This window comes from Oncorhynchus mykiss, chromosome 13, assembly GCF_057628025.1.
Source record: "Oncorhynchus mykiss isolate SJ-2025 chromosome 13, ASM5762802v1, whole genome shotgun sequence".
In the NCBI taxonomy this organism is placed as follows: domain Eukaryota; kingdom Metazoa; phylum Chordata; class Actinopteri; order Salmoniformes; family Salmonidae; genus Oncorhynchus; species Oncorhynchus mykiss.
This window is the reverse complement of record NC_143034.1, coordinates 3,081,209-3,225,387: the sequence shown is the minus strand read 5'-3', so window position 1 is coordinate 3,225,387 and position 144,179 is coordinate 3,081,209. Positions and strand designations below refer to the sequence as shown.

Genomic DNA, 144,179 nt, shown 5'->3' with positions numbered 1-144,179 from the left:
CAGCTGTACATAGTCTATTGGTAAATAGCCCACCCATTTTCACCTACCTCATCCCCATACTGTTTTTATTTATTTATTTTTATTTTTCTGCTCTTTTGCACACCAATATCTCTACCTGTACATAACCATCTGATCATTTATCACTCCAGTGTTAATCTGCATAATTGTAATTATTTGCCTACCTTCTCATGCCTTTTGCACACAATGTGTATATATAGACTCCCCTTTTTTCTACTGTGTTATTGACTTGTTAATTGTTTACTCCATGTGTAACTCTGTGTTGTCTGTTCACACTGCTATGCCTTATCTTGGCCAGGTCGCAGTTGCAAATGAGAACTTGTTCTCAACTAGCCTACCTGGTTAAATAAAGGTGAAATAAAATAAAAAAAATAAAAAGACCTCTCCATTCAGACTAATTATAGTATACTACAGTTGACCTAACTAACCAGACTAATTATAGTATACTACAGTAGACCTAACTAACCAGACTAATTATAGTATACTACAGTATACCTATCCATTCAGACTAATTATAGTATACTACAGTAGACCTAACTAACCAGACTAATTATAGTATACTACAGTAGACCTATCCATTCAGACTAATTATAGTATACTACAGTAGACCTAACTAACCAGACTAATTATAGTATACTACAGTAGACCTAACTAACCAGACTATATATAGTATACTACAGTAGACCTATCTAACCAGACTAATTATAGTATACTACAGTAGACCTAACTAACCAGACTAATTATAGTATACTACAGTAGACCTATCCATTCAGGCTAATTATAGTATACTACAGGAGACCTAACTAACCAGACTAATTATAGTATACTGCAGTAGACCTAACTAACCAGACTAATTATAGTATACTACAGGAGACCTAACTAACCAGACTAATTATAGTATACTACAGTAGAACTATCCATTCAGACTAATTATAGTATACTACAGTAGACCTAACTAACCAGACTAATTATAGTATACTACAGTAGACCTAACTAACCAGACTAATTATAGTATAATACAGTAGACCTATCTAACCAGACTAATTATAGTATACTACAGTAGACCTAACTAACCAGACTAATTATAGTATACTACAGTAGACCTATCTAACCAGACTAATTATAGTATACTACAGTAGACCTAACTAACCAGACTAATTATAGTATACTACAGGAGACCTATCTAACCAGACTAATTATAGTATACTACAGTAGACCTCTCCATTCAGACTAATTATAGTATACTACAGTAGACCTAACTAACCAGACTAATTATAGTATACTACAGTAGACCTAACTAACCAGACTAATTATAGTATACTACAGTAGACCTAACTAACCAGACTAATTATAGTATACTACAGTAGACCTATCTAACCAGACTAATTATAGTATACTACAGTAGACCTAACTAACCAGACTACTTATAGTATACTACAGTAGACCTAACTAACCAGACTAATTATAGTATACTACAGTAGACCTATCCATTCAGGCTAATTATAGTATACTACAGTAGACCTATCTAACCAGACTAATTATAGTATACTACAGTAGACCTAACTAACCAGACTAATTATAGTATACTACAGTTGACCTAACTAACCAGACTAATTATAGTATACTACAGTAGACCTATCCATTCAGGCTAATTATAGTATACTACAGTAGACCTATCTAACCAGACTAATTATAGTATACTACAGTAGACCTATCTAACCAGACTAATTATAGTATACTACAGTAGACCTAACTATCCAGACTAATTATAGTATACTACAGTAGACCTAACTAACCAGACTAATTATAGTATACTACAGTAGACCTAACTAACCAGACTAATTATAGTATACTACAGTAGACCTATCTAACCAGGCTAATTATAATATACTACAGTAGACCTAACTAACCAGACTAATTATAGTATACTACAGTAGACCTAACTAACCAGACTAATTATAGTATACTACACCTGTGATTACTGTATGCCTTGCTGTATGTCTCTCCCAAATGTCAATATGCCTTGTATACTGTTGTGCAGGTTAGTTATCATTGTTTTAGTTTACAATGGAGCCCCTAGTTCCACTCTTTATACCCCTGATACCTCCTTTGTCCCACCCCCCACACATGCGGTGACCTCACCCATTACAACCAGCATGTCCAGAGATACAACCTCTCTCATCATCACCCAGTGCCTGGGCTTACCTCCGCTGTACCCGCACCCCACCATACCCCTGTTTGCGCATTATGCCCTGAATATATTCTACCATGCCCAGAAACCTGCTCCTCTTATTCTCTGTCCCCAACGCCCTAGGCGACCAGTTTTGATAGCCTTCAGCCGCACCCTCATACTACTCCTTCTCTGTTCCGCGGGTGATGTGGAGGTAAACCCAGGCCCTGCATGTCCCCAGGCACCCTCATTTGTTGACTTCTGTGATCGAAAAAGCCTTGGTTTCATGCATGTCAACATCAGAAGCCTCCTCCCTAAGTGTGTCTTACTCACTGCTCTAGCACACTCTGCTAACCCTGATGTCCTTGCCGTGTCTGAATCCTGGCTCAGGAAGGCCACCAAAAATTCTGAGATTTCCATACCCAACTATAACATCTTCCGTCAAGATAGAACTGCCAAAGGGGGAGGAGTTGCAGTCTACTGCAGAGATAGCCTGCAAAGTAATGTCATACTCTCCAGGTCCATACCCAAACAGTTCGAACTACTAATTTTGAAAATTACTCTCTCCAGAAATAAGTCTCTCACTGTTGCCGCCTGCTACCGACCCCCCTCAGCTCCCAGCTGTGCCCTGGACACCATTTGTGAATTGATCGCCCCCCATCTAGCTTCAGAGTTTGTTCTGTTAGGTGACCTAAACTGGGATATGCTTAACACCCCGGCAGTCCTACAATCTAAGCTAGATGCCCTCAATCTCACTCAAATCATCAAGGAACCCACCAGGTACAACCCTAACTCTGTAAACAAGGGCACCCTCATTGACGTCATCCTGACCAACTGGCCCTCCAAATACACCTCCGCTGTCTACAACCAGGATCTCAGCGATCACTGCCTCATTGCCTGTATCCGCTACGGAGCCGCATTCAAACGACCACCACTCATCACTGTCAAACGCTCCCTAAAACACTTCTGTGAGCAGGCCTTTCTAATCGACCTGGCCCGGGTATCCTGGAAGGACATTGACCTCATCCCGTCAGTTGAGGATGCCTGGTCTTTCTTTAAGAGTAACTTCCTCACCATTTTAGATAAGGATGCTCCGTTCAAAAAATGCAGAACTAAGAACAGATATAGCCTCTGGTTCACTCCAGACCTGACTGCCCTCGACCAGCACAAAAACATCCTGTGGCGGACTGCGCTAACATCGAATAGTCCCCGCGATATGCAACTGTTCAGGGAAGTCAGGAACCAATACACACAGTCAGTCAGGAAAGCTAAAGCCAACTTCTTCATGCAGAAGTTTGCATCCTGTAGCTCCAACTCCAAAAAGTTCTGGGACACTGTGAAGTCCATGGAGAACAAGAGCACCTCCTCCCAGCTGCCCACTGCACTGAGACTAGGTAACATGGTCACCACCGATAAATCCATGATTATCGAAAACTTCAACAAGCATTTCTCAACGGCTGGCCATGCCTTCCGCCTGGCTACTCCAACCTCGGACAACAGCCCCCCCCCCCCGCAGCTACTTGCCCAAGCCTCTCCAGGTTCTCCTTTACCCAAATCCAGATAGCAGATGTCCTGAAAGAGCTGCAAAACCTGGACCCGTACAAATCAGCTGGGCTGGACAATCTGGACCCTCTATTCCTGAAACTATCCGCCGCCATTGTCGCAACCCCTATTACCAGCCTGTTCAACCTCTCTTTCATATCGTCTGAGATCCCCAAGGATTGGAAAGCTGCCGCAGTCATCCCCCTCTTCAAAGGGGGCGACACCCTGGACCCAAACTGTTACAGACCTATATCCATCCTGCCCTGCCTATCTAAGGTCTTCGAAAGCCAAGTCAACAAACAGGTCACTGACCATCTTGAATCCCACCGTACCTTCTCCGCTGTGCAATCTGGTTTCCGAGCCGGTCACGGGTGTACCTCAGCCACGCTCAAGGTACTAAACGATATCATAACCGCCATCGATAAAAGACAGTACTGTGCAGCCATCTTCATAGACCTTGCCAAGGCTTTCGACTCTGTCAATCACCGTATTCTTATCGGCAGACTCAGTAGCCTCGGTTTTTCGGATGACTGCCTTGCCTGGTTTACCAATTACTTTGCAGACAGAGTTCAGTGTGTCAAATCGGAGGGCATGCTGTCCGGTCCTCTGGCAGTCTCTATGGGGGTGCCACAGGGTTCAATTCTCGGGCCGACTCTTTTCTCTGTATATATCAATGATGTTTCTCATGCTGCGGGCGATTCCCTGATCCACCTCTACGCAGACGACACCATTCTATATACTTCCGGCCCGTCCTTGGACACTGTGCTATCTAACCTCCAAACGAGCTTCAATGCCATACAGCACTCCTTCCGTGGCCTCCAACTGCTCTTAAACGCTAGTAAAACCAAATGCATGCTTTTCAACCGTTCGCTGCCTGCACCCGCACGCCTGACCAGCATCACCACCCTGGATGGTTCCGACCTTGAATATGTGGACATCTATAAGTACCTAGGTGTCTGGCTAGACTCTAAACTCTCCTTCCAGACCCATATCAAACATCTCCAATCGAAAATCAAATCAAGAGTCGGCTTTCTATTCCGCAACAAAGCCTCCTTCACTCACGCCGCCAAACTTACCCTAGTAAAACTGACTATCCTACCGATCCTCGACTTCGGCGACGTCATCTACAAAATTGCTTCCAACACTCTACTCAGCAAACTGGATGCAGTTTATCACAGTGCCATCCGTTTTGTCACTAAAGCACCTTATACCACCCACCACTGCGACTTGTATGCTCTAGTCGGCTGGCCCTCGCTACATATTCGTCGCCAGACCCACTGGCTCCAGGTCATCTACAAGTCCATGCTAGGTAAAGCTCCGCCTTATCTCAGTTCACTGGTTACGATGGCAACACCCATCCGTAGCACGCGCTCCAGCAGGTGTATCTCACTGATCATCCCTAAAGCCAACACCTCATTTGGCCGCCTTTCGTTCCAGTTCTCTGCTGCCTGTGACTGGAACGAATTGCAAAAATCGCTGAAGTTGGAGACTTTTATCTCCCTCACCAACTTCAAACATCTGCTATCTGAGCAGCTAACCGATCGCTGCAGCTGTACATAGTCTATTGGTAAATAGCCCACCCATTTTCACCTACCTCATCCCCATACTGTTTTTATTTATTTATTTTTATTTTTCTGCTCTTTTGCACACCAATATCTCTACCTGTACATAACCATCTGATCATTTATCACTCCAGTGTTAATCTGCATAATTGTAATTATTTGCCTACCTTCTCATGCCTTTTGCACACAATGTGTATATATAGACTCCCCTTTTTTCTACTGTGTTATTGACTTGTTAATTGTTTACTCCATGTGTAACTCTGTGTTGTCTGTTCACACTGCTATGCCTTATCTTGGCCAGGTCGCAGTTGCAAATGAGAACTTGTTCTCAACTAGCCTACCTGGTTAAATAAAGGTGAAATAAAATAAAAAAAATAAAAAGACCTCTCCATTCAGACTAATTATAGTATACTACAGTTGACCTAACTAACCAGACTAATTATAGTATACTACAGTAGACCTAACTAACCAGACTAATTATAGTATACTACAGTATACCTATCCATTCAGACTAATTATAGTATACTACAGTAGACCTAACTAACCAGACTAATTATAGTATACTACAGTAGACCTATCCATTCAGACTAATTATAGTATACTACAGTAGACCTAACTAACCAGACTAATTATAGTATACTACAGTAGACCTAACTAACCAGACTATATATAGTATACTACAGTAGACCTATCTAACCAGACTAATTATAGTATACTACAGTAGACCTATCTAACCAGACTAATTATAGTATACTACAGTAGACCTATCTAACCAGACTAATTATAGTATACTACAGTAGACCTATCTAACCAGACTAATTATAGTATACTACAGTAGACCTCTCCATTCAGACTAATTATAGTACACTACAGTAGACCTAACTAACCAGACTAATTATAGTATACTACAGTAGACCTATCTAACCAGACTAATTATAGTATACTACAGTAGACCTAACTAACCAGACTAATTATAGTATACTACAGTAGACCTATCTAAACAGACTAATTATAGTATACTACAGTAGACCTAACTAACCAGACTAATTATAGTATACTACAGGAGACCTAACTAACCAGACTAATTATAGTATACTACAGTAGACCTAACTAACCAGACTAATTATAGTATACTACTAACCAGACTAATTATAGTATACTACAGTAGACCTCTCCATTCAGACGAATTATAGTACACTACAGTAGACCTAACTAACCAGACTAATTATAGTATACTACAGTAGACCTATCTAACCAGACTAATTATAGTATACTACAGTAGACCTAACTAACCAGACTAATTATAGTATACTACAGTAGACCTATCTAACCAGACTAATTATAGTATACTACAGTAGACCTATCCATTCAGACTAATTATAGTATACTACAGTAGACCTAACCAGACTAATTATAGTATACTACAGTAGACCTAACTAACCAGACTAATTATAGTATACTACAGTAGACCTAACTAACCAGACTAATTATAGTATACTACTAACCAGACTAATTATAATATACTACAGTAGACCTAACTAACCAGACTAATTATAGTATACTACAGTAGACCTAACTAACCAGACTAATTATAGTATACTACTAACCAGACTAATTATAGTATACTACAGTAGACCTAACTAACCAGACTAATTATAGTATACTACAGTAGACCTAACTAACCAGACTAATTATAGTATACTACTAACCAGACTAATTATAGTATACTACAGTAGACCTAACTAACCAGACTAATTATAGTATACTACAGTAGACCTATCCATTCAGACTAATTATAGTATACTACAGTAGACCTAACTAACCAGACTAATTCTAGTATACTACAGTATACCTATCTAACCAGACTAATTATAGTATAATACAGTAGACCTAACTAACCAGACTAATTATAGTATACTACAGTAGACCTAACTAACCAGACTAATTATAGTATACTACAGTAGACCTAACTAACCAGACTAATTATAGTATACTACAGTAGACCTAACTAACCAGACTAATTATAGTATACTACAGTAGACCTATCTAACCAGACTAATTATAGTATACTACAGTAGGCCTAACTAACCAGACTAATTATAGTATACTACAGTAGACCATTCAGACTAATTATAGTATACTACAGTAGACCTAACTAACCAGACTAATTATAGTATACTACAGTAGGCCTAATTAACCAGACTAATTATAGTATACTACAGTAGACCTAACTAACCAGACTAATTATAGTATACTACAGTAGGTCTAACTAACCAGACTAATTCTAGTATACTACAGTAGACCTAACTAACCAGACTAATTCTAGTATACTACAGTAGACCTAACTAACCAGACTAATTATAGTATACTACAGTAGACCTAACTAACCAGACTAATTATAGTATACTACAGTAGACCTAACTAACCAGACTAATTATAGTATACTACAGTAGACCTAACTAACCAGACTAATTATAGTATACTACAGTAGACCTAACTAACCAGACTAATTATAGTATACTACAGTAGACCTAACTAACCAGACTAATTATAGTATACTACAGTAGACCTAACTAACCAGACTAATTATAGTATACTACTAACCAGACTAATTATAGTATACTACAGTAGACCTATCCATTCATACTAATTATAGTATACTACAGTAGACCTAACTAACCAGACTAATTATAGTATACTACAGTAGACCTAACTAACCAGACTAATTATAGTATACTACAGTAGACCTAACTAACCAGACTAATTATAGTATACTACTAACCAGACTAATTATAGTATACTACAGTAGACCTATCCATTCAGACTAATTATAGTATACTACTAAACAGACTAATTATAGTATACTACAGTAGGCCTATCCATTCAGACTAATTATAGTATACTACAGTAGGCCTAACTAACCAGACTAATTATAATATACTACAGTAGACCTAACTAACCAGACTAATTATAGTATACTACTAACCAGACTAATTATAGTAGACTACAGTAGACCTATCCATTCAGACTAATTATAGTATACTACAGTAGACCTAACTAACCAGACGAATTATAGTATACTACAGTAGACCTAACTAACCAGACTAATTATAGTATACTACAGTAGGTCTATCCATTCAGACTAATTATAGTATACTACAGTAGACCTATCTAACCAGACTAATTATAGTATACTACAGTAGACCTAACTAACCAGACTAATTATAGTATACTACAGTAGACCTATCCATTCAGGCTAATTATAGTATACTACAGGAGACCTAACTAACCAGACTAATTATAGTATACTGCAGTAGACCTAACTAACCAGACTAATTATAGTATACTACAGGAGACCTAACTAACCAGACTAATTATAGTATACTACAGTAGAACTATCCATTCAGACTAATTATAGTATACTACAGTAGACCTAACTAACCAGACTAATTATAGTATACTACAGTAGACCTAACTAACCAGACTAATTATAGTATACTACAGTAGACCTATCTAGCCAGACTAATTATAGTATACTACAGTAGACCTAACTAACCAGACTAATTATAGTATACTACAGTAGACCTATCTAACCAGACTAATTATAGTATACTACAGTAGACCTAACTAACCAGACTAATTATAGTATACTACAGGAGACCTATCTAACCAGACTAATTATAGTATACTACAGTAGACCTCTCCATTCAGACTAATTATAGTATACTACAGTAGACCTAACTAACCAGACTAATTATAGTATACTACAGTAGACCTAACTAACCAGACTAATTATAGTATACTACAGTAGACCTAACTAACCAGACTAATTATAGTATACTACAGTAGACCTATCTAACCAGACTAATTATAGTATACTACAGTAGACCGAACTAACCAGACTAATTATAGTATACTACAGTAGACCTAACTAACCAGACTAATTATAGTATACTACAGTAGACCTATCCATTCAGGCTAATTATAGTATACTACAGTAGACCTATCTAACCAGACTAATTATAGTATACTACAGTAGACCTAACTAACCAGACTAATTATAGTATACTACAGTTGACCTAACTAACCAGACTAATTATAGTATACTACAGTAGACCTATCCATTCAGGCTAATTATAGTATAATACAGTAGACCTATCTAACCAGACTAATTATAGTATACTACAGTAGACCTATCTAACCAGACTAATTATAGTATACTACAGTAGACCTAACTAACCAGACTAATTATAGTATACTACAGTAGACCTAACTAACCAGACTAATTATAGTATACTACAGTAGACCTAACTAACCAGACTAATTATAGTATACTACAGTAGACCTATCTAACCAGGCTAATTATAATATACTACAGTAGACCTAACTAACCAGACTAATTATAGTATACTACAGTAGACCTAACTAACCAGACTAATTATAGTATACTACAGTAGACCTCTCCATTCAGACTAATTATAGTATACTACAGTAGACCTATCCATTCAGACTAATTATAGTATACTACAGTTGACCTAACTAACCAGACTAATTATAGTATACTACAGTAGACCTAACTAACCAGACTAATTATAGTATACTACAGTATACCTATCCATTCAGACTAATTATAGTATACTACAGTAGACCTAACTAACCAGACTAATTATAGTATACTACAGTAGACCTATCCATTCAGACTAATTATAGTATACTACAGTAGACCTAACTAACCAGACTAATTATAGTATACTACAGTAGACCTAACTAACCAGACTAATTATAGTATACTACAGTAGACCTATCTAACCAGACTAATTATAGTATACTACAGTAGACCTATCTAACCAGACTAATTATAGTATACTACAGTAGACCTCTCCATTCAGACTAATTATAGTACACTACAGTAGACCTAACTAACCAGACTAATTATAGTATACTACAGTAGACCTATCTAACCAGACTGATTATAGTATACTACAGTAGACCTAACTAACCAGACTAATTATAGTATACTACAGTAGACCTATCTAAACAGACTAATTATAGTATACTACAGTAGACCTAACTAACCAGACTAATTATAGTATACTACAGGAGACCTAACTAACCAGACTAATTATAGTATACTACAGTAGACCTAACTAACCAGACTAATTATAGTATACTACAGTTGACCTAACTAACCAGACTAATTATAGTATACTACAGTAGACCTATCCATTCAGGCTAATTATAGTATACTACAGTAGACCTATCTAACCAGACTAATTATAGTATACTACAGTAGACCTATCTAACCAGACTAATTATAGTATACTACAGTAGACCTAACTAACCAGACTAATTATAGTATACTACAGTAGACCTAACTAACCAGACTAATTATAGTATACTACAGTAGACCTAACTAACCAGACTAATTATAGTATACTACAGTAGACCTATCTAACCAGGCTAATTATAATATACTACAGTAGACCTAACTAACCAGACTAATTATAGTATACTACAGTAGACCTAACTAACCAGACTAATTATAGTATACTACAGTAGACCTCTCCATTCAGACTAATTATAGTATACTACAGTAGACCTATCCATTCAGACTAATTATAGTATACTACAGTTGACCTAACTAACCAGACTAATTATAGTATACTACAGTAGACCTAACTAACCAGACTAATTATAGTATACTACAGTATACCTATCCATTCAGACTAATTATAGTATACTACAGTAGACCTAACTAACCAGACTAATTATAGTATACTACAGTAGACCTATCCATTCAGACTAATTATAGTATACTACAGTAGACCTAACTAACCAGACTAATTATAGTATACTACAGAAGACCTAACTAACCAGACTAATTATAGTATACTACAGTAGACCTATCTAACCAGACTAATTATAGTATACTACAGTAGACCTATCTAACCAGACTAATTATAGTATACTACAGTAGACCTCTCCATTCAGACTAATTATAGTACACTACAGTAGACCTAACTAACCAGACTAATTATAGTATACTACAGTAGACCTATCTAACCAGACTGATTATAGTATACTACAGTAGACCTAACTAACCAGACTAATTATAGTATACTACAGTAGACCTATCTAAACAGACTAATTATAGTATACTACAGTAGACCTAACTAACCAGACTAATTATAGTATACTACAGGAGACCTAACTAACCAGACTAATTATAGTATACTACAGTAGACCTAACTAACCAGACTAATTATAGTATACTACTAACCAGACTAATTATAGTATACTACAGTAGACCTCTCCATTCAGACTAATTATAGTACACTACAGTAGACCTAACTAACCAGACTAATTATAGTATACTACAGTAGACCTATCTAACCAGACTAATTATAGTATACTACAGTAGACCTAACTAACCAGACTAATTATAGTATACTACAGTAGACCTATCTAACCAGACTAATTATAGTATACTACAGTAGACCTATCCATTCAGACTAATTATAGTATACTACAGTAGACCTAACTAACCAGACTAATTATAGTATACTACAGTAGACCTAACTAACCAGACTAATTATAGTATACTACAGTAGACCTAACTAACCAGACTAATTATAGTATACTACTAACCAGACTAATTATAATATACTACAGTAGACCTAACTAACCAGACTAATTATAGTATACTATAGTAGACCTAACTAACCAGACTAATTATAGTATACTACTAACCAGACTAATTATAGTATACTACAGTAGACCTAACTAACCAGACTAATTATAGTATACTACAGTAGACCTAACTAACCAGACTAATTATAGTATACTACAGTAGACCTAACTAACCAGACTAATTATAGTATACTACTAACCAGACTAATTATAGTATACTACAGTAGACCTAACTAACCAGACTAATTATAGTATACTACAGTAGACCTATCCATTCAGACTAATTATAGTATACTACAGTAGACCTAACTAACCAGACTAATTCTAGTTTACTACAGTAGACCTATCTAACCAGACTAATTATAGTATAATACAGTAGACCTAACTAACCAGACTAATTATAGTATACTACAGTAGACCTAACTAACCAGACTAATTATAGTATACTACAGTAGACCTAACTAACCAGACTAATTATAGTATACTACAGTAGACCTAACTAACCAGACTAATTATAGTATACTACAGTAGACCTATCTAACCAGACTAATTATAGTATACTACAGTAGGCCTAACTAACCAGACTAATTATAGTATACTACAGTAGACCATTCAGACTAGTTATAGTATACTACAGTAGACCTAACTAACCAGACTAATTATAGTATACTACAGTAGACCTAACTAACCAGACTAATTATAGTATACTACAGTAGACCTATCCATTCAGACTAATTATAGTATACTACAGTAGACCTAACTAACCAGACTAATTATAGTATACTACTAACCAGACTAATTATAGTATACTACAGTAGACCTATCCATTCATACTAATTATAGTATACTACAGTAGACCTAACTAACCAGACTAATTATAGTATACTACAGTAGACCTAACTAACCAGACTAATTATAGTATACTACAGTAGACCTATCTAACCAGACTAATTATAGTATACTACAGTAGACCTAACTAACCAGACTAATTATAGTATACTACTAACCAGACTAATTATAGTATACTACAGTAGACCTAACTAACCAGACTAATTATAGTATACTACAGTAGACCTATCCATTCAGGCTAATTATAGTATACTACAGTAGACCTAACTAACCAGACTAATTATAGTATACTACAGTAGACCTAACTAACCAGACTAATTATAGTATACTACAGTAGACCTAACTAACCAGACTAATTATAGTATACTACAGTAGACCTAACTAACCAGACTAATTGTAGTATACTACAGTAGACCTAACTAACCAGACTAATTATAGTATACTACAGTAGACCTAACTAACCAGACTAATTATAGTATACTACAGTAGACCTAACTAACCAGACTAATTATAGTATACTACAGTAGACCTAACTAACCAGACTAATTATAGTATACTACAGTAGACCTAACTAACCAGACTAATTATAGTATACTACAGTAGACCTAACTAACCAGACTAATTATAGTATACTACAGTAGACCTAACTAACCAGACTAATTATAGTATACTACTAACCAGACTAATTATAGTATACTACAGTAGACCTACAGTGCCTTGCGAAAGTATTCGGCCCCCTTGAACTTTGCGACCTTTTGCCACATTTCAGGCTTCAAACATAAAGATATAAAACTGTATTTTTTTGTGAAGAATCAACAACAAGTGGTACACAATCATGAAGTGGTAGACATTTATTGGATATTTCAAACTTTTTTAACAAATCAAAAACTGAAATTGGGCGTGCAAAATTATTCAGCCCCTTTTACTTTCAGTGCAGCAAACTCTCTCCAGAAGTTCAGTGAGGATCTCTGAATGATCCAATGTTGACCTAAATAACTAATGATGATAAATACAATCCACCTGTGTGTAATCAAGTCTCCGTATATAGTCACCTGCACTGTGAGAGTCTCAGAGGTCCATTAAAAGCGCAGAGAGCATCATGAAGAACAAGGAACACACCAGGCAGGTCCGAGATACTGTTGTGAAGAAGTTTAAAGCCGGATTTGGATACAAAAAGATTTCCCAAGCTTTAAACATCCCAAGGAGCACTGTGCAAGCGATAATATTGAAATGGAAGGAGTATCAGACCACTGCAAATCTACCAAGACCTGGCCGTCCCTCTAAACTTTCAGCTCATACAAGGAGAAGACTGATCAGAGATGCAGCCAAGAGGCCCATGATCACTCTGGATGAACTGCAGAGATCTACAGCTGAGGTGGGAGACTCTGTCCATAGGACAACAATCAGTCGTATATTGCACAAATCTGGCCTTTATGGAAGAGTGGCAAGAAGAAAGCCATTTCTTAAAGATATCCATAAAAAGTGTTGTTTAAAGTTTGCCACAAGCCACCTGGGAGACACACCAAACATGTGGAAGAAGGTGCTCTGGTCAGATGAAACCAAAATTGAACTTTTTGGCAACAATGCAAAACGTTATGTTTGGCGTAAAAGCAACACAGCTGAACACACCATCCCCACTGTCAAACATGGTGGTGGCAGCATCATGGTTTGGGCCTGCGTTTCTTCAGCAGGGACAGGGAAGATGGTTAAAATTGATGGGAAGATGGATGGAGCCAAATACAGGACCATTCTGGAAGAACCTGATGGAGTCTGCAAAAGACCTGAGACTGGGACGGAGAGTTGTCTTCCAACAAGACAATGATCCAAAACATAAAGCAAAATCTACAATGGAATGGTTCAAAAATAAACATATCCAGGTGTTAGAATGGCCAAGTCAAAGTCCAGACCTGAATCCAATCGAGAATCTGTGGAAAGAACTGAAAACTGCTGTTCACAAATGCTCTCCATCCAACCTCACTGAGCTCGAGCTGTTTTGCAAGGAGGAATGGGAAAAAATGTCAGTCTCTCGATGTGCAAAACTGATAGAGACATACCCCAAGCGACTTACAGCTGTAATCGCAGCAAAAGGTGGCGCTACAAAGTATGAACTTAAAGGGGCTGAATAATTTTGCACGCCCAATTTCAGTTTTTGATTTGTTAAAAAAGTTTGAAATATCCAATAAATGTCGTTCCACTTCACGATTGTGTCCCACTTGTTGTTGATTCTTCACAAAAAAATATAGTTTTATATCTTTATGTTTGAGTCAAATGACTTTTCCACTGGATATATGGGATCATCAGATCATGATATTTTTGCTCTTTCACACCGAGGCTTGGTGATTGTGCAAAGCTGTCATCAAGGCAAAGGCTGGCTACTTGAAGAATCTCAAATATAAAATATTCTGTGGTTTGTTTTACGACATGATTCCATATGTGTTATTTCATAGTTTTGATGTTTTCACTATTATTCTACAATGTAACAAAGAAAAACCCTTAAATGAGAACTTTTGACCCGTAGAGTGTGTAGTGTAGTGTAGTGTAGTGTAGTGTGTAGTGTAGTGTAGTGTGTGTAGTGTGTGTAGTGTAGTGTGTGTAGTGTAGTGTAGTGTAGTGTAGTGTAGTGTAGTGTGTGTAGTGTAGTGTGTAGTGTAGTGTGAGTAGTGTGTGTAGTGTAGTGTGTGTGTAGTGTAGTGTAGTGTAGGTAGTGTGTGTAGTGTAGTGTAGTGTAGTGTAGGTAGTGTGTGTAGTGTAGTGTAGTGTAGTGTAGTGTTGTGTAGTGTAGTGTGAGTAGTGTGTGTAGTGTGTGTAGTGTGAGTAGTCTAGTGTGTGTAGTGTGTGTAGTGTGAGTAGTGTGTGTAGTGTACTACACTACCCCTCAAAAGTTTAGCCTGTTATGCGCAGCCTACCTTCCCGCCCATATAAATAACTGGTCTTGGCAGTGGCCTAGTTCCGGCATCCGTTTGACTTTTGGAAAGTAAAGTGTGTTTAGTTTAGCCTGTTATTTATATATATTCACACACACACACACTACCCGAACAGCTTCTCATTTAAGGGTTTTTCATTATTACATTGTAGAATAATAGTAAAAACATCAGAACTATGAAATAACTCATATTGAATCATGTGGTAACCTAAAACGTGTTAAACAAACCACACAATATGTTATATCCGTTTGACTTTGATATATATATATATATATATAGGCGGGAAGGTAGGCTGCGCATAACAGGCCTAACTAAACACACGTTACTTTCCGAAAGTCAAACGGATGCCAGGAACTAGGTCACTGCCAATACTAATTAGATTATATATATATATATATATTAACTCACCTGATTCATTGTAAACACTTGTTTATTGTCGTTTGCAGAGTTCAGGAGAAGTGAACCAGATGAGATGTTTATCTCTAGTCTGTTTAATTGTAGATTAAGGAGGTAACGGATGGTTAGATTTCAACATGTGATGCTCTGCCTGAAGTCATGAAAGAAAAGACTAGACTCCGCCTTCACATCCGTTCCACTGAAAACATTTCCTTCCCGTTACCATTCTGCTGGCAGCAGCTCATAAAATGGCCGCAGAAAAAAAGGCAGATATTTTTTTTTCAAAATAAGAGTCGTCCTGCAATGACAAGCGAAGTTGGTCGATTTTTGAAGCACTCTATTGCAGTACATCTGTGCACAGTATTGCAACCACATAGGAAGAAAAACATAAATAATTTGATGCATTTAAAAATATATTAATTTTATTACACTGAACACATATGAATGCAACATGTAAAGTATTGGTCCCATGTTTGATATGCAAGAAAAACGATTTCTTATTCCTCTAAGATTTTGTGCAGAAATTTGTTTCCATCCCTGTTAGTGAGCATCCATCCAGGTGTGGCATATCAAAAAAGCTAATTAAACAACATGATCGTTACATAGGTGCACCTTGTGCTGGGGACAATAAAATGCTTCTCTAAAATGTGTAGTTTTGTCACACAACACAATGCCACAGATGTCTCAAATGTTGAGGGAGCCTGCAATTGGCATGCAGCCTACAGGGATGTCCACCAAGGGCAGAACTAGGCCACTGCCAAGACCAATTATATATCGGACAAGGACAGAGCTAGGCCACTGCCAAGACCAGTTATATATCAGACCAGGGCAGAACTAGGCCACTGCCAAGACCAGTTATATATCAGACCAGGGCAGAACTAGGCCACTGCCAAGACCAGTTATACAGTGGGGCAAAAAAGTATTTAGTCGGCCACCAATTGTGCAAGTTCTCCCACTTAAAAAGATGAGAGAGGCCTGTAATGTTCATCATCGGTACACTTCAACTATGACAGACAAAATGAGAGAAAAAAATCCAGAAAATCACATTGTAGGATTTTTAATGAATTTATTTGCAAATTATGGTGGAAAATAAGTATTCTTATTATAGCTCCCATTTCCCCCTGTATAAGGATGAGCTCCCATTTCCCCCTGTATAAGGATGAGCTCCCATTTCCCCCTGTATAAGGATGAGCTCCCATTACCCCCTGTATAAGGATGAGCTCCCATTTCCCCCTGTATAAGGATGAGCTCCCATTTCCCCCTGTAGATAAGGATGAGCTCCCATTTCCCCCTGTATAAGGATGAGCTCCCATTTCCCCCTGTAGATACGTATGACCTCCCATTTCCCCCTGTATAAGGATGAGCTCCCATTTCCCCCTGTATAAGGATGAGCTCCCATTTCCCCCTGTATAAGGATGAGCTCCCATTTCCCCCTGTAGATACGTATGACCTCCCATTTCCCCCTGTATAAGGATGAGCTCCCATTTCCCCCTGTATAAGGATGAGCTCCCATTTCCCCCTGTATAAGGATGAGCTCCCATTTCCCCCTGTAGATACGTATGACCTCCCATTTCCCCCTGTATAAGGATGAGCTCCCATTTCCCCCTGTATAAGGATGAGCTCCCATTTCCCCTGTATAAGGATGAGCTCCCATTTCCCCCTGTATAAGGATGAGCTCCCATTTCCCCCTGTAGATACGGATGAGCTCCCATTTCCCCCTGTATAAGGATGAGCTCCCATTTCCCCCTGTATAAGGATGAGCTCCCATTTCCCCCTGTAGATAAGGATGAGCTCCCATTTCCCCCTGTAGATACGGATGAGCTCCCATTTCCCCCTGTAGATACGGATGAGCTCCCATTTCCCCCTGTAGATACGGATGAGCTCCCATTTCCCCCTGTAGATACGGATGACCTCCCATTTCCCCCTGTATAAGGATGAGCTCCCATTTCCCCCTGTAGATACGGATGAGCTCCCATTTCCCCCTGTAGATACGGATGAGCTCCCATTTCCCCCTGTATAAGGATGAGCTCCCATTTCCCCCTGTATAAGGATGAGCTCCCATTTCCCCCTGTAGATAAGGATGAGCTCCCATTTCCCCCTGTAGATACGGATGAGCTCCCATTTCCCCCTGTAGATACGGATGAGCTCCCATTTCCCCCTGTAGATACGGATGACCTCCCATTTCCCCCTGTATAAGGATGAGCTCCCATTTCCCCCTGTATAAGGATGAGCTCCCATTTCCCCCTGTATAAGGATGAGCTCCCATTTCCCCCTGTAGATAAGGATGAGCTCCCATTTCCCCCTGTAGATACGGATGAGCTCCCATTTCCCCCTGTAGATACGGATGAGCTCCCATTTCCCCCTGTAGATACGGATGAGCTCCCATTTCCCCCTGTAGATACGGATGACCTCCCATTTCCCCCTGTATAAGGATGAGCTCCCATTTCCCCCTGTAGATACGGATGAGCTCCCATTTCCCCCTGTAGATACGGATGAGCTCCCATTTCCCCCTGTAGATACGGATGACCTCCCATTTCCCCCTGTATAAGGATGAGCTCCCATTTCCCCCTGTAGATACGGATGAGCTCCCATTTCCCCCTGTAGATACGGATGACCTCCCATTTCCCCCTGTATAAGGACGAGCTCCCATTTCCCCCTGTAGAAATGGATGAGCTCCCATTTCCCCCTGCAGATACGGAGGAGCTCCCATTTCCCCCTGTATAAGGACAAGCTCCCATTTCCCCCTGTAGATACGGATGAGCTCCCATTTCCCCCTGTAGATACGGATGACCTCCCATTTCCCCCTGTATAAGGATGAGCTCCCATTTCCCCCTGTAGATACGGATGAGCTCCCATTTCCCCCTGTAGATACGGATGACCTCCCATTTCCCCCTGTATAAGGACGAGCTCCCATTTCCCCCTGTAGAAATGGATGAGCTCCCATTTCCCCCTGCAGATACGGAGGAGCTCCCATTTCCCCCTGTATAAGGACGAGCTCCCATTTCCCCCTGTAGATACGGATGAGCTCCCATTACCCCCTGTATAAGGATGAGCTCCCATTTCCCCCTGTATAAGGATGAGCTCCCATTACCCCCTGTATAAGGATGAGCTCCCATTTCCCCCTGTAGATACGGATGAGCTCCCATTTCCCCCTGTAGATACGGATGAGCTCCCATTTCCCCCTGTAGATACGGATGAGCTCCCATTTCCCCCTGTAGATACGGATGAGCTCCCATTTCCCCCTGTAGATACGGATGAGCTCCCATTTCCCCCTGTAGATACGGATGAGCTCCCATTTCCCCCTGTATAAGGACGAGCTCCCATTTCCCCCTGTATAAGGACGAGCTCCCATTACCCCCTGTAGATACGGATGAGCTCCCATTACCCCCTGTATAAGGATGAGCTCCCATTTCCCCCTGTAGATACGGATGAAGAGTTTGAATTGAAGGTTATTTTCATTTTAACAAGTTGAGGGTAATGTCATCTAAACCAGTCATCCCTTTCCATAAAGTGGACCACTGAGCCCTTGTCATTAGAGCCCTAGTCTAATGGGCCCTAGTTTATAGGACTCTGGTCGAATGTAGTTCACTATAAAGGGATTAGAGGTTCATTTGGGACACCTCCCTGATGTATAGTAGGTTATATCATCATGTTTATATGAACTTATCTGAAGCCAGGCTAACTGATCTGAAACCAGGCTAACTGATCTGAAGCCGGGCTAACTGATCTGAAGCCGGGCTAACTGATCTGAATTCAGGCTAACTGATCTGAAGTCGGGCTAACTGATCTGAAGCCGGGCTAACTGATCTGAAGCCGGGCTAACTGATCTGAAGTCGGACTAACTGATCTGAAGTCAGGCTAACTGATCTGAAGTCAGGCTAACTGATATGAAGTCAGGCTAACTGATCTGAAGTCAGGCTAACTGATCTGAAGTCAGGCTAACTGATCTGAAGTCAGGCTAACTGATATGAAGTCAGGCTAACTGATCTGAAGTCAGGCTAACTGAATGGTGACTAGTGGAAGTTACTGTTATTAAACTTTGACTGTTGTCTTTTCATTTATAGTTTGGTGAATAAAACCTGTCTTCGTATTAGGATTATAAGAGTATAATTCTCTAATGTGTGTGCATAGGAAGACTAAGACAGTATGTTACTATTTGACAATAAGCAGAAGTATAGTTGAGACATTCAAGGAGAAGAGGAACTGTCAACAGACGACTTGTGAAACTGATAACAGGAAGGAAGTCTCCCCACCCAGGGAGGGGAGAAACCGTTGGGCTTGCGGTAGATTATGGAACATGTGGCAGAACATTGGGAGAGAGTTAGAGAAGAGGGGCATTTATTAAGTGTTTAATGTATTGAATGCGACATGTAAAGTGTTGGTCCCATGTTCAGGAGCTGAAATAAGCAATCCCAGGTTGTGATTTTTTTTCCCTTCTCATACACACAAATTATTGAGCCAATTAGTGTATGGATGATTTATAGTAAAGGCTGGGTTCGAGGTAACCAATTCATTAATAATAAGACCAATTGATCAGATATTTTAATATCTGAAGAGTTACATTAGGACAATTATAACTTTGTAATCTGCAGATTTTCCTTGGTGCCCCGACCTCCTAGTTAATTACATTTACATGATTAGTTTAAATCAGGTAGTAATAATTACAGAGAATTGATTTGATAAAATAACAGTCTTCACTTTTAATGATGCAAAATACACAAAAACAGGAACAGCTTGTGTTTTTGGCAGCTCTGTCACAGTCCCACCTCAGACAGCGTCACAACACCAGCTCTGACACAGTTCCACCTCAGACAGCGTCACAACACCAGCTCTGACACAGTCCCACCTCAGACAGCGTCACAACACCAGCTCTGACACAGTTCCACCTCAGACAGCGTCACAACACCAGCTCTGACACAGTCCCACCTCAGACAGCGTCACACCACCAGCTCTGACACAGTTCCACCTCAGACAGCGTCACAACACCAGCTCTGACACAGTCCCACCTCAGACAGCGTCACAACACCAGCTCTGACACAGTCCCACCTCAGACAGCGTCACAACACCAGCTCTGACACAGTCCCACCTCAGACAGCGTCACAACACCAGCTCTGACACAGTTCCACCTCAGACAGCGTCACAACACCAGCTCTGACACAGTCCCACCTCAGACAGCGTCACAACACCAGCTCTGACACAGTCCCACCTCAGACAGCGTCACAACACCAGCTCTGACACAGTCCCACCTCAGACAGCGTCACAACACCAGCTCTGACACAGTCCCACCTCAGACAGCGTCACAACACCAGCTCTGACACAGTTCCACCTCAGACAGCGTCACAACACCAAATCAAATCGAATTGAGCCCAAAATCCAAATGCAAAAAAATAATAATAAAAGAGACACATTTCAAAAGTGTTCCTTCAGAAGTGCAGAGAAGAAAGAACAGTAGATGGTAAATATCATGTTCCACACACAGCGTTTGACTAGAAACTTCATTTTCTGCATCCAAATTCTAAATATATTGTATCCAATGGCAAGTTGTGAGTATGTTGAGAGACATGACCGTTCTCAGGGCTTGATTCAATCAGATGCGTTTTAGTCACCACCCGCATAGCGGTTGTTTTGGCGGTGTCGGAGGCAACCTACAAGCGTTCACATTTCACAGTTGTTACCGTGTGTCCTTGATGCTCATTCGATAGTTGTTTCTATAGGTGGTGAATTATTTACAAATGACTAATTAAAATATTTACCAGTGTGTGTTCTCTGGTGCACAGCCATTAGGCCTTGCTCCTGTGTGTGTGTTCTCTGGTGCACAGCCATTAGGCCTTGCTCCTGTGTGTGTGTTCTCTGGTGCACAGCCATTAGGCCTTGCTCCTGTGTGTGTGTTCTCTGGTGCACAGCCATTAGGCCTTGCTCCTGTGTGTGTTCTCTGGTGCACAGCCATTAGGCCTTGCTCCTGTGTGTGTTCTCTGGTGCACAGCCATTAGGCCTTGCTCCTGTGTGTGTGTTCTCTGGTGCACAGCCATTAGGCCTTGCTCCTGTGCGTGTTCTCTGGTGCACAGCCATTAGGCCTTGCTCCTGTGTGTGTGTTCTCTGGTGCACAGCCATTAGGCCTTGCTCCTGTGTGAGTGTTCTCTGGTGCACAGCCATTAGGCCTTGCTCCTGTGTGTGTTCTCTGGTGCACAGCCATTAGGCCTTGCTCCTGTGTGTGTTCTCTGGTGCACAGCCATTAGGCCTTGCTCCTGTGTGTGTGTTCTCTGGTGCACAGCCATTAGGCCTTGCTCCTGTGTGTGTGTTCTCTGGTGCACAGCCATTAGGCCTTGCTCCTGTGTGTGTGTTCTCTGGTGTATAAACAGTTCACTTAAGGTGGTAAAGCATTTCCCTCGGATAGAGAGCAGTGGTAAGCTTTCTCTCAGGTGTGAATTCTCTTGTGTGAAGCCAGGGTTCCCTTGTGTGGAATCTCTTACCACATTCATCACAGCTGACAGATTTCTCTCCTGTTTGTGTCAACTGATGTGATTGCAGACTGATCCTTTTACTGAAATGCTTTTCACCCTGATCACAGGTGTGAGGTTTCTCTCCCGTGTCCTCCTGTGGTACCTCAACCCACCTGCCTGAATGAATCTCTTCCCGCAGTGTGCGGTGCAGACAAAGAATTTCTCTCCCGTTTGTGTCATCTGGTGGTACTTCAGATGCCCGATGAGAGCTGAAGCTGCGCTGACAAGGGTGCAAAGGGTAGGATGTCCCACTGTGTTTTCGCTGAACGTGGCATCTCAGGACCATTGACACTTGAAGCTCTTGCCACACTGTACCGCCTCTTTCCTGTGTGGACTCTCGTGATTTTTTTAAAGGAATCAGATCTTGAAAAACTGAGTCCTGAACACTCTGTGAAGCACTAATGCTTCTTTTTGGAGTGATTTCGCAATTCACCTGACGTGACAAAACTCTTCCCACACTGATCACAGTGGTGCGGCTTCTCTCCTGTGTGCCTTCTCTTGTGTACTTTAAAAGCAAAGGTGTGGGCAAAACTCTTCCCACAGTCAGGGAAAGGGCAGTGGTATGGCCTCTCTCCTGTGTGTCTTCGCTGGTGAATTCGCAAGGTTGCCATTGTGGCAAAGTTGTTCCCGCAGTCTGAGCAAGAGAACGGTTTCTCTCCATTGTGAAGACAGTTCTTTGAGAGAATATTGTCGAAGGAAGCTCTTGTCACAGTGGGAGCAGTGGTAAGGCTTCTCTCCAGTGTGTATAAGCTGGTGTTTCTTCAATGCGTCTGGCGTTGTGCAGCTCGACTCACACTGAGAGCAGTGGTACATCTTCTTCTCTGAATGTGTGAACTTGTGACTATTTAATGAGCCAAGTCTTGGAAAGCTCTTCTTGCAGTCAGAGCACTGATAAGGTTTCTCTCCTGTGTGTACTATTCGGTGTCTCCCAAGGTTGGTTCTGTGTGCAAACTTCTGCCCACATTCAGAGCACTCGTACGGTTTCTCTCCAGTGTGAATCCGCATGTGTCCTTCCAGTGCCCTGGCAGAGGAGAGACTAGCACCGCACTGGGAGCAGCAGTGAGGTTTATCTTCTGTGTGTCTGACCTCGTGTTCTTTCAGAGATTTGTTGTTAGTGAAACTCAGCTCGCACTTAGAGCAGTGGTATGGTTTTTCTCCTGTATGAATTAGCATGTGCTTTTTCAGGTGATCCGACCGTCCAAAACTCCTCTGGCAAACATTGCAGCTGTGTGGCTTCTCACCTGTGTGAATTCTCTGGTGTTTGTACAGGGCTGAATTAGTTGCAAAGCTTAACTTACAGTGGGAACAGTGGAAGGGTTTCTGTCCTGTGTGTGTTCGCTTATGCTGCTCTAGAGAATTAGATGATCCTAGCTTCTTGCCACACTGTGGGCATTGGTAGCCTTTCTCTCCAGTGTGCACTATGTTATGTCGCAAGAGTCCAGTCTTAACAGCAAACCTTTTCCCGCACTCAGTACATTGGTGGGGCTTCTCTCCAGTATGTCTTAGCTGGTGACATCTTAAAGAAGATAAAAATCTGAAGTTTTTCCCACAGTCAGTGCATTGGTAAGGTTTTTCCCCTGTGTGAATCCTCTGATGTATTCTGAGTAACTTAGCGGAGGAAAAGCTTCCTCCGCACTGCTCACAGTGGTGAGGCTTTTCTCCTGTGTGTATTCGTTTGTGTTCAAAGAGTGTTGAGGCTTGTTTGAAACTCTTCCCACACTCAGAGCAGTGGAACGGTCTCTCTCCAGTGTGAGTCCGCTGGTGAGCTTTTAAGCGTTGCGATGTAACAAATCTCTTCCCGCAATCAAAGCAGCAGTGTGGTTTTTCGCCGGTGTGTTTTATTCTCTCATGTATCCGTAAACCACTGGAGTCTTTAAATCTCTGCCCACATTCTGAGCACTGGTATGGTTTTTCTCCAGTGTGAATCCGCAGGTGTCCTTCCAGTGCCCTGGCAGTGGAGAGGCTAGCTCCACACTGGGAGCAGCAGTGAGGTTTCTCTCCTGTATGAATTATCTGGTGTCCTCTAAGGTCTGTTGAAGAGGTGTAACTCTTTCCACAGTCAGAGCAGCAGTGAGATTTCTTCCTTGTGGGTCTCTGCTGGTGTTTCTTGAGGTGTTCTGATCTGGAGAGACTTTTCTCTGCCTCCTCAGCATCAGCCTCCCAAGTTGACAAGCCCCTTCTACTGAGAGAGTGACGGTTAAGACTGCCCCCTGTGAAGCAAAGACAGACAGTTATGGTTCCTTATCGAAGACAGATTTAGGCCCAGCTTTTCACACTCTTGTAACCGAATTTAAGCATTTAAAATCTTCAATGTAAAATCGTATTAAATCTTCAAATTGTCAATGTATCCAAGGGTGTAGGGTTGTAATGATTCTACATCCTTAAATATATTGTACTTAGTGGTAATTAATGACATTCAGGGAGTGTCCCAAAATACATTTATATAAGAACATAAACCCACTTAGCTCCGGTGTTTTCCTGCAGTCGACCAGCCGCACAGACAGCCTCTTCAGACCAAGCAGTAAGGTGTTACCAGGAGAGGTACGTCCCGGGGACTCCGGGAGGGGTAGGGGGGAGGAGGGTTGGAGGGAGAGTGTTTCCTGTTAATCCAAAAAGAGAGGAGTGTTGTCAAGTAATTTAAAATACTCAAATCATTCCAATCCCGTTTAAAAAGGCAAACGTTAATAACCTCTTTGGGATAGGGGGCAGAATTTTCACTTTCACAACTCAAAAAGAGAGGAGGAGTGTTGGTACAAAACAATAATGATCTAAAACAAGTCTTCAACTATTAAACCTTTGTCCAGAAAACTGTTCCTCTGAGTTGTTCCTGATGTCCTATTTATAGTCTAGTGTTGCATTATGGGAACTGTCTCCATGTATAGTCTAGTGTTGCAATATGGGAACTGTGTCTCCATGTATAGTGAAGTGCTGCATTATGGGAACTGTGTCTCCATGTATATAGTCTAGTGTTGCATTATGGGAACTGTGTCTCCACATATAGTCTAGTGTTGCATTATGGGAACTGTGTCTCCATGTATAATCTAGTGTTGCAATATGGGAACTGTGTCTCCATGTATTGTCTAGTGTTGCATTATGGGAACTGTGTCTCCACGTATAGTCTAGTGTTGCATTATGGGAACTGCGTCTCCACGTATGGTCTAGTGTTGCATTATGGGAACTGTGTCTCCACGTATGGTCCAGTGTTGCAATATGGGAACTGTGTCTCCATGTATAGTCTAGTGTTGCATTATGGGAACTGTGTCTCCATGTATAGTCTAGTGTTGCATTATGGGAACTGTGTCTCCATGTATAGTCTAGTGTTGCATTATGGGAACTGTCTCCATGTATAGTCTAGTGCTGCATGAACTCAGGCCCAGAAGCTAGGATATAATTGGTAGCATAATTATAATATACTACAGTAGACCTATCTAACCAGACTAATTATAGTATACTACAGTAGACCTAACTAACCAGACTAATTATAGTATACTACAGTAGGTCTAACTAACCAGACTAATTATAGTATACTACAGTAGACCTAACTAACCAGACTAATTATAGTATACTACAGTAGACCTAACTAACCAGACTAATTATAGTATACTACAGTAGACCTAACTAACCAGACTAATTATAGTATACTACAGTAGGTCTAACTAACCAGACTAATTATAGTATACTACAGTAGACCTATCCATTCAGACTAATTATAGTATACTACAGTAGACCTAACTAACCAGACTAATTATAGTATACTACAGTAGACCTATCTAACCAGACTAATTAAAGTATACTACAGTAGACCTAACTAACCAGACTAATTATAGTATACTACAGTAGACCTAACTAACCAGACTAATTATAGTATACTACAGTAGACCTATCTAACCAGACTAATTATAGTATACTACAGTAGACCTAACTAACCAGACTAATTATAGTATACTACAGTAGACCTATCCATTCATACTAATTATAGTATACTACAGTAGACCTAACTAACCAGACTAATTATAGTATACTACAGTAGACCTAACTAACCAGACTAATTATAGTATACTACAGTAGACCTATCCATTCCCATTATTGTGAACTTTGGTCTCCATCAAAATCAATATTTGTGGTGGATTAACATAACTAGATATTAGCAAATTCAAACTTCTTCCCTTCAATGTTCATGAATACATGTATAATATGCTCCTGATACATTTTATTTATCAGTCAAACTGGGGGAATTGTCAGCGTTACTGGTGTTGAAGTCAGCTCTCCAGTTGGTAGCTCGTTCAGGAAAATCCAAGGCTTTGCTGCGGCCTACTTTAGCAATCTTCCATTCAGCAATTCACGGCCATTATTACCGTTCGGGAAGAGCAACGAGATATGAAACGATGTAAACAATACTTAGTAAAGCGAAATTAATTAAACAATAAATGAAACTGTGCTATAAGTTAAATACATTTGTCACCATCTGACGGAGATCCGTGAAACGTGTTACGTCGTTCGTGGCCGCCGAGGTGTTTTTATTTATATTTTACATGCGTCTTACTCACCTGAGTCATTGTAGACACTCGTTTACGGTCGGTCGTTTGCAGAGTTCAGACCAAGTGAAGCAGATGAGATGTTTATTCCTAGTCTGTTGAATTGTATGGAGATTATGGAGGTAACGTTATATTCTAACCAGTGACTCTCTGCCTAAAATCCCGAAAGAAAAGACAGACTCCGCCTGCACATCCGTTCCATTGAAAACATTTCCTTCCCGTTACCATTCTGCTGGTCGCAGAAAAGGCGGATATGTTTTTCAAAATAAGAGTCGTCCTCCAATAACCAGCGAATTTATAGATTTTTGAAGCACTATATTGCAGTACAACTGTGCACAGCATTGCAAACACATAGGAAGAAAAAAACCACACATAATTTGATGCATTTTTTTTATTATTTTCATTACGCTGAACACAAATATTAATGCAACATGAAGTAGTTGTTCCCCTGAAGTAGTTGCTCTGCAAGGGCCGCAGCTTTTGTGGAGCGATGAGTAACGATGCTTCAAGGGTGTCAGTTGTTGATGTGTGCAGAGGGTCCCTGGTTCGAGGAGAGGAACGGAAGCAATACTGTTACACTGACACCGCCTGGTATAGAGGTCCTGGATGACAGGGAGCTGTACGCACAACCCTCTGTCAAATCTTTTCAGTCTCCTGAGAGGGGAATAGGCATCATCATGCCCTCTTCACGACTGTCTTGGTGTGTGTGGAACATAATAGTTTGTTGGTGATGTGGACACCAAGGAACTCGTAGCTCTAAACCTGCTCCACTACAGCCCCGTTGATGAGAATGGGGGCGTGCTCGGTCCTCCTTTTCCTGTATTCCACAATCATCTGCTTTGTCTTGATCACGTTGAGGGAGAGGTTGTTATCCTGGCACCACACGGCCAGGTCTCTGATCTCGTCCCTATTTTTCTGTCTCATCGTTGTCTGCGATCAGGCCTACCACTGTTGTGTCATCTGAAAACTTGATGATGGTGTTGGGAGTCGTGCCTAGCCATGAGTGTACGGGGAGTACAGGAGGGGACGGAGCACATACACCCCTGAGGTGCCCCCGTGTTGAGGATCAGTGTGGCAGATGTGTTTTTACCTACCCTTACCACCTGGGGGCGGTCCATCAGGAAGTCCAGGATCCAGTTGCAGAGGGAGGTGTTTAGTCCCAGGGTCCTTAGCTTAGTGATGAGCTTTGAGGGAACTATGGTGTATAACGCCGAGCTGTAGTCAATAAATAGCATTCTCACATAGGTGTTCCTTTTGTCCAGGTGGGAAAGGGCAGTGTGGAGTGCAATCGAGATGGCATCATTTGTGGATTTGTTGGGGCGGTAGACAAATTGGAGTGGGTCTAGGGTTTCTGGGATAATGGTGTTGATGTGAGTCATTACCAGCCTTTCAAAGCACTTTATGGCTACAGACGTGAGTGCTACGGGTTGGTAGTCATTTAGGCAGGTTACCTTAGTGTTCTTGGGCACAGGGACTATGGTGGTCTGCTTGAAACATGTTGGTATTACATACTCAGACAGGGAAATTGAAAATGTCAGTGAAGACACCTGCCAGTTGGTCAGAGTTCACAATTCGGAGTTCACAGCCTTGTGAATGTTGACCTGTTTAAAAGGTCTTATATCTGCTGCGGACAGTGTGATCACACAGTCATCCAGAACAGCTGATGCTCTCATGCATGTTTCAGTGTTACTTGCCTCAAAGTGATCATAGAAGTAATTTAACTTGACTGGTAGGCTCACAGTCACTGGGCAGCTCACAGCTGTGCTTCCCTTTGTAGCCTGTAATGGTTTGCAGGCCCAGCCACATCCGATGAGCGTCGGAACAGGTGTAGTACGATTCCATCTTAGTCCAGTATTGACGCTTTGCCTGTTTGATGGTTCGTCGGAGGGCATAGCAGGATTTTTTATAAGCTTCCGGGTTAGAGTTCCACTCCTTGAAAGCAGCAGCTCTACCCTTTAGCGCAGTGCGGATGTTGCCTGTAATCCATGGCTTCTGGTTGGGGTATGTACGTATAGTCACTGTGGGGCTTCTGGTTGGGATGTGCATCTCAAAGAATTCTTAGCATAAATGACTACACATTTAGCGTAGAGTGTAGAGCTCAAAATCAACCTGATACCCTAAAATAAACTATTTCAAATAAGGTCTAAATCAATTATGACCAACCCCCTCCCTTTCCCAGCACTCAAATCTTCTGGCATTTCTTCATGTTCTTCTTCAGATAGGTTCAGAGTTCAAAAGTGGATAGGCCATGATAATGCCCCACCACAACTCCTACTAGGTCTTGTCCATTTGCCAACCAGTATACCAGCAATATGAGAGAAGTTTTGGAAACGGATCTCTCTCCATGCTCGCTTCACGTGGACTCCTTTGGCACTCCTGAGAGAAAAAGGCAGTTGATAACTTCAACTGGACGCTGTACAACGGTTGCTGGGGCTCGGACTCAGGTCTCTCGATAGAAGTGGCGCAGGACAGGGACACAACACCTTTTCTTCAGCCGGGTTAGAGTTTTTTGAGGTCCGTTTGGTCAAATGATCCCTTCCATACACTCTGTAGTCACCTTTCTCAAAAAGAGGACAGATCAGAACAACAGTTCAGTTCATTTCTGATTCAGGAAATCCAGACAAGCTGACTGACTGTTAATGACAAATTATTACTTAGGACCAATATTCTTAAAACACGTCAAAGAAAACACCACATTCTGTTGATACCATGTTTTTTCTAATTGGTTTATCCTCCCTTATAGTGTCAACCTGGTAGCAGAGCCACGGGGGGTCAGGAGGTTATCGCGATCATCCAGCAGTCCCAATCTGGGGAGATTTGTATCGAAACAAATAACAAAACAATACACCCCTTCATTACATTCCTACATATCACTTCTCACAGGGGTTTGAAAAAAAAATATTTTGAAGAATGCAGTCCAAGGGCATCGACCTCTCGATCTCTACCGGTCATCAGTCCATATGTGGATTGTAAAGGGTTTTCCTATTAGAACTAAGCAAGCTGCTAAAATGTAAAAACATAAAACAAACACTGGCTGCTATAACTTAAAAAAAAAAACATAAAAAACACATGCGATAGTTGAAATTACAAATCAGAAAACTCACGATTTCAGTCAGTAACACAGACCCAATGCTAATGAAATGACAATTAAATCCTGCAAATAACCCTAACATAATGGTCTTTAGTCCTTAACATCTGGGCACAATAATAAACAAGACAATTGCCAGGTCATCAAAGTGTTCCTCCGCAGAGATTTCACACATGCGCAAAAGGGGATTTTAGCGGTCAACTGGGTGAATCATCGATTTGGAAACACGTCTGGCGAGGTCAATAAAAACGGATGGTTTCTCTTCCTTTATTACATCACATCGGCTTCTATTACATCACGTCGGCTTCTATTACATCACGTCGGCTTCTATTACATCACGTCGGCTTCTATTACATCACGTCGGCTCCGTAATGATTATTATCTTGATGAAAAACCCCTAAGTCAGGCTTTGTACTACTACGTTATTTAAGTCAGGCTTTGTACTACTAGTCAGGCTTTGTACGACTACGTTATGTAAGTCAGGCTTTGTACTACTACGTTATTTAAGTCAGGCTTTGTACTACTACGTTATGTAAGTCAGGCTTTGTACTACTACGTTATGTAAGTCAGGCTTTGTACTACTAGTCAGGCTTTGTACTACTACGTTATGTAAGTCAGGCTTTTTACTACTACCTTATGTAAGTCAGGCTTTGTACTACTAGTCAGGCTTTGTACTACTACCTTATGTAAGTCAGGCTTTGTACTACTAGTCAGGCTTTGTACTACTACGTTATGTAAGTCAGGCTTTGTACTACTAGTCAGGCTTTGTACTACTAGTCAGGCTTTGTACTACTAGTCAGGCTTTGTACTACTACGTTATGTAAGTCAGGCTTTGTACTACTAGTCAGGCTTTGTACTACTAGTCAGGCTTTGTACTACTAGTCAGGCTTTGTACTACTAGTCAGGCTTTGTACTACTAGTCAGGCTTTGTACTACTAGTCAGGCTTTGTACTACTACGTTATGTAAGTCAGGCTTTGTACTACTAGTCAGGCTTTGTACTACTACGTTATGTAAGTCAGGCTTTGTACTACTACGTTATGTAAGTCAGGCTTTGTACTACTACGTTATGTAAGTCAGGCTTTGTACTACTAGTCAGGCTTTGTACTACTAGTCAGGCTTTGTACTACTACGTTATGCAAGTCAGGCTTTGTACTACTAGTCAGGCTTTGTACTACTAGTCAGGCTTTGTACTACTACCTTATGTAAGTCAGGCTTTGTACTACTACCTTATGTAAGTCAGGCTTTGTACTACTACGTTATGTAAGTCATGCTTTGTACTACTACCTTATGTAAGTCAGGCTTTGTACTACTAGTCAGGCTTTGTACTACTAGTCAGGCTTTGTACTACTAGTCAGGCTTTGTACTACTAGTCAGGCTTTGTACTACTACGTTATGTAAGTCAGGCTTTGTACTACTAGTCAGGCTTTGTACTACTAGTCAGGCTTTGTACTACTACGTTATGTAAGTCAGGCTTTGTACTACTAGTCAGGCTTTGTACTACTAGTCAGGCTTTGAACTACTAGTCAGGCTTTGTACTACTAGTCAGGCTTTGTACTACTAGTCAGGCTTTGTACTACTAGTCAGGCTTTGTACTACTAGTCAGGCTTTGTACTACTAGTCAGGCTTTGTACTACTAGTCAGGCTTTGTACTACTAGTCAGGCTTTGTACTACTACGTTATGTAAGTCAGGCTTTGTACTACTAGTCAGGCTTTGTACTACTAGTCAGGCTTTGTACTACTAGTCAGGCTTTGTACTACTAGTCAGGCTTTGTACTACTAGTCAGGCTTTGTACTACTACGTTATGTAAGTCAGGCTTTGTACTACTAGTCAGGCTTTGTACTACTAGTCAGGCTTTGTACTACTAGTCAGGCTTTGTACTACTACGTTATGTAAGTCAGGCTTTGTACTACTAGTCAGGCTTTGTACTACTAGTCAGGCTTTGTACTACTAGTCAGGCTTTGTACTACTAGTCAGGCTTTGTACTACTAGTCAGGCTTTGTACTACTACGTTATGTAAGTCAGGCTTTGTACTACTAGTCAGGCTTTGTACTACTACGTTATGTAAGTCAGGCTTTGTACTGCTACGTTATGCAAGTCAGGCTTTGTACTACTACGTTATGTAAGTCAGGCTTTGTACTACTACCTTATGTAAGTCAGGCTTTGTACTACTAGTCAGGCTTTGTACTACTAGTCAGGCTTTGTACTACTACGTTATTTAAGTCAGGCTTTGTACTACTACGTTATGCAAGTCAGGCTTTGTACTACTACGTTATGTAAGTCAGGCTTTGTACTACTACGTTATGTAAGTCAGGCTTTGTACTACTACGTTATTTAAGTCAGGCTTTGTACTACTACGTTATGTAAGTCAGGCTTTGTACTACTAGTCAGGCTTTGTACTACTACGTTATGTAAGTCAGGCTTTTTACTACTACCTTATGTAAGTCAGGCTTTGTACTACTAGTCAGGCTTTGTACTACTACCTTATGTAAGTCAGGCTTTGTACTACTAGTCAGGCTTTGTACTACTACGTTATGTAAGTCAGGCTTTGTACTACTAGTCAGGCTTTGTACTACTAGTCAGGCTTTGTACTACTAGTCAGGCTTTGTACTACTACGTTATGTAAGTCAGGCTTTGTACTACTAGTCAGGCTTTGTACTACTAGTCAGGCTTTGTACTACTAGTCAGGCTTTGTACTACTAGTCAGGCTTTGTACTACTAGTCAGGCTTTGTACTACTAGTCAGGCTTTGTACTACTACGTTATGTAAGTCAGGCTTTGTACTACTACGTTATGTAAGTCAGGCTTTGTACTACTAGTCAGGCTTTGTACTACTAGTCAGGCTTTGTACTACTAGTCAGGCTTTGTACTACTAGTCAGGCTTTGTACTACTACGTTATGTAAGTCAGGCTTTGTACTACTAGTCAGGCTTTGTACTACTAGTCAGGCTTTGTACTACTAGTCAGGCTTTGTACTACTACGTTATGTAAGTCAGGCTTTGTACTACTAGTCAGGCTTTGTACTACTACGTTATGTAAGTCAGGCTTTTTACTACTACCTTATGTAAGTCAGGCTTTGTACTACTAGTCAGGCTTTGTACTACTACCTTATGTAAGTCAGGCTTTGTACTACTAGTCAGGCTTTGTACTACTACGTTATGTAAGTCAGGCTTTGTACTACTAGTCAGGCTTTGTACTACTAGTCAGGCTTTGTACTACTAGTCAGGCTTTGTACTACTACGTTATGTAAGTCAGGCTTTGTACTACTAGTCAGGCTTTGTACTACTAGTCAGGCTTTGTACTACTAGTCAGGCTTTGTACTACTAGTCAGGCTTTGTACTACTAGTCAGGCTTTGTACTACTAGTCAGGCTTTGTACTACTAGTCAGGCTTTGTACTACTACGTTATGTAAGTCAGGCTTTGTACTACTAGTCAGGCTTTGTACTACTACGTTATGTAAGTCAGGCTTTGTACTACTACGTTATGTAAGTCAGGCTTTGTACTACTACGTTATGTAAGTCAGGCTTTGTACTACTAGTCAGGCTTTGTACTACTAGTCAGGCTTTGTACTACTACGTTATGCAAGTCAGGCTTTGTACTACTAGTCAGGCTTTGTACTACTAGTCAGGCTTTGTACTACTACCTTATGTAAGTCAGGCTTTGTACTACTACCTTATGTAAGTCAGGCTTTGTACTACTACGTTATGTAAGTCATGCTTTGTACTACTACCTTATGTAAGTCAGGCTTTGTACTACTAGTCAGGCTTTGTACTACTAGTCAGGCTTTGTACTACTAGTCAGGCTTTGTACTACTACGTTATGTAAGTCAGGCTTTGTACTACTAGTCAGGCTTTGTACTACTAGTCAGGCTTTGTACTACTACGTTATGTAAGTCAGGCTTTGTACTACTAGTCAGGCTTTGTACTACTAGTCAGGCTTTGAACTACTAGTCAGGCTTTGTACTACTAGTCAGGCTTTGTACTACTAGTCAGGCTTTGTACTACTAGTCAGGCTTTGTACTACTAGTCAGGCTTTGTACTACTAGTCAGGCTTTGTACTACTAGTCAGGCTTTGTACTACTAGTCAGGCTTTGTACTACTACGTTATGTAAGTCAGGCTTTGTACTACTAGTCAGGCTTTGTACTACTAGTCAGGCTTTGTACTACTAGTCAGGCTTTGTACTACTAGTCAGGCTTTGTACTACTAGTCAGGCTTTGTACTACTACGTTATGTAAGTCAGGCTTTGTACTACTAGTCAGGCTTTGTACTACTAGTCAGGCTTTGTACTACTAGTCAGGCTTTGTACTACTACGTTATGTAAGTCAGGCTTTGTACTACTAGTCAGGCTTTGTACTACTAGTCAGGCTTTGTACTACTAGTCAGGCTTTGTACTACTAGTCAGGCTTTGTACTACTAGTCAGGCTTTGTACTACTAGTCAGGCTTTGTACTACTACGTTATGTAAGTCAGGCTTTGTACTACTAGTCAGGCTTTGTACTACTACGTTATGTAAGTCAGGCTTTGTACTGCTACGTTATGCAAGTCAGGCTTTGTACTACTACGTTATGTAAGTCAGGCTTTGTACTACTACCTTATGTAAGTCAGGCTTTGTACTACTAGTCAGGCTTTGTACTACTAGTCAGGCTTTGTACTACTACGTTATTTAAGTCAGGCTTTGTACTACTACGTTATGCAAGTCAGGCTTTGTACTACTACGTTATGTAAGTCAGGCTTTGTACTACTACGTTATGTAAGTCAGGCTTTGTACTACTACGTTATTTAAGTCAGGCTTTGTACTACTACGTTATGTAAGTCAGGCTTTGTACTACTAGTCAGGCTTTGTACTACTACGTTATGTAAGTCAGGCTTTTTACTACTACCTTATGTAAGTCAGGCTTTGTACTACTAGTCAGGCTTTGTACTACTACCTTATGTAAGTCAGGCTTTGTACTACTAGTCAGGCTTTGTACTACTACGTTATGTAAGTCAGGCTTTGTACTACTAGTCAGGCTTTGTACTACTAGTCAGGCTTTGTACTACTAGTCAGGCTTTGTACTACTACGTTATGTAAGTCAGGCTTTGTACTACTAGTCAGGCTTTGTACTACTAGTCAGGCTTTGTACTACTAGTCAGGCTTTGTACTACTAGTCAGGCTTTGTACTACTAGTCAGGCTTTGTACTACTACGTTATGTAAGTCAGGCTTTGTACTACTACGTTATGTAAGTCAGGCTTTGTACTACTAGTCAGGCTTTGTACTACTAGTCAGGCTTTGTACTACTAGTCAGGCTTTGTACTACTACGTTATGTAAGTCAGGCTTTGTACTACTAGTCAGGCTTTGTACTACTACGTTATGTAAGTCAGGCTTTGTACTACTACGTTATGTAAGTCAGGCTTTGTACTACTAGTCAGGCTTTGTACTACTACGTTATGTAAGTCAGGCTTTGTACTACTACGTTATGTAAGTCAGGCTTTGTACTACTACGTTATGTAAGTCAGGCTTTGTACTACTACGTTATGTAAGTCAGGCTTTGTACTACTAGTCAGGCTTTGTACTACTAGTCAGGCTTTGTACTACTACGTTATGCAAGTCAGGCTTTGTACTACTAGTCAGGCTTTGTACTACTAGTCAGGCTTTGTACTACTACCTTATGTAAGTCAGGCTTTGTACTACTACCTTATGTAAGTCAGGCTTTGTACTACTACGTTATGTAAGTCAGGCTTTGTACTACTACCTTATGTAAGTCAGGCTTTGTACTACTAGTCAGGCTTTGTACTACTAGTCAGGCTTTGTACTACTAGTCAGGCTTTGTACTACTAGTCAGGCTTTGTACTACTACGTTATGTAAGTCAGGCTTTGTACTACTAGTCAGGCTTTGTACTACTAGTCAGGCTTTGTACTACTACGTTATGTAAGTCAGGCTTTGTACTACTAGTCAGGCTTTGTACTACTAGTCAGGCTTTGAACTACTAGTCAGGCTTTGTACTACTAGTCAGGCTTTGTACTACTAGTCAGGCTTTGTACTACTAGTCAGGCTTTGTACTACTAGTCAGGCTTTGTACTACTACGTTATGTAAGTCAGGCTTTGTACTACTAGTCAGGCTTTGTACTACTAGTCAGGCTTTGTACTACTAGTCAGGCTTTGTACTACTAGTCAGGCTTTGTACTACTAGTCAGGCTTTGTACTACTACGTTATGTAAGTCAGGCTTTGTACTACTAGTCAGGCTTTGTACTACTAGTCAGGCTTTGTACTACTAGTCAGGCTTTGTACTACTACGTTATGTAAGTCAGGCTTTGTACTACTAGTCAGGCTTTGTACTACTAGTCAGGCTTTGTACTACTAGTCAGGCTTTGTACTACTACGTTATGTAAGTCAGGCTTTGTACTACTAGTCAGGCTTTGTACTACTAGTCAGGCTTTGTACTACTAGTCAGGCTTTGTACTACTAGTCAGGCTTTGTACTACTAGTCAGGCTTTGTACTACTACGTTATGTAAGTCAGGCTTTGTACTACTAGTCAGGCTTTGTACTACTAGTCAGGCTTTGTACTACTACGTTATGTAAGTCAGGCTTTGTACTGCTACGTTATGCAAGTCAGGCTTTGTACTACTACGTTATGTAAGTCAGGCTTTGTACTACTACCTTATGTAAGTCAGGCTTTGTACTACTAGTCAGGCTTTGTACTACTAGTCAGGCTTTGTACTACTACGTTATTTAAGTCAGGCTTTGTACTACTACGTTATGCAAGTCAGGCTTTGTACTACTACGTTATGTAAGTCAGGCTTTGTACTACTACCTTATGTAAGTCAGGCTTTGTACTACTACGTTATGCAAGTCAGGCTTTGTACTACTACGTTATGTAAGTCAGGCTTTGTATACTACCTTATATAAGTCTAGTGGAAATTCCAACTTTAATTCGCTCGGATTTATTCAATAAATACAGCAACTAATCTCTTACTGCAAAAAAATACATTTTTTCAGGCCTTTATGGGCCGTTCTCTATATGTATTACCTGGATGTAGAACATCACATAAGCGTTTAGACAGTCATCTAAAGCTTTTAACCTCTATCGAATTATCCTTAAAAAGGGACCGTTCTGAACCTCTCAGAATAATTTGTTCACCCCTGACGTGTTCAGGGTTGCATATTTTAACCTTACCTCTATCAAATTATCCTTAAAAAGGGACCGTTCTGAACCTCTCAGAATAATTTGTTCACCCCTGACGTATGAGTGTTCAGGGTTGCATATTATTAGTATTTCCATTAACAAATCTCTAGTAATCAATTATAATTAAAAAAAAAATTGTATCTATATTGTCACAGAATCAATACATAAATGTAGGAATTCTTAGTTACTCACATTCAGTGTGTTTCCAATGACTTCCCTTTATCCCTACGACTCGACGAAATAGAAACTCAAACACATTTTTATTTTTTTTAGTTTTTGAGTCACTGTATATAGTATTATACACATTTCTATACTTTATCACAAACTTCAGATGAACGCGTATTTCCAATCTCACACAACTCTCACATATCACAAACACAGGGAATAACACCTAAACAATAGTAACCTGTTACCTCATTTATCAAACATTTGATCAAAACATTACACATTATAATTTGAACTTCACCAAGCCGAGTTCTCTCTCTCTCTCTCGCAAGATCACCCACACACACTAGTCCTTCACTCCACATGAACCTCACCAGTCCTACTGTGATCAACTCAGTACCACGGATCTGGACTTAGGCTAATTAACAATCATGCCCAAGGATACCACATTTAAGAACACTTATCAATGGAGTCCTGCTAGTTTACGTCAGCTGTGGCCCTCTGAAGGAAGACCTCGCTCTGAGCGTAACCTCAACAGGGGCATTTCTTTTTTTTAATAATTTCATCACTTATCGGACAGATAGTAACTGAGGTAGGCTTGGACCATGTCGGAGATCTGGCATCCACCCGCGCACGCTACCTCTCAGATCTCAGGCAACTGCTCAATAATGAGTATGGTTTTCCCTGAGATCCCACTTTCTGATTCCCTGGGCACAGTTTACCCAGATCTTCAGGAGCGGTCAACAGGTGTGAAGTTTCAGATCCTCGTCACCCAAAAAAATGTAAATGGACATTCATACCGAGAGAGATTGAAGTCATTTCTTCAAACAATCATCTTTATTTAATATTGATTAATTATTGCAATAATGAAAGACTAGTTCAAGCCCAACACTCTTGACTGTTGGGCAGAGCAGCCAAAACTTTCCAGGCAAATGCTTTTTCCACCCCTCCCCTGCAGATTGGGTCACCATAAGCCACTTTGGGTTTATCCTGTGGTCATCTGCACTGGGGGGGGGGGGGGGGGGGGGGGGGGGGGGGTTTGTTCTACTCCTCCAGGTTCTCCTCATCTGGGTTACATCTAACCACATCTTATCTATTGGATTTTAGGCTCCTCTCAGTTCACACAGATATTTAAAAATAACATCAATTTCTTACTATTAGTTAAGTATATAATCAAACTATTAATAACAAACTAAATCTGGTAAATATATAATTTTTCTAATATACGTTTTATAATTGTATAAAAAAAAAATGTTTTTTTTTTTTTTTTTTACATTTTAGAAAAACAGTGGTAAAGCATTTCCCCACAGTCAGAGCAGTGGTAAGGTTTCTCTCGGGTGTTTATTTTATAGGTTGCCTGAGAGAATAAAACTCTTCCCACAGTCAGAGCAGTGGTGAGGTTTCTCTGTGTCAGCTGGTGTTTAGTAAGGTGACCCTTCAAGGTGTAACTCCTGTCACACTCTTAGCAGCTGTACGGCCTCCCTCCTGTGTGGACTCTCTGGTGAATCTTTAAGGAATCAGATCTAGAAAAACTAAGTCCACAGGCTGTGCAGCAGTAAGGCTTCTATTTGGAGTGAGTTTGCTGGTGAGATTGAAAGTCACCCGACGTGACAAAACTCTTCCCACACTGATCACAGTGGTGCGGCTTCTTTCCCGTGTGCCTTCTCTTGTGGACTTTAAAAGCAAAGGCCTGGGAAAAACTCTTCCCACAGTCAGGGAAAGGGCACTGGTATGGCCTCTCTCCTGTGTGTCTTCGCTGGTGAATTTGCAAGGTTGCCATTGTGGAAAAGTTGTTCCCGCAGTCTGAGCAAGAGTACGGTTTCTCTCCCTTGTGAAGACGCTCGTGTCCTTTGAGAGACTGTTGCCAAAGGAAGCTCTTGTCACAGTGGGAGCAGTGGTAAGGCTTCTCTCCAGTGTGAATAAGCTGGTGTTTCTTCAATGCACCTGGCGTTGTGCAGCTCGACTCACACTGAGAGCAATGGTACATCTTCTTCTCTGAATGTGTGAACTTGTGACTATTTAAAGAATCACGTCTTGAAAAGCTCTTCTTGCAGTCAGAGCACTGATAGGGTTTTGCTCCTGTGTGTATTCTTCGGTGTGTCCCAAGACTGGTTCTATGTGCAAACTTCTGCCCACATTCAGAGCACTCGTATGGTTTCTCTCCAGTGTGAATCCGCATGTGTTCTTCCAGTGCCCTGGCAGAGGAGAGACTAGCACCGCACTGGGAGCAGCAGTGAGGTTTATCTTCTGTGTGTCTGACCTCATGTTCTTTCAGAGATCTGTTGTTAGTGAAACTCAGCTCGCACTTAGAGCAGTGGTAGGGCTTTTCTCCTGTGTGAATTTGCATGTGAATTTTCAGGTGATCCGACCATCCAAAACTCCTCTGGCAAACATTGCAGCTGTGTGGCTTCTCAGCTGTGTGAATTCTCTTGTGTTTGTACAGGGCTGAATTAGTGGCAAAGCTTAACTTACAGTGGGAACAGTGGAAGGGTTTCTGTCCAGTGTGTGTACGCTTATGCTGCTCTAGAGAATGAGATGATCCTAGCTTCTTGCCACACTGTGGGCATTGGTATCCTTTCTCTCCAGTGTGCACTATGTTATGTCGCAAGAGTCCAGTCTTAACAGCAAACCTTTTCCCGCACTCAGTACATTGGTGGGGCTTCTCTCCAGTATGTCTTAGCTGGTGACATCTTAAAGTACAAATCAGTCTGAAGCTTTTCCCACAGTCAGCACAATGGTAAGGTTTCTCCCCTGTGTGAATCCTCTGATGTATTCTGAGTAACTTAGCGGAGGAAAAGCTTCCTCCGCACTGCTCACAGTGGTGAGGCTTTTCTCCTGTGTGTATTCGTTTGTGTTCAGACAGTGCCGAGGCTTCTGTGAAACTCTTCCCACACTCAGAGCAGTGGAACGGTCTCTCTCCAGTGTGAATCCGCCAGTGAGCTTTTAAGCTTTGTGATGTAGCAAATCTCTTCCCGCAGTCAGAGCAACAGTGTGGTTTTTCGCCGGTGTGTTTTATTCTCTCATGTACCCGTAAACCACTGGAGTATGTAAATCTCTGCCCACATTCTGAGCACTGGTACGGTTTTTCTCCAGTGTGAATCCGCATGTGTCCTTCCAGTGCACTGGCAGAGGAGAGGCTAGCTCCACACTGGGCGCAGCAGTGAGGTTTCTCTCCAGTATGAATTCTCTGGTGTCCTCTAAGGTTTACTTTAGAGGTGTAACTCTTTCCACAGTCAGAGCAGCAGTGAGGTTTCTTCCTCGTGGGTCTCAGCTGTTGTTTCTTGAGGTGTTCTGATCTTGAGACACTTTTCTCTGCCTCGACAGCATCATGATGTTTTGCCTGCCCAGATGACAAGCCCCTTCTACCGAGAGAGTGACGGTTAGGACTGTCCCCTGTGAAGAAAAGACAGACCGTTATGGTTCCTTCATATCGAAGCCAGATTTAGGCCCAGCTTTTCACACTCTTGTAACCGAATTTTAGCAATTAAAATCTTCAATGTAAAATCGCGTTAAATCTTCAAATTGTCAATGTATCCAAGGGTGTAGGGTTGTAATGATTCTACATTCCTAAATATATTGATTTATTAAATCTAGAATCTGCTTCGCAACAAAGCCTCCTTCACTCACGCCGCCAAACATACCCTCGTAAAACTGACTATCCTACCGGTCCTCGACGTCATTTACAAAATAGCTTCCAATACTCGACTCAGCAAACTGGATGCAGTCTATCACAGTGCCATCCGTTTTGTCACCAAAACCCCTTATACCACCCACCACTGCGACTTGTATGCTCTAGTCGGCTGGCCCTCGCTACATATTCATCGCCAGACCCACTGGCTCCAGGTCATCTATAAGTCTATGCTAGGTAAAGCTCCGCCTTAGCTCACTGGTCACCATAGCAACACTCATACCACAGCACGCACTCCAGCAGGTATATCGCACTGGTAATCGCCAAAGCCAATAACTCCTTTGGCTGCCTTTCCTTCCAGTTCTCTGCTGACAATGACTGAAACGAATTGCAAAAATCGAAGCTGGAGACTTATATGTCTTATATGCTGTCTCCAGCTTATATGTCTCTCACAAACTTTAAACATCAGCTATCCGAGCAGCTAACATAGCCCATCTGTAAACCCAATCTACCTACCTCATCTCCATATTGTTTATATTTACCTTTCTGCTCTTTTGCACACCAGTATTTCTACTTGCACATCATCATCTGCACATCTATCCCTCCAGTGTTAATTTGCTATATTGTAATTACTTCGCTACTATGGCCTGTTTATTGCCTTACCTCCTAACGCCATTTGCACTCACTGTATATAGACTTTTTTCCTATTGTGTTTTTGACTCTTGTTTATTCCATGTGTGTTGTTGTTTGTGTCGCACTGCTTTGCTTTATCTTGGCCATGTCGCAGTTGTAAACTAGCCAACCTGGTTAAATAAAGGTGATTTAAAAAATAATAATTGTACATCTTTTAAACAGATTGTATTTAGTGGCAATTAATGACATCCAGGGAGTGTCCCAAAATACATTTATATAACAGCATGAACCCACTTAGCTCCGGCGTTTTCCTGTAGTCGACCAGCAGCACAGACAACCTCTTCAGACCCAGCAGTAAGGTGTTACCAGGAGAGGTACGACCCGGGGACTCCGGGAGGGGTAGGGGGGAGGGGGGTTGGAGGGAGAGTGTTTCCTGTTACCCCAAAAAGAGAGGAGGAGTGTTGTCATATTGGTACAAAACATTAATCCCTCTCTTTAAATTCTTAAACAAAATTCTGGCGACTAACATATATATATATATATATATATAAAAATGAAAATTTAGGCAAAAAGGCGAACTCAGATCCTTCATTCATTAAATCAGATGGCTAAGTCCACACAAAACCCACTGATATCTCCAAGTAGTTGGGAGGAGCTGGCAACACGTGCAAACTTGGACATGATAGCAACCAATTCTGAAACTACACAAAAAATGAATAACTGACCAAATTATGAAAGCATTGTAATTTTCAATTCCGTAAAGTGAGAGGTGAAGCAACTATTGTTTATCAACAACGACAAGCCACCTGGGTCTGAAAACTTGGATGGAAAATGAAAATGAATGAGGATCATAGTGCCACTCCTATTAGCCATCCCTTCAGTCTAAGCATAGAGGAAAGTGTTCACCCTCAGGTCTGGAGGGAAGTAAACGTCATTCCGATACCTGAGAACAGCAACGCATCCACTACAGGCTCAAACAGCCGACCAATCAGCCTGCTACCAACCCTTAGTAAACTTCTGTTTTTTTTTTTTTGTTTTTTTTTGACCAGATGCCATTTCACAGATTTAAAAAATTAACAACTGACTTTCTTACAGGGAGGGGGGCATTCAACATGTACAGCACTGACACAAGTGACTGATGATTGGCTGAAACAAATTGTCGATAAGAAACTTGTGGGAGCCGTTATATTCGACTTTAGTGCAGCTTTTGCCATTATCAATCATAATCTGCTGCCGGGAAAAAGCTGTTATGGCTTCCCTGCTATATTGTGGATCGAGAGTTCTGTCTAACAGAACACAGAGAGTGTTCTTTAATGGAATTCCCTCGCCAACATAATCCAGGTGGAATTCCCCAGGGCAGTTGTCTAGGCCCCTTTGAAAAAAACGGTCTTTACTAATGACCTGCCACTGGCTCTGAGTAAAGACTGTGTGTCTATGTATGACAACACTACACACGTCCTCTACCAACGGGAATTGAAATCGCTGCTACACTTTTTTTTTAAAAAAATTTGATTAAATAGCGTGCCCAATTTTAACTTCCTGCTACTCATGGCAAGAATATAAGATATGCATATCATTCATAGATTTGGATAGAAAACACTCTAAAGTTTCTAGAACTGTTTGAATCATGTCTGTGGGTATTACAGAACTTATGTAGCAGGCAAAACCCCGAAGACTAACTGTTCAGAATTATTTTTTCCCCCTCTCTCTGTTCCCTGAGTTGTCATTGCCAAGGGATATTTCTTAGGAACCTGTTTTAGTTCCTACCGCTTCCACTGGATGTCACCAGTCTTTGGAATTTGGTTGAGGTTATTCCTTTGTGCAATGAAGAAGTAGGCCAACTAGGAACTGGGGACACTGTTGAGAGTTGCGCAAGACGTGGAAAGTATCACTGGTTTGTTTTCATTCCTGTATTGAACACAGAAAGACCCGTCTACAATTTGATCGATTATTAAAGTTTAAAAATACCGAAAGTTGTATTACAAAAGTAGTTTGAAATATTTTGGCAAAGTTCATAGGCAACTTTTGAAATATTTTGTAGTGACGTTGCGTTTTTTGTAAGCTGTTTTTTCTGGATCAAACGTGCTTTATAAATTGACATTTTGGGTATATATGGACGGAATTAATCGAACAAAAGGACCATTTGTGATGTTTATGGGACATATTGGAGAGCCAACAAAAGAAGCCCGTCAAAAGTAATGCATGTTTTAAATTTTATTTCAGCATTTTGTGTAGCGCCTGCAGGGTTGAAATATGACAACCCCTTTGTTTACTGCTGGTGCTATCATCAGTTAACCTCTTGAAGCGGGGGCACTATTTTTATGTTTGGAAAAATAACGTTCCCAAAGTAAACGGCCTATTTCTCAGCACCAGGTGCTAGAATATGCATATAATCCACAGATTAGGATAGAAAACACTCCAAAGTTTCCAAAACTGTCAAAATATTGTCTGTGAATATAACAGAACTGATATTGCAGGCGAAAGCCTGAGAAAAATCCAATCAGGAAGTGACTCTTATCTTGAAACCCCTGTATTCCTATGCATCCCTATTGACCATTGAAAGGGATATCAACCAGATTCCTTTTTCTGTGGCTTCCCTAAAGTGTTTAGACATAGTTTCAGGCTTTTATTTTAAAGAATTGCGTAAGCAGACAGGTGGGGGCTCTCAGAGTGATTTGTGCGCAAAAGAGAGAGGCGGCCATTGTTACTCCTGGTCCTAGTGAAAAGCCAACTGTCCCAGTTGATATATTATCGAATAGATATTTGAAAAACTGCGTTGTCGTGACCGCTCTTTCCGGTGGATTCCTGAGCATAACGCACCAAACTAACGGAGGTATTTGGATATAAAAAAATATCTTTATGGAACAAAAGGAACATTTGTTGTCTAACTGGGAGTCTCGTGAGTGAAAACATCCGAAGATCATCAAAGGTAAACGATTAATTTGATTGCTTTTCTGATTTTCGTGACCAAGTTACCTGATGCTAGGTGTACTTATTGTTTTGCTCTGCTATCGTTAAACTTATACAAACGCTTGTATTGCTTTCGTTGTTAAGCATAATTTCAAAATCTGAGACGACAGGGTGATTAACAAAAGGCTAAGCTGTGTTTCGCTATATTTCACTTGTGATTTCATGAATATTTTCTAGTAATATTATTTGACTGTTGCGCTATGCTATTCAGCGTTGCTGATGACAAATATACCGGATCCGGTATAACGCAATCAACAAGGTAGGTCGTACAGACCCTAGTTATGTTGCATCTGGACTGCTGTCCAGTCATGTGGTCAGGTGCCACAAAGAGGAACTTAAAGTTACAATTGACTCAGAACAGAGCAGCACGGCTGGCCCTTAAATGTACACGGAGAACTAACAATGATATGCATGTCAATTTCTCCTGGCTCAAAGTAGAGGAGAGATGCATCACTGCTTGTATTTGTGAGAGGTGTTGACAAGCTGAATGCACCGAGCTGTCTGTTTGAACTACTGGCACACATCTCAGACACCCAATCATACCCCGCATACTAGAGGTCGACCAACTATGATTTTTCAACGCCGATACCGATTATTGGAGGACCCAAAAAGGCCAATACCGATTAAATCGGCCGATTATTATTTATTTATTTGTAATAATGACAATTACAACAATAATTACAACAATACTGAATGAACACTTATTTTAACTTAATATAATACATCAATAAAATCAATTTAGCCTCAAATAAATAATGAAACATGTTCAATTTGGTTTCAATAATGCAAAAGCACAGTGTTGGAGAAGAAAGTAAAAGTGCAATATGTGCCATGTAAAAAAGCTAACATTTAAGTTCCTTGCTCAGAATATGAGAACATATGAAAGCTGGTGGTTCCTTTTAACATGAGACTTCAACATTCCAAGGTAAGAGGTTTTAGGCTGTAATTAATATAGTATTTATAGGACTATTTCTCTCTATATAATTTCTTTCATATACGTTTGATTATTGGATGTTCTTATAGGCACTTTAGTATTGCCAGTATAACAGTATAGCTTTTACGTCCCTCTCCTCGCTCCTACCAGGGCTCGAACCAGGAACACATATAGGACTATTCGGAATCGAATGCTGTGCATTGAGCTGTTTATGACATCATCGCTCAGACCAGACCACCGCTCAGTCAGACTGCTCTATCAAATAAAAAATCATAGACTTAATTATAACATAATAACACACTGAAATACGAGCCTTAGGTCATTAATAATCGATTCCTGAAATTATAATTTCGAAAACACAGCGTTTATTATTTCAGTGAAATATGGAACCGTTCCGTATTTTATCTAACGGGTGGCATCCCTAAGTCTAAATATTGCTGTTACATTGTACAACCTTCAATGTTATGACACTCTAGACCCAAACTGCTACAGACCTATATCTATCCTACCCTGTCTTTCTAAGGTCTTTGAAAGCCAAGTTAACAAACAGATTACCGACCATTTCGAATCCCACCGTACCTTCTCCGCTATGCAATCTGGTTTCAGAGCTGGTCATGGGTGCACCTCAGCCACGCTCAAGGTCCTAAACGACATCATAACTGCCATCGATAAGAAACATTACTGTGCAGCCGTATTCATCGACCTGGCCAAGGCTTTCGACTCTGTCAATCACCACATTCTTATTTGCAGACTCGATAGCCTTGGTTTCTAAAATGATTGCCATGCCTGGTTTACCAACAACTTCTCTGATAGAGTTCAGTGTGTCAAATCGGGGGGCCTGTTCTCTGGACGTCTGGCAGTCTCTATGGGGGTGCCACAGGGTTCAATTCTCGGGCTGACTCTTCTCTGTATACATCAATGATGTCGCTCTTGCTGCTGGTGATTCTCTGATCCACCTCTACGCAGACGACACCATTCTGTATACTTCTGGCCCCTCTTTGGACACTGTGTTAAATAACCTCCAGATGAGCTTAAATGCCATACAACTCTCCTTCAGTGGCCTCCAACTGCTCTTAAACACAAGTAAAACTAAATGCAAAACATACCCTCGTAAAATTGACCATCCTACCGATCCTCGACTTCGGTTATGTCATCTATAAAATAGCCTCCAACACTCTACTCAACCAATTGGATGCAGTCTATCACAGTGCCATCCGTTTTGTCACCAAAGACCCATACACTACCCACCATTGCAACCTGTACGCTCTCGTTGGTTGGCCCTCGCTTCATACTCGTCGCCAAACCCACTGGCTACAGGTTATCTACAAGTCTCTGCTAGGTAAAGCCCCGCCTTAAATCAGCTCACTGGTCGCCATAGCAGCACGCGCTTCAGCAGGTATATCTCACTGGTCACCCCCAAAGCCAATTCCTCCTTTGGTCGTCTTTCCTTCCAGTTCTCTGCTGCCAATGACTGGAACGAACTGCAAAATCTCTGAAGCTGGAGACTCATATCTCCCTCACTAGCTTTAAGCACCAGATGTCAGAGCAGCTCACAGATCACTGCACCTGTGCACAGCCCATCTGTAAACAGCCCATCTATCTACCTACCTCATCCCCATATTGGTATTTATTTATCTTGCTCCTTTGCACCCCAGTATCTCTACTTGCACATTCATCTTCTGCACATCTACCATTCCAGTGTTTAATTGCTATTTTGTAATTACTTCACCACCATGGCCTATTCATTTCCTTAACTTACCTCATTTGCACTCACTGTATATAGACTTTTTGTTTTCTTTTGTTCTACTGAATTATTGACTGTATGTTTTGTTTATTCCATGTGTAACTCTGTGTTGTTGTATGTGTCGAACTGCTATGTTTTATCTTGGTCAGGTCGCAGTTGTAAATGAGAACTTGTTCTCAACTTGCCTACCTGGTTAAATAAAGGTGAAATATATATATTTTTTTTTAAATGCCACAATTGCATAAAATTCTGGCAAATTTAGTTCGCAGCATATACCAATGAATGCAAGAGAAGTGACATTTCACCTGGTTAATATTGCCTGCTGACCTGGATTTCTTTTAGCTAAATATGCAGGTTTAAAAATATATATTTCTGTGTATTGATTTTAAGAAAGGCATTGATACTTATTTTCCACCATAATTTGCAAATAAATTCAAAAATGTGATTTTCTAAAAAAAATACATCTCCTCATTTTGTCTGTCATAGTTGAAGTGTACGTATGATGAACATTACAGGCCTCTCCCATCTTTTTAAGTGGGAGAACTTGCACAATTGGTGGCTGACTAAATACTTTTTTGCCCCACTGTATAGTATAATACAGTAGGTCTAACTAACCAGACTAATTATAGTATACTACAGTAGGTCTATCCATTCAGACTAATTATAGTATACTACAGTAGGCCTAACTAACCAGACTAATTATAGTATACTACAGTAGACCTAACTAACCAGACTAATTATAGTATACTACAGTAGACCTATCTAACCAGACTAATTATAGTATACTACAGTAGGTCTATCCATTCATACTAATTATAGTATACTACAGTAGACCTAACTAACCAGACGAATTATAGTATACTACAGTAGGTCTATCCATTCAGACTAATTATAGTATACTACAGTAGGCCTAACTAACCAGACTAATTATAGTATACTACAGTAGACCTAACTAACCAGACTAATTATAGTATATTACAGTAGACCTATCTAACCAGACTAATTATAGTATACTACAGTAGACCTATCTAACCAGACTAATTATAGTATACTACAGTAGACCTAACTAACCAGACTAATTATAGTATACTACAGTAGACCTATCCATTCAGACTAATTATAGTATACTACAGTAGACCTATCCATTCAGACTAATTATAGTATACTACTAACCAGACTAATTATAATATACTACAGTAGACCTAACTAACCAGACTAATTATAGTATACTACAGTAGACCTAACTAACCAGACTAATTATAGTATACTACAGTAGACCTAATTAACCAGACTAATTATAGTATACTACAGTAGACCTAACTAACCAGACTAATTATAGTATACTACAGTAGACCTATCCATTCAGACTAATTATAGTATACTACTAACCAGACTAATTATAATATACTACAGTAGACCTAACTAACCAGACTAATTATAGTATACTACAGTAGACCTAATTAACCAGACTAATTATAGTATACTACAGTAGACCTAACTAACCAGACTAATTATAGTATACTATAGTAGACCTATCCATTCAGGCTAATTATAGTATACTACAGTAGGTCTACAGACCAAATTAACTTAACTGTTGGCCGCAGCAAAACATTGGATTTTCCTAAACGAGCTACCGACTGGAGACCTGGACATATGTCTGTTCCTGAAAGACCTTGATTCTGATATTGTGCAGACCAAATTAACCTTAACCGTGTCAGGAGCAGACAAATATGCCCGGCTCTCCAGTTGGTAGCTCGTTCAGGAAAATCCAAGGCTTTGCTGCGGCCTACTTTAGCAATCTTCCATTCAGCAATTCACGGCCATTATTACCGTTCGGGAAGAGCAACGAGATATGAAACGATGTAAACAATACTTAGTAAAGCAAAATTAATTAAACAATAAATGAAACTGTGCTATAAGTTAAATAAATGTGTCACCATCTGACGGAGCTCCGTGAAACGTGTTACCACGTTCGTGGCCGCCGAGGTGTTTTTATTTATATTTTACATGTATCTTAACTCACCTGATTCATTGTAGACACTCGTTTACGGTCGGTCGTTTGCAGAGTTCAGACCAAGTGAACCAGGTGAGATGTTTATTCCTAGTCTGTTGAATTGTAGATTAGGGAGGTAGAGTTTATTCTAACCTGTGACTCTCTGCCTAAAGTCCCGAAAGAAAAGACCGACTCCCTGCCTTCACATCCGGTTCCATTGAAAACATTTCCTTCACGTTACCATTCCGCTGGTCGCAGATCATGAAATGGCCGCAGAAAAGGCGGATATGTTTTTCAAAATAAGAGTCGTCCTCCAATAACAAGCGAATTTATAGATTTTTGAAGCACTATATTACAGTACAACTGTGCACAGCATTGAAACCGCATAGGGAGGAAAAAAACACAGATCTTTTGATGCATTTTTAAATTGCATGTTATTACACTGAACACAAATATTAATGCAACATGTAAAGTGTTAGTCCCATGTTTCATACCAACAAAATGCTTATTTATTTACATCCCTGTTAGGGAGCATTTATCTTTTGCCAAAATAATCCATCCAGGTGTTTTTTTAAACAGCATGATCATTACACAGGTGCACCTTGTGCCGAGGACAATAATAAAAGGCTGCTCTAAAATGTGTAGTTTTGTCACACAACATGATGCCACAGATGTATCAAGTTTTGAGAGAACCTGCAACTGGCATGCTGTCTGCAGGAATGTCCACCAGAGCTGTGGCTTGATAATTTAATGTTAATTTCTCTACCATAACCTACCTCCAACATCATTTGAGTGTATTTGGCAGTACGTCCAACCGGCCTCACAACCACAGACCATCCTAGGATATATGGTATATTCTAGAATTCGTCCATGTTGTCATAATGATAGTTTAACCAGGTTTCTAGGATATATAGTATGTTCTAGAATTCATCCATGATGTCATAATGATAATTTAACCAGGTTTCTAGGATATATGGGATATTCTAGAATTCATCCATGATGTCATAATGACAGTTTAACCAGGTTTCTAGGATATATAGTATATTCTAGAATTCATCCTCACCGCTGCTCCCTCCCCTCAGACTGACTTTTAGATGCCATCAGTCCAGTAATAATTTATAAAAAATAAAATAATAAAAGTTGTCAAGTAATACAACAAATTATCTATTACCAGTTTGATCATATACCTCAAATATCAAAATATAATGTCAAAATGGTCTGAGAAGAACAACATTGGCAGGACAATTCAAGCAGAGCCAATACGCAGTGTCAATGTATTGGGTCTTTAGCCCACTGCACAAACCTCATTGATACAGAACTGTTTTTAATTGGTTAATGTTGCATAGGCTTACGTTTAAAAACTAAATCTGAGTGGTAGGTCTTAGCTTGCATTTTGACTGGGGAAAGAGAGGTTTGTGACCACATATGCTCTCTCTAATTCTCTCTTTCTTTCTCTCTCTCTCTCGGAGGACCTGAGCCCTAGGACCATGCCCCAGGAATACCTGACCACTGTACTAAGTAAATGACCTTGATAACAGCATTTTCAGGATGTTAAATGTAACAACAATATTTTTTTTCTCCAAAAAACAATCTATTAGTATGGTTTTTGAACACTATAAATTTGCTTGCATCATGATCAGAGCTCTATAATAACAGATAATGGCATGTTTATAGGCTGAGCAGAGCTCTGTAATAATAGATAATGGCATGTTTATAGGCTGAGCAGAGCTCTATCATAATGATAATGTTTATAGGCTGAGCAGAGCTCTATCATAATGATAATGTTTATAGGCTGAGCAGAGATCTATCATAATGATAATGTTTATAGGCTGAGCAGAGCTCTATAATAATAGATAATGGCATGTTTATAGGCTGATCAGAGCTCTATAATAATAGATCATGTCATGTTTATAGGCTGAGCAGAGCTCTGTAATAATAGATCATGTCTTGTTTATAGGCTGAGCAGAGCTCTATAATAATAGATAATGTCATGTTTATAGGCTGATCAGAGCTCTATAATAATAGATCATGTCATGTTTATAGGCTGAGCAGAGCTCTGTAATAATAGATAATGTCTTGTTTACAGGCTGAGCAGAGCTCTATAATAATAGATAATGTCATGTTTATAGGCTGATCAGAGCTCTCTAATAATAGATAATGTCATGTTTATAGGCTGATCAGAGCTCTATAATAATAGATAATGTCATGTTTATAGGCTGAGCAGAGCTCTCTAATAATAGATAATGTCATGTTTATAGGCTGAGCAGAGCTCTATAATAATAGATAATGGCATGTTGAGGCTGATCAGAGCTCTATAATAATAGATGTCATGTTTACAGGCTGAGCAGAGCTCTATAATAATAGATAATGTCATGTTTACAGGCTGAGCAGAGCTCTATAATAATAGATAATGTCATGGTTACAGGCTGAGCAGAGCTCTATAATAATAGATAATGTAATGTATTTAATCTGAGCAGAGCTCCATATTAATAGATAGTTTATTCATAGGTTTCATTGGATCCATAGTTAAAAAGGGATAGCCCCCTTTTTTGAAATTTTAGCCTAAAAAGACATTCCCAAATCTGACTGCCTGTAGCTCAGGACCTGAAGCAAGGATATGCATATTATTGGTACCATTTGAAAGGAAAGACTATGAAGTTTGTGGAAATGTGAATTGAATGTAGGAGAATAAAACACAATAGATCTGGTAGAGGAAAATACAAAGAAAAAAAACATTTTTTTCTACCACCATCTTTGAAATGCAACAGAAAGGTCCCACATCACTCTGGATGTAGTTCCAGCCATCACTCTGGATGTAGTTCCAGCCATCACTCTGGATGTAGTTCTAGCCATCACTCTGGATGTAGTTCTAGCCATCACTCTGGATGTAGTTTTAGCCATCACTCTGGATGTAGTTCCAGCCATCACTCTGGATGTAGTTCTAGCCATCACTCTGGATGTAGTTCTAGCCATCACTCTGGATGTAGTTCTAGCCATCACTCTGGATGTAGTTCTAGCCATCACTCTGGATGTAGTTCTAGCCATCACTCTGGTCGTAGTTCTAGCCATCACTCTGGATGTAGTTCTAGCCATCACTCTGGATGTAGTTCTAGCCATCACTCTGGATGTAGTTCTAGCCATCACTCTGGATGTAGTTCTAGCCATCACTCTGGATGTAGTTCTAGCCATCACTCTGGATGTAGTTCTAGCCATCACTCTGGATGTAGTTCCAGCCATCACTCTGGATGTAGTTCCAGCCATCACTCTGGATGTAGTTCCAGCCATCACTCTGGATGTAGTTCTAGCCATCACTCTGGATGTAGTTCCAGCCATCACTCTGGATGTAGTTCCAGCCATCACTCTGGATGTAGTTCCAGCCATCACTCTGGATGTAGTTCTAGCCATCACTCTGGATGTAGTTCTAGCCATCACTCTGGATGTAGTTCTAGCCATTACTCTGGATGTAGTTCTAGCCATCACTCTGGATGTAGTTCCAGCCATCACTCTGGATGTAGTTCCAGCCATCACTCTGGATGTAGTTCTAGCCATCACTCTGGTCGTAGTTCTAGACATCACTCTGGATGTAGTTCTAGCCATCACTCTGGATGTAGTTCTAGCCATCACTCTGGTCGTAGTTCTAGCCATCACTCTGGATGTAGTTCTAGCCATCACTCTGGTCGTAGTTCCAGCCATCACTCTGGATGTAGTTCTAGCCATCACTCTGGATGTAGTTCTAGCCATCACTCTGGATGTAGTTCTAGCCATCACTCTGGTCGTAGTTCTAGCCATCACTCTGGTCGTAGTTCTAGCCATCACTCTGGATGTAGTTCTAGCCATCACTCTGGATGTAGTTCTAGCCATCACTCTGGATGTAGTTCTAGCCATCACTCTGGTCGTAGTTCTAGCCATCACTCTGGATGTAGTTCTAGCCATCACTCTGGATGTAGTTCCAGCCATCACTCTGGATGTAGTTCTAGCCATCACTCTGGATGTAGTTCTAGACATCACTCTGGATGTAGTTCTAGCCATCACTCTGGATGTAGTTCTAGCCATCACTCTGGTCGTAGTTCTAGCCATCACTCTGGATGTAGTTCCAGCCATCACTCTGGTCGTAGTTCCAGCCATCACTCTGGATGTAGTTCTAGCCATCACTCTGGATGTAGTTCTAGCCATCACTCTGGATGTAGTTCTAGCCATCACTCTGGTCGTAGTTCTAGCCATCACTCTGGATGTAGTTCTAGCCATCACGCCGGAATTTTAAATATCTATGACATAACATTGAAGGTTTTACAATGTAACAGCAATATTTAGACTTATGGATGCCACCCGTTATATAAAATACGGAACGGTTCCGTATTTCACTTAAAGAAATGATAGTTTCCGTTTTTGACCATATTAATGACCTAAGGCTCGTATTTCTGTGTGTTTATTTTATTATAATTAAGTCTATTATTTGATATTTGATAGAGCAGTCTGACTGAGCGGTGGTAGGCAGCACATTCATTCAAACCAGCACTTTCCTGTGTTTGCCAGCAGCTCTTCGCAATGCTTGAAGCTCAGCTCTGTTTATGACTTCAAGCCTATCAACTCCCGAGATTAGGCTGGCAATAATACAATGCCTATAAGAACATCCAATAGTCAAAGGTATATGAAATACAAAATGGTATAGAGAGAAATAGTCCTATAATTCCTATAATAACGATAACCTAAAACCTCTTAACTGTGAATATTGAAGACTCATGTTAAAAGGAACCACCAGCTTTCATATGTTCTCATGTTCTGAGCAAGGAACTTAAACGTTAGCTTTTTTACATGGCACATATTGCACTTTTACTTTCTTCTCCAACACTTTGTTTTTGCATTATTTAAACCAAATTGAACATGTTTCATTATTTATTTGAGACTAAATAGATGTTTATTTATGTATTAAGTTAAGTGTTCATTCAGTATTGTTGTAATTGTCATTATTACAAATATATTTAAAAATTGGTATCAGCTTTTTTTAGTCCTCCAATATTCGGTATCGGCGTGGAAAAATCATAATCGGTCGACCTCTAGTTTAGATCCCTGTTTCATGGATGTCATACAGGGTTGTAGCACAATACGTTCAGAAGAGGTTCCACTACACCGAGTCACTACAAGTCCAGAAGAGGTTCCACTACACCGAGTCACTACAAGTCCAGAAGAGGTTCCACTACACCGAGTCACAACACGTCCAGAAGAGGGCGCTTCCACTACACCGAGTCACTACAAGTCCAGAAGAGGTTCCACTACACCGAGTCACTACAAGTCCAGAAGAGGTTCCACTACACCGAGTCACAACACGTCCAGAAGAGTGTGCTTCCACTACACCAAGTCACTACAAGTCCAGAAGAGGTTCCACTACACCGAGTCACTACAAGTCCAGAAGAGGGCGCTTCCACTACACCGAGTCACTACAAGTCCAGAAGAGGTTCCACTACACCGAGTCACAACACGTCCAGAAGAGTGTGCTTCCACTACACCGAGTCACAACACGTCCAGAAGTGTGTGCTTCCACAACACCGAGTCACAACACGTCCAGAAGAGGGCGCTTCCACTACACCGAGTCACAACACGTCCAGAAGAGTGTGCTTCCACTACACCGAGTCACAACACGTCCAGAAGAGGGCGCTTCCACTACACCGAGTCACAACACGTCCAGAAGAGGGCGCTTCCACTACACCGAGTCACAACACGTCCAGAAGAGTGTGCTTCCACTACACCGAGTCACAACACGTCCAGAAGAGGGCGCTTCCACTACACCGAGTCACAACACGTCCAGAAGAGGGCGCTTCCACTACACCGAGTCACAACACGTCCAGAAGAGGGCGCTTCCACTACACCGAGTCACAACACGTCCAGAAGAGGGCGCTTCCACTACACCGAGTCACAACACGTCCAGAAGAGGGCGCTTCCACTACACCGAGTCACTACATGTCCAGACTTGTAAAAATGTCACTTCTGTAATGCATTTATTCCATTCCTCGTACCTAATGTTTTGTCCTGTGTAATTGCGTGTCTTGTTTGCTAAAAAAAATCCATAGTTTTATTAATCAAACACATTTTATGTGACGTCTTTCCATTGTTGTCCAATGAAGTAAAGGACTTCAAGCGTGCTCTACCACTCAATATTTTATAAATATCCATTATTTAACACCTACTGTGTACCTGTGATTGTCCTGATTGTTCATCTAATTCTATGCATCCGTTGCCAAACCAAATCTGCAGTGCAATGGCGGGCTGCTCCTTCTCCGTTAAGAAACAACGACCCCTCGGGCAGAGGTCGCATTTAAATAGTACTTTTATTAAAAGCTACGGATTTCAGAAAACAAAGAGGCACGCAATTACACAGGACAAACATAGGTACAAGGAATTAAAATAACTGACATTTTTACAAGTACAGACTTTTAGTGACTCGATGTTGTGGTGGAACCTCATTCTGGACTCCTTAAGCTAGAACCCTGCATGGAAGATAGAACCCTGCACGGAAGATAGAACCCTGTATGAAAGAAATAGGAATGAATAGAAAAGGCATCTGTATTCAAGTCAATGAAGGCATCATGTAGGGTTTCCCACACTCTGTCCTCAGAACCCCAAGGGGAAGCACGTTTTGTTTTCTCCTCCCCTCCTAGCACTGCACAGCTAATTCAAATGAACATTCCAAAACACCATGGAAATGATTGCATCACAATACAAGGCAGACATTGTGAGTGTACCTATGTGTTTACCAGTCAATTTCCAGGGTTGGACCTTCCAAGCCCATTCTATTCATTCTTATTCCTATGGTATGGTATTACAGTGATCTAAACTAGAGACAGAGTTGGTGCCAACCACTTACAGGAGGGTGGCTCTCCAGGAACAGGGTTGAAGAGCCCTGTTTCACAGCGTAGTTTTAACAATTCCTACAGTACTAAACAACATATTCAAGTGTAAAACTTCAGTAGAATGGCCCTTTAAAACCACACATGGGTTTAACAATTGCATAGTTTGTGGTCCTTGTTAAGACAGTACTCACTCATGGTGTTAATCAGATCTCCTGTCTCCTCCTCCTCCCCTTCCTCCAATGTGACAGTCATCTCCCCCTCCTCTCCTTCTTCCTCAACTCCAAACACGTCTTCCTCTTCTTTCACCGTGACAGTCATCTCCTCCTCTTTCACTCCTTCAATTGCATCTTCTTCTTCTTTCACAGTAATTTCTTCCTCTTCTTCTTTCACAGTAACAGCCTCACCCTCTACTTCTCTTTTAACAGTCTCCTCTTCTTTACCAGGGGTGAAGTAGCTTAGTGAGCTCATGGTTGGGAATGTTAGCTAGCTAGTTAGCCTAGCACTAGGCTAATGCTATTTTAGCGATTCAGATAGTTACTAGCAACGTAAAGGGGATAACTACCTATACGACAAAAGTGTAATTACAACAAAGTGGCTAATTTACATCGAAAGCGTATACAGAGCTTAAATGTTTCGGCTGTGTTGGCTAGCAAAGCTACCGAAGTGGCTGACAAGCTGCTGTTGTTGAGGAAGCGTCCCGTCCACTAGATTATACGTCACGCTGGCAGCGTCGCCTGAAAGATGCTCATCCGCTGACTGGAGTAGACAACGCAGTTAAGGAAAATATGTATTTTATTTTTTATGTATTTAATTAAACGATGTTATATTGAGATGTATAAAGAGAAGCATGTGTTGATTGATTAGTTCAGAATTTTAATGAGTGAGAATTTAAAACAAACTTCACACGAACTAAACATCTACATTGAAAGCAATTTCTGATTCATTCAGTCAAACAGACAGATAATATCAAAAATACGCATCTAGGTCTATAAAATAAATAAATGTACAGCACCAATCAAAAGTTTGGGCACACCTACTCATTCAAGTTTTTAAAAAAAGTTTTCTACATTGTAGAATAACAGTGAAGACATCAAAACTATGAAATAACACATATGGAAGTAACCAAAAAAGTGTTAAACAGATCAAAATATATTTATATTTTAGACTTTTCAAAGTAGCCACCCTTTGTCTTGATGACAGCTTTGCACACTCTAGGTATTCTCTCAACCAGCTTCATGAGGTACCTGGAATGCATTTTAATTAACAGGTGTGCCTTGTTAGAAGCTAATTTGTGGAATTTCTTTATTTCATAATCAGTTTGAGCCAATCGGTTGTGTTGTGACAAGCCAGGGGTTGGAAACAGAAGATATTTGGTAAAAGATCAAGCCCATATTACGGCAAGAACATCTCAAATAAGCAATGAGAAAAGACAGTCCATCATTACTTTAAAGACATGAAGGTCAGTCAATCTGGAAAATGTCAAGAACTTTGAAACTTCAAGTGCAGTCACAAAAACCATCAAGCGCTATGATGAAACTGGCTCTCATGAGGACCACCACAGGAAAGGAAGACCCAGAGTTACCTCTGCTGCTGAGGATAAGTTCATTAGAGTTAACTGTCTCTCATGAGGACCACCACAGGAAAGGAAGACCCAAAGTTACCTCTGCCGCAGAGGATAAGTTCATTAGAGTTACCAGCCTCAGAAATTGCAGCTTAAATAAATGCTTCACAGAGTTCAAGTAACAGACACATCTCAACATCAACTATTCAGAGGAGACTGTGTGAATCAGGCCTTCATGGTCGAATTGCTGCAAAGAAACCACTAATAAAGGACACCAATAAGAAGAAGAGACTTGCTTGGGCCAAGAAACACTGGACATTAGACCGGTGGAAATCTGTCTTTTGGTCTGATGAGTCCAAATGTGAGATTTTTGGTTGCACCTGCTGTGTCTTTGTGAGACGCAGAGTAGGTGAACGGATGATCTCCGCATGTGTGGCTCCTACAGTGAAGTTTGGAGGTGTGATGGTGCTTTGCTGGTGACTCTGTCAGTGATTTATTTAGTGGGACTATCATTTGTTTTTCAACAGGGCATTGACCCAAAACACACCTTCAGGCTGTGTAAGGGCTATTTGACCAAGAAGGAGAGTGATGGAGCGCTGCATCAGATGACCTGGCCTCCACAATCACCTGACCTCAACCCAATTGAGACGGTTTGGGATGAGTTGGACAGCAGAGTGAAGGAAAAGCAGCCAACAAGTGCTCAGCATATGTGGGAAAGCCTTCAAGACTGTTGAAAAATCATTCCAGGTGAAGCTGGTTGAGAGAATGCCAAGAGTGTGTAAAGCTGTCATCAAGGCAAAGGGTGGCTACTTTGAAGAATCTAAAATATATTTTGATTTGTTTAACACTTGTTTTGTTATTACATGACTCCATGTGTGTTATTTCATAGTTTTGATATTTTCATTATTATTCTACAATGTAGAAAATAGCAAAAATTAAATAAAAACCCTTTAATGAGTAGGTGTGTCCAAACTTTTGACTGGTACTGTAGGTGTATTGTTTGTTAAACTTTGCAATCAATGTTTCTTTCTTGGCATACATTTTAAAGTGGAAACGTGAGTCTCAGCATCACTCCGTTACAGTGGAATGGCCCATAAACAAAAACACATTCTCAGGTCAAAAACACAAGTCAGAACACAGCCTCTCTATTCTCTCATGTGATTTCAGGTCCTCTGCCTGGGAAAATGTCTTTCCACAATGAGAGCAGTGGTATGTCTTCTCCTCCTGTGTATGTGTTCTTTCATGCTTATTCAGATGCCTTAACCGGTTAAATCTCTTTCCACACTGGGAGCAGTGGTAGGTCTTATCCCCTCCTGTGTGTGTCCTGTCATGTCTATTCAGGCCTCCTAGCTGGGTAAAACTCTTTCCACACAGGGAGCATTGGTATGGCTTTGCTCCTGTGTGGGTATTCTCGTGAGTTTTCATGGTCACCAACCACCTAAAACTCTTTTCACAATAGGAACAGTGGTAAGGCTTCTCACCTGTGTGTATTCTCTCGTGCATTTTCAGGGACCCTGACTTGGTAAAACTCTTTCCACATTGGGAGCAGTGGAAAGTCTTCCTCCCTTCTGTGTGTATTTTCTCATGTGTTTTCCAGTTCCCTATCCAGGTAAAACTCTTTCCACATTGGGAGCAGTGGTAAGGCTTCTCTCCTGTGTGTATTATCTCATGCGCTTTCAGGTTGCCTAACTTAGTAAAACTCTTTCCACAGAGGGAACAGCGGTGTTTTCCTGCTGGTTTGGGCGTCTCTGGTTCCCCTGAAGGACTCTTCCCGCTGTCAGAGTGAGAGTCTGGTCTCTCTCCTGCCAAAACAAACAGAGTATTTAGTTAATCAGAGACCTGAATGAAAGCTCCACATGATAATACTGTCTTCCTATTTGGTTTAATCAAGACTGGTTCCCTCAGCTGTTAAAAATACACTTGGTGAGATTTTAAAAGCAAATAATATAGAGCTTCAAATTGAATCTTGCACTTATGGAATGTCATGTTTATAGGCTGAACAGAGCGTTATAACAATAGATAATGTCATGTTTATAGGCTGAGCAGAGATCTATAATAATAGATAATGTCATGTTTACAGGCTGATCAGAGCATTATAACAATAGATAATGTCATGTTTATAGGCTGATCAGAGCTCTATAATCATAGATAATGTCATGTTTATAGGCTGAGCAGAGCTCTATAATAATAGATAATGTCATGTTTACAGGCTGAGCAGAGATCTATCATAATGATAAGGTTTATAGGCTGAGCAGAGCTCTATAATAATAGATCATGTCATGTTTATAGGCTGAGCAGAGCTCTATAATAATAGATAATGTCATGTTTACAGGCTGAGCAGAGATCTATCATAATGATAAGGTTTATAGGCTGAGCAGAGCTCTATAATAATAGATAATGTCATGTTTATAGGCTGAGCAGAGCTCTATAATAATAGATAATGTCATGTTTATAGGCTGAGCAGAGCTCTATAATAATATTTTATATAATATAATATTTATAATAATATAATAATATTTATAGTAATGGAGCTCTAAATGCATCATTGTTAACACTGGTGCTCCCAACTTTAAAACGTGAAGACAACATAAAATATAACCAGGAACAAATATTAGTTTTAAATCCATTGAGATATAGCCTATAGGGCCTAGTTTTAAATCCATTGAGATATAGCCTATAGAGCCTAGTTTGAAATCCATTGAGATTTAGCCTATAGGGCCTAGTTTTAAATCCATTGAGATATAGCCTATAGGGCCTAGTTTTAAATCCATTGAGATATAGCCTATAGGGCCTAGTTTTAAATCCATTGAGATATAGCCTATAGGGCCTAGTTTTAAATCCATTGAGATATAGCCTATAGGGCCTAGTTTTAAATCCATTGAGATTTAGCCTATAGTGCCTAGTTTTAAATCCATTGAGATTTAGCCTATCGGGCCTAGTTTTAAATCCATTGAGATATAGCCTATAGGGCCTAGTTTTAAATCCATTGAGATTTAGCCTATCGGGCGTAGTTTTAAATCCATTGAGATTTAGCCTATAGTGCATAGTTTTAGAGCAAATAAATCCCAGAACAACAGCAAAGGACCTTGTGAAGATGCTGGAGGGAACAGGTACAAAAGTATCTATATCCACAGTAAAAAAGTCCTATATCGACATAACCTGAAAGGCCGCTCAGCAAGGAAGAAGCCACTGCTCCAAAACTGCCATAAAAAAGCCAGACTACGGTTTTCAACTGCACATGGGGACAAAGATCGTACTTTTTGGAGAAATGTCCTCGGGTCTGATGAAACTGTTTGGCCATAATAACCATCGTTATGTTTGGAGGAAAAAGGGGGAGGTTTGCCGAAGAACACCATCCCAACCGTGAAGCACAGGGGTGGCAGCATCATGTTGTGGGGGTGCTTTGCTGCAGGAGGGTGCACTGGTGCACTTCACAAAATAGATGATATGATGAGGATGGAAAATGATGTGGATATATTGAAGCAACGTCTCCAGACATCAGTCAGGAATTTAAAGCTTGGTCTCAAATGGGTCTTCCAAATGGACACTGACCCCAAGCATACTTCCAAAGTTGTAGCAAAATGGCTTAAGGACAACAAAGTCAAGGTATTGGAGTGGCCATCACAAAGCCCAGACCTCAGCCCCATAGAAAATGTGTGGGCAGAACTGAAAAAGCTTGTGCGAGCAAGGAAGCCTTACAAACCCGACTCAGTTACACCAGCTCTGTCAGGAGGAATGGGCCAAAATTCACCCAACTTTTTGTGGGAAGCTTGTGGAAGGCTACCCGAAACGTTTGACCCAAGTTAAACAATTTAAAGGCAATGCTACTAAATACGAATTGATGGCTACCTCAGCATTCTGGTTACTACATGATACCATATGTGTTATTTCATAGTTTTGATGTCTTCACTATTATTCTACAATGTAGAAAATAAGTCAAATTAAGAAAAACCCTTGAATGAGTAGGTGTTCTAGAACCCTGGAATGAGTAGGTGTTCTAGAACCCTGGAATGAGTAGGTGTGTCCAAACTTTTGACTGGTACTATATATGATGTGGTATCAGACATCAGGTGGTTGCAATAATAACATACACATCTACAATGTGGTATCATATATAGGATATTTCAATCAGATCAGTCTGCCTTACAATATAACTGAAAAACGTAGGCCCTAATAAAACCATAGATTTTATAAACAAATTATTTAGATCTTCAAATCATATTTTAGAAAAAATATATTTAGAGATGTTTAAAAATTGTGAAAAAATATATATAACGGTGAGCATTTTATCCATTAACATTTTGTTGGTTGAGTCCCCACTCGGTAGCTTTAACAATTCCTACAGCATAACATTATTCAAGTGTAGAATACCCATTTAAAAAGCTTAAATTAGTTCAACAACTGCAGAGTTCGTGCCCTTGTTTTTTAAAACTTACTGGTGTTAATCAGATCTCCGGTCTTCTCTTCTTGTTCCTCCTCCCCCAATGTAACGGTAATCTCATCCTCCTCCTCTTTCACTCCAAAAACTGCATCCACCTCTTTCGCTTCCTCTTCTTTCACAGTAACATCCTCCCCCTCTTCCTCTTCTTTTACTGTAACATCTTCCTCCTCTTTCACTCTGAACTCGTCTTCCTCTTCTTTCACTGGAACAGCCTCATCCTCTACTTCTATTTTTACCGATACATCCTCCTCTTCCTTCTCTTCTTTCACAACAACGTTCAGCCACAGACCTTCTTCCTCCGCCCAGCAGACCTCCTCTTCTTTATCAGGAGGAGAGTAGCTCAGTGAACTCATGGTCGGAGATGTTATCTAGCTAACTAGTTAGCATTAACGATTAGCCTGGAGCTACTGCTAACTTAACCAGACAGGTAGATGACTACGGTAACTAACAACGTAGGCATGAATATTACATTAAATGGGATAACAAGTAGACACGACAGAAGTGTGTTTAAAACATAGCTAGTAATACACCGGAGCAGTCTAAATAGCTTTAATGTTTCGGCTTTGTTGTCTAGCAAGCTACCGAGGTGTCTGACTAGCTGTTGTTGTTGAAGGAACGTCCCGTCCACTAGATTATACGTCACACTGGCAGCGTCGCCTGAAATACGCCCATCGCCATCTGCTGACTGGAGTTGGCAACGCAGTTATAGATACGTACAAATAGAAGCATGTGTTGATTGATTAGTGCAGATTTTTAATGAGTTAAATTTTAAATCAAACTCAACATCTACTACACATTTTGGCTTGGCCCCTAAGACCCTCACAAACTTTTACAGATGCACAATCACACCTGGTACGGAAACAGCACCGCCCACAACCGCAGGGCTCTCTCAGAGGGTGGTGCGGTCTTCCCAACGCATCACCGGGGGTAAACTACCTGCCCTCCAGGACACCTACAGCACCCGATGTCACAGGAAGGCCATAAAGATCATCAAGGACATCAACCACCCGAGCCACGGATGATTCTCCCCGCTATCATCCAGAAGGCGAGGTCAGTACAGGTGCATCAAAGCTGGGGCCGAGAGACTGAAAAACAGCTCCTATCTCAAGGCCATCAGACTGTTAAATAGCCATATCCAGCCAGCTACCTCCCGGTAACTCAACCCTTCACCATAGCGGCTGCTGCATGGAAACACTGCTCACTTTAATGTTTACATTCTGCTTTACTCATTTCAAATCAAATCATATCAAATTGTATTTGTCACTTGCGCGAAAGACAGCAGGTGTAGACGTTACAGTGAAATGCTGACTGACAAGCCCTTAACCAACGATGCAGTTTTAAGAAAATACCTAAAAAAAAATCAAAAGTAAGAAAAAAAAGTAAGAGATAAGAAAAACAAATGATTAAAGAGCAGCAGTAAATAACAACAGCGGAGCTACCAGTAAATAACAACAGCAGAGCTACCAGTAAATAACAACAGCGGAGCTACCAGTAAATAACAACAGCAGAGCTACCAGTAAATAACAACAGCAGAGCTACCAGTAAATAACAACAGCAGAGCTACCAGTAAATAACAACAGCAGAGCTACCAGTACAGAGTCAATGGCAGAGCTACCAGTAAATAACAACAGCAGAGCTACCAGTAAATAACAACAGCAGAGCTACCAGTACAGAGTCAATGGCAGAGCTACCAGTACCGAGTCAATGGCAGAGCTACCAGTACCGAGTCAATGGCAGAGCTACCAGTACAGAGTCAATAGCAGAGCTACCAGTACAGAGTCAATAGCAGAGCTACCAGTACAGAGTCAACAGCAGAGCTACCAGTACAGAGTCAATAGCAGAGCTACCAGTACAGAGTCAATAGCAGAGCTACCAGTACAGAGTCAATAGCAGAGCTACCAGTACAGAGTCAATAGCAGAGCTACCAGTACAGAGTCAATAGCAGAGCTACCAGTACAGAGTCAATAGCAGAGCTACCAGTACAGAGTCAATAGCAGAGCTACCAGTACAGAGTCAATAGCAGAGCTACCAGTACAGAGTCAATAGCAGAGCTACCAGTACAGAGTCAATAGCAGAGCTACCAGTACAGAGTCAATAGCAGAGCTACCAGTACAGAGTCAATAGCAGAGCTACCAGTACAGAGTCAATGGCAGAGCTACCAGTACAGAGTCAATAGCAGAGCTACCAGTACAGAGTCAATAGCAGAGCTACCAGTACAGAGTCAATAGCAGAGCTACCAGTACAGAGTCAATAGCAGAGCTACCAGTACAGAGTCAATAGCAGAGCTACCAGTACAGAGTCAATAGCAGAGCTACCAGTACAGAGTCAATAGCAGAGCTACCAGTACAGAGTCAATAGCAGAGCTACCAGTACAGAGTCAATAGCAGAGCTACCAGTACAGAGTCAATAGCAGAGCTACCAGTACAGAGTCAATAGCAGAGCTACCAGTACAGAGTCAATAGCAGAGCTACCAGTACAGAGTCAATAGCAGAGCTACCAGTACAGAGTCAATAGCAGAGCTACCAGTACAGAGTCAATAGCAGAGCTACCAGTACAGAGTCAATAGCAGAGCTACCAGTACAGAGTCAATAGCAGAGCTACCAGTACAGAGTCAATAGCAGAGCTACCAGTACAGAGTCAATAGCAGAGCTACCAGTACAGAGTCAATAGCAGAGCTACCAGTACAGAGTCAATGGCAGAGCTACCAGTACCGAGTCAATAGCAGAGCTACCAGTACAGAGTCAATAGCAGAGCTACCAGTACAGAGTCAATAGCAGAGCTACCAGTACAGAGTCAATAGCAGAGCTACCAGTACAGAGTCAATAGCAGAGCTACCAGTACAGAGTCAATGGCAGAGCTACCAGTACAGAGTCAATAGCAGAGCTACCAGTACAGAGTCAATAGCAGAGCTACCAGTACAGAGTCAATAGCAGAGCTACCAGTACAGAGTCAATAGCAGAGCTACCAGTACAGAGTCAATAGCAGAGCTACCAGTACAGAGTCAATAGCAGAGCTACCAGTACAGAGTCAATAGCAGAGCTACCAGTACAGAGTCAATAGCAGAGCTACCAGTACAGAGTCAATGGCAGAGCTACCAGTACAGAGTCAATAGCAGAGCTACCAGTACAGAGTCAATAGCAGAGCTACCAGTACAGAGTCAATAGCAGAGCTACCAGTACAGAGTCAATGGCAGAGCTACCAGTACAGAGTCAATGGCAGAGCTACCAGTACAGAGTCAATGGCAGAGCTACCAGTACAGAGTCAATGGCAGAGCTACCAGTACCGAGTCAATAGCAGAGCTACCAGTACAGAGTCAATAGCAGAGCTACCAGTACAGAGTCAACAGCAGAGCTACCAGTACAGAGTCAATAGCAGAGCTACCAGTACAGAGTCAATGGCAGAGCTACCAGTACAGAGTCAATAGCAGAGCTACCAGTACAGAGTCAATGGCAGAGCTACCAGTACAGAGTCAATGGCAGAGCTACCAGTACAGAGTCAATGGCACAGCTACCAGTACAGAGTCAATGTGTCAATATGCGGTTGCACTGGTGGGAAAGTGGAGTGTGGAGTGCAATAGAGATTGCATCATCTGTGGATCTGTTGGTGCGGTATGCAAATTGAAATGGGTCTAGGGTTTCTGGGATAATGGTGTTGATGTGAGCCATGACCAGCCTTTCAAAGCATTTCATGAATACAGACTGTGAGTGCTACGGGTTGGTAGTCATTTAGGCAGGTTACCTTAGTGTTCTTGGGCACAGGGACTATGGAGGTCTGCTTGAAACATGTTGGTATTACAGGCACAGACAGGGACAGGTTTAAAATGTCAGTGAAGACACTTGCCAGTTGGTCAGTGGATGCTCGGAGAACACGTCCTGGCAATCTGTCTGGCCCAGTGGCCTTGTGAATGTTGACCTGTTTAAAGGTTTTGTTCAAATTGGCTACCGAGAGCGCTATCACAGTCATCCAGAACAGCTGGTGCTCTCGTGTATCTCAGTGTTGCTTACCTGTATTCTATTCTACTGTATTGTAGTCAATGCCACTTCTTCATTCCATTCTTTGACTTTTAGATTTGTGTGTATTGTTGTGAGTTGTTAAATACTAGTGCACTGTTTGGACCTCGGAACACAAGCATTTAGTTAGATATTACTGCTGGAGCTAGGAACACAAGCATTTAGTTAGATATTACTGCTGGAGCTAGGAACACAAGCATTTAGTTAGATATTACTGCTGGAGCTAGGAACACAAGCATTTAGTTAGATACTACTGCACTGTTGGAGCTCGGAACACAAGCATTTAGTTAGATACTACTGCACTGTTGGAGCTCGGAACACAAGCATTTAGTTAGATATTACTGCACTGTTTGGAGCTGGGAACACAAGCATTTAGTTAGATACTACTGCACTGTTGGAGCTCGGAACACAAGCATTTAGTTAGATACTACTGCACTGTTGGAGCTGGGAACACAAGCATTTAGTTAGATATTACTGCACTGTTTGGAGCTCGGAACACAAGCATTTAGTTAGATACTACTGCACTGTTTGGAGCTGGGAACACAAGCATTTAGTTAGATATTACTGCACTGCTCGAGCTGGGAACACAAGCATTTAGTTAGATACTACTGCACTGTTTGGAGCTGGGAACACAAGCATTTAGTTAGATATTACTGCACTGTTTGGAGCTGGGAACACAAGCATTTAGTTAGATATTACTGCTGGAGCTCGGAACACAAGCATTTAGTTAGATACTACTGCACTGTTTGGAGCTAGGAACACAAGCATTTAGTTAGATACTACTGCACTGTTTGGAGCTGGGAACACAAGCATTTAGTTAGATACTACTGCACTGTTTGGAGCTGGGAACACAAGCATTTAGTTAGATATTACTGCACTGTTTGGAGCTGGGAACACAAGCATTTAGTTAGATACTACTGCACTGTTTGGAGCTGGGAACACAAGCATTTAGTTAGATATTACTGCACTGTTTGGAGCTGGGAACACAAGCATTTAGTTAGATACTACTGCACTGTTTGGAGCTGGGAACACAAGCATTTAGTTAGATACTACTGCACTGTTTGGAGCTGGGAACACAAGCATTTAGTTAGATACTACTGCACTGTTTGGAGCTGGGAACACAAGCATTTCTCCACACCCGCAATAACATCTGCTAAATATGTGTATGGACCAATAACATCTGCTAAATATGTGTATGGACCAATAACATCTGCTAAATATGGACCAATAACATCTGCTAAATATGTGAATGTGACCAATACAATTTGAATAATTTTGCACGCCCAATTTTTCAGTTTTTGATTTGTTAAAAAAGTTTGAAATATCCAATAAATGTCGTTCCACTTCATGATTGTGTCCCACTTGTTGTTGATTCTTCACAAAAAAATACAGTTTTATATCTTTATGTTTGAAGCCTGAAATGTGGGAAAAGGTCGCAAAGTTCAAGGGGGCCGAATACTTTCGCAAGGCACTGTATGTAATGAACAGACTAGGTCTATACTGCTCCTACATGGTGTAACAATACCAAAACAGTACACTACCGTTCAAAAGTTTGGGGTCACTTAGAAATGTCCTTGTTTTTGAAAGAAAAGCAATTTTTTCGGGCCATTAAAACAACATCAAATTGTAGCTGGAAATGGCAGATTTTTAATGGAATATCTACAAAGGCATACAGAGGCCCATTATCAGCAACCATCACTCCTGTGTTCCAATGGCACGTTGTGTTAGCTAATCCAAGTTTATCATTTTAAAAGGCTAATTGATCATTAGAAAACTCTTCTGCAATTATGTTAGCACAGCTGAAAATTGTTGTTCTGATTAAAGAAGCAATAACACTGGCCTTCTTTAGACTCGTTGAGTATCTGGAGCATCAGCATGTTCGATTACAGGCTCAAAATGGCCAGAAACAAAGACCTTCCTTCTGAAACTTGTCACTCTATTCTGGTTCTGAGAAATGAAGGCTATTCCATGTGAGATATTGCCAAGAAACTGAAGATCTCGTACAACGCTGTGTCCTACTCCTTTCACAGAACATCACAAACTGGCTCTAACCAGAATAGAAAGAGGAGTGGGAGGCCCCGGTGCACAACTGAGCAAGAGGACAAGTACATTAGAGTGTCTAGTTTGAGAAACAGAAGCCTCACAAGTCCTCGACTGGCAGCTTCATTAAATAGTACCCGCAAAACACCAGTTTCAACGTCAACAGTGAAGAGGCGACTCCGGGATGCTGGCCTTCTAGGTAGGCAGAGTTCCTCTGTCCAGTGTCTGTGTCCTTTTGAATAACAAACTGAAAGACTAATGAGCATCCTAAGGAAATGACATTGATTAAAATAGTAAGAATAGGATGTAATATCCAACCAGAAATATAAGCTTGTTTTACTACAGTCTTTGTAAACAATATAATTGTACCCAAAAAATTGTCAAGTTAGTTGAAAATGTTACATGTAAAATATGAAGTATCAAAACCAAATGTTCCCCTCTTTGTTATAATAATTAACATAGTGAGGCATGGGATGGAGTAATAACATGTAAATGTTCCCCCGTTTGTTATAATAATTAACATAGTGAGGCATGGGATGGAGTAATAACATGTAAATGTTACCCCCTTTGTTATTATAATTAACATAGTGAGGCATGGGATGGAGTAATAACATGTAAATGTTACCCCCTTTGTTAATATGTATTGGCAATACTTCACTTCATGGTGAGGCATGGAATAATAAAACATGTATATTTTGTCAGGCTGAATGTTTGAAATATGAGGTGATTTGAGACATGCTTCTTCAGTAGTGGAATAAAGACAATTAGCACTATAATGTTGTAAAGAAATACCGTGTATACTGGAGTGATGTAGGATTGTCAATCAAATTGTTCATAGACCAATTTTTGATAGTCCATGTGTATAGGCTGCAAGTACGTTGAAATTAAGTTGTTTTCAAATCGCTGAGCACAACCACCCGAAGAAGACGTCTTTTCAACTTTCACTTTCAACCAAAACCGACCATGATGGATGTCGGGTCTTATTGTCAACGTCTTTTTAATGACATTTTGCCATTGTAAATAAGACTTTGTTCTTAACTGACTTGCCTAGTTAAATAAAAGGTTACATTACTACAATGTTAAAAACATTGTACATTGTGACATCATTAAAATACTCCTGTGATTTTAAAACATTCTACATTGTGACATCATTAAACTACTCCTATTACAATGTTAAATCATTCTACATTGTGACATCATTAGAACACTCCTACTACAATGTTAAAATATTCTACATTGTGACATCATTTCATTGATTTCATGAAACAACTCATAAATGTATTTTCTGATGTCTAATCAGAGCTCTTTTATCAGAGTATCTCTTCCAACATTGATGACAGCTATGAGGTTTCTCTCCTGTGTGTTCTCTGGTGTGTAGTCAGATGGCTAGATGTAACAAAACTGTTCCCACATTGATCACAGCTATAAGGTTTCTCTCCTGTGTGTATTCTCAGGTGTGCTACCAGGTTGCCTGCATGAGCAAAACACTTTCCACATTGATTACAGCTATATGGTTTCTCTCCTGTGTGTGTTCTCTGGTGAATAGTCAGATTGCTGGATGTAACAAAACTCTTCCCACATTGATTACAGCTATAAGGTTTCTCTCCTGTGTGTGTTCTCTGGTGAATAGTCAGATTGCTGGATGTAACAAAACTCTTCCCACATTGATTACAGCCATGAGGTTTCTCTCCTGTGTGTGTTCTCTGGTGAATAGTCAGATTGCTAGATGTAGTAAAACTCCTCCCACATTGATCACAGGTATGAGGTTTCTCTCCTGTGTGAATTCTCTGGTGTGATTGTAATGTATATAATTTGGAAAATGTCTTCCCACATTGATCACAGCTATAAGGTTTCTCTCCTGTGTGTGTTCTCTGGTGAATAGTCAGATGACTAGATGTTGTAAAACTCTTCCCACATTGATCACAGCTATGGGGTTTCTCTCCAGTGTGAATTCTCTGGTGTGATTGTAATGTATATAGTTTTGAAAATGTCTTCCCACAGTCAGAGCAGCTATAAGATTTCTCTCCTGTGTGTGTTCTCTGGTGTGTTTTCAGGCTGCTTGGAGCATTAAAACTCTTCCCACATTGATCACAGCTATTACGTTTCTCTCCTGTATGGATTCTCTGATGTCTTTTGAGCTCTGCTGAAGAGGTGAATCTCTTCCAACAGTCAGAGCAGCAGTGAGATGTCTCTTCTGTGTGAAATCTCTGGTGCACTTTCAGTGAACCTGATATTGAGTAACTCTTCCCACGGTCAGAGCAGTGGAGAGATTTCTTCCCTGTGGGTTTCCGCTTGAGATGTTCTGATGTGGAGAGATTCTTGTCTGCCTCGTCAGCTTCATGAGGTTGTTGAGGCTCCCCAGTGGATCCACGATTGTCACGTCTCTCTCCTGTGTGAACAACAAGTCAAACAGATGGTTAAAGGCCCACAACAGAAATCCACTGTTTATTTTTTTAGCTAAAAAAGGTGATTCCCATGACGTGGTACAACAATTTACGTTCTTAATGAATGTTTAAATGCTTTTACAAACTTATTTGACAATCAGTGAACAACAGTCACATTTTGTCTTGTTTTTTTTCACTTTAGTTGTAAAGTTGATGATTCTAGAATATCTATATGGGCCCTTTTATGTGTTTGCTCAAATTTGCCACACGAGGATGATGTGCAATTTAGTTGCAGAAACTTCTCCCCGCTGAAGAAGAAACCACTAGTTATGGATGTAGAGATATGGTATATCTACGTTGAGAAAAAATGGTGAGTGACGATTGTAGTTTTCCACAATGTATTCTGAATATTACCACACATTATCAGCGCAAGATCAGGATGCTGCTGAAGGAAACTCACATTAAGCTCTGTGTCTATTCACTAATTCACCACCGTGGGGGGGAAACTCAGGGGAGTTCTCATAGGCTGACAGCAAAAATAGCCTCCATTTACAGGTTGCTTATGAGTGCATTTCACACTAGTTTTGGATTCTATCGTTTGTCCTGATTAATATAATGTTTAAGCAGTTTATACTTTTAAAAAAACAACAACATTGTAATACATTTTAGAATAAGGCTGTAACAAATGTGGAAAAAAGTCAAGGGGCCTGAATACTTTCCGAAGGCACTGTACACTGAATATGGAAAACATGACATTCACCTGGATCCACCTGGTCAGTGAATCAGAGAAGGGTGAAAGGTTAAGAGTTGACCCTGAACTGACAACCAATTAGCAAAATAAAAACAATCCCAATAAAAAGCTGTTTCAGCTGAGATCTATTTGTTTTGCATCAATGGGCTGCATCTCAATCCACCAATCATCTGTCTTCTCACATAAACGTCTGTAGCGCCCGAACAGCTTGGGCCTAAACACTGATACTGAAACCCCTCTGTGGAAAGGCAAGTCTCTCACAAAAAAACACATACAGTACCAGTCAAACGTTTTGGACTACATTTCTACATTGTAGAAATGTCTTGTTTTAAATGCTAGGAATCTTAGCGCAGTAGACATGCTCATGTTATTTATGTTAGTGCAGGGTGAGCTGCACACAGTGGACTTCCTACTAGGGTACTCTGCCTCAGTGCTTTCAAGGGGTTTTCTTATTTTTTACTACTTTCTACATTGTAGAATAATCAAAACAATGAAATAACACATATGGAATCATTTAGTAACCAAAAAAAAAAAGTTAAACAGATCAACAACAAAAAGGTGTGTTGAAACAAATATGCATTTTCATTGGATTTCAATTAACAGGTGAATTTCCTTCCTTCTGAATGCTTTTGAGACGCTGCTGGTCCGTGGTGTGTAATGAGGAGCAGCCAGACGCTGCTGGTCTGTGGTGTGTAATGAGGAGCAAACAGACACTGCTGGTCTGTGGTGTGTAATGAGGAGCAACCAGACGCTGCTGGTCCGTGGTGTGTAATGAGGAGCAACCAGACGCTGCTGGTCCGTGGTGTGTAATGAGGAGCAACCAGACGCTGCTGGTCCGTGGTGTGTAATGAGGAGCAACCAGACGCTGCTGGTCTGTGGTGTGTAATGAGGAGCAACCAGACGCTGCTGGTCTGTGGTGTGTAATGAGGAGCAACCAGATGCTGCTGGTCTGTGGTGTGTAATGAGGAGCAACCAGACGCTGCTGGTCCGTGGTGTGTAATGAGGAGCAACCAGACGCTGCTGGTCCGTGGTGTGTAATGAGGAGCAAACAGACGCTGCTGGTCTGTGCTGTGTAATGAGGAGCAACCAGACGCTGCTGGTCTGTGGTGTGTAATGAGGAGCAACCAGACGCTGCTGGTCTGTGCTGTGTAATGAGGAGCAACCAGACGCTGCTGGTCTGTGCTGTGTAATGAGGAGCAACCAGACGCTGCTGGTTTGTGGTGTGTAATGAGGAGCAACCAGACGCTGCTGATCTGTGGTGTGTAATGAGGAGCAACCAGACGCTGCTGGTCTGTGGTGAGTAATGAGGAGCAACCAGACGCTGCTGGTCTGTGGTGCGTAATGAGGAGCAACCAGACGCTGCTGGTCTGTGGTGTGTAATGAGGAGCAACCAGACACTGCTGGTCTGTGGTGTGTAATGAGGAGCAACCAGATGCTGTTGGTCTGTGGTGTGTAATGAGGAGCAACCAGACGCTGCTGGTCTGTGGTGTGTAATGAGGAGCAACCAGACACTGCTGGTCTGTGGTGTGTAATGAGGAGCAACCAGATGCTGTTGGTCTGTGGTGTGTAATGAGGAGCAACCAGACGCTGCTGGTCTGTGGTGTGTAATGAGGAGCAACCAGATGCTGTTGGTCTGTGGTGTGTAATGAGGAGCAACCAGACGCTGCTGGTCCGTGGTGTGTAATGAGGAGCAACCAGACGCTGCTGGTCTGTGGTGTGTAATGAGGAGCAACCAGACGCTGCTGGTCTGTGGTGTGTAATGAGGAGCAACCAGACGCTGCTGGTCTGTGGTGTGTAATGAGGAGCAACCAGACGCTGCTGGTCTGTGGTGTGTAATGAGGAGCAACCAGACGCTGCTGGTCCGTGGTGTGTAATGAGGAGCAACCAGACGCTGCTGGTCCGTGGTGTGTAATGAGGAGCAAACAGACGCTGCTGGTCTGTGCTGTGTAATGAGGAGCAACCAGACGCTGCTGGTCTGTGGTGTGTAATGAGGAGCACCCAGACGCTGCTGGTCTGTGCTGTGTAATGAGGAGCAACCAGACGCTGCTGGTCTGTGCTGTGTAATGAGGAGCAACCAGACGCTGCTGGTTTGTGGTGTGTAATGAGGAGCAACCAGACGCTGCTGATCTGTGGTGTTACCCCCTTTGTTATAATAATTAACATAGTGAGGCATGGGATGGAGTAATAACATGTAAATGTTCCCCCCTTTGTTATAATAATTAACATAGTGAGGCATGGGATGGAGTAATAACATGTAAATGTTCCCCCCTTTGTTATAATAATTAACATAGTGAGGCATGGGATGGAGTAATAACATGTAAATGTTACCCCCTTTGTTATTATAATTAACATAGTGAGGCATGGGATGGAGTAATAACATGTAAATGTTACCCCCTTTGTTAATATGTAGTGGCAATACTTCACTTCATGGTGAGGCATGGAATAATAAAACATGTATATTTTGTCAGGCTGAATGTTTGAAATATGAGGTGATTTGAGACATGCTTCTTCAGTAGTGGAATAAAGACAATTAGCACTATAATGTTGTAAAGAAATACCGTGTATACTGGAGTGATGTAGGATTGTCAATCAAATTGTTCATAGACCAATTTTTGATAGTCCATGTGTATAGGCTGCAAGTACGTTGAAATTAAGTTGTTTTCAAATCGCTGAGCACAACCACCCGAAGAAGACGTCTTTTCAACTTTCACTTTCAACCAAAACCGACCATGATGGATGTCGGGTCTTATTGTCAACGTCTTTTTAATGACATTTTGCCATTGTAAATAAGACTTTGTTCTTAACTGACTTGCCTAGTTAAATAAAAGGTTACATTACTACAATGTTAAAAACATTGTACATTGTGACATCATTAAAATACTCCTGTGATTTTAAAACATTCTACATTGTGACATCATTAAACTACTCCTATTACAATGTTAAAGCATTCTACATTGTGACATCATTAGAACACTCCTACTACAATGTTAAAATATTCTACATTGTGACATCATTTCATTGATTTCATGAAACAACTCATAAATGTATTTTCTGATGTCTAATCAGAGATCTTTTATCAGAGTATCTCTTCCAACATTGATGACAGCTATGAGGTTTCTCTCCTGTGTGTTCTCTGGTGTGTAGTCAGATGGCTAGATGTAACAAAACTGTTCCCACATTGATCACAGCTATAAGGTTTCTCTCCTGTGTGTATTCTCAGGTGTGCTACCAGGTTGCCTGCATGAGCAAAACACTTTCCACATTGATTACAGCTATATGGTTTCTCTCCTGTGTGTGTTCTCTGGTGAATAGTCAGATTGCTGGATGTAACAAAACTCTTCCCACATTGATTACAGCTATAAGGTTTCTCTCCTGTGTGTGTTCTCTGGTGAATAGTCAGATTGCTGGATGTAACAAAACTCTTCCCACATTGATTACAGCCATGAGGTTTCTCTCCTGTGTGTGTTCTCTGGTGAATAGTCAGATTGCTAGATGTAGTAAAACTCCTCCCACATTGATCACAGGTATGAGGTTTCTCTCCTGTGTGAATTCTCTGGTGTGATTGTAATGTATATAATTTGGAAAATGTCTTCCCACATTGATCACAGCTATAAGGTTTCTCTCCTGTGTGTGTTCTCTGGTGAATAGTCAGATGACTAGATGTTGTAAAACTCTTCCCACATTGATCACAGCTATGGGGTTTCTCTCCAGTGTGAATTCTCTGGTGTGATTGTAATGTATATAGTTTTGAAAATGTCTTCCCACAGTCAGAGCAGCTATAAGATTTCTCTCCTGTGTGTGTTCTCTGGTGTGTTTTCAGGCTGCTTGGAGCATTAAAACTCTTCCCACATTGATCACAGCTATTACGTTTCTCTCCTGTATGGATTCTCTGATGTCTTTTGAGCTCTGCTGAAGAGGTGAATCTCTTCCAACAGTCAGAGCAGCAGTGAGATGTCTCTTCTGTGTGAAATCTCTGGTGCACTTTCAGTGAACCTGATATTGAGTAACTCTTCCCACGGTCAGAGCAGTGGAGAGATTTCTTCCCTGTGGGTTTCCGCTTGAGATGTTCTGATGTGGAGAGATTCTTGTCTGCCTTGTCAGCTTCATGAGGTTGTTGAGGCTCCCCAGTGGATCCACGATTGTCACGTCTCTCTCCTGTGTGAACAACAAGTCAAACAGATGGTTAAAAAGGCCCACAACAACAGAAATCCACTGTTTATTTTTTTTTTAGCTAAAAAGGTGATTCCCATGACGTGGTACAACAATTTACGTTCTTAATGAATGTTTAAATGCTTTTACAAACTTATTTGACAATCAGTGAACAACAGTCACACTTTGTCTTGTTTTTTTTTCACTTTAGTTGTAAAGTTGATGATTCTGGAATATCTATATGGGCCCTTTTCTGTGTTTGCTCAAATTTGCCACACGAGGACGATGTGCAATTCAGTTGCAGAAACTTCTCCCCGCTGAAGAAGAAACCACTACGTAGAGATGTGGTATATCTACGTTGAGAAAAAATGGTGAGTGACGATTGTAGTTTTCCACAATGTATTCTGAATATTACCATACATTATCAGCGCAAGATCAGGATGCTGCTGAAGGAAACTCACATTAAGCTCTGTGTCTATTCACTAATTCACCACCGTGGGGGGGAAACTCAGGGGAGTTCTCATAGGCTGACAGCAAAAATAGCCTCCATTTACAGGTTGAATATGAGTGCATTTCACACTAGTTTTGGATTCTATTGTAAGGCTCGTTTGTCCTGCTTAATATAATGTTTAAGCAGTTTATACTTTTTTAAAAACAACAACATTGTAATACATTTTAGAATAAGGCTGTAACAAATGTGGAAAAAAGTCAAGGGGCCTGAATACTTTCCGAAGGCACTGTACACTGAATATGGAAAACATGACACTGACCAGGTGGATCCAGGTGAATCAGAGAAGGGTGAAAGGTTAAGAGTTGACCCTGAACTGACAACCAATTAGCAAAATAAAAACAATCCCAATAAAAAGCTGTTTCAGATCTATTTGTTTTGCATCAATGGGCTGCATCTCAATCCACCAATCATCTGTCTTCTCACATAAACGTCTGTAGCGCCCGAACAGCTTGGGCCTAAACACTGATACTGAAACCACTCTGTGGAAAGGCAAGTCTCTCACAAAAAAACACATACAGTACCAGTCAAACGTTTTGGACTACATTTCTACATTGTAGAAATGTCTTGTTTTAAATGCTAGGAATCTTAGCGCAGTAGACATGCTCATGTTATTTATGTTAGTGCAGGGTGAGCTGCACACAGTGGACTTCCTACTAGGGTACTCTGCCTCAGTGCTTTCAAGGGGTTTTCTTATTTTTTACTACTTTCTACATTGTAGAATAATCAAAACAATGAAATAACACATATGGAATCATGTAGTAACCAAAAAAAAAAAGTTAAACAGATCAACAACAAAAAGGTGTGTTGAAACAAATATGCATTTTCATTGGATTTCAATTAACAGGTGAATTTCCTTCCTTCTGAATGCTTTTGAGACAGTTGGCATTCTCAACCAGTTTCATGAGATAGTCACCTGGAATATATTTCAATTAACAGGTGAATTTCCTTCCTTCTGAATGCTTTTTGAGACAGTTGGCATTCTCAACCAGTTTCATGAGATAGTCACCTGGAATACATTTCAATTAACAGGTGAATTTCCTTCCTTCTGAATGCTTTTGAGACAGTTGGCATTCTCAACCAGTTTCATGAGATAGTCACCTGGAATACATTTCAATTAACAGGTGAATTTCCTTCCTTCTGAATGCTTTTTGAGACAGTTGGCATTCTCAACCAGTTTCATGAGATAGTCACCTGGAATACATTTCAATTAAATGGTGTGCCGTCTTAAAAAGTTAATTTGTGGAATTTCTTTCTTCAATGCTTTTGAGCCAATCAGTTGTGTTGTGACAAGATAGGGTTGGTATGCAGACGACAGCCCTATTTGGTAAAAGACAAAGTTCATATCATAGCAAGAACACCTTAAATAAGCAAAGAAAAACGACAGTCCATTATTACTTTAATACATGACGGTCAGTCAATCCGGAACGTGTCAAGTTTCTTCAAGTACAGTCGCAAAAAACCATCAAGCGCTATGATGACATTGTCTCTCATGAGGACCGCCACAGGAAAGGAAGACCCAGAGTTACCTCTGCTGCAGAGGATCAGTTCATTAGAGTTAACTGTCTCTCATGAGGACCGCCACAGGAAAGGAAGACCCAGAGTTACCTCTGCTGCTGAGGATAAGTTCATTAGAGTTAACTGTCTCTCATGAGGACCGCCACAGGAAAGGAAGACCCAGAGTTACCTCTGCTGCAGAGGATAAGTTCATTAGAGTTAACTGTCTCTCATGAGGACCACCACAGGAAAGGAAGACCCAGAGTTACCTCTGCTGCAGAGGATCAGTTCATTAGAGTTAACTGTCTCTCATGAGGACCACCACAGGAAAGGAAGACCCAGAGTTACCTCTGCTGCAGAGGATAAGTTCATTAGAGTTAACTGTCTCTCATGAGGACCGCCACAGGAAAGGAAGACCCAGAGTTACCGCTGCTGCTGAGGATAAGTTCATTAGAGTTACCTGTCTCTCATGAGGACCACCACAGGAAAGGAAGACCCAGAGTTACCTCTGCAGCAGAGTATCAGTATTAGAGTTACCAGCCTCAAATTGCAGACCAAATAAATGCTTCACAGAGTTCAAGTAACAGACACATCTCAACATCAACTGTTCAGAGGAGACTGTGTGAATCAGGCCTTCAATGTCGAATTGCTGCAAAGAAACCACTACTAAGGGACACCAATAAAGAAACTTGCTTGGGCCAAGAAACACGAGCAATGGACATTAGACCGGTGGAAATCTGTCCTTTAGTCTGATGAGTCCAAATTTGACATTTTTGGTTCCAACCGCCGTGTCTTTGTGAGACGCAGAGTAGGTGAACGGATGACCTCCACATGTCTGGTTCTCACTGTGAAGCATGGAGGAGGAGGTGTGATGGTGTGGGGGGTGCTTTGCTGGTGACTCTGTCTGGGATTTATTTAGAATTCAAGGCACACTTAACCAGCATGGCTACCACAGCATTCTGCAGCGATACACCATCTCATCTGGTTTGCACTTAGACTATAATTTTGTTATTCAACAGGACAATGACCTAACACACCTCCAGGCTTGGTAAGGGCTATTTGACCAAGAAGGAGAGTGATGGAGTACTGCATCAGATGGCCTCCACAATCACCCGACCTCAACCCAATTGAGATGGTTTGGGATGAGTTGGACGGCAGAGTGAAGGAAAAGCAGCCAACAAGTGCTCAGCATATGTGGGAACTCCTTAAAGACTGTTGGAAAAGCATTCCAGGTGAAGCTGGTTGAGAGAATGCCAAGAGTGTGCAAAGCTGTCATCGAGACAGAGCGGCTACATTGAAGAATAACACTAACACTTTGGTTACTACATGATTCCATGTGTGTTATTTCATAGTTTTGATGTCTTCACTGTTATTCTACAACATAGAAAATAGAAACATAGAAAATAGTAAATAGAAAATAAAAACTTGAGGCGGTGTGAAGTAGGAAGTCCACTGTGTGCAGCTCACCCTGCACTAACATAAATAACATGAGCATGTCTACTTCGCTAAGCTTCCCAGTAAAGCAATTAAAACAATCAAGCATCCCAGAAGTGCTAAAATAGCCCACGTTAACATACAGTGGGGAGAAAATGCAAAACCGGCAGTGTTTCCTACTTACAAAGCATGTAGAGGTCTGTAATTTTTACTTAAGTCATGCAATAAAATGCAAATTAATTACTTAAAAATCATACGTGATTTTCTGGATTTTTATTTTAGATTCCATCTCTCACAGTTGAAGTGTACCTATGATAAAAAATTACAGACCTCTACATGCTTTGTAAGTGGGAAAACCCGCAAAATCGGCAGTGTATCAAATACTTGTTCTCCCCACTGTATGTAGCTTAAAAAACAACAATACTTTGCTTGTAACAGTTGACATTCATATTCTGACTATCTCTGAAACTCACTTAGATAACACCTTTGATGATACAGTGGTAGCAATACATGGTTATAACAGCTACAGAAAAGACAGAATTTCCAAAGGTGGAGGTGTGGCTGTTTTATATTCAGAACCACATTCCTGTAACGCTTAGAGATGATCTCATGTGAAATGAAGTAATATGGCTACAGGTTCATCTGCCTCACCTAAAGCCCATTCTGGTGGGAAGCTGCTATAGACAGTCAGTATCTGGATAATGTTAAATACTGTTGAAGTAATATGGCTACAGGTTAATCTGCCTCACCTGAAGCCCATTCTGGTGGGAAGCTGCTATAGACAGTCAGTATCTGGATAATGTTAAATACTGTTGAAGTAATATGGCTACAGGTTAATCTGCCTCACCTGAAGCCCATTCTGGTGGGAAGTTGCTATAGACCAAGTGCTAACAGTCAGTATCTGGATAATATGTGTGAAATGCTTGATAATGTATCTGATATAAGAGGTCAGGCTGGGCCTAATATAGTGTATAAGAGGTCAGGCTGGGCCTAATATAGTGTATAAGAGGTCAGGCTGGGCCTAATATAGTGTATAAGAGGTCAGGCTGGGCCTAATATAGTGTATAAGAGGTTATTCAAGTGATTCATATGTTGTTGATGTGAATAATATTTGTTGGTCCGTGGTGTGTAATGAGGAGCAACCAGATACTGCTGGTCTGTGGTGTGTAATGAGGAGCAACCAGATGCTGCTGGTCTGTGGTGTGTAATGAGAAACAACCAGACACTGCTGGTCTGTGGTCTGTAATGAGGAGCAACCAGACGCTGCTGGTCTGTGGTGTGTGATGAGGAGCAACCAGACGCTGCTGGTCTGTGGTGTGTAATGAGGAGCAACCAGACGCTGCTGGTCTGTGGTGTGTAATGAGGAGCAACCAGACACTGCTGGTCTGTGCTGTGTAATGAGGAGCAACCAGACGCTGCTGGTCTGTGGTGTGTAATGAGGAGCAACCAGACGCTGCTGGTCTGTGGTGCAATGACTTATCAACAGCTCTAACAACTTGACCTCCACTAGAGTCAGTGGGGGGGGTTGGCTGAGGGTTGGCTGAATATTATACAATGACTTATCAACAGTTCTAACAATTTGACCTCCACAGGAAATCTACACTGGTAGCTATAGAAAGACCCATATAATATATCACCATTGATTCCTGAAGAATAGAGCTTATAAACGACTCATGTTTCAACTGTCTCACCCCATCAGAAACCAATATATACGCCTGTATGACGCCACTGTTTGTAAACAAACACTGTATAGCTTCAAAATTAGGTTAAAACTCTCATTATGACCTCATGAATGAATTCTAGAATATACTATATATTCTAGAAACCTGGTTAAACGATCATTATGACCTCACTGATTAATTCTAGAATGGCCAGTCCTTGTATTCATAGTGAATTCAGGGGGAGGCCCTGAGCTGAACTCAAACCTGGGTCCAGTGACTGTCAAGTCAACACCTTTTAACTGTTACGCCAAGATGTCTGAACTTCTTGATGAGGTCGCTAGGTGTTGGGTTATGGTTTCTACAATATCGTTCTCTATGAATTTGAGAGTGGTTACACTTCTCCTTCCCCCATCCCTCGGCTGTTAACCAAGTCTCTGGGCAGCCATTTTGTTGCTGTTTAAATCCGAGGTTGCCCCTTTAAAAAAAAGCCACAATCAACCAATCTTGGTTGTGGTAATAAGATGATGGATGGGGCTGGAGAAATGTAACTACTCTCAAATTCATAGACAGACCGATGGATGCAAGGACTGACCATCCATGATATCAACATTATAGTTTTAACCATGTTGAGGCGAAACAGTGTTGATTTACATTGTTTCTTAACATTGGAGTAAAAAAAGCTTATTTGGGTTCTGATGGGGTACAACAGTTGAACTAAGCTCATGAGGCATGTGTTATATTCTTCAAGAATCAATGGCTATAAATTAATAATTTACAAGTAATAATATAAATGTAGCATTTGCAGATTTCCGCTTTAACACCAAACATCAGTTCAACAACTGCAGAGTTTGTGCCTGTTTTTAAAACAGTACTTACTAGTGTTAATCGAGGAACGGTTTCTCAAAACCATCTTACTGCTAACTTCATCGTTAGAACCATTGGATGCCTTAAAATGCCTTTGGGAAACCGGGCCCAGATATTCCGTTTCCTCATCTTCTTCCTCCTCCTTTTTCGACGTGACAGTCATCTCCTCCTCTTTATCTTCCTCCTCTTCTTTTACTGTAACATCCTCCTCCTCTTTCACTCTGAACGAGTCTTCCTCTTCTTTCACTGAAACGTCTTTCTCTTCTTCTTTCACGGTAACAGCCTCACCCTCTACTTGTTTTTGTATTGTAACTGCCTCCTCTTCCTCCTCCTCTTTCATGAGACCCTCTTCCTCCGTCCAGCAGACCTCCTCTTCTTTATCAGGAGAGTAGTTTAGTGAACTCATTGTCGGAGATGTTAGCTAGCTATGCTAATGCTAACTTAACCAGCCAGCTAGAAGACCAATAATAACAACGCCGTAAATGGGATAACTAACAAGACGACAGAAGTGTGTTTAAAACCTAGTGGCTAATAAACACTAAAGCCTCTAAAGATCTTTATTGGTTCGTCTATTTTGTCTAGCAAGCTACCGAGGTGTCTGACTAACTGTTGCTGCTGTTGAAAGAAGCGTTCCGTCCACTAGATTATACGTCACATCAGCAGCATCGCCTTAAAGTTTCAGACCGCCATCTGCTGACTGGAGTGGGTAACGCAGTTGAGTAAAATGTATATTTTATTTTCAGAAAAAAAAAGTTAAACGGTAGGAAGTTTTTTCTTTATCACCTTTCTTTATCACCTGGAAGCAATGAGCCCAATCAGTCCTCCATGACAAACAACATCGTAAACAACAGAGTAGGCGCATAAAGTGCTTAGTTTTAGGGTTATGCTCAGGTTAAACAAATTGATACTTCATAGTTCAAAAGTCTTATTCCTGAAGACTGTAAAATATGACAGAAATGTGTATCTTTTAGGCCTAAAGATATAACGGGGCGTTATGGGTAGCCTAGTGGTTAGAGCGTTGGACTAGTAACCGGAAGGAATCGTTTTATTATCTGTAGTAGAAAGCGATGGGTTAGAAGAAGCCTAAATAAAATTCATAGTTAAACAAAACATCAATTTATGGCCAGCTATGTCTATATCTAACATTATCCTGCAATAGATGTTACAATTTGTAATATTACGTCTGTCTTCTTCTGATGCCTCTTAAGCAGGTTGATGTTTATTGTCATGAGTCTCGTCTTGTCGGCAGAACTGACAGATTTCCGCTAGACGGACCAGCTGGAGTAAAAATGTGCGATATTGTAAAAATGCATGAAAAAACCAATGTAATGTTAGGGTTAGCAGTGTGGTTAATGTTAGGGTTATTTAAGGTTAGGTTTAGGCATTAGGGTTAGCAGTATGGTTAATGTTAGGGTTATTTAAGGTTAGGTTTAGGCATTAGGGTTAGCTGTGTGGTTAGGGTTATTTAAGGTTAGGTTTAGGCATTAGGGTTAGCAGTATGGTTAATGTTAGGGTTATTTAAGGTTAGGTTTAGGCATTAGGATTAGCAATATGGTTAAGGTTAGGATTATTTAAGGTTAGGTTTAGGCATTAGGGTTAGCAGTGTGGTTAAGGTTAGGCATTAGGGTTAGCGGTATGGTTAAGGTTAGGGGTATTTAAGGTACGGTTTAGGCATTAGGGTCAGCAGTATGGTTAAGGTTAGGCATTAGGGTTAGCAGTATGGTTAAGGTTAGGTTTCAAATCAGATTTTTGGTACTAACCTGTGGTCTTCAGGGGAGGATAATCTAAAAGTAATCAGATTACTTAATGATTACAATTCTGGATAGGTAACTAGTAACTAACAGATTACATTTAGAAAGTAACCTATCCAACCCAGGATACAGTATAAAGGTCTCTCCATGGGTGGGAGATGGACATTTAAGATGATCAACACCCTCTTTATATTACTGACTTGTTGACTGATTGATCCATTCATCCTTCCATCCCTCCTCACTCAGCCTTCCTCTCCTCTGAAGACCCAGTGAGGTTGGAGGTCAGTCAGAGAGCTGTTGAGGGACTGGTTAGGATGAACACTTCTACAGCCAGAGAGGTGAGAGGTCACACATGGTTTAGATGGTAAATATTTATGTCCCCTTAGCGGTTCATCACATCAGCCAAAGGTAATATGTTCCATCATCCATGTTTATTTACATTAGTACAAATTGTCCACTGATATTGGTGTAATTTCTCACCCCTTCTGGCTGTATGAAAGTTAATTTCCCATCAGGCACACATTTGTTCTTTGATATTATGAAGGTCATTTGTGTGAAATGTACATTCACCCCATCTCTTTACTTTGGTTATGCATATTCAGTGGCCTGACTGATTGGACAAAACCGAGCGTAGATTGGACATCGGGTAGAGGCATTGGATAATAAAAACTATCTTTTGTCAGGCAGAATGTTTGAAATATGAGTAGGTGATTCGAGTAATGCTTCTTCAGTAGTGGAATAAAGACAATTAGCACTTGAATGTTGTAAAGAAAAATACTGGAGTGTCAGATGGTTAATAAAACTGTTCATTGTTAATAAAACTGTTAATTGTTAATAAAACTGTTAATTGTTAATAAAACTGTTCATTGTTAATAAAACTGTTAATTGTTAATAAAACTGATCATTGTTAATAAAACTGTTCATTGTTAATAAAACTGGAGTGATGTCAGATTGTTAATAAAACTGGAGTGATGTCAGATTGTTAATAAAACTGGAGTGATGTCAGATTGTTAATAAAACTGGAGTGATGTCAGATTGTTAATAAAACTGGAGTGATGTCAGATTGTTAATAAAACTGGAGTGATGTCAGATTGTTAATAAAACTGGAGTGATGTCAGATTGTTAATAAAACTGGAGTGATGTCAGATTGTTAATAAAACTGGAGTGATGTCAGATTGTTAATAAAACTGGAGTGATGTCAGATTGTTAATAAAACTGTTCATTTACCGTTTTTTTATATATAAAAGCCTCCATGCTGCAAGTTGAAACTACAACCTGCAAAAATACGTACTTTCAAAATAAATGTCATGAATTTAGATTGGATGTCAGAATAGTCTTTCCTTGGTGTTGCTAGGTGGGATAGCCCCAATGTCAAAACACAGTTTTAACCTGTCCGAATCAATAAGCAATTTCCAGAAACAACAAGAGGCAATAAATCACTGATATATCTATTAGGGTGGAAATCAGGCTAACATTCTATTGATGCTAACACAACTAAAAAAAAACACATGGAAATGGGAGATATCTTTTACCTCACTGGTTAGAGGACAACCTGCAGAAGACAGTCAGCTACATTTTGGAGTGATGCATTTAAATTTAGGGGTCGCTAAGCAAAGGAACACAACACTTATTTGTCATCACTCATATAAATATCACGTTGAAATCAATTGTGCCGAGAGAAGGAGATGAGGTTGCACTTCCTGTTAAAACTAACAGCTCAAAAACCACAAGGAATCTGGGAATAATGTGTACATCATTGGTTAGAGTACAATTTGTAGAAAACAGCTAGCTACATTTTGAAGTGTTGCATTTTGATTCAAGTGGGTCCCCGACGAGGTAAGTCTAACACAACACGATGTTAATCACATAAATAGTACTCTTTCATTTCAGACCCTGAATTTTTCCCCTGATGAAGCTCATATCCATATCATGCTGAAATCAATAGAACAGGGGGCAAATGTTTAGGGTTCTACATTATGACATCATTAAAATACTCCTACTATAATGTTAAAACATTCTACATTGTGACATCATTAAAATACTTCTACTACAATGTTAAATCATTCTACATTGTGACCTCATTAAAATACTCCTACTACAATGTTAAAACATTCTACATTGTGACATTATTTCATTGATATCATGAAACAAGTCCTTCATGTATGTACTTTCTGATGTTTTATCAGAGATCTTTTACCAGAGTAACTCTTCCCACATTGATCACAGCTATGAGGTTTCTCTCCTGTGTGTGTTCTCCGGTGTGCAATCAGGATATTTGCCTGAGTGAAACTCTTCCCACATTGATCACAGCTAAAAGGTTTCTCTCCTGTGTGTGTTCTCTGGTGCATAGTCAGACAGCTAGATGTAACAAAACTCTTCGCACATTGATCACAGCTATAAGGTTTCTCTCCAGTGTGTGTTCTCAAATGTACCATCAGGTTGCTTGAGTGAGTAAACCTCTTCTCACATTGACTACAGCTATAAGGTTTCTCTCCTGTGTGTGTTCTCTCGTGAATAGTCAGCTGGCTAGATGAAGTAAAACTCTTCCCACATTGACTACAGCTATAAGGTCTATCTCCTGTGTGTGTTCTCTGATGTGTTTTCAGGCTGCTTGGAACATTAAAACTCTTCCCACATCGATCACAGCTATAAGGTTTCTCACCAGTGTGTATTCTCTGGTGTATAGTCAGACTGCTAGATGTAACAAATCTCTTCCCACATTGATCACAGCTATAAGGTTTCTCTCCTGTGTGTGTTTTCTGGTGTGCTTTCAGGCTGCTTGTAACACTAAAACTCTTCCCACATTGATCACAGCTATTAGGTTTCTCTCCCGTGTGGATTCTCAGATGTCTTTTAAGGTCAGCTGAAGAGGGGAATCTCTTCCCACAGTCAGAGCAGCGGTGAGGATTCTTCCCTGTGGGTTTCCGCTGGTGTTTGAGGTGTTCTGATGTGGAGAGACTCTTCTCTGTCTCTTCAGCATCATGATGTTGTTGAGGCTCCCCAGAGGATCCACGATAGTCACATCCTTCTCCTGTGTGAACAACAAAGTCAGACAGATGGTTAAAGGCCCACAACAGCAGTAATCCACTGTTTATTTTAACTAAAAAGTGATGAACATGATGTTGTGTCCAAACTTGTTTAACAATTGTCTTAAGACAGAAGGAGCGGCAGGGTAGCCTAGTGGTTAGAGCGTTGTACTAGTAACCGAAAGGTTGCAAGTTCATATCCCCGAGCTGACAAGGTACAAATCTGTTGTTCTGCCCCTGAACAAGGCAGTTAACCCACTAGGCCGTCATTGAAAATAAGAATTTGTTCTTAACTGACTTGCCGAGTTAAATAAAGGTTAAATAAAGGTTAAATAAAAAATGAATTTTCTTCTTCGGGTTTCTTTTTTTCTTCGGCAAGTTAAGGTGAGACATCTGTTTCTCAAACTAGACATTTCTAATGTACCTGACCACCCCAGTAAAACTAATCCCGTCTGAATAGGGCTGTTTCCTGTTTCTCAAACTAGGCATTTCTAATGTACCTGCCCACCCCAGTAAAACTAAACATATCCTAATAGGGCTGTTTCCTGTTTCTCAAACTAGACATTTCTAATGTACCTGCCCACCCCAGTAAAACTAAACATATCCTAATAGGGCTGTTTCCTGTTTCTCAAACTAGACATTTCTAATGTACCTGCCCACCCCAGTAAAACTAATCATATCCTAATAGGGCTGTTTCCTGTTTCTCAAACTAGACATTTCTAATGTACCTGCCCACCCCAGTAAAACTAATCATATCCTAATAGGGCTGTTTCCTGTTTCTCAAACTAGACATTTCTAATGTACCTGCCCACCCCAGTAAAACTAATCATATCCTAATAGGGCTGTTTCCTGTTTCTCAAACTAGACATTTCTAATGTACCTGCCCACCCCAGTAAAACTAATCATATCCTAATAGGGCTGTTTCCTGTTTCTCAAACTAGACATTTCTAATGTACCTGCCCACCCCAGTAAAACTAATCATATCCTAATAGGGCTGTTTCCTGTTTCTCAAACTAGACATTTCTAATGTACCTGCCCACCCCAGTAAAACTAATCCCATCCTAATAGGGCTGTTTCCTGTTTCTCAAACTAGACATTTCTAATGTACCTGCCCACCCCAGTAAAACTAAACATATCCTAATAGGGCTGTTTCCTGTTTCTCAAACTAGACATTTCTAATGTACCTGCCCACCCCAGTAAAACTAATCATATCCTAATAGGGCTGTTTCCTGTTTCTCAAACTAGACATTTCTAATGTACCTGACCACCCCAGTAAAACTAACCCCATCCTAATAGGGCTGTTTCCTCATCTCTGCTGCTGCTGCTGCCTCCGCCGCATCCTGACCCAGTCTGTAATACCTACATGTTTCAAGCAAACCACCATAATCCCTGTGCACAAGAACCAAGCCAACTGGTTTAAATGGTTTAAATAGCACTCACATCTGTAGCCATGAAATGCTTTGAAAGGCTACTTCATGGCTCACATCAGCACCATCATCCCAGAAACCCTAGACCCACTCCAATTCACATACCGCCCCAACAGATCCACAGATGATTGCAATCTCTATTGCACTCCACACTGCCCTTTCCCACCTGGACAAAAGGAACACCTATGTGAGAATGTTATTCATTGACTACAGCTCAGCGTCCAACACCATAGTCCTTCAAAGCTCATCACTAAGCTAAGGACCCGGGGGTGAGGGGCTCTCTGGGATCCATCCGTCTTGGATGGTTTGTGACCTGGCGGTTGAGAGCTTGGGCCGGTGGCCAACAGGAGCTTGGTGAGAGATCTGTCGACGTTCCCTTGGGCGGGGCGCTTGACCCTGGTTGCTCCTGTGTGTCGCTCTGGACGGGAGTCTGCAAGATGACTAAGTGTAATGTAAATGTTGAGCAGCTTGTTTTAATAATCAATTTCTTTAAAAAAAAATAATCTGCCATACTGATCCTCTACTTCCAAGTTCACCCACAACTGTATGGCAGCGCAACACTCCAACACCATCATTAAGCTGGCTGACAACCAGACGGTGGTAGGCCTGATCACAGATGATGATGAGACAGGCTATAGGGAGGAGGTCAGAGACTTGACAGTGTGGTGCCAGGATAACAACCTCTTCCTCAACGTGGGCAAGACAAAGGAGATGATCGTGGACTACAGGAAACGGAGGGCCGAACACGCCCCCATTCACATTGACAAAACACACCAAGACAGTCGTGAAGAGGGCACAACAAAGCCTATCCCCCCTCAGGAGACTGAAAAGATTTGGCATGGGTCCTCAGATCCGGCAGCTGCACCATCGAGGGCATCCTGAACGGTTGCATCACTACCTGGTATGGCAACTGCTCGGACTCCAACCGCAAGGCACTGCGTACGGCCCAGTACATCACTGGGGCCAAACATCCTGCCATCCAGGACCTCTATACCAGGCGGTGTCAGAGGAAGGCTCCAAAAATTGTCAAATGACTCCAGCCACCCAAGTGACAGACAGTACTCTCTGCTACCGCACAGCAAGCAGTACCAGATTGCCAAGCCTGGGACCAAAAGGCTCCTGAACAGCTTCTACCCCCAAACCATAAGACCGCTGGACAGCTAATCAAAATGGCCACCCAGACTATTTACATTGACCCCCACCTTTTTTCCCCCCTTAACTCACTACACTCCACCCGCACACTCACTACACTCTACCCGCACACTGACCAGACTCTACCTGCACACTGATCAGACTCTACCTGCACACTGACCAGACTCTACCTGCACACTGACCAGACTACCTGCACACTGACCACTCTCTACCTGCACACTGACCAGACTCTACCTGCACACTGACCAGACTCTACCTGCACACTGACCACTCTCTACCTGCACACTGACCACTCTCTACCTGCACACTGACCAGACTCTACCTGCACACTGACCAGACTCTACCTGCACACTCACCACTCTCTACCTGCACACTCACCACTCTCTACCTGCACACTCACCACTCTCTACCTGCACACTGACCAGACTCTACCTGCACACTGACCAGACTCTACCTGCACACTGACCAGACTCTACCTGCACACTCACCACTCTCTACCTGCACACTCACCACTCTCTACCTGCACACTCACCACTCTCTACCTGCACACTGACCAGACTCTACCTGCACACTGATCAGACTCTACCTGCACACTGACCAGGCTCTACCTGCACACTGACCAGACTCTACCTGCACACTGACCAGACTCTACCTGCACACTCACTACACACTGACCACTCTTTACCTGCACACTGACCAGACTCTACCTGCACACTGACCAGACTCTACCTGCACACTCACCACACTCTACCTGCACACTGACCACTCTCTACCTGCACACTGACCAGACTCTACCTGCACACTGACCAGACTCTACCTGCACACTGACCACTCTCTACCTGCACACTGACCAGACTCTACCTGCACACTGACCAGACTCTACCTGCACACTGACCAGACTCTACCTGCACACTGACCACTCTCTACCTGCACACTGACCAGACTCTACCTGCACACTGACCAGACTCTACCTGCACACTGACCAGACTCTACCTGCACACTGACCAGACTCTACCTGCACACTCACTACACTCTACCTGCACACTGACCACACTCTACCTGCACACTGACCAGACTCTACCTGCACACTCACTACACTCTACCTGCACACTGACCACACTCTACCTGCACACTGATCAGACTCTACCTGCTCACTGACCAGACTCTACCTGCACACTGACCAGACTCTACCTGCACACTGACCAGACTCTACCTGCACACTGACCAGACTCTACCTGCACACTGACCAGACTCTACCTGCACACTGACCAGACTCTACCTGCACACTCACTACACTCTACCTGCACACTGACCAGACTCTACCTGCACACTGACCAGACTCTACCTGCACACTGACCAGACTCTACCTGCACACTCTACCTGCACACTGACCAGACTCTACCTGCACACTCTACCTGCACACTGACCAGACTCTACCTGCACACTCACCACACTCTACCTGCACACTCTACCTGCACACTCACTACACTCTACCTGCACACTGACCAGACTCTACCTGCACACTCACCACACTCTACCTGCACACTCTACCTGCACACTCACTACACTCTACCTGCACACTGACCAGACTCTACCTGCACACTCACCACACTCTACCTGCACACTCTACCTGCACACTCACTACACTCTACCTGCACACTGACCAGACTCTACCTGCACACTCACCACACTCTACCTGCACACTCTACCTGCACACTCACCACACTCTACCTGCACACTCACCACACTCTACCTGCACACTCTACCTGCACACTCACTACACTCTACCTGCACACTCACCACACTCACCACACTCTACCTGCACACTCACCACACTCTACCTGCACACTCACCACTCTCTACCTGCACACTGACCAGACTCTACCTGCACACTCACTACACTCTACCTGCACACTCACTACACTCTGACCAGACTCTACCCATACACTCACCAAACTACCCGCACACTGACACTCCAACACTACTAGTGTTGCACAGGAATGTAACGGTAGCAAAACATTATGATACACTACATGACCAACAGGACACTTACATGACCAACGGGACACTACATGACCAACGGGACACTCACTACATGACCAACAGTATGTGGACACTACATGACCAACAGTATGTGGACCAACAGTATGTGGACACAGTATGTGGGAAAAGAATTGGCAGAATATTATACAATTTGACAGCTGTAACAACTTGACCCCCACAGGAAATCTACACTGGCAATTATAGAATATACTATATATCATAGGAACCTGGTAACACTATCATTATGACATCATGGATGAATTCTAGAATATACTATATAGCCTAGAAACCTGGTTAAATTATCATTATGACATCATGGATGAATTCTAGAATATACTATATAGCCTAGAAACCTGGTTAAACTATCATTATGACATCATGGATGAATTCTAGAATATACTATATATCCTAGAAACCTGGTTAAACTATCATTATGACATCATGGATGAATTCTAGAATATACTATATAGCCTAGAAACCTGGTTAAACTATCATTATGACATCATGGATGAATTCTAGAATATACTATATATCCTAGAAACCTGGTTAAACTATCATTATGACCTCATGGATCAATTCTAGAATATACTATATATCCTAGAAACCTGGTTAAACTATCATTATGACATCATAGATGAATTCTAGAATATATCCTAGAAACGTGGTTTAACTATTATTATAACATCATGGATGAATTCTAGAATATACTATATATCCTAGAAACCTGGTTAAACTATCATTATGACATCATAAATGAATTCTAGAATATACTATATATCCTAGAAACCTGGTTAAACTATCATTATGACATCATAGATGAATTCTAGAATATACTATATATCCTAGAAACCTGGTTAAACTATCATTATGACATCATGGATGAATTCTAGAATATACTATATATCCTAGAAACCTGGTTAAACTATCATTATGACCTCATGGATGAATTCTAGAATATACTATATAGCCTAGAAACCTGGTTAAACTATCATTATGACCTCATAAATGAATTCTAGAATATACTATATATCCTAGACAATTTGACCCCCACAGGAAATCTCCACTGGCAGTTATAGAAATACACATTTACTATATAATTATTGAAGAATATACCTTATAAATGCCTCAAAAATGTCAACAGTATTACCCTGTCAGAAACCAATACATAAGCTCATATAACACCTCTGTTTGTAAACAAACACTGTATAGCCTCAAAATCCGTTCCAAACTTTCATTTTGACCTTCTGGATGTCATGTCTTAGTATATAGTAAATATATATAGTGAAGCGACTGTCAAGTCAACACGTTATAACTGTTACGCCAGATGTCTGAACTTCTTGATGAGGTCGCTAGTTGTTGGGTTAAGGTTGCTACAATATCGTTCTCTATGAATTTGAGAGTGGTTACATTTCTCCAGACCCCATCCCTCAGCTATTAACAAAAACCAAGTCTCAGGGCAGCCATTCTGTTGCTGTTTAAATACTAGGTGGCCCCTTTAAAAAATTAATCAACCAACCTGCAGTTCAAACAATAACAAAGCTATCATTCCACCACTGTTTTGGTAAAAAGATGGATGGGGCTGGAGAAATGTAACTACTCTCAAATTCATAGACAGACCGATGGATGCAAGGACTGACCATCCATGATATCAACATTATAGTTTTAACCATGTTGAGGAAATACAGTGTTGATTTACATTGTTTATAAACATTGGAGTAAAAAAAGCTTATTTGGGTTCTGATGGGGTACAACAGTTGAACTAAGCTCATGAGGCATGTGTTATATTCTTCAATAATTAATGGCTATAAATAAATAATTTAAAAGTCACAATATGAATGTAGCAACTATAGATTTCCGCTTTAACACCACACATCAGTTCAACAATTGCAGAGTTTGTGCCTCTGTTTTTAAGACAGTACTTACTAGTGTTAGTCAGGGACCGGTTTCTCAAAACCATCTTACGCCTAAGTTCACCGTTAGAACCATTGGACGCTTTAAATTGCCTTTGGGAAACCGGGCCCAGATATCCAGTTTCCTCCTCTTCTTCCTCCTCCTTTTTCGATGTAACAGTCATCTCCCCCTCCTCCTCTTTCACATCAAAAACTGCATCCTCCTCTTTCTCTTCCTCTTCTTTTACTGTAACATCCTCCTCCTCTTTCACTCTGAACGCGTCTTCATCTACTGTCAATGTAACGTCTTTCTCTTCTTTCACTGTAACAGCTTCAACCTCTACTTGTTTTTGTATTGTGACATCCTCATCTTCCTTCTCCTCTTTCACAACAATGTTCAGCCACAGACCCTCTTTCTCCGTCCAGCAGATCTCTTCTTTAGAAGGAGAGTAGCTCAGTGAACTCATCGTCGGAGATGCTAGCTAGGTAAGCTAATGCTAACTTAACCAGCCCGCTAGCTGACCAAGCTTGAACAAAAACAACACCGTAAATATGAAATTAAATTGGATAAAATGTAATTGGATAACTAACTAGACGATATGAGTGGGTTTAAAACACGGTGGCTAATATACACTAAAGCGTCTAAAGAGCTTTATTGGTGCGTCTATTTTGTCTAGCAAGCTACCGAGGTGTCTGACTAACTGTTGCTGCTGATGAAAGAAGCGTTCCGTCCACTACATTATACGTCACACCAGCAGCATCGCCTTAAATTCCCAGACCGCCATCTGCTGACTGGAGTGTGTAACGCAGTTGAGTAAAATGTATATCTTATTTTCAGACAAAATGCTAAAGCGCAGGAAGAAATTAGAAGAAATTAGTCAAGGAAGTGAAGTCTCCGGAGGCATGCAGAGGCCAAATTGAGCTCCATTCCGCATTGCTGTGTGCTTCTGTGTGCTATGAATAGCTCTGCATTGACATGATTGGTTTAAGGTAGGTGAGGGCGGGGATACAACCTCACAAACTCAATTCCTTGACAACTTTCTTCACAACAGCTCTGCGCTGCTCTGCGAAGCACGAGAAGTATGACACTTTTGTTGGATAATATATCTATATATACCATATATATATTGTTGGGTATATATAAAGCTCCGCAGAACTGATCGATTTCCGCTAGACGTGACAGCTGCAGTCAAAATGTGCTATATTGTAAAATATCATGAAAACAAAAATGTAAAGTTAGACATTAGGGTTAGCAGTATGGTTAAGGTTAGCCATTAGGGTTAGCAGTATGGTTAAGGTTAGGCATTAGGGTTAGCAGTATGGTTAAGGTTAGGCATTAGGGTTAGCAGTATGGTTAAGGTTAGGCATTAGGGTTAGCAGTATGGTTAAAGTTAGGCATTAGGGTTAGCAGTATGGTTAAAGTTAGGCATTAGGGTTAGCAGTATGGTTAAAGTTAGGCATTAGGGTTAGCAGTATGGTTAAGGTTAGCCATTAGGGTTAGCAGTATGGTTAAGGTTAGGCATTAGGGTTAGCAGTATGGTTAAGGTTAGGCATTAGGGTTAGCAGTATGGTTAAAGTTGGGGTTATTTAAGGTTGGGGTTAGGCATTAGGGTTAGCAGTATGGTTAAGGTAAGGGTTAGCAGTATGGTTAAGGTAAGGGTTAGGCATTAGGGTTAGCAGTATGGTTAAGGTAAGGGTTAGCAGTATGGTTAAGGTAAGGGTTAGCAGTAATGGTTAAGGTAAGGGTTATTTAAGGTTGGGGTTAGGCATTAAGGTTAGCAGTATGGTTAAGGTAAGGGTTAGCAGTATGGTTAAGGTAAGGGTTAGGCATTAGGGTTAGCAGTATGGTTAAGGTAAGGGTTAGCAGTAATGGTTAAGGTAAGGGTTATTTAAGGTTGGGGTTAGGCATTAAGGTTAGCTGTAATGTTAAAGTTAAATCAGATTTTATAACTGTGGTACTAGCCTGTGCCTGTTGTGTATTTCAAGATTTTTTCATTTTCAACAAAATTGTACTGGATTAGTTGAAAACTGATACTAAAGTTATATACTATTTTGACACGTGGAAGATGTACTGAATTGATATGGTTTATCGTACTAAAATGGACCAAGATGTGTTGATTTTGCACATACTTGTTGATTGGTCGGCCATTGGGTTCATTTGTTTTGCAATATGTTCAAATCAAATCAAGCTTTATTTATACAGCACATTTCAGACACGGATACAACACAATGGGCTTCACACGTAATAAGAAACTATGAAAATACAAACTGAAATGTTTACAACCCAACGAACATAAAAGCATAGAAAAACTAAAGAATAACAATGAAACTGAGACTAATGATCATTCTAAGGAAAATACATTATGATTAAAAATAGTAAGAATAGGATGTAATACCCAACCAGAAATATAAGCTTGTTTTACTACAATGTTAGTAAACAATATAATTGTACCAATAAAAACTCAGTTAGTCGTATAAATTGTGATTACTAAATGTTACATTACATTGAAATATTATGAAATATCAAAACCGAATATACACCCCTTTGTTAATATGTAGTGGCAATACTTCACTTAATGGTGAGGCATGGAATAATAAAACATGTATATTTTGTCAGGCTGAATGTTTGAAATATGAGGTGATTTGAGTCATGCTTCTTCAGTAGTGGAATAAAGACAATTAGCATTTGAATGTTGTAAAGAAATACTATGTGTTAATGCTGGAATGATGTATGATTGTTTAAAAAAATCGTTCATAAGTTGGTCCAAGTTTTAAAAATTATACCGCATCCATATGTATAGGCTGCAAGTACGTTGGAATTGAGTTGTTTTGATGTCATTGAAACCTGGAAACAGTTTGTTCAACTTTCAACCAAAACCGAACGTAGATTGGACGTCGGACATAGTCTTATTTTCAACGTCTTTTCAACAACATTTTGATAGGCGGGATAGCCCCAATGTCAAAACAATTTTAACGTGTAAAAATCAATAACCAATATGCAGAAACAGTTTGTGATACATTGAAAACCTAAACATAATTTTTACTATCGAAACAAACATGTTTAACATGTTAATCACATCTCTTGTATTTATGTTCCACATGTTAATCACATCTCTTGTATTTATGTTCCACATGTTAATCACATCTCTTGTATTTATGTTCCACATGTTAATCACATCTCTTGTATTTATGTTCCACATGTTAATCACATCTCTTGTATTTATGTTCCACATGTTAATCACATCTCTTGTATTTATGTTCCACATGTTAATCACATCTCTTGTATTTATGTTCCACATGTTAATCACATCTCTTGTATTTATGTTCCACATGTTAATCACATCTCTTGTATTTATGTTCCACATGTTAATCACATCTCTTGTATTTATGTTCCACATGTTAATCACATCTCTTGTATTTATGTTCCACATGTTAATCACATCTCTTGTATTTATGTTCCGCATGTTAATCACATCTCTTGTATTTATGTTCCACATGTTAATCACATCTCTTGTATTTATGTTCCACATGTTAATCACATCTCTTGTATTTATGTTCCGCATGTTAATCACATCTCTTGTATTTATGTTCCACATGTTAATCACATCTCTTGTATTTATGTTCCACATGTTAATCACATCTCTTGTATTTATGTTCCACATGTTAATCACATCTCTTGTATTATTTTTAAACGAGCACCTTACAAACTGCACAAGTACCAACAACGTTGTTGTTTTGACAATACATCACTGATATCAATTAGGGGGGAAATCAGATTGTAAGTGCTGTTGAAACTAACACAACTTAAACAAACACATTAAAATGGGAGATATCTTTTACCTCACTGGTTAGACGACAACCTGCAGAAGACAGTCAGCTACATTTGGGAGGGATGCATTTAAATCTAGAGGTCCCCAAAACTAAGAAAAACTCAACACTTATTCGTCATTACTCATATCGATATCACGTTGAAATCAATTGGGCGAGAGGGGGGAGATGAGTTTTCACGTCCTGTTAAAACAGCTCAAACAACACACGGAATGTGGGAATAATGTGTACATCCCTGGTTAGAGGACAACTTGTAGAAAACAGCTAGATACATTTTGGAGTGTTGCAGTTTGATTCAAGTAGGTCACCAACGCGGGAAGTGAAACGCAACACTTTATTTGTGTTAATGTTAATCATATAAACAGTACTCTTTCAATTCAGAGCCTGTATTTTTCCCAATGAGGCTAATATCCATATCATGCTGAAATAAATAGAACAGGGGGCAAATGTTTAGGGTTCTACACTGTGACATCATTAAGATACTCCTTCTACTATGTTAAAGCATTCTACATTATGACATCATTAGAACACTCCTACTACAATGTTAAAACATTCTACATTATGACATCATTAGAACACTCCTTCTACAATGTTAAAACATTCTACATTGTGACATTTCATTGATATCATGAAACAACTCCTTCATGTATGTATTTTCTGATGTTTAATCAGAGCTCTTTTACCAGCGTAATTCTTGCCACATTGATCACAGCTATGAGGTTTCTCTGTGTGTTCTCCGGTGTGCTATCAGGATATTTGCCTGAGTAAACATCTTCCCAAATTTGTATTTAATTTCACCTTTATTTAACTAGGCAAGCCAGTTAAGAACAAATTCTTATTTTCAATGACGGCCCAGGAAGTGGGTTAACTGCCTTGTTCAGGGGCAGAACGACAGATTTGTACCATGTCACCTCGGGGATTCGAACTTGCATTGATTACAGCCGCAAGATTTCTATTCTGTGTGTGTTCTCTGGTGTGATATCATGTTCCTTGAGTGAGTAAAACTCCTCCCACATTGATCACAGCTATAAGGCTTTTCTCCTGTGTGTGTTTTCTCGTGTGATTTTAAATTTTGGGACGAAACAAAACTCTTTCCACAGTCAGAGCAGTGGTAAGGTTTATCTCCTGTGTGTGTTCTCTTGTGTATAGTCAGCTGACTAGATGAAGTAAAACTCTTGCCACATTGATCACAGCTATAAGGTTTCTCTCCAGTGTGCATTCTCAAATGTACCATCAGGTTGCTTGAGTGACTAAATCTCTTCCCACATTGATCACAGCTATAAGGCTTCTCACCTGTGTGTGTTTTCTGGTGTGATTTTAAATATTGTGAAGAAACAAAACATTTTACACAGTCAGAGCAGTGGTAAGGTTTCGCTATTGTGTGTGTTCTCTTGTGTGATTTTAAATATTGGGAAGACACAAAACTCCTTCCACAGTCAGAGCAGTGGTAAGGTTTCTCTCCTGTGTGTATTCTCTGGTGTATAGTCAGCTGGTTAGATGTAGTAAAACTCTTCCCACACCGATCACAACTATAAGGTTTCTCTCCTGTGTGTGTTCTCTGGTGTGTAGTCAGAATGCTAGATGTAACAAAACTCTTCCCACATTGATCACAACTATAAGATTTCTCTCTTGTGTGTGTTTTCTGGTGTGCTTTCAGACTGCTTGTAACACTAAAACTCTTCCCACATTGATCACAACTATAAGATTTCTCTCCTGTATGGATTCTCTGGTGTCTTTTAAGGTCTGTTGAAGAGGTGAATCTCTTCCCACAGTCAGAGCAGCGGTGAAGTTTCTTCCCTGTGGGTTTCCGCTGGTGTTTCTTGAGGTGTTCTGATCTGGAGGGACTCTCCTCTGCCTCGTCAGCTTCATGATGTTGTTGAGGCTCTCCAGATGATCCCCGATAGTCAGGTCTCTCTCCTGTGTGAACAACAAAGTCAGACAGATAGTTAAAGGCCCACAACAGCAGAAATCCACTGTTTATATGAGCTTAAGATGATGCCCATGATTGTGTACAACAATGTACGTCTGTAATTCATGTTTAAAAGCTTTCACAAACTTTGACTATTTTCTTAACTTCCTGATGGTAGCATCCCACCTGGTCAACATCCGGTGAAATTGCAGAGAACGAAATTCAAACTGAAGAATTATAAATATTTAACTTTCATAAAATCACAAGTGTAATACATTAAAATAAAGCTTAACTTCTTGTTAATCCAGCCGCTGTGTCAGATTTCAAAAAGGCTTTACGGCGAAAGCAAACCGTGCGATTATCTGAGGACAGCGCCCCGCATACAAAAGCATGAAAAACATATTCAACCATGCATAAATGCCTTACCTTTGATGGTCTTCTTCTGTTGGCACTCCAAAAGGTCCCAGATACATCACAAATGGTACTTTTTTTCGATAATGTCCTTTATATCCATAAAAACTCAGTTTAGCTGGCGCGCTTCAGTCAATAATCCATAATAATAATCCATATATATATATATTTTTAAAAAAGAGAGAGAGAGAGGGAGGTTATCTAGTTATGGATGCACCAAAGCCCCATATACTACCCACCATTGCGACCTGTACGCTCTCGTTGGCTGGCCCTCGCTTCATACTCGTCGCCAAACCCACTGGCTCCATGTCATCTACAAGACCCTGCTAGGTAAAGTCCCCCCTTATCTCAGCTCGCTGGTCACCATAGCATCTCCCACCCGTAGCACACGCTCCAGCAGGTATATCTCTCTAGTCACCCCCAAAACCAATTCTTTCTTTGGCCGCCTCTCTTTCCAGTTCTCTGCTGCCAATGACTGGAACAAACTACAAAAATCTCTGAAACTGGAAACACTTATCTCCCTCACTAGCTTTAAGCACCAACTGTCAGAGCAGCTCACAGATTACTGCACCTGTACATAGCCCACCTATAATTTAGCCCTATCAACTACCTCTTTCCCAACTGTATTTTATTTATTTATTTATTTTGCTCCTTTGCACCCCATTCTTTTTATTTCTACTTTGCACATTCTTCCATTGCAAAACTACCATTCCAGTGTTTTACTTGCAATATTGTATTTACCTTGCCACCATGGCCTTTTTGCCTTTACCTCCCTTCTCACCTCATTTGCTCACATTGTATATAGACTTGTTTATACTTTATTATTGACTGTATGTTTGTTTTACTCCATGTGTAACTCTGTGTTGTTGTATCTGTCGAACTGCTTTGCTTTATCTTGGCCAGGTCGCAATTGTAAATGAGAACTTGTTCTCAACTTGCCTACCTGGTTAAATAAAGGTAAAATAAATAAATAAATAAATGGATGTAGTATATATAAACAGTAGCAGTATATTGGTGAACAGATGGTGAACAGTTTATTTAGTAATAACCTGGTAAATCTAGACGGTTGAATGGTCCCAGATGGTGAACAGTTTATTTAGTAATAACCTGGTAAATCTAGACTGTTGAATGGTCCCAGATGGTGAACAGTTTACTTAGTAATAACCTGGTAAATCTAGACTCTTGAATGGTCCCAGATGGTGAACAGTTTATTTAGAAGTAATAACCTGGTAAATCTAGACTGCTGAATGGTCCCAGATGGTGAACAGTTTATTTAGTAATAACCTGGTAAATCTAGACTGTTGAATGGTCCCAGATGGTGAACAGTTTATTTAGAAGTAATAACCTGGTAAATCTAGACTGTTGAATGGTCCCAGTTGGTGAACAGTTTATTTAGTAATAACCTGGTAAATCTAGACTGTTGAATGGTCCCAGATGGTGAACAGTTTACTTAGTAATAACCTGGTAAATCTAGATTGTTGAATGGTCCCAGATGATGAACAGTTTATTTAGAAGTAATAACCTGGTAAATCTAGACTGTTGAATGGTCCCAGATGGTGAACAGTTTATTTAGTAATAACCTGGTAAATCTAGACTGTTGAATGGTCCCAGATGGTGAACAGTTTACTTAGTAATAACCTGGTAAATCTAGATTGTTGAATGGTCCCAGATGATGAACAGTTTATTTAGAAGTAATAACCTGGTAAATCTAGACTGTTGAATGGTCCCAGATGGTGAACAGTTTATTTAGTAATAACCTGGTAAATCTAGACTGTTGAATGGTCCCAGATGGTGAACAGTTTATTTAGTAATAACCTGGTAAATCTAGACTGTTGAATGGTCCCAGATGGTGAACAGTTTATTTAGAAGTAATAACCTGGTAAATCTAGACTGTTGAATGGTCCCAGATGGTGAACAGTTTATTTAGTAATAACCTGGTAAATCTAGACTGTTGAATGGTCCCAGATGGTGAACAGTTTATTTAGAAGTAATAACCTGGTAAATCTAGACTGTTGAATGGTCCCAGATGGTGAACAGTTTATTTAGAAGTAATAACCTGGTAAATCTAGACTGTTGATGGTGAACAGCAGTTTATTTAGAAGCCAGACATTTAATTCACATACAGTGATGATGTCATCTCACGGGGACGTGATCTAGATAGTCTGCTTCCCCAGTCATCTGTAATAATAATAATTCACAGACAGTGATGATGTCATCTCACGGGGACGTGCTCTAGATAGTCTGCTTCCCCAGTCATCTGTAATAATAATAATTCACAGACAGTGATGATGTCATCTCACGGGGACGTGATCTAGATAGTCTGCTTCCCCAGTCATCTGTAATAATAATAATTCACAGACAGTGATGATGTCATCTCACGGGGACGTGCTCTAGATAGTCTGCTTCCCCAGTCATCTGTAATAATAATAATTCACAGACAGTGATGATGTCATCTCACGGTGATTTACAGTTTGTTGCCAAAACAAACAGCAGGAATTTAAATAGCCACAAGCAAGGGACTAACTGAGGCTAACTGCATCACGTGATCCAAAGTAAACGGGCTAGTCCAATAGACTGTCGACCAATCATGTTCAGGTTGTCACGCTGTGTCACGTGGTTGCTAAGCGAATCGTCAGAAAATCCTTTATAAAAGTCAGGGTTTGAGTCGAGAACACTGCCTATTTTCCTCAAAAGTACAGTACCAGTCAAAAGTTTGAACGCGCCTACTCATTCAAGGGTTTTTATTTATTTATTTTTTACTATTTTCTACATTGTAGAATAATAGTGAAGGCATCAAAACTATGAAATAACACATATGGAATCAGGTAATTACCAAAAAAAGTGTTCAACAAATCAAAACATATTTTAGATTCTTTAAAGTAGCCACCCTTTGCCTTCATGAGAGCTTTGCATTCTCTCACTCAGCTTCATGAGGTTGTCACCTGGAATGCTTTTCCAACAGTCTTGAAGGAGTTCCCACATATGCTGAGCACTTGTTGGCTGCTTTTTCTTCACTCTGCAGTCCAGCTTATCCCAAACCATCTCAATTGCGTTGAGGTCGGGTGGTTATGGAGGCCAGGTCTCCTTCTTGGTCAAATAGCCCTTACACAGCCTGGAGGTGTGTTTTGGGTCATTGTCCTGTTGAAAAACAAATGATAGTCCCACTAAGCGAAAGCCAGATGGGATGGCGCATTGCTATTTTAGCCATGCTGTTAAGTGTGCCATGACTTCTGAAGAAATCACCAATAGTGTCACCAGCAAAGCACCCCCACTCCATCACACCTCCTCCTCCATGCTTCACGGTGGGAACCACACATGCGGAGATCATCCATTCACCTACTCTGCATCTCACAAAGACACAGCGGTTGGAACCAACAATCTCAAATTTGGACTCATCAGGACAGATTTCCACCGGTCTACTGTTCATTGCTCGTATTTCTTGGCCCAAGTAAGTATCTTCTTCTTGTTATTGGTGTTATTTAGTAGTGGTTTCTTTGCAGCAATTCGACCATTAAGGCCTGATTTCACACAATCTCCTCTGAACAGTTGATGTTGAGATGAGTCTGTTACTTGAACTGTGAAGCATTTATTTGGTCTGCAATTTCTGAGGCTGGTAACTCTAAAGAACTTATCCTCTGCAGCAGAGGTAACTCTGGGTCTTCCTTTCCTGTGGCGGGTCCTCATGAGAGACAGTTTCATCATTGTGCTTGATGGTTTTTGCGACTGCACTTGAAGAAACTTTCAAAGTTTTCCGGATTGACTGACAGTCATGTCTTAAAGTAATGATGGACTGTCATTTCTCTTTGCTTATTTGAGCTGTTCTTGCCATAATATGGACTTGGTCGTTTACAAAATAGGGCTATACCACCCCTACCTTGTCACAACACAACTGATTTGTTCAAACACATTAAGAAGGGAAGAAATTCCACAAATTAACTTAACAAGGCACACCTGTTAATTGAAATGCATTCCAGGTACCTCATGAAGCTGGTTGAGAGAATGCCAATAGTGTGCAACGCTGTCATCAAGGCAAAGGGTGGCTGCTTTGAAGAGTTGAAAATATAAATATAATTTGATGTGTTTAACACTTTTTTGGTTACTACTTGATTCCATATGTGTTATTTCATAGTATTGATGTCTTCACTATTATTCTACAATGTAGAAAATAGTAAAAATAGAGAAAGGGCATTGAATGAGTAGGTGTGTCCAAATTTTGACTGGTATATTCAACAGTTAGGCAATTGATTATGGACCTAATGAAGTTGGGGTTTGCTCTCTCCTCAATTTTCTTAGACAATTAAGCTAAGACCAATTCATCCCTAAGGTGTTCGATGGTGTTGAGATCAGGGCTCTGTGCAGGCAAGTCAAGTTCATCCACACCAAACCTCGACAAACCAATTCTGTTTGGATTTCGCTTTATGCACAGGGGGCATTGTCATGCTGCAACAGGAAAGAGACTTCCACAAACTGTTCCCAAAACTGTTGGAAGCACAGAATCATCTAGAATGTCAGAATGCTGTAGCACTAAGATTTCCCTAAAGGGGAACTAAAGGGCCCGAACCATGAAAAAACATCCCCAGATCATTATTCCTCTTCCACCAAACTTTACAGTTTAATGAACTATGCATTCAGACAGGTTCTCCTGGCATCCGCCAAACTTTACAGTTTAATGAACTATGCATTCAGACAGGTTCTCCTGGCATCCGCTAAACCCAGTTTAATGAACTATGCATTCAGACAGGTTCTCCTGGCATCTGCTAAACCCAGTTTAATGAACTATGCATTCAGACAGGTTCTCCTGGCATCCGCTAAACCCAGTTTAATTAACTATGCATTCAGACAGGTTCTCCTGGCATCCGCTAAACCCAGTTTAATGAACTATGCATTCAGACAGGTTCTCCTGGCATCTGCTAAACCCAGTTTAATGAACTATGCATTCAGACAGGTTCTCCTGGCATCCGCTAAACCCAGATTCATCCGTCGGACTGCCAGATGGTGAAATGGGGATTCATCACTCTGCTCCAGAGTCCAATGGCGGCGAGCTTTACACCAAGCCGACGTTTGGCATTGCGCATGGTGATCTCAGGCTTGTGTGAGACTGCTGTGCCATGCAAACCCATTTCATGAAGCTCCCGACGAACAGTTCTTGTGCTGACGTTGCTTCCACAGGCAGTTTGGAACGCTCGGCGGTCCCGTTCTGTGACCTTGTGTGGCCTACCACTTAGCGGCTGAGCCGTTGTTGCTCCTAGAGGTTTCCACTTCACAATAACAGCACTTACAGTTGACCCGAGGCAGCTCTAACAGGGCAGAAATTTGACAAACTGACTTGTTGGAAAGGTTGCATCCCATGATGGTGCTACATTTAAAGGAAGAGCTCTTCAGTAAGGCCATTCTACTACCAGTGTTTGTCTATGGAAAGTGCACGGCTGTGTTCTCGATGTTATTCACCAGTCAGCAACGGATGTGGCTGAAATAGCTGAATCCACAAATTAGAATAGCTGTTTCCACAAAATGTTGTATATATAACGTATTTGCAACTGCTCTACAAAAATAAATCACGGTCAACAAAACAGCCCATCAACAGAACAATCGACCAGTAGACTACGGTCAACCCTTAAAAAAAAATTCTGAATATTATACAATGACTTATCAACAGCTCTAACAACTTGACCCCCACAGGAAATCTACACTGGTCATTCTAGAATATACTATATATCCTAGAAACCTGGTTAAACTATCATTATGACCTCATGGATGAATTCTAGAATATACTATATATCCTAGAAACCTGGTTAAACTATCATTATGACATCATGGATCAATTCTAGAATATACTATATATCCTAGAAACCTGGTTAAACTATCATTATGACATCATGGATCAATTCTAGAATATACTATATAGCCTAGAAACCTGGTTAAACTATCATTATGACATCATGGATGAATTCTAGAATATACTATATATCCTAGAAACCTGGTTAAACTATCATTATGACATCATGGACGAATTCTAGAATATACTATATATCCAAGAAACCTGGTTAAACTATCATTATGACATGATGGATGAATTCTAGAATATACTATATATCCTAGACAATTTGACCCACACAGGAAATCTACACGGGTAGTTATGGAAAGACCCATATAACTTGTATAACTTGTAAATTACTCAAATGATTCAACCGTATTACCCCACCAGAAACCAAAACATAAGCTTGTATAACACCACTGTTTGTAATAAGGGCACTATAAAGCCTAGAAACCTGGTTAAAACTATCATTTTGACCTTATGGGTGGCCAGTCCTTGTACTCATAGTGTAGTGAATTCAGGGGGAGCCCTGAGCGGGACTCAAACCTGGGTCCAGTGACTGTCAAGTCAACACCTTATAACTGTTACGCCAAGATGTCTGAACTTCTTCAGGAGGTTGGTTTACATTGTTTCTAAACATTGGAGTAAAAAAAGCTTATTTGGGTTCTGATGGGGTACAACAGTTGAACTAAGCTCATGAGGCATGTGTTATATTCTTCAAGAATCAATGGCTAGAAATTAATAATTTAAAAGTCAAAATATGGATATAGCAACTACAGATTTCCCCTTTGACACCAAACATCAGTTCAACAACTGCAGAGTTTGTGTCTATGTTTTTAAGACGGTACTTACTAGTGTTAGTCAGGGACCGGTTTCTCAAAACCATATTACTGCTAAGTTCACCGTTAGAACCATTGGACGCCTTGAGTTGCTTTTGGGAAACCGGGCTCAGATATCCAGTTTCCTCCTCCTTTTTCGATGTGACAGTCATCTCCCCCTCCTCCCCTACATCCTCCTCTTTCTCTTCCTCCTCTTCTTTTACTGTAACATCCTCCTCTTTCACTCTGAACGAGTCTTCCTCTTCTTTCACAGTAACGTCTTTCTCTTCTTGTTTCACGGTAAAAGCCTCAACCTCTACTTGTTTTTCTATTGTAACAGCCTTCTCTTCCTCCTCTTTCACGAGAGCTTCTTTCTCCGTCCAGCAGACCTCCTCTTCTTCAGCAGGAGGAGAGTAGCTTAGTGAACTCATGGTCGGGGATGTTAGATAGCTAGGCTAATGCTAACTTAACCAGCCCGCTAGCTGACTAATAACAACAACACCGTAAATATTAAATTAAATCGGATAACTAACTAGACGATAGAAGTGGGTTTAAAACACAGTGGCTAATATACACTAAAGCGTCTAAAGTAATGTATTGGTTCGTCTATTTTGTCTATCAAGCTACCGAGGTGGCTGACTAACTGTTGTTGCTGTTGAAAGAAAGAAAGTTCCGTCCACTAGATAATACGTCACACCAACAGCATCGCCTTAAAGTTTCAGACCGCCATCTGCTGCTTGGAGGCGGTAACGCAGTTGAAGGAAAATGTATATTTTATTTTCAGCCAAAATGTTAAAGCGTAGGAAGCATGAGTTTTTACTCACCAATGTAACAACACTGTGTGGTTAAAGACTTAGTAACTTAGTTGCAGTCATGATCTGGTTACCTATAAGAACAAACAAGGTATCTTCTAGACTTCCCACAATTCACTATTTCTCAACGTCATATGGATCTAGTCTGTGCTACTGAGTTCATATTGTAAGTATATGTATGCCCCTTAAGGTCCTTGTGTAATTGTATTGTGGTATTGGTTCCGAATTAATATCCTATTGGTGAGTCAACTGGTAAATGCAGAGGGTCTTTTACTCAGTTATAAGGAATTCTGATCACTTTACAAGGTCCCTGTAACACCTAAAGATTTTGCAATTGTTTTAGATGCCATTCCCTCAGGTGTTGCTATGTTATTCAGGAACGTGTCAAGACCTGACCCTCAGAGCCTACCTTCTGTTGACCCTGTTGACTCATCAGTAGGAAAGACCTGACCCTCAGAACCTACCTTCTATTGACCCTGTTGACTCATCAGTAGGAAAGACCTGCCCCTCAGAGCCTACCTTCTATTGACCCTGTTGACTCATCAGTAGGAAAGACCTGACCCTCAGAACCTACCTTCTATTGACCCTGTTGACTCATCAGTAGGAAAGACCTGACCCTCAGAGCCGACCTTCTGTTGACCCTGTTGACTCATCAGTAGGAAAGACCTGACCCTCAGAGCCTACCTTCTGTTGACCCTGTTGACTCATCAGTAGGAAAGACCTGACCCTCAGAACCTACCTTCTATTGACCCTGTTGACTCATCAGTAGGAAAGACCTGACCCTCAGAGCCGACCTTCTATTGACCCTGTTGACTCATCAGTAGGAAAGACCTGACCCTCAGAGCCGACCTTCTGTTGACCCTGTTGACTCATCAGTAGGAAAGACCTGACCCTCAGAGCCTACCTTCTGTTGACCCTGTTGACTCATCAGTAGGAAAGACCTGACCCTCAGAGCCTACCTTCTGTTGACCCTGTTGACTCATCAGTAGGAAAGATTTGTTTCTCTTTTGGTCCATTCAACAATAGAGCGATACGAACCTTGTTTCAGCAGGATGTTGTGTCCACACCTTATGTCATTCCTTATTGGAACTAATTCATTGATAATATCTGTTGGAAGAAAGTCTTTATTTTGCCACACACATACCTACTTATTAACAAAATTCAGGAAGTTTCTTTTTAAATTATTCATAAATATTATTATCCTGCCAACCACTTTTTAAAGAAGTTTAAAAATAAACATCAACTCAAATTGTACCTTTTGTAATGAAACTGTGTTGTATCTTTTTTGGCATTGTATTCATGTAAGGAATCTGTGGTAAGACATCAGTAGGTTTATAATTGAACACATTTATGAAGATGTTACACTATTATGGAGAGATGTACTGCTTGGATTCTTTATTTATGATAGAAATAAGCTGAAACAATTTTATGTAATTCATTTAATTATTCTTTTGGACAAATTTCATATTCCCAAATGTAAATTTACAAACAAAACACCACATTTTCTTACCTTACCAAAATAAATTGAACTGTATTTTCAGACAATTTAATACTCTACTAACAAAAAAAAGCTATTAGAATTATAAATGTATGTATGTCCCTTAAGGTCTTTGTGTAATGTGATATTATACCTCCCTGGCCCTGCCGCTAGCCCCGCCCCTCGCCCCTAGCTCCGCCCCCAGCCCAATTGTCATTTGTATATTATTTATAGATACTTGTGTTCCCACATGTACTTCCTGTATTGATTTGTTATTAGTAAAAAAAAGTTTTTAAAAACAATAATAAATAAATAATTGTTTTTTTTAAAGAAGAGTATACTAGCAACCTTTTAAATATGAGGTTGGAAAATATTTAAGAATATATGGGAGTATTCTTGCCAAGACGAGGAGAGCTTATTAAGAAAGTATAATTACAAAGATCACCTGTCTCGTTCAAAATTCTGTTTAAAGTCTCTCAGAGGAGTACACATCTGTTCTGTTTGAGCTACAACACAAGTTGGATCATATGTATAAACTGAAAGCAGAGGAAGCCTTCGTCAGATCTAGGAAGAAGTGTCTGGAAGAGGATGAACAAAATTCATCTTTTTTTTTTCAGGTTAGAAAAAGACCACTATTAAAAATAATACATTTCAACAATTAAATATTAATGGTCTCATCACAGATGATCCCAAATTAGTCTCTAACTTTAGTTCCAACTTCTACAGGAATTTATATAGTTCTAAGTACTGTGAGATTTTCTCAACCATTATTATTTTTTTGACTCTCTGGGGGATGTGAAATCAATTGGGGAAGCTGACAAGGAACAGTGTGATGACCTTATTATAGTTGTTGAGATAATTTATGCTATTGAACACCTTAGAAATAATATGTCTCCTGGGACTGATGGTACATCTGCTGAGTTTTTCTCAACTGTTAGCCAAATTAGCCCCTGCGGCCCGCTAAAGTTAGCTGTCCAGAGCGTATCGGCTGCTAGCTGAATAGATCCATCGGACAATTTCTTGGGCCACTATACCTATTTTGCCAATTGGACTGGTGCCCTTTACCACACGGAGCCCCACTAATCCATCACGACTGGTCTACCAAAGGAAATGCACGAGGGGGCTATAAACAGACTTCCTACATCTTCTGCTAGCTTGTTAGCCTCGACCCGATAGCCTTCTGCTAGCTTGCTACCCCCGGCCCAGCTAGATGTCTGAATCGACGTGTCCCCAGCCAGCCCAAACACTCTCTCTAATATCAATATGCCTCATCCATTACTGTCCTGGTTAGTGATTACTGTCTTATTTCACTGTAGAGCCTCTAGCCCTGCTCAATATGCCTTAACCAACCATGTTGTTCCACCTCCTACGTATGCAATGATATCACCTGGTTTAAACGTCTCTAGAGACTGTATCTCTCTCATCATTACTCAATGCCTAGGTTTACCTTCAATGTATTCACATCCTACCTTACCTTTATCTGTACACTATGCCTTGAATCTATGCTATCGTGCCCAGAAACCTGCTCCTTTTACTCTCTCTTCCATACGTGCTAGACGACCAGTTCTTATAGCCTTTAGCCTTATCCTACTCCTCCTCTGTTCCTCTGGTGATGTAGAGGTGAATCCAGGCCCTGCAGTGCCTAGCTCCACTCCCACTCCCAGGTGCTCTCATTTGTTAACTTCTGTAACCGTAAATGCCTTGGTTTCATGCATGTTAACATTAGAAGCCTCCTCTCTAAGTTTGTTTTACTCACTGCTTTAGCACACTGATGTCTTAGCCCGGATGTCTTAGCCGTGTCTGAATCCTGGCTTAGGAAAACCACCAAAAACCCTGAAATCTCCATCGCTAACTATAACATTTTCCGCCAAGATAGAACTGCCAAAGGGGGCGGTGTTGCAATCCACTTAAATGTATTTTTACCTTTATTTAACAAGGAAGGGCTCATTGAGATTAAAATCTCTTTTTCAAGAGCACCCTGGCCAAGATAGGCAGCACCAAGTCATTACAAAAAAAATTACAGACAGACAACATGAAAAACTACAAGTAATCTAGTAAAAACCATTGAATTCACAAGAATATAAAACAGCAAATTAAAAACATTGACAGGTCAGGGAATCAGCCTCAATGTCCTTCATCAGTGATTTAAAAACACCAATCGGGACAAGTTCTTCCAGTTTAAAATAATTTTGTAAGGTGTTCCAAGACGATGGCGCAGAGTACATAAAAGCCCTGCGAGCAGTCGGTACCCAAATAATTCGAGCTTCTACTTCTAAAAATTCACCTTACCAGAAACAAGTCTCTGACTGTTGCCGCTTGCTATCGAATACCCTATGCCCCCAGCTGTGCCCTCGACACCATATGTGAATTGATTGCCCCTCATCTATCTTCTGAGCTCGTGCTGCTAGGTGACCAAAACTGGGACATGCTTAGCACCCCGGCCATCCTACAATCTAAGCTTGATGCCCTCAAACTCACACAAATGATCAATGAACCTACCAGGCACAACCCCAAATCCATAAACACGGGCACCCTCATAGATATCATCCTAACTAACTCACCCTCCAAATACACCTCTGCTGTTTTCAATCAAGATGTCAGCGACCACTGCCTCATTGCCTGCATCCGTAATGGGTCTGTGACCAAACGACCACCCCTCATCACTGTCAAACACTCCCTGAAACACTTCTGCGAGCAGGCCTTTCTAATCGACCTGGCCGGGGTATCCTGGAATGACATTGAACTCATCCCTTCAGTAGATGACACCTGGTTATTCTTTAAAAGTGCCTTCCTCACCATCTTAAATAAGCATGCCCCCTTTAAAAAATGTAGAACTAGGAATAGATGTAGTCCTTGGTTCACTCCAGACCTGTCTGCCCTTGACCAGCACAAAAACATCCTGTGGTGTTCTGCATTAGCATCGAATAGCCCCCGTGATATGCAACTTTTCAGGGAAGTTAGGAACCAATATACACAGGCAGCTAAGGCTAGCTTTTTCAAACAGAAATTTGCATCCTGTAGTACAAACTCGAAAAAGTTCTGGGACACTGTAAAGTCAATGGAGAATAAGATCACCTCCTCCCAGCTGCCCACTGCATTTCTCTACGGCTGGCCATGCTTTCCACCTGGCTACCCCTACCCTGGTCAACTGCCCGCGACTCTCCACTGCAACCCTCTAAACCACCCAACATTTCTCCTTCATCCAAATCCAGATAGCTGATGTTCTGAAAGAGCTGCAAAATCTGGACCCCTACAAATCAGCCGGATTAGACAATCTGGACCCTCTCTTTCTAAAATTACCTGCCAAAATTGTTACAATCCCTATTACTAGCCTGTTCAACCTCTCTTTCGTATCGTCTGAGATTCAGGAAGATTGGAAAGCTGCCGCGATCATCCCCCTCTTCAAAGGGGGAACCACTCTAGACCCAAACTGCTAAAGACCTATATATATCCTACCCTGTCTTTCGAAGGTCTTCAAAAGCCAAGTCAACAAACAGATTACTGACCATTTCGAATCCCACCGTACCTTCTCCGCTATGCAATCTGGTTTCAGAGCTGGTCATGGATGCACCTCAGCCACGCTCAAGGTCCTAAACGATATCATAACTGCCATCGATAAGAGACATTACTGTGCAGCCGTATTCATCGACCTGGCCAAGGCTTTCGACTCTGTCAATCACCACATTCTCATTGGCAGACTCGACAGCCTTGGTTTCTCAAATTATTGCCTCGCCTGGTTCATCAACTACTTCTCTGATAGAGTTCAGTGTGTCAAATTGGAGGGCCTGTTGTCAGGACCTCTGGCAGTCTCTATGAGGGTGCCACAGGGTTCAATTCTCGGGCCGACTCTCTTCTCTGTATACATCAATGATGTTACTCTTGCTGCTGGTGATTCTCTGATCCACCTCTAAGCAGACGACACCATTCTGTATACTTCTGGCCCCTCTTTGGACACTGTGTTATCCTCCAGACGAGCTTCAATGCCATACAACTCTCCTTCCATGGCCACCAACTGCTCTTAAATGCAAGTAAAACTAAATGCATGCTATTCAATCGATCACTTCCCGCCCGTCCAGCATCACTACTCTTGACGGCTCTGACTTAGAATATGTGGACAACTACAAATACCTAGGTGTCTGGTTAGACTGTAAACTCTCCTTCCAGACTCACATTAAGCATCTCCAATACAAAATTAAATCTAGAATCGGTTTCCTATATCGCAACAAAGCATGCTTCACTCATGCTGTCAAACATACCCTCGTAAAACTGACCATCCTACCGATCCTTGACTTCGGCGATGTCATCTATAAAATAGCCTCCAACACTCTACTCAACAAATTGGATGCAGTCTATCACAGTGCCATCCGTTTTGTCACCAAAGCCCCATACACTACCCACCACTGCGACCTGTACGCTCTTGTTGGTTGGCCCTCGCTTCATACTGGAAACAAACAAACACCAAACCCACTGGCTACAGGTTATCTACAAGTCTCTGCTAGGTAAAGCCCCGCCTTATCTCAGCTCCCTGGTCACCATAGCAGCACCCACTCGTAGCACACGCTCCAGCAGGTATATCTCACTGGTCAGCCCCAACGCCTTTCCTTCCAGTTCTCTGCTGCAAATGACTGGAACAAACTGCAAAAATCACTGAAGCTGGAGACTCAGATCTCCCTCAGAAACGTTATGCACCAGCTGTCAGAGCAGCTCACAGATCACTGCACCTGTACATAGTCCATCTGTAAACAGCCCATCCAACTACCTCATCCCCATACTGTATTTATTTATCTTACTCCTTTGCACCCCAGTATCTCTACTTGCACATTCATCTTCTGCACATCTACCATTCCAGTGTTTAATTGCTATATCGTAATTATCTTACCTCATTTGCACTCACTGTATATAGACTTTTTGTTTTCTTTTGTTCTACTGTATTATTGACTGTATGTTTTGTTTATTCCATGTGTAACTCTGTGTTGTTGTATGTGTCGAACTGCTATGTTTTATCTTGGCCAGGTCGCAGTTGTAAATGAGAACTTGTTCTCAACTAGCCTACCTGGTTAAATAAAGGTTAAATATATATATATTTTTTAAATGCCATCCTGTTGTTGGGTGACCAGTCTAAATCTCTCCAGGTACTTCTGGATTTTGGGGCCGACGAGAGCTTAATGGGCACTACCCGGAGCTGCGTATCTCCACACAACTCCTCTCCGTTCCCATGGACGTCAGAGTATTGGATGGACGCTCTATTGGCAGGGTCACTCACAATACGATTCCTATCAACCAGCGAGTGTCAGATAACTACAGTGAGTTCATGCAGTTCCTGCTCATTGAATCTCCTCATGCACCTGTGGTTTTGGGATTGTCATAACTCCAGAGGCATAGCCCCCTGATCAACTGGGCTACTGGTTCAATCCTGTGTTGGAAACCGTTCTGCTCTGTGCCTTGCCCGGGAGATTTTCAACAAGGCCCGCGCCACATCTCTTCCTCCGCATCGACCCTATGACTCTGCCCTGACCTCTGACCTCCTGCCTGGTACTACACCGCCTCGGGGGCGGCTTCATTCCCTGTCTGGTCCGGAAACCAAGACAACGGGTAGATCGAGGACTCTCTGGGCGCAGGGTTCTTCTTTGTGGAGAAGGACACAAGTCTCCCGTATATCGACTACCAGGGCCTTAACCGCCACCACTCCTCGGCTTTCGAGCCTCTCCAGGGGGCGACTGTATTCTCGAAGTTGGACCTTCGGAACGCCAACCATCTGATTTGGATACGGGAAGGAGACAAATGTACCCTTATGTATTGGAGATAATGAACTGAATGGTGAGGCATGGAATAATTAAACATGTATCTGTTGTCAGGCTGAATGTTTGAAATACGAGGTGATTTGAGTCATGCTTCTTCAGTAGTGGAATAAAGACAACTAGCACTTGAATGTTGTAAAGAAATACTGTGTGTAAATATTGGATGATTGTTTTTTAAAAAAATCATAAGTTGGTCCAAGTTTAAAAAATTATACCGCATCCATATGTATAGGCTGCAAGTACGTTGGAATTGAGTTGTTTTGATGTCATTGAAACCTGGAAACAGTTTTTCCGACTTTCAACCAAAACCGAACGTAGATTGGACGTCGGACATAGTCTTATTTTCAACGTCTTTTCAACAACATTTTGATAGGCGGGATAGCCCCAATGTCAAAACCATTTTAACTTGTCCAAATCAATAACCAATATGCAGAAATGGTTTGTGATATATTGAAAGCCTAAACATAAAATGTGCCATAAAAAACTATTACTATTATTATTATTAAAATATTACTTAAACAAGCTCCTTGTAAACTGCACAAGCACCAGAAACAATGTTGTTTTGACAAGTGGCAATAAATCACTGACATCGATTAGGGGGGAAATCAGGTTGTACGTGCTGTTGCAAGTAACACAACTAAACAAAAAAACACATGGAAATGGGAGATATCTTTTACCTCACTGGTTAGAGGACAACCTGCAGAAGACAGTCAGCTACATTTTGGAGTGATGCATTTAAATTTAGGGGTCACTAAACAAAGGAACACAACACTTATTTGTCATAACTCATCAATATCACGTTGAAATCAATTGCGCAAGAGGGGGGAGATGAGGTTTACGTCCTGTTAAAACAGCTCAAACACCACATGGAATCTGGGAATAATGTGTATATCACTATTTAGAGGTAAATTTGTAGAAAACAGCTCACTACATTTAAAGTGTTGCAGTTTGATTCAAGTAGGTCGCCAACGTGGGAAGTGAAATGCTACACTTTATTTGTGCTTATGTTAATCACATAAATAGTACTCTTTCAATTCAGAGCCTGTACTTTTCCCAATGGGGCTAATATCCATATCATGCTGAAATCAACAGAACAGGGGACAAACATTTAGGGTTCTACATTATGACATCATTAGAATACTCCTACTACAATGTTAAAGCATTCTACATTGTGACATCATTAGAACACTCCTACTACAATGTTAAAGCATTCTACATTGTGACATCATTAGAACACTCCTACTACAATGTTAAAACATTCTACATTGTGACATCATTTCATTGATATCATGAAACAACTCCTTCATGTATGTACTTTCTGATGTTTTATCAGAGATCTTTTACCAGCGTAATTCTTGCCACATTGATCACAGCTATAAGGCTTCTCTCCTGTGTGAGTTCTCTGGTGTGCTATCAGGATGTTTGGCTGAGTAAACCTCTTCCCACATTGATTACAGCCACAAGGTTTCGCTCCTGTGTGTGTTCTCTGGTGTGATATCATGTTGCTTGAGTGAGTAAAACTCCTCCCACATTGATCACAGCTATAAGGCTTCTCTCCTTTGTGTGTTTTCTGGTGTGATTTTAAATATTGGGACGAAACAAAACTCTTTCCACAGTCAGAGCAGTGGTAAGGTTTATCTCCTGTGTGTGTTCTCTTGTGTATAGTCAGCTGACTAGATGAAGTAAAACTCTTGCCGCATTGATCACAGCTATAAGGTTTCTCTCCAGTGTGCATTCTCAAATGTACCATCAGGTTGCTTGAGTGACTAAAACTCTTCCCACATTGATCACAGCTATAAAGCTTCTCACCTGTGTGTGTTTTCTGGTGTGATTTTAAATATTGTGACGAAACGAAACACTTTCCACAGTCAGAGCAGTGGTAAGGTTTCGCTATTGTGTGTGTTCTCTTGTGTGATTTTAAATATTGGGAAGAAACAAAACTTGTTCCACAGTCAGAGCAGTGGTAAGGTTTCTCTCCTGTGTGTATTCTCTGGTGTATAGTCAGCTGGCTAGACGTAGTAAAACTCTTCCCACACCAATCACAACTATAAGGTTTCTCTCCTGTATGTATTCTCTGATGTCTTTTAAGGTCTGTTGAAGAGGTGAATCTCTTCCCACAGTCAGAGCAGTGGTGAGATTTCTTCCTTGTGGGTTTCCGCTGGTGTTTCTTGAGGTGTTCTGATCTGGAGGGACTCTTCTCTGCCTCGTCAGCTTCATGATGTTGTTGAGGCTCTCCAGAGGATCCACGATAGTCCCGTATCTCTCCTGTGTGAACAACAAAGTCAGACAGATGGTTAAAGGCCCACAACAGCAGAAATCCATTGTTTATTTGAGCTAAAGGTGATGCCCATGATTTTTACGTCTGTAATGAATGTTTAAAAGCTTTCACAAACGGACTATTTTCTTAACAGTCAAGTGAGCAACAACAGTCATATTTAGTCTTATTTTTTCACAGTAGTAAAGTGGATGATTGTAGAAATAAGTTATTACAGTTGTTGAAACCCTAAGCAGACGACTCTTGGTCACCAATATGCAGTATATATATGTTGTCTAGTTGTAGTATACCTGTTATCTAGTTGCAGTATACCTGTTATCTAGTTGCAGTATACCTGTTATCTAGTTGCAGTATATCTGTTATCTCGTTGCAGTATATCTGTTATCTCGTTGCAGTATATCTGTTATCTCGTTGCAGTATATCTGTGTGGGCAGAAATGGTGAGCGAAGATCTTTGTTTTTTCACAATGTATTCCGAATGTTACCACACGTTATCAGAGCAAGATCAGGAGTGCTACTGAAGGAAACTCACATTAAGCTCTGGTGTCTATTCACTAATTCACCACCGTGGGGGGAAAACTCTGGGGGTATTCTCCCATAGGCCGACAGCTAAAAAATAGCCTCCATTTTACAGGTTGCTTGAATGTCCTGCTTAATATCATGTTTAAGTAAAATGCTCTTTGGTTAGCTTTGCTACCAGCCTGTCAATGAGTGTTAGCATTCAAGCTCACAACTGCCGCATCAAAAAATAGGTATTTTGAACACTTGTTGGCTGCTTTTCCTTCACTCCGCGGTCCAACTCATCCCAAACCATCTCAATTGCTTTGAGGTCGGGTGGTTAGGGAGGCCAGGTCATCTAACGCAGCACTCCATCACTCTCCTTCCTGATCAAATAGCCATTACACAGCCCGGAGGTTTTGTCCTTTTGAAAAACAAATGATAGTCCCACTAAGCGCAAGCCAGATGGGATGGTGCATTGCTGTAGTAGCCATGCTGTTAAGTGTGCCTTGAATTCTAAATAAATCACCAGCAGTGTCAACAGCAAAGCACCCTCACTCCATCACACCTCCTCCTCCATGCTTCACAGTGGGAACTACACATGCGGAGATCATCCATTCACCTAATCTGCATCTCACAAAGACACCGCGGTTGGAACCAAAAATCTGAAATTTGAACTCATCAGACCAAAGGACAGAGTTCCATCCGTCTAATGTCCATTGCTTGTGTTTCTTGGCCCAAGTAAGTCTCTTCTTCTTGTTATTGGTGTTATTTAGTAGTTCTTAACAGTTGATGTTGAGATGTGTATGTTACTTGAACTCTGAAAAGTGTATTTGGGCTGCAATCGGAGGTGCAGTTATTCGCCCATTTCTGAGGCTGGTAACTTTAATGAACTTATCCTGTGCAGCAACAGAGGTAACTCTGGGTTTCCTTTCCTGTGGCGGTCCTCATGAGAGCCAGTTTCATCATAGCGCTTGATGGTTTTTGCGGCACACAAAGAAACCTTCAAAGTTTTGACATTTTCCAGATTGACTGACCTTCATGTCTTAAATTAATGACGGACAGTCATTTCTCTTTGCTTATTTGAGCTGTTCCTGCCATAATATGGACTTGGTCTTTTACAAAATAGGGCTATACCACCCCTACCTTTTCACAACACAAGTGATTGGCTCAAACACATTAAGGAGGAAAGAAATTCCACAAATGAACTTAACAAGGAACACCTGTTAAAACTTATTTGGGATAGGGGGCAGTATTTATCACGTCTGGATGAAAAGTGTACCCAGAGTAAACTGCCTGCTACTCAGGCCCAGAAGGTAGGATATGGTAGATTTGGAAAGAAAACACTCTGAATTTCTAAAACTGTTTGAATGATGTCTGTGAGTATAACAGAACTCATATGGCAGGAGAAAACCTGAGAAAAATCGAACCAGGAAGTGGGAAATCTGAGGTTTGTAGTTTTTCAAGTGATTGCCTATCCAATATACAGTGTAAATGGGGTCATATTGCACTTCCTACACCTTCCACTAGATGTCAACAGTCTTTAGAATGTTGTTTCAGGCCTCTACTGCAAAGGGGGAGCGAATAAGAGCTGTTTCAACCAGGTGTCTGGCAGAAAGCCTTGAGCTAAGTCTCGCAAGCTCAGTTCCTTTTAATTTCTAAAGACAAAGGAATTGTCCGGTTGAAACATTATTGAAGATTTATGATAAAAACATCCTAAAGATTGATTATATACATTGTTTGACATGTTTCTATGAACGGTAATGGAACTTTTTAGAATTTTCGTCTGGACTTAGTGCCCGCGCCTAGTGCATTTGGAATAGTGAACTAAACGCGAGAACAAAAAGGAGGTATTTGGACATAAGTATGGACTTTATTGAACAAAACAAACATTTATTGTGGAACTGGGATTCCTGGGAGTGCATTCCGATGAAGATCATCAAAGGTAAGTCAATATTTATAATGCTATTTCTAAATTTTGTTGACTCCACAACATGGCGGGTATCTGTATGGCTTGTTTTGGAGGCTGAGCGATAGAAAATCGCATGGTGTGCTTTTGCCGTAAAGCTTTTAAAAAAATCTGACACAGTGGTGGCATTAAGGAGAAGTGTATCTTTAATTCTATGTATAACACTTGTCTCTTTCATCAGCGTTTATGATGAGAATTTCTGTAAATTGATGTGGCTCTCTGCAAAATCACCGGACGATTTGGAGGCAAAACATTACTGAACATAACGCGTAAACTATAATAATAGTAATAATAATAATAATAATGTAAACTGAGATTTTTGGATATAAATATATACTTTATTGAACAAAACATACATGTATTGTGTAACATGAAGTCCTATGAGTGCCATCTGATGAAGATCAAAGGTTAGCGTCCTCAGACAATCACAATGTATGCTTTCGCGGTAAAGCCTTTTTGAAATCGGACACTGTGGTTGGATTAACAAGAAGTTTATCTCTAAAATGGTGTAAAACACTTGTATGTTTGTTCTGTTGTTTTGAATTTGGCGCCCTGCAATTTCACTGGCTGTTATCGAGGTGCATATCCCAGAGAAGTTAATTGAAATGCATTCCAGGTGACTACCTCATGAAGCTGGTAGAGAGAATGCCAAGAGTGTGCAAAGCTGTCATCAAGGCAAAGGGTGGCTATTTGAAGAATCTGAAATATAAAATACATTTTGGTTTGTTTAACACTTTTTTGGTTACTACATGATTCCATATGTGTTATTTTATAGTTTTGATGACTTCACTGTTATTCTACAATGTAGAAAATAGTACAAATAAAGAAAAAGCCTTGAATGAGTAGGTGCGTCCAAACTATTGACTGGTCCTGATTTATACTGCCAGGCATTTTCAACAGTTAGGCTTATTATAGTCCTAATTAAGTTGCGGTTTGCTCTCTCCTCAATTGTCTTAGACAATTAAGCTAAAACCAATGTATCCCTAAGGTGTTCGATGGGGTTAAGGTCAGGGCTCTGTGCAGGCAAGTCAAGTTCTTCCACATCGATCTCGTCAAACCATATCTGTTTGGACTTCGCTTTAGGCACAGGGGCATTGTCGTGCTGCAACAGGAAAGAGCCAAACTGTTCCCCAAACTGTTGGAAGCACAGAATATTATAGAATGTCATTGTATGATGTAGTGTTAAAATGTCCCTTCGTTGGAACTAAGGTGCCCGAACCATGAAAAAACAGCCCCAGATCATTATTCCTCTTCCACCAAACTTTACAGTTGCACTGTGCATTCAGACAGGTAGTGTTGTCCGGGCATCTGCCAGATGGGATTCATCACTCCAGAGTGGGATTCATCACTCCAGAGGACTCGCGTTTCCACTGCTCCAGAGTCCAATGGCGGCGAGCTTTACACCAAGCCAACGTATGGCATTGCGCATGGTGATCTTAGGCTTGTGTGTGTGTGACTGCTCGACCATGAAAACCCATCTCATGAAGCTCCCGACAAAGTTATTGTGCTGATGTTGCTTCCACAGGCAGTTTGGAATGCGCTTGAGCACTCGGAGGTCCCGTTCTGTGACCTTGTGTGGCTGAGCCGTTGTTGCTCCTAGAGGTTTCCACTTCACAATAATAGCACTTACAGTTGACCTGAGGCAGCTCTAACAGGGCAGAAATTTTACAAATTGACTTGTTGGAAAGGTTGCATCCCATGATGGTGCTACATTTAAAGGAAGAGCTTTTCAGTAAGGCCATTCTACTACCAGTGTTTGTCTATGGAAAGGTTGCATCCCATGATGGTGCTACATTTAAAGGAAGAGCTTTTCAGTAAGGCCATTCTACTACCAGTGTTTGTCTATGGAAAGGTTGCATCCCATGATGGTGCTACATTTAATGGAAGAGCTCTTCAGTAAGGCCATTCTACTACCAGTGTGTGTCTATGGAAAGGTTGCATCCCATGATGGTGCTACATTTAAAGTAAGAGCTCTTCAGTAAGGCCATTCTACTACCAGTGTGTGTCTATGGAAAGGTTGCATCCCATGATGGTGCTACATTTAAAGGAAGAGCTCTTCAGTAAGGCCATTCTATTACCAGTGTGTGTCTATGGAAAGGTTGCATCCCATGATGGTGCTACATTTAAAGTAAGAGCTCTTCAGTAAGGCCATTCTACTACCAGTGTTTGTCTATGGAAAGGTTGCATCCCATGATGGTGCTACATTTAAAGTAAGAGCTCTTCAGTAAGGCCATTCTACTACCAGTGTTTGTCTATGGAAAGGTTGCATCCCATGATGGTGCTACATTTAAAGGAAGAGCTCTTCAGTAAGGCCATTCTACTACCAGTGTTTGTCTATGGAAAGGTTGCATCCCATGATGGTGCTACATTTAAAGTAAGAGCTCTTCAGTAAGGCCATTCTACTACCAGTGTTTGTCTATGGAAAGGTTGCATCCCATGATGGTGCTACATTTAAAGGAAGAGCTCTTCAGTAAGGCCATTCTACTACCAGTGTTTGTCTATGGAAAGGTTGCATCCCATGATGGTGCTACATTTAAAGGAAGAGCTCTTCAGTAAGGCCATTCTACTACCAGTGTTTGTCTATGGAAAGGTTGCATCCCATGATGGTGCTACATTTAAAGTAAGAGCTCTTCAGTAAGTCCATTCTACTACCAGTGTTTGTCTATGGAAAGGTTGCATCCCATGATGGTGCTACATTTAAAGGAAGAGCTCTTCAGTAAGGCCATTCTACTACCAGTGTTTGTCTATGGAAAGGTTGCATCCCATGATGGTGCTACATTTAATGGAAGAGCTCTTCAGTAAGTCCATTCTACTACCAGTGTTTGTCTATGGAAATTGCACGGCTGTGTTCTCGATGTTATTCACCAGTCAGCAACGGATGTGGCTGAAATAGCTGAACCCACTAATTTGAAGGTGTGTCCACAAAATGTTGAATATATAGAGTATTTGCGACTCCTCTACAAAAATAAATCTCGGTCAACAAAACAGCCCATCGACAGAACAATCGACCAGTAGACTACGGTCAACCCTAAAACAATTGGCTGAATATTATACAATGACTTATCAACAGTTCTAACAATTTGACCTCCACAGGAAATCTACACTGGTAGCTATAGAGAGACCCATATAATATATCACCATTGACTCCTGAAGAATAGAGCTTATAAACGACTCATGTTTCAACTGTCTCACCCCATCAGAAACCAATATATACGCCTGTATGACACCACTGTTTGTAAACAAACACTGTACAGCTTCAAAAGTAGGTTAAAACTCTCATTATGACCTCATGAATGAATTCTAGAATATACTATATATTCTAGAAACCTGGTTAAACTATTAAACTATCATTATGACCTCACGGATGAATTCTAGAATATACTATATGTAACAGTATAACTTTAGGCCGTCCCCGGGCGCGAACCAGGGACCCTCTGCACACATCAACAACAGTCACCCACGAAGCATCGTTACCCATCGCTCCACAAAAGCAGCGGCCCTTGCAGAGCAAGGGGAACCACTACTTCAAGGTCTCAGAGCATGTGACGTCACCGATTTAACCGCTATTTAGCGGTCATTATGACCTCATGGATGAATTCTAGAATATACTATATATCCTAGAAACCTGGTTAAACTAACATTATGACATCATGGATGAATTCTAGAATATACTATATATCCTAGAAACCTGGTTAAACTATCATTATGACATCATGGATGAATTCTAGAATATACTATATATCCTAGAAACCTGGTTAAACTATCATTATGACCTCATGGATGAATTCTAGAATATACTATATATCCTAGAAACCTGGTTAAACTATCATTATGACAACATGGATGAATTCTAGAATATACTATATATCCTAGGAACCTGGTTAAACTATCATTATGACATCATGGATGAATTCTAGAATATACTATATATCCTAGAAACCTGGTTAAACTATCATTATGACATCATGGATGAATTCTAGAATATACTATATATCATAGAAACCTGGTTAAACTATCATTATGACATCATGGATGAATTCTAGAATATACTATATATCCTAGAAACCTGGTTAAACTATCATTATGACATCATGGATGAATTCTAGAATATACAATATATCCTAGAAACCTGGTTAATCTATCATTATGACAACATGGATGAATTCTAGAATATACTATATATCCTAGAAACCTGGTTAAACTATCATTATGACATCATGGATGAATTCTAGAATATACTATATATCCTAGAAACCTGGTTAAATTATCATTATGACATCATGGATGAATTCTAGAATATACTATATATCCTAGAAACCTGGTTAAACTGTCATTATGACATCATGGATGAATTCTAGAATATACTATATATCCTAGAAACCTGGTTAAACTATCATTATGACATCATGGATGAATTCTAGAACATACTATATATCCTAGAAACCTGGTTAAACTATCATTATGACCTCATGGATGAATTCTAGAATATACTATATATCCTAGAAACCTGGTTAAACTATCATTATGACCTCATGGATGAATTCTAGAATATACTATATATCCTAGAAACCTGGTTAAACTAACATTATGACATCATGGATGAATTCTAGAATATACTATATATCCTAGAAACCTGGTTAAACTCTCATTATGACCTCATGGATGAATTCTAGAATATACTATATATCCTAGAAACCTGGTTAAACTCTCATTATGACCTCATGGATGAATTCTAGAATATACTATATATCCTAGGAACCTGGGTCCAGTGACTCATGGCTGGCATTTTGTTGCTGTTTATATCCTAGGTTGTCCCATTAAAAAAGCTACACAATCAATCAACTAATCTGCAGTTCAACCAATAACAAAGCTGTAATTACACCACTGTTTTGGTAATAAGATGGATGGGGCTGGAGAAATGTAACTACTCTCAAATTCATAGACAGACCTATGGATGCAAGGACTGACCATCCATGATATCAACATTATAGTTTTAACCATGTTGAGGATATACAGTGTTGGTTTACATTGTTTCTAAACATTGGAGTAAAAAAAGCTTATTTAGGGTTCTGATGGGGTAAACAGTTGAACTAAGCTCATGAGGCATGTGTTATATTCTTCAAGAGTCAATGGCTGTAAATAAATAATTTAAAAGTCACAATATGGATGTAGCGATTGCAGATTTCCACCTTAACACCAAACATCAGTTCAACTGCAGAGTTTGTGCCTCTGTTTTTAAGACAGTACTTACTAGTGTTAATCAGGGAACGGTTTCTCAAAACCATCTTACGGTTAAGTTCACCGTTAGAACCATTGGATGACATAAGATGCGTTTGGGAAACCGGGCCCAGATATCCAGTTTCCTCCTCTTCTTCTTCCTCCTCCATTTTATATGTGACAGTCATCTCCTCCTCTTCCTCTTTCACTCCAAAAACTGCATCCTCCTCCTCTTCTTTTACTGTAACATCCTCCTCCTCTTTCACTCTGAACGCGTCTTCCTCTTCTTTCACTGAAACGTCTTTCTCTTCTTCTTTCACCGTAACAGCCTCATCCTCTACTTGTTTTTCTATTGTAACAGCCTTCTCCTCTTCATCCTCCTCTTTGACGAGAGCTTCTTTCTCCGTCCAGGAGACCTCCTCTTCTTTAGCAGGAGGAGAGCAGCTCAGTGAACTCATGGTCGGGGATGTTAGCTAGCTTAGGCTAATGCTAACTTAACCAGCCCGCTAGCTGACCAAGAACAACAACACCGTAAATATGAAATTAAATCGGATAACTAACTAACGCTAGACGACATACAGCGGCTAATATACACGAAAGCGTCTCTATTGGTTCGTCTATTTGGTCTAACAAGCTACCGAGGTGGCTGACTAACTGTTGTTGCTGTTGAAAGAAGCGTTCCGTCCACTACATTATACGCCACACCAGCAGCATTGCCTTAAAGTCTCAGACCGCCATCTGCTGACTGGAGGGGGTAACGCAGTTGAGTAAAATGTTTTATTTTCAGACAAAATGTTAAAGCGTAGGAAGCATGAGTTTTTACTCACCAATGTAACAACACTGTGTGGTTAAAGACTTAGTAACTTAGTAACTTAGTAACTTAGTTGTGGTCACGATATGGTTACCTATTAAGAAAAAACAGTTCTGTTTTTGCGTTATTACCTATTTACTAACATATTTCCAGGGTATCTTCTAAACTTCCCACAATGCACTATTTCTCAACGTCATATGGATCTAGTCTGTGCTACTGTGTTCATGTCCTAGCAGCCTTTTAAATATGAGGTTGGAAAATATTTAAGAATATATGGGAATATTCTTGCCAAGACGAGGAGAGTTGAAGAAGAAAGTATAATTACAAAGATCAGCTGTCTCGTTCAAAAGTCTGTTGAAAGTCTCTCAGAGGAGGACACATCTGTTCTGTTTGAGCTACAACACAAGTTGGATCATATGTATAAACTGAAAGCAGAGGGAGCCTTTGTCAGATCTGGGAAGAAGTGGCTGGAGGAGGGTGAACAAAATTCATCTTGTTTTTTTTTTCAGGTTAGAAAAAGACCACTCTTAAAAATAATACATTTCAACAATTAAATATTAATGGTCTCATCACAGACGAACCCAAATTAGTCTCTAACTTTAGTTCCAACTTCTACAGGAATTTATATAGTTCTAAGTACTGTGAGATTTCCACAACTATTTTTTTTTTTTTTGACTCTCTGGGGGATGTGAAATCAATTGGTGGGCTGACAAGGAAACAGTGTGATGACTCTATTATAGTTGTAGAGATAATTTATGCTATTGAACACCTTAGAAATAATACATCTCCTGGGACTGATGGTACAGTGGGGCAAAAAAGTATTTAGTCAGCCACCAAGTTCTCCCATTTAAAAAGATGAGAGAGGCCTGTAATTTTCATCATAACTATGACAGACAAAATGAGGAATCGTTTAGCTACTAGACTAGAAACACAAATGAACTCAATTTTTTTATCCGTTATTTTACCGGGTAAGTTGACTGAGAAACACGTTCTCATTTGCAGCAACGACCTGGGGAATAGTTACAGGGGAGAGGAGGAGGAGGATGAATGAGCCAATTGGAATGAAACACATTGACTAAATTAAAGAGGTTTCAAGGTTGGCATGAATAAATGCACATTCTATTCATCGACTTAGTTATTTTCATTTTAAAATATCCAAATCATATACCGAACATCTAAGGATGCAATATATCAAAGTTCATGATCAAAACAAAATACACATTTTATTTAATTTCTCAAGTAGGTCTATTAAAAAAAAATAACTTTAATGCATGCCATTTCATTTAATGGTCATAAAAACACATTTTTTTTAAATCAAAAACACAAGTCAGAACACAGCCTCTCTATTCTCTCGTGTGATTTCAGGTCCTCTGACTGGGAAAATGTCTTTCCACAATGAGAGCAGTGGTATGTCTTCTCCTCCTGTGTGTTAGTATGTTGGAAAGACGTTTCTCCTGTGTGTGTCCTCTCATGCTTTTTCAGGTTCCATGATCGGGTAAAACTCCTTTCACACTGGGAACATTGGTAAGGCTTTTCTCCTGTGTGTATTCTCTCATGCATTTTCAGGCTCCCTCGATAGATAAAACTCTTTTCACAATGGGAACATTGGTAAGGCTTTTCTCCTGTATGTATTCTCTTGTGCATTTTCAGACTCCGTAAATGAGTAAAATTATTTCCACAGTGGGAACAGTGGTGTCGTCCTGTTGGTTTGGGCATCTCTCGGTCTGGTTCCCCTGAAGGACTCTTCCTGCTGTCAGAGTGAGGGTCTGGTTCCCCTGAAGGACTCTTCCTGCTGTCAGAGTGAGGGTCTGGTCTCTCCCCTACCAGAGACAAACATATAATTTAATTAAACAGAGAACTGAAGGAAACCTCCACATGATAAAACGGTCTAATCCAAAAAGGTTGAATCCAGACTATATCCCACAATAGCCAGAGATCAGTCTTCACAACATTTCATAATACAAAATAAACTTGGTGAGATTTAATGATGTAGAGATGCAAATCTAATCCTGCTCTCATGGAATGTCTTGTTTATATGCTGAACAGAGCTCTGTATAATAGATAATGTCATGTTTATAGGCTGAGCAAAGCTCTATAATAATAGATAATGTCATGTTTATAGGCTGAGCAGAGCTCTATGATAATAGATAATGTCATGTTTACAGGCTGAGCAGAGCTCTATAATAATAGATAATGTCATGGTTATCCATGAAGACAAACAAATTCACAGGGGCCATACTTGCGAACAGTCGAGCACCACTAACAATAAGCAAACATTTAAATTTAAACAGGTTCTCCTGCTCAACATTAAAATAGTTGATTGACTTGCATGTGACAGAACGCTAAATTGTAGCTGGTCCCATCAGATAACATGGCACAAGTTAGCATTATGCTAACCTAACCAGGAGGCAGTGATTTATATCATGTTCCAAATTCTTCAGTCTATCAAAGATCTTAGACTTTAGATCCACTAACCAATGGAATTTCTTAAAATTAGGTAAACCCTGGACACGAGAGGGATATTTTAAACCTACAAATTCAACGTTTCCTTTCGTTCAGTTGCTATGTAACAAAATGTTGTGTTTCAATATTGAACTGATGCATCCTTGACTAGACTACTAGCTACTGCTAAAGTTGACTAGACAACTAGCTACTGCTAACGTTGACTAGACTACTAGCTACTGCTAAAGTTGACTAGACAACTAGCTACTGCTAACGTTGACTAGACTACTAGCTACTGCTAATGTTGACTAGACCACCAGCTACTGCTAACGTTGACTAGACTACTAGCTACCGCTAACGTTGACTAGACTACCAGCTACTGCTAACGTTGACTAGACTACTAGCTACCGCTAACTAGACTACTAGCTACCGTTGACTAGACTACCAGCTACTAACGTTGACTAGACTACTAGCTACCGCTAACGTTGACTAGACCACCAGCTACCGCTAACGTTGACTAGACCACCAGCTACCGCTAACGTTGACTAGACTACCAGCTACTGCTAACGTTGACTAGACCACCAGCTACCACTAACGTTGACTAGACCACCAGCTACTGCTAACGTTGACTAGACCATTAGCTACTGCTAACGTTGACTAGACCACCAGCTACTGCTAACGTTGACTAGACCACCAGCTACTGCTAACGTTGACTAGACTACCAGCTACTAACGTTGACTAGACTACCAGCTACTAACATTGACTAGACTACCAGCTACTAACATTGACTAGACTACCAGCTACTGCTAACGTTGACTAGACTACTAGCTACTGCTAACGTTGACTAGACCACCAGCTACCACTAACGTTGACTAGACCACCAGCTACTGCTAACGTTGACTAGACCACCAGCTACTGCTAACGTTGACTAGACTACCAGCTACTAACGTTGACTAGACTACCAGCTACTAACATTGACTAGACTACCAGCTACTAACATTGACTAGACTACCAGCTACTGCTAACGTTGACTAGACTACTAGCTACTGCTAACGTTGACTAGACTACTAGCTACTGCTAACGTTGACTAGACTACCAGCTACCGCTAACGTTGACTAGACTACCAGCTACCGCTAGCGTTGACTAGACTACTAGCTACCGCTAACGTTGACTAGACTACCAGCTACCGCTAACGTTGACTAGACTACTAGCTACCGCTAACGTTGACTAGACTACCAGCTACTGCTAACGTTGACTAAACTACTAGCTACAGCTAACTAGACTACCAGCTACTGCTAACGTTGACTAGACTACCAGCTACTGCTAACGTTGACTAGACTACTAGCTACCGCTAACTAGACTACTAGCTACTGCTAACGTTGACTAGACTACCAACTACTGCTAACGTTGACTAGACTACCAGCTACTGCTAACGTTGACTAGACTACCAGCTACGGCTAACGTTGACTAGACTACCAGCTACTAACGTTGACTAGACTACTAGCTACTGCTAACGTTGACTAGACTACCAACTACTGCTAACGTTGACTAGACTACCAGCTACTGCTAACGTTGACTAGACTACCAGCTACTGCTAACGTTGACTAGACTACCAGCTACTGCTAATGTTGACTAGACTACCAGCTACCGCTAACGTTGACTAGACTACCAGCTACCGCTAACGTTGACTAGACTACCAGCTACCGCTAACGTTGACTAGACTACTAGCTACCGCTAACGTTGACTACTAGCTACCGCTAACGTTGACTAGACTACTAGCTACCGCTAACGTTGACTAGACTACTAGCTACCGCTAACGTTGACTAGACTACTAGCTACCGCTAACGTTGACTAGACTACTAGCTACCGCTAACATTGACTAGACTACTAGATACCGCTGACTAGACTACTAGCTACCGCTAACTAGACTACTAGCTACCGCTAACGTTGACTACTAGCTACCGCTAACGTTGACTAGACTACCAGCTACTGCTGACGTTGACTAGACTACCAGCTACTGCTAACTAGACTACCAGCTACTGCTAACTAGACTACCAGCTACCGCTAACTAGACTACCAGCTACTGCTGACGTTGACTAGACTACCAGCTACTGCTAACTAGACTACCAGCTACTGCTAACTAGACTACCAGCTACCGCTAACTAGACTACCAGCTACTGCTAACGTTGACTAGACTACCAGCTACTGCTAACTAGACTACCAGCTACCGCTAACTAGACTACCAGCTACTGCTAACGTTGACTAGACTACCAGCTACTGCTAACTAGACTACCAGCTACCGCTAACTAGACTACCAGCTACTGCTAACTAGACTACCAGCTACTGCTAACTAGACTACCAGCTACTGCTAACGTTGACTAGACTACCAGCTACTGCTAACTAGACTACCAGCTACCGCTAACTAGACTACCAGCTACTGCTAACTAGACTACCAGCTACTGCTAACTAGACTACCAGCTACTGCTAACGTTGACTAGACTACCAGCTACTGCTAACTAGACTACCAGCTACCGCTAACTAGACTACCAGCTACTGCTAACTAGACTACCAGCTACCGCTAACTAGACTACCAGCTACTGCTAACTAGACTACCAGCTACCGCTAACTAGACTACCAGCTACTGCTAACTAGACTACCAGCTACTGCTAACTAGACTACCAGCTACCGCTAACTAGACTACCAGCTACTGCTAACTAGACTACCAGCTACCGCTAACTAGACTACCAGCTACCGCTAACTAGACTACCAGCTACTGCTAACTAGACTACCAGCTACTGCTAACTAGACTACCAGCTACTGCTAACGTTGACTAGATTAGAATACCAACTTTTTATTAAAACATTTTTTTGGGGGGGCGAGAGTACATACCGGGACAGCAGTAATGATCATAGTCTTTCTGCGAAGCTCCATTCTTTGTTAATAAAAGTCCAGAACGTATTTTGACATTATTAAGCTCGAAAAAGGAGAATCTCCATATTCAACATCTCCTCCATCTCCAGGTTCTGGTTCAAACGTTAGGCTCGCTCAGTCCATTATTAGCCTACATAGTGTCGTTTTTACAATTCCTACATTAAAATAAATAAATACATACATGCTCTCGATGGGGCAGCTGTAGAACTTTTTGAGGATCTGGGGACCCATTGCCAAATCTTTTCAGTCTCCTGAGGGGGAAAAGGTTTTGTCGTGCCCTCAGCTGGTGCTGCTCTCGATGAAGGATACAGTATATACAATTAAGATGAGTAATGCGTAGATACGTAAACATTCTTAGAGTGGCATTATTAAAGTGACTAGTGTTCCATTTATTATAGTGGCCAATGATATCAAGTCTGTAGATAGAAGCTGTTTTTCAATCTCTCTGTCCCAGCTTTGATGCACCTGTACTGACCTCGTCTTCTGGATGGAAGCGGGGTGAACAGGCAGTGGCTCAAGTGGTTAATGTCCTTGATGATCTCTTTTCCTTTCCTGTGACATTGGGTGCTGTATGTGTCCCGGTGATGCGTTGTGCAGACCGCACCACCCTCTGGAGAGCGTTGCGGTTGTGGGCTGAGCAAGTTGCCGTACCAGGCGGTGAAACGGCCCGACAGGATGCTCTCAAATGTGCACCTGTAAAAGCTCGTGAGGGTTTTGGGTGACAAGCCACATTATTTTCAGCCTCCTGAGTTTGAAGAGGCACTGTTGCACCCTCTTCACCACACGGTCTGTGTGGGTGGACCATTTCAGTTAGTCGGTGATATGAACACAGAGGAACTTAAAACCTTTCACCTTCTCCACTGCTGTCCCGTCGATGTGGATAGGGTTGTAATGGACAAAAAAATGTGCTTTTCTTTCCAAAACAAGGACCTTTCAAATTGACCCCAACTTTTGAACGGTAGTGTATTGTTCATGTCAAATACTTATAAATACTTGAGCTGGATATATTCTTCTCAACTTTTGGATAATGGAACAAACGGAATAGTTCTGGATAATGGAACCAATGGAATAGTTCTGGATAATGGAACCAATGGAACACTTTTGGATAATGGAACCAATGGAACACTTTTGGATAATGGAACCAATGGAACACTTTTGGATAATGGAACACTTTTGGATAATGGAACCAATGGAACACTTTTGGATAATGGAACCAACGGAATAGTTCTGGATAATGGAACCAATGGAACACTTTTGGATAATGGAACCAATGGAACACTTTTGGATAATGGAACCAATGGAACACTTTTGGATAATGGAACACTTTTGGATAATGGAACCAATGGAACACTTTTGGATAATGGAACCAATGGAACACTTTTGGATAATGGAACCAATGGAACACTTTTGGATAATGGAACACTTTTGGATAATGGAACACCTTTGGATAATGGAACCAACGGAATAGTTCTGGATAATGGAACCAATGGAACAGTTTTGGATAATGGAACCAATGGAACACTTTTTGATAATGGAACACTTTTGGATAATGGAACACCTTTGGATAATGGAACTAATGGAACACTTTTGGATAATGGAACACCTTTGGATAATGGAACTAATGGAACACTTTTGGATAATGGAACCAATGGAACACTTTTGGATAATGGAACACCTTTGGATAATGGAACCAATGGAACACTTTTGGAAAATGGAACCAATGGAATAGTTCTGGATAATTGAACCAATGGAACACTTTTGGATAATGGAACCAATGGAACACTTTTGGATAATGGAACCAATGGAACAGTTCTGGATAATGGAACCAATGGAACACTTTTGGATAATGGAACCAATGGAACACGTTTGGATAATGGAACCAATGGAACACTTTTGGATAATGGAACCAATGGAACACTTTTGGATAATGGAACACTTTTGGATAATGGAACCAATGGAACACTTTTGGATAATGGAACCAATAGAACACTTTTGGATAATGGAACCAATGGAACACTTTTGGATAATGGAACCAATGGAACACTTTTGGATAATGGAACCAATGGAACACTTTTGGATAATGGAACACTTTTGGATAATGGAACCAATGGAACACTTTTGGATAATGGAACCAATGGAACACTTTTGGATAATGGAACCAATGGAACACTTTTGGATAATGGAACACTTTTGGATAATGGAACCAACGGAATAGTTCTGGATAATGAAACCAATGGAACACTTTTGGATAATGGAACCAATGGAACACTTTTGGATAATGGAACCAATGGAACACTTTTGGATAATGGAACCAATGGAACACTTTTGGATAATGGAACCAATGGAACAGTTCTGGATAATGGAACACTTTTGGATAATGGAACCAACGGAATAGTTCTGGATAATGAAACCAATGGAACACTTTTGGATAATGGAACCAATGGAACACTTTTGGATAATGGAACACTTTTGGATAATGGAACACCTTTGGATAATGGAACCAACGGAATAGTTCTGGATAATGGAACCAATGGAACAATTTTGGATAATGGAACCAATGGAACACTTTTTGATAATGGAACACTTTTGGATAATGGAACACCTTTGGATAATGGAGCCAATGGAACACTTTTGGATAATGGAACACTTTTGGATAATGGAACCAATGGAACACTTTTGGATAATGGAACCAATAGAACACTTTTGGATAATGGAACCAATGGAACACTTTTGGATAATGGAACCAATGGAACACTTTTGGATAATGGAACCAATGGAACACTTTTGGATAATGGAACCAATGGAACACTTTTGGATAATGGAACACTTTTGGATAATGGAACCAATGGAACACTTTTGGATAATGGAACCAATGGAACACTTTTGGATAATGGAACCAATGGAACACTTTTGGATAATGGAACACTTTTGGATAATGGAACCAACGGAATAGTTCTGGATAATGAAACCAATGGAACACTTTTGGATAATGGAACCAATGGAACACTTTTGGATAATGGAACCAATGGAACACTTTTGGATAATGGAACCAATGGAACACTTTTGGATAATGGAACCAATGGAACACTTTTGGATAATGGAACCAATGGAACAGTTCTGGATAATGGAACACTTTTGGATAATGGAACCAACGGAATAGTTCTGGATAATGAAACCAATGGAACACTTTTGGATAATGGAACCAATGGAACACTTTTGGATAATGGAACACTTTTGGATAATGGAACACCTTTGGATAATGGAACCAACGGAATAGTTCTGGATAATGGAACCAATGGAACAATTTTGGATAATGGAACCAATGGAACACTTTTTGATAATGGAACACTTTTGGATAATGGAACACCTTTGGATAATGGAACTAATGGAACACTTTTGGATAATGGAACACCTTTGGATAATGGAACTAATGGAACACTTTTGGATAATGGAACCAATGGAACACTTTTGGATAATGGAACACCTTTGGATAATGGAACCAATGGAACACTTTTGGAAAATGGAACCAATGGAATAGTTCTGGATAATTGAACCAATGGAACACTTTTGGATAATGGAACCAATGGAACACTTTTGGATAATGGAACCAATGGAACAGTTCTGGATAATGGAACCAATGGAACACTTTTGGATAATGGAACCAATGGAACACGTTTGGATAATGGAACCAATGGAACACTTTTGGATAATGGAACCAATGGAACACTTTTGGATAATGGAACACTTTTGGATAATGGAACACTTTTGGATAATGGAACACTTTTGGATAATGGAACCAATGGAACACTTTTGGATAATGGAACCAATGGAACACTTTTGGATAATGGAACACTTTTGGATAATGGAACCAATGGAACACTTTTGGATAATGGAACCAATAGAACACTTTTGGATAATGGAACACCTTTGGATATTGGAACCAATGGAACACTTTTGGATAATGGAACACTTTTGGATAATGGAACCAATGGAACACTTTTGGATAATGGAACACTTTTGGATAATGGAACCAATGGAACACTTTTGGATAATGGAACCAATGGAACACTTTTGGATAATGGAACCAATGGAACACTTTTGGATAATGGAACCAATGGAACAGTTCTGGATAATGGAACACTTTTGGATAATGGAACACTTTTGGATAATGGAACCAATGGAACAGTTCTGGATAATGGAACACTTTTGGATAATGGAACCAATGGAACAGTTCTGGATAATGGAACACTTTTGGATAATGGAACACTTTTGGATAATGGAACCAATGGAACAGTTCTGGATAATGGAACACTTTTGGATAATGGAACACTTTTGGATAATGGAACCAATGGAACACTTTTGGATAATGGAACACTTTTGGATAATGGAACCAATGGAAGCTAACAATATTATATATATGAGATGAATAAGGAGAAGCATGTGTTGATTGATTAGTGAAACATTTTTATGAGTGACAATTGAAAACAAACTTTACATCTACTACACATCTGTATTTAGGCAATTTCTGATTAATTCAGTCAAATAAACAGAAAATATCAAAATATTTAAAAATAAGCATCTAGGTCTATACTGCTCCTACATGTAACAATACATCATGTAGATGTATACATCATGTAGATGTATATAATGAACAGACTAGGTCTATACTGCTCCTACATGGTGTAACAATACATCATGTAGATGTATATAATGAACAGACTAGGTCTATACTGCTCCTACATGGTGTAACAATACATCATGTAGATGTATATAATGAACAGACTAGGTCTATACTGCTCCTACATGGTGTAACAATACATCATGTAGATGTATATAATGAACAGACTAGGTCTATACTGCTCCTACATGGTGTAACAATACATCATGTAGATGTATATAATGAACAGACTAGGTCTATACTGCTCCTACATGGTGTAACAATACATCATGTAGATGTATATAATGAACAGACTAGGTCTATACTGCTCCTACATGGTGTAACAATACATCATGTAGATGTATATAATGAACAGACTAGGTCTATACTGCTCCTACATGGTGTAACAATACATCATGTAGATGTATATAATGAACAGACTAGGTCTATACTGCTCCTACATGGTTTAACATCATGTAGATGTATATAATGAACGTTCACTAGATATTGAGATTTATATTAAAAGATATGTTGCTTTGATAAAATGCCTCTTACTAAATTCATAACATTTCTAGGTTAAAATCAAGAAATGCACATTCTACTAATCTATTTAATAATTGTAATTTTAAAATATCCAAAATCATATTTTTCATATTAACATTTAATGAAAAAAAAAAAACATACGTCAGTACACAGCCTCTATTCTGTCATGTGATTTCAGGTCCTCTGTCCAGGAAAGTATGTTAAGATTTCTCTCCAGAGTGTATTCTCTTCTTATGTTTGTTCAGGCTTCCTAACTGGGTAAAACGCATTCCACAATGGGTGCAGTGGTGTGGTTTCTCCCCCGTGTGTGTCCTTTCGTGTGATTTTAGGTCCTGTGATCGTGAAAATCTCTTTCCACAGTGGGAACATTGGAAAGGCTTTTCTTCTGTGTGTATTATATTATGGTTGTTCAGGTTCCCTAACTGGGTAAAACTCTTTCCACACTGGGAGCAGTGGTAAGGCTTTTCTCCTGAGTGTATTCTCTTATGTTTGTTCAGGCTCCCTAACTGGGTAAAACTTTTCCCACACTGGGAGCAGTGGTGTGGTTTCTCCCCAGTGTGTGTCATCTCATGTGATTTTAGTTCCTGTGACCGTGAAAATCTTTTCCCACACTGGGAACATTGGAAAGGCTTTTCTCCTGTGTGTTTCATCTGATGTTTTTTTAGGTTCCCTAACTGGGTAAAATCCTTTCCACACAGGGCACAATGGTGTGGCTTCTCCCCTGTGTGTGTCCTCTCGTGTGATTTTAGGTGATGCAATCCTGAAAATCTCTTTCCACACTGGGAACATTGGAAAGGTTTTTCTCCTGTGTGTATTCCTTTATGCTTTTTCAGGCTCCCCAACTGGGTAAAACTCTTTCCACACTGGGAGCAGTGGTGTGGCTTCTCCCCTGTGTGTGTCCTCTCATGTGATTTTAGGTGCTGTGATCGTGAAAATCTCTTTCCACACTGGGAACATTGGAAATGCTTTTCTCCTGTGTGTATTCCTTTATGCTTTTTCAGGTTCCCTAACAGGGTAAAACTCTTTCCACACTGGGAGCAGTGGTGTGGCTTCTCTCCTGTGTGTGTCCTCTCATGCTGTTTCAGCTTCCATAACCACTTAAAACTCAAATTACACTGGGAGCAGTGGTGTCGTCTCACTGGTTTGGGCGTCTCTGGGTCTGGTTCCCCTGAAGGACTCTTCTTTCGTCTCTCAGAGTGAGAGTCTGGTCTCTCTCCTGCCAAAGACAGAGTATTTAGTTAAACAGAGAGACCTGAATGAAATCTCCTGCTCTTCCTATGAGGTTTAATCCATTACCCTGTTGTAAAATATAGTGGCGCAGGAGGAGATGGCTGCGTTTTACAGGCTCTTAACCAATTGTGTATTTGTGTGTGTTCTGTCACATTATTTGTAACTTAGTTTGTACATAATGTTTCTGTCACAGTCTACTGCTGCTCTTTAATTATTTGTTTTTATTCATCTATTTGCTACTTAACACTTATTTTTCTTAAAACTGCCTTGTCGGTTAAGGGCTGGTTGTGTTCCTGTTGTATTCGGTACCTGTGACAAATAAAACCTGATTTGATGACCTAGATCCCTCATTATTCAACTTTACGTTTGGATCCTGGATGCCGATTGGTTAATAACAGTTCCATTTGAATTATCCCTACACATCCACTGTTCCACAACCCTGCCAGGAAATGCATCAACTAATCTCCACTGGAAAAAAAACATATTGTATAATCTAGTGGCCAATTGTTGGCTGGCTACTAGAATGGTACATAAGGGGCTAAGTTAAGATGGGGCTAGAATGGTACATAAGGGGCTAAGATGGGGCTATAATGGTACATAAGGGACTAATATTGGGGTAGAATGGTGCAAAAGGGGTTAAGATGGGGCTCGAATGGTACATAAGGGGCTAAGATGGGGCTAGAATGGTACATAATGGGTTAAGATGGGGCTAGAATGGTAGATAAGGGGCTAAGATGGGGCTGGAATGGTAGATAAGGGGTTAAGATGGGTCTAGAACGGTACATAAGGGGTGAAGATGGGGCTATAATGGTAGATAAGGGGTGAAGATGGGTCTAGAACGGTACATAAGGGGCTAATATGGGGCTAGAATTGTACATAAGGGGTTAAGATGGGGCTAGAATGGTAGATAAGGGGTTAAGATGGGGCTAGAATGGTAGATAAGGGGTGAATATGGGGCTAGAATGGTAGATAAGGGGTTAAGATGGGGCTATAATGGTAGATAAGGGGTTAAGATGGGTCTAGAACGGTACATAAGGGGCTAATATGGGGCTAGAATTGTACATAAGGGGTTAAGATGGGGCTAGAATGGTAGATAAGGGGTTAAGATGGGGCTAGAATGGTAGATAAGGGGTGAAGATGGGGCTAGAATGGTAGATAAGGGGTTAAGATGGGTCTAGAACGGTAGATAAGGGGTTAAGATGGGGCTAGAATGGTAGATAAGGGGTTAAGATGGGGCTAGAATGGTAGATAAGGGGTGAAGATGGGGCTAGAATGGTAGATAAGGGGTGAAGATGGGGCTAGAATGGTAGATAAGGGGTGAAGATGGGGCTAGAATGGTAGATAAGGGGTGAAGATGGGGCTAGAATGGTAGATAAGGGGTGAAGATGGGGCTAGAATGGTAGATAAGGGGTGAAGATGGGGCTAGAATGGTAGATAAGGGGTGAAGATGGGGCTAGAATGGTAGATAAGGGGTGAAGATGGGGCTAGAATGGTAGATAAGGGGTGAAGATGGGGCTAGAATGGTAGATAAGGGGTGAAGATGGGGCTAGAATGGTAGATAAGGGGTGAAGATGGGGCTAGAATGGTAGATAAGGGGTTAAGATGGGGCTAGAATGGTGCATACGGGGTTAAGATGGGGCTAGAATGGTAGATAAGGGGTTAAGATGGGGCTAGAATGGTAGATAAGGGGTTGAGATGGGGCTAGAATGGTAGATAAGGGGTTAAGATGGGGCTAGAATGATAGATAAGGGGTTAAGATGGGGCTAGAATGGTAGATAAGGGGTTAAGATGGGGCTAGAATGGTACATGATGGGTTAAGATGGGACTAGAATGGTAGATAAGGGGTTAAGATGGGGCTAGAATGGTAGATAAGGGGTTAAGATGGGGCTAGAATGGTAGATAAGGGGTTGAGATGGGGCTAGAATGGTACATGATGGGTTAAGATGGGACTAGAATGGTAGATAAGGGGTTAAGATGGGGCTAGAATGGTATGCAACAAGTGTTTTGTTTAATTCTCTTTTCTATGGCAAAATTAAGTTACTGTTGTGTTTTCTGCAACATAATATAATTCATTACCAGTATGCCTATAGGGTTACTCGCACTCAAACCATGAAATGGAAAAAGTGTGAGATGCTTAACTTAATTTAATGCTGCAATATAATAATAACCTGTTTATATTTTCCCCATAAACAATGACTTGACTCAGGTCTACATTTGATATTACCCTAATAAAGTTTAGAAACTTTTGTTTAGGTTTGGTGAGGATATTATAGGACTATGGTTTGGTGTGGATATTATAGGACTATGGTTTGGTGTGGATATTATAGGACTATGGTTTGGTGAGGATATTATAGGGCTATGGTTTGGTGTGGATATTATAGGACTACGGTTTGGTGAGGATATTATAGGACTATGGTTTGGTGAGGATATTATAGGACTATGGTTTGGCGTGGATATTATAGGACTATGGTTTGGTGAGGATATTATAGGACTATGGTTTGGTGTGGATATTATAGGGCTTAGTTATGGTTTGGTGAGGATATTATAGGACTATGGTTTGGTGTGGATATTATAGGACTATGGTTTGGTGTGGATATTATAGGACTATGGTTTGGTGTGGATATTATAGGACTATGGTTTGGTGTGGATATTATAGGACTTTGCTATGCGTTCCAACTGACTCTGACAGTTGAGCTTGAGGTGGGGAAGAATGTTTCAAGCCAAACAGAGTTACTCCTTTAATCTAACAATATAATGTTTGGACTTCATAGCAATCCCAGAAGGCCTGAATCATGGAGTCACTGTTCGTTTTACACTTAGGACATGACTCTGCCGTTGAGCTGTAGAATTTGAATAAACAGAAGAAAATAAATTCAAGAGGGGTACAGACTTTCTATTGGTACTGTATGTACAAATATAGATGTGGAGACACAACACAGTTGGCCCCGGGGAGAGTAACAACCATTATAACATAAAAAGAGGATTAATATGCAAATACATATTAAGCTTCCAGAGTTGATAGTCCATAATGTTCCATAGTCCATAACGGAGTTGAGTTCCAGAGTCCACAGCGTTCCATTGTCTATAACGGAGTTGAGTTCCAGAGTCCACAGCGTTCCATTGTCTATAACGGAGTTGAGTTCCAGAGTCCACAGCGTTCCATTGTCTATAACGGAGTTGAGTTCCAGAGTCCACAGCGTTCCATTGTCTATAACGGAGTTGAGTTCCAGAGTCCACAGCGTTCCATTGTCTATAACGGAGTTGAGTTCCAGAGTCCACAGCGTTCCATTGTCTATAACGGAGTTGAGTTCCAGAGTCCACAGCGTTCCATTGTCTATAACGGAGTTGAGTTCCAGAGTCCACAGCGTTCCATTGTCTATAACGGAGTTGAGTTCCAGAGTCCACAGCGTTCCATTGTCCATAACGGAGTTGAGTTCCAGAGTCCACAGCGTTCCATTGTCTATAACGGAGTTGAGTTCCAGAGTCCAAAGCGTTCCATTGTCTATAACGGAGTTGAGTTCCAGAGTCCACAGCGTTCCATTGTCTATAACGGAGTTGAGTTCCAGAGTCCACAGCGTTCCATTGTCTATAACGGAGTTGAGTTCCAGAGTCCACAGCGTTCCATTGTCTATAACGGAGTTGAGTTCCAGAGTCCACAGCGTTCCATTGTCTGTAACGGAGTTGAGTTCCAGAGTCCACAGCGTTCCATTGTCTATAACAGAGTTGAGTTCCAGAGTCCACAGCGTTCCATTGTCTATAACGGAGTTGAGTTCCAGAGTCCACAGCGTTCCATTGTCTATAACGGAGTTGAGTTCCAGAGTCCACAGCGTTCCATTGTCTATAACGGAGTTGAGTTCCAGAGTCCACAGCGTTCCATTGTCTATAACGGAGTTGAGTTCCAGAGTCCACAGCGTTCCATTGTCTATAACGGAGTTGAGTTCCAGAGTCCACAGCGTTCCATTGTCCATAACGGAGTTGAGTTCCAGAGTCCACAGCGTTCCATTGTCTATAACGGAGTTGAGTTCCAGAGTCCACAGCGTTCCATTGTCTATAACGGAGTTGAGTTCCAGAGTCCACAGCGTTCCATTGTCTATAACGGAGTTGAGTTCCAGAGTCCACAGCGTTCCATTGTCTATAACGGAGTTGAGTTCCAGAGTCCACAGCGTTCCATTGTCTATAATGGAGTTGAGTTCCAGAGTCCAAAGCGTTCCATTGTCTATAACGGAGTTGAGTTCCAGAGTCCAAAGCGTTCCATTGTCTATAACGGTGTTGAGTTCCAGAGTCCACAGCGTTCCATTGTCTATAACGGAGTTGAGTTCCAGAGTCCACAGCGTTCCATTGTCTATAACGGAGTTGAGTTCCAGAGTCCACAGCGTTCCATTGTCTATAACGGAGTTGAGTTCCAGAGTCCACAGCGTTCCATTGTCTATAACAGAGTTGAGTTCCAGAGTCCACAGCGTTCCATTGTCTATAACGGAGTTGAGTTCCAGAGTCCACAGCGTTCCATTGTCCATAACGGAGTTGAGTTCCAGAGTCCACAGCGTTCCATTGTCTATAACGGAGTTGAGTTCCAGAGTCCACAGCGTTCCATTGTCTATAACGGAGTTGAGTTCCAGAGTCCACAGCGTTCCATTGTCTATAACGGAGTTGAGTTCCAGAGTCCACAGCGTTCCATTGTCTATAACGGAGTTGAGTTCCAGAGTCCACAGCGTTCCATTGTCTGTAACGGAGTTGAGTTCCAGAGTCCACAGCGTTCCATTGTCCATAACGGAGTTGAGTTCCAGAGTCCACAGCGTTCCATTGTCTATAACGGAGTTGAGTTCCAGAGTCCACAGCGTTCCATTGTCTATAACGGAGTTGAGTTCCAGAGTCCACAGCGTTCCATTGTCTATAACGGAGTTGAGTTCCAGAGTCCACAGCGTTCCATTGTCTATAACAGAGTTGAGTTCCAGAGTCCACAGCGTTCCATTGTCTATAACGGAGTTGAGTTCCAGAGTCCACAGCGTTCCATTGTCTATAACGGAGTTGAGTTCCAGAGTCCACAGCGTTCCATTGTCTATAACGGAGTTGAGTTCCAGAGTCCACAGCGTTCCATTGTCTATAACGGAGTTGAGTTCCAGAGTCCACAGCGTTCCATTGTCTATAACGGAGTTGAGTTCCAGAGTCCACAGCGTTCCATTGTCTATAACGGAGTTGAGTTCCAGAGTCCACAGCGTTCCATTGTCTATAACGGAGTTGAGTTCCAGAGTCCACAGCGTTCCATTGTCTATAACGGAGTTGAGTTCCAGAGTCCACAGCGTTCCATTGTCTATAACGGAGTTGAGTTCCAGAGTCCACAGCGTTCCATTGTCTATAACGGAGTTGAGTTCCAGAGTCCACAGCGTTCCATTGTCTATAACGGAGTTGAGTTCCAGAGTCCACAGCGTTCCATTGTCTATAACGGAGTTGAGTTCCAGAGTCCACAGCGTTCCATTGTCTATAACGGAGTTGAGTTCCAGAGTCCACAGCGTTCCTTATAAGTGGCTATTTTAGGTCGTCAGATTAGTTCAAATGCTAATTTCACAGACACTCACAACTTTGAATGAAAAACATGGAGTGAAATGTATCTAACTGTTCAAAACATGAAAAACATATTTGTAAACACACATTTTGACCACAAAATGTGTACAATTTTTTTAATATCTGCTTATTTTGGGGGAATTTAAAACATTAACTGGTGTTACAAAAGGTTAAGAAAAGAAACAGTGTTAGTGTTTGATATAAATGGTCATTTTTCCATAATTTCCAACATGGGGAATGTTGGTGTTTTTAGACTGAGTTAACATATGGAAGTGTTTAAAGATGGTGATGCCATTGATCATTTAGCCATTAGATTTAGAATTGTAGGATCCCTTTAGGCTACTACTATAGCCCATAGAAACGCATTTTAACAACACACTCATAAATGGCAAAAAAGACAGTCAAAATGTTGATTAATAAGGAATCAGGGTTTGAAGTGTCTGTCCTAGATCTAGCAGATATAAAAGATCAGGAAATATTTTTTTGTTTATTTCGGCACCCATTTAACCCCTTATTTCTGTTGGCACAAAACTAACTCCATCGGATTTTAAATAACATGTGGTAATTATTTTTTTTAATTACATTTCATCCAGATCAAAATTAGATAAAAAAAATTATCCTTCCTTGTCTCGTCTTCCCTGTATTTAAGATATTACTCACTGTTGTTAATCAGATCTCCTTTCTCCTCTTCTTCCAATGTGACAGTCACCTCCCCCAATCCAAAAACGGCATCCTCCTCCTCTTCTTCTTTCACTGTAACATCCTCCTCCTCTTTCACTCTGAACGCGTCTTCATCTTCTGTCAATTTAACCTCTTTCTCTTCTTCTTTCACTGTAACAGCCTCAACCTCTGTTTCTGTTTTTACTGTGACATCCTCTTCTTCCTTCTCCTCTTTCACGACAATGTTCAGCCCCAGAGCTTCTTTCTCCGTCCAGCAGACCCCCTCTTCAGAAGGTGGGGAGTCGTTTGGTGAGCTCATGGTTGGGATGTTAGCTAGACAGCTAGCTAGTTAGTTAGTTAGTGACAAGACTAGAACTACTTCTAATTTACCCAGCTAGCTAGCTAGCTAACAACAACGTAAATATTACATTCAATGGTGTAACTAGCTAATAGATACGACAAGTGTGTTTAAAACACAGTGGCTAATATACAACGAAAGCATTTAAAGATCTGCAATTTTATCGTCTATGTTGTCTAGTAAGATACCGAGGTGCTCGAAAGCTACGGAGGTGAATAACTCGCTGTTGTTGTTTGAAGAAGCGTCCCGTCCATTAGATTATACGTCACACCGGCAGCATTGCCCTGAAACAGGCACATCGCCACCTGCTGGGTGGGAGGGTAACACAGTCAAGGGACATTTCCATTTTGGTTAATACTCACTGTAGAAACATCTGTTGGGTTGGTAGAATGTGAAACGACCCACCTCATTGGTTAATATTCACTGTAGTAGAAACGTCAGGTTTGTATAATGTGGAAAGAACCACCTCATTGGTTAATATTCACAATAGTAGAAACATCTGTTGGGTTGGTAGAATGTGGAAAGACCCACCTCATTGGTTAGTTTTCTCTGGGTAATGAATAATGCAGTTTAAAGGCAGTGGTCCATTTTGAACCCACAACTCCCTCCCTGTTTTTCAACTAGTCGCCCAGTACAGCACCGTTAATATTTAATTGAACGTTCTAGTACTTTTCCATACTGAACACAGCTCAGTTCTGTTACACCGTGTAGGAGCAGTTTGGACCTACTCAGTACTGTTACACCGTGTAGGAGCAGTTTGGACCTACTCAGTACTGTTACACCGTGTAGGAGCAGTTTGGACCTACTCAGTTCTGTTACACCGTGTAGGAGCAGTTTGGACCTACTCAGTACTGTTACACCGTGTAGGAGCAGTTTGGACCTACTCAGTTCTGTTACACCGTGTAGGAGCAGTTTGGACCTACTCAGTACTGTTACACCGTGTAGGAGCAGTTTGGACCTACTCAGTACTGTTACACCGTGTAGGAGCAGTTTGGACCTACTCAGTTCTGTTACACCATGTAGGAGCAGTTTGGACCTACTCAGTACTGTTACACCGTGTAGGAGCAGTTTGGACCTACTCAGTTCTGTTACACCGTGTAGGAGCAGTTTGGACCTACTCAGTACTGTTACACCATGTAGGAGCAGTTTGGACCTACTCAGTACTGTTACACCGTGTAGGAGCAGTTTGGACCTACTCAGTACTGTGACACCGTGTAGGAGCAG

At 40.8% G+C, this 144,179-nt stretch overlaps 11 protein-coding genes across 16 annotated transcripts in view; all 11 read right to left on the bottom strand.

Annotated features, from left to right (window-relative positions):
- Positions 1-17,147, bottom strand: part of LOC118938395 (uncharacterized) — a 53,484-nt gene extending 36,337 nt beyond the window's left edge. Inside the window, exon 1 of one of the 2 annotated variants that reach the window (XM_036942204.2) lies at positions 16,164-17,147. In XM_036942204.2, the coding sequence (XP_036798099.2) occupies positions 16,164-16,172 (9 nt within the window). In that variant the 5' untranslated portion in view covers positions 16,173-17,147. Of the gene's footprint in view, positions 1-15,737; positions 16,019-16,163 lie in introns of those variants that run through there. The other variant, XM_090194669.1, reaches the window with a different exon arrangement.
- A 50-nt stretch (positions 17,148-17,197) lies between these two features.
- Positions 17,198-19,073, bottom strand: LOC149978487 (uncharacterized). Of its 2 annotated transcripts, none has more exons than XM_090194677.1 (2): positions 19,031-19,073; positions 17,198-18,882 (listed from the first exon to the last, which is right to left on the bottom strand). In XM_090194677.1, the coding sequence occupies exons 1-2, from the start codon at positions 19,063-19,065 to the stop codon at positions 17,229-17,231; spliced, it is 1,689 nt and encodes a 562-aa protein (XP_090050803.1). In that variant the 5' UTR covers positions 19,066-19,073; the 3' UTR covers positions 17,198-17,228. The 2 variants fall into 2 exon arrangements, with proteins under 2 accessions (XP_090050803.1, XP_090050804.1); XM_090194678.1 differs by having other exon boundaries at positions 17,198-18,794.
- A 1,607-nt stretch (positions 19,074-20,680) lies between these two features.
- On the bottom strand, positions 20,681-27,408 carry LOC118938404 (uncharacterized). The gene is made up of 3 exons (XM_090194672.1): positions 27,199-27,408; positions 25,113-25,251; positions 20,681-24,861 (listed from the first exon to the last, which is right to left on the bottom strand). Exons 1-3 carry the CDS (start codon positions 27,205-27,207, stop codon positions 23,195-23,197), a joined length of 1,815 nt encoding a protein of 604 aa, XP_090050798.1. The 5' UTR covers positions 27,208-27,408; the 3' UTR covers positions 20,681-23,194.
- A 10,162-nt stretch (positions 27,409-37,570) lies between these two features.
- Positions 37,571-57,082, bottom strand: LOC110487310 (uncharacterized). Of its 2 annotated transcripts, none has more exons than XR_016485547.1 (3): positions 56,542-57,082; positions 42,159-42,297; positions 37,571-40,996 (listed from the first exon to the last, which is right to left on the bottom strand). XR_016485547.1 is itself a non-coding variant. In XM_036948672.2 (3 exons), exons 1-3 carry the CDS (start codon positions 49,542-49,544, stop codon positions 39,168-39,170), a joined length of 1,977 nt encoding a protein of 658 aa, XP_036804567.2. In that variant the 5' UTR covers positions 49,545-49,710; the 3' UTR covers positions 38,421-39,167. The 2 variants fall into 2 exon arrangements, 1 of the variants encoding a protein (XP_036804567.2); XM_036948672.2 differs by lacking the exon at positions 56,542-57,082 and adding an exon at positions 49,536-49,710 and having other exon boundaries at positions 38,421-40,996.
- A 120-nt stretch (positions 57,083-57,202) lies between these two features.
- LOC110516207 (uncharacterized) lies at positions 57,203-63,954 on the bottom strand. Its single transcript, XM_021594762.3, has 2 exons — positions 62,348-63,954; positions 57,203-59,713 (listed from the first exon to the last, which is right to left on the bottom strand). Exons 1-2 carry the CDS (start codon positions 62,703-62,705, stop codon positions 59,028-59,030), a joined length of 1,044 nt encoding a protein of 347 aa, XP_021450437.3. The 5' UTR covers positions 62,706-63,954; the 3' UTR covers positions 57,203-59,027.
- A 5,432-nt stretch (positions 63,955-69,386) lies between these two features.
- On the bottom strand, positions 69,387-71,207 carry LOC149978486 (uncharacterized). Its single transcript, XM_090194563.1, has 2 exons — positions 71,201-71,207; positions 69,387-70,791 (listed from the first exon to the last, which is right to left on the bottom strand). Exons 1-2 carry the CDS (start codon positions 71,205-71,207, stop codon positions 69,743-69,745), a joined length of 1,056 nt encoding a protein of 351 aa, XP_090050689.1. The 3' UTR covers positions 69,387-69,742.
- Positions 71,208-74,287: 3,080 nt separating this feature from the next.
- Positions 74,288-82,307, bottom strand: LOC118936460 (uncharacterized). Its single transcript, XM_036948673.2, has 2 exons — positions 81,663-82,307; positions 74,288-75,692 (listed from the first exon to the last, which is right to left on the bottom strand). The coding sequence occupies exons 1-2, from the start codon at positions 82,054-82,056 to the stop codon at positions 74,644-74,646; spliced, it is 1,443 nt and encodes a 480-aa protein (XP_036804568.2). The 5' UTR covers positions 82,057-82,307; the 3' UTR covers positions 74,288-74,643.
- A 2,299-nt stretch (positions 82,308-84,606) lies between these two features.
- Positions 84,607-93,854, bottom strand: LOC118938408 (uncharacterized). The gene is made up of 2 exons (XM_036942269.2): positions 92,973-93,854; positions 84,607-86,432 (listed from the first exon to the last, which is right to left on the bottom strand). The coding sequence occupies exons 1-2, from the start codon at positions 93,403-93,405 to the stop codon at positions 85,558-85,560; spliced, it is 1,308 nt and encodes a 435-aa protein (XP_036798164.2). The 5' UTR covers positions 93,406-93,854; the 3' UTR covers positions 84,607-85,557.
- Positions 93,855-97,081: 3,227 nt separating this feature from the next.
- On the bottom strand, positions 97,082-106,376 carry LOC110487343 (uncharacterized). Its single transcript, XM_036942265.2, has 2 exons — positions 105,754-106,376; positions 97,082-98,683 (listed from the first exon to the last, which is right to left on the bottom strand). Exons 1-2 carry the CDS (start codon positions 106,148-106,150, stop codon positions 97,719-97,721), a joined length of 1,362 nt encoding a protein of 453 aa, XP_036798160.2. The 5' UTR covers positions 106,151-106,376; the 3' UTR covers positions 97,082-97,718.
- An 8,408-nt stretch (positions 106,377-114,784) lies between these two features.
- On the bottom strand, positions 114,785-124,447 carry LOC110487321 (uncharacterized). Its single transcript, XM_036948678.2, has 2 exons — positions 123,799-124,447; positions 114,785-116,071 (listed from the first exon to the last, which is right to left on the bottom strand). Exons 1-2 carry the CDS (start codon positions 124,220-124,222, stop codon positions 115,110-115,112), a joined length of 1,386 nt encoding a protein of 461 aa, XP_036804573.2. The 5' UTR covers positions 124,223-124,447; the 3' UTR covers positions 114,785-115,109.
- Positions 124,448-125,796: 1,349 nt separating this feature from the next.
- Positions 125,797-143,327, bottom strand: LOC110487330 (uncharacterized). 3 transcript variants are annotated; one of them, XM_036948659.2, is made up of 3 exons: positions 142,598-143,327; positions 136,263-136,364; positions 125,797-126,395 (listed from the first exon to the last, which is right to left on the bottom strand). In XM_036948659.2, exons 1-3 carry the CDS (start codon positions 142,914-142,916, stop codon positions 125,890-125,892), a joined length of 927 nt encoding a protein of 308 aa, XP_036804554.2. In that variant the 5' UTR covers positions 142,917-143,327; the 3' UTR covers positions 125,797-125,889. The 3 variants fall into 3 exon arrangements, with proteins under 3 accessions (XP_036804554.2, XP_021414931.3, XP_036804553.2); XM_021559256.3 differs by lacking the exon at positions 136,263-136,364; XM_036948658.2 differs by lacking the exon at positions 125,797-126,395 and having other exon boundaries at positions 134,576-136,364; positions 142,598-143,322.
- Positions 143,328-144,179: the final 852 nt, after the last annotated feature.

Coding starts and splice junctions, on each gene's coding strand:
- LOC118938408 (XM_036942269.2), bottom strand. CDS start 93,405: ATGAGTTCACTGAGCTACTCTCCTTCTAAAGAAGAGATCTGCTGGACG. Junction 86,433..92,972: donor CCGGTCCCTGACTAACACTA/GTAAGTACTGTC, acceptor TTGTTCACACAG/GAGAAGGATGTGACTATCGT.
- LOC118936460 (XM_036948673.2), bottom strand. CDS start 82,056: ATGAGTTCACTAAACTACTCTCCTGATAAAGAAGAGGAGGTCTGCTGG. Junction 75,693..81,662: donor CCGTTCCTCGATTAACACTA/GTAAGTACTGTT, acceptor TTGTTCACACAG/GAGAGAGACGTGACAATCGT.
- LOC110487330 (XM_036948658.2), bottom strand. CDS start 142,916: ATGAGCTCACCAAACGACTCCCCACCTTCTGAAGAGGGGGTCTGCTGG. Junction 136,365..142,597: donor AGGAGATCTGATTAACAACA/GTGAGTAATATC, acceptor TGTCTTTGGCAG/GAGAGAGACCAGACTCTCAC.
- LOC110487321 (XM_036948678.2), bottom strand. CDS start 124,222: ATGAGTTCACTGAGCTGCTCTCCTCCTGCTAAAGAAGAGGAGGTCTCC. Junction 116,072..123,798: donor CCGTTCCCTGATTAACACTA/GTAAGTACTGTC, acceptor TTGTTCACACAG/GAGAGATACGGGACTATCGT.
- LOC149978487 (XM_090194677.1), bottom strand. CDS start 19,065: ATGGGAGCTCGTCCTTATACAGGGGGAAATGGGAG. Junction 18,883..19,030: donor TATACAGGGGGAAATGGGAG/GTCATCCGTATC, acceptor GGGAAATGGGAG/CTTGTCCTTATACAGGGGGA.
- LOC118938404 (XM_090194672.1), bottom strand. Junction 24,862..25,112: donor CAGGAAAACACCGGAGCTAA/GTGGGTTTATGT, acceptor TTTGCTTCACAG/GGGGCAGTCTTAACCGTCAC.
- LOC110487343 (XM_036942265.2), bottom strand. CDS start 106,150: ATGAGTTCACTAAGCTACTCTCCTCCTGCTGAAGAAGAGGAGGTCTGC. Junction 98,684..105,753: donor CCGGTCCCTGACTAACACTA/GTAAGTACCGTC, acceptor TTGTTCACACAG/GAGAGAGACCTGACTATCGG.
- LOC110516207 (XM_021594762.3), bottom strand. CDS start 62,705: ATGAGTTCACTGAGCTACTCTCCTCCTGATAAAGAAGAGGAGGTCTGC. Junction 59,714..62,347: donor CGGAGATCTGATTAACACCA/GTAAGTTTTAAA, acceptor TTGTTTTGGCAG/GAGAGAGACCAGACTCTCAC.
- LOC110487310 (XM_036948672.2), bottom strand. Junction 40,997..42,158: donor CAGGAAAACGCCGGAGCTAA/GTGGGTTCATGC, acceptor TTTTCTTCACAG/GGGACAGTCCTAACCGTCAC.